Source organism: Phodopus roborovskii, unplaced genomic scaffold, assembly GCF_943737965.1.
Source record: "Phodopus roborovskii unplaced genomic scaffold, PHOROB, whole genome shotgun sequence".
Taxonomy (NCBI): Eukaryota; Metazoa; Chordata; class Mammalia; order Rodentia; family Cricetidae; genus Phodopus; species Phodopus roborovskii.
Window position 1 is genome coordinate 5,926,556 of NW_026126546.1, and position 142,892 is coordinate 6,069,447.

Sequence of the window (142,892 nt, forward strand, 5' to 3'; positions counted from 1 at the left end):
GTGGAGATGCTTCCCTTCCAGAACCTTCCAATGGGATGCTGCTTGAAAATCAGTCACCGGTGTTGTGGGTCGGGAATGAACCCGTGCAAAGACCTGCCTGCATGGGAACTCAACTCGGCCTCGGGGTGTGGCTCCTTAGGCACCCCGTTTCTCTGCTTTAGCTTCCTCCTATGTACAAAGGGGATGGTTACTACATCCCAGCTCCAGCTGGGACTTATGGGAATGAGTGGACACCTGCCTCAGTCAAGGACAGGGCCCACTGTCAACTGTGGGAAGATGACGGGCTAGCATGGGAGGGCGACAGCAAAACCACCACAGAGAGGGCTGTGGGGATCCATCCACAGCCACTATGGACTGAGCACCATGCCCGGCGTGCAGTGGGCACTCACAAACGGATGGCAGTGAGGTAAGGGCTACAGCCGCACAGGGTCCCCAGTCCTGCCTCTCAGGACTCGCCCCCACCCTGGAAAAGCCGTACAAGGAACCTAGCCCCGCCTCACTGTTAACCCTGGGACTTCAGCTCTGCCTCTCAGGACCTGACCTGGCCTGGCATCTAGGACGCACAACGACATCCCAAACACCCCAGTGAGGAGCTGGCACTGCCAGCTCTCGACGAAAATGCACCGTCCAAAATCCAACACGAGCCAGCAGCTCTGAGCCGGGGCATGTGGCTGGCTCCTTTGAGGGCCCACAGGCCTTGCCTGGCTTGGGAGCTTCACTCTTTCTCTGGAGTCCCACCAGGGACCAGCTTGACTATCCTGAAAATCACCCTAGACGTGAATAAAGTCCTGATAATAAATGAAGGCCCGGCCTGAACGGGAAGGACCGTAAACCCTGGACCGAGGCCTACCAGGCACATTCATCTTATCACCTGTGACTGAAGCTCCTTCCTTCCCTTCGTTTAAACTGGCGATCACCATCCAAGGCAGCTACAGCCTAGGGACTCACATCCCCACCATGGCCACCATCCTGCCCTCCTACAGAGGTGGCCGAGAGGACCCCTGAGGCCAGCTAATGCATGTCCGAATTGACCTTATCCTGGAAGATGTACAGGTTGTTGGTGGCTGCAATGGCGATGATGTTCTCGGCCGGGTGCCAGGCCGTGTGCAGGATCTTCTTGGTGAAGTCCAAGCTGTCCACGCTGATGTCGTCCCGTCGCCGCTTGCCTCCCACACACACGCGCCGGGGCTTGAGCACGGCCCTGGGTTTGCTACTCTCCCTAGAGGCCTCCAGCGTCACATCCCGCTTGGTGTTGCGGTCGAACATGCGGAAGAAGTTGTTGTAGGCCCCTGTCATGATGACGCTGGTGAGAGGGGAGGAGGGGTCAGTGTGGGAGGACAGACGGGACAGAGACACTCGGGAGCTATGGGCTGTCACTCCAGGACAGGGAGCTTTGCTTGCCTCTCTGCCACCTTTCTGTTGGTGTCCCTGGACACCCCTTACATCTCAGCTGCCATCTCTACTTTAGGACCCTCTCATGTTGCCCCAGTATTAAAGGTACCTTCCCATCATTTGGACATAGCCTAAGAGAAGCAATCCTTGCTTGTAGCCACAGTGGCAGGTAGAGACAGGGCTGACACTAAGAAATAACTGTGGTTGTCCCAGAGCCTCGGGACCTACCAGGCTTACCTCTCCTTCACAACCTGAGTGGCTAAGCCCGTGAATAAATGAATGCTCACCGCCATGGATCACATGGTTAAGGCAAATGCCAAAGCAGACAAGGGGGCCCTGGAGGCAGACTTCTGCCCCATGCCTTCTGTCCCATGGACTTCATCTAGTGAGGCGTGGAGTAGGTTATCTCCACGATGCATTTGGGAAGCAGGCCTGGGCCTAGAGGAAGGATTTGGGGTTAGGCCTAGGGGAGGCTGGAAAAGCTGTGGGGAGGAGAAGAGGAGGAAAAGCTCTAGGGGGAAGGAGCTGGCTTCCACGGAGGAGGGAACATTCAATGGTTTCAGTGGCTGGTGAAGACATAGGCCTACACCAGTCTTGTGCGCAGAGCACAGACCACCACCACCAAGAGGGACACAATACCTTTTGTGTATGCATATATGTGTGTGTGGGGGGGGTCATTCAGCCTAAGACATTGGCACAGGCTACATGGAGCCCCTTCCAGAGGGCTGACTCAGGTGAATTCATCTGGAGAGTAAAAGATTAGGACTAGAAACAAAGCTGGGTCCTGTGTCCCCACTCAAAGATGCTGGAGGGGATGAAGAGTTGTGGCGTCACAATAATGCCCAGCCCTCTGCAGGCCCGTTTATTAAAGGGTATAACCACCCCCCGCCATGAGTCCAGCACAGAAGGCTGCAGGCCTCAGGCTGGCCCTACAGGGATGAGGAAAATTTGTTTCTCCTGTTATCCTTGGGCCCCTGGGATGCAGGCATTGAGGTCCCTGTCCATAGACAGACCACACTCAGAGGAAGCCAGAGGCAGATGGAAGGCAGGGATTGCTCTCTACCGCCCAGAAACATGAACCACCATGGACTGGACACTCTCCTGGAGTCCCTCCCGCCAGGCATCTCTTCCAGTGGTGGCGGGGTAAACAGGTACAGAGGCAATGAGAATTTGTCATTTCATAATAACAAGATACAGGAAGAAAGCCCAGGAGGCTGTGGGGCAAGGCAGAGACCACCAGGGCAGCTTCCTGGAGGAGGAGAAAGCAGAGCAAGCTAAGGTGGAACGTGCTTCGGCAGGATCCCAGGGTCAGGGAGAGTGGATGTGGAGGAAGAAAAAGAGGGGTGGGCACATCTGTGGGAAGTATCCGGCAGAAGTAGGCTGCTAAACCCCAGGGCTGAGCCTATCTGTCAGAGGCTTGCTGGGTTTTATGCTGAGCCCAGGCAGAGTCTGGTTAAATGTGCCCCCTGGTGGCAACTTGAAGTGCAGGCCGTGGGTGGTAACCTTTAGCCTACTCTCCTGCCTTACTGTCCTTCAGTGGTGGACACCCTGGACCACCACACGTGCCTTCTATTCAGTATGGAGCATCCTGCCCACCCATGCACAGGGCAAAGCAGATGCCACCTGTGTGGACACAAGCCCCGGATGAGGGGACTTTTTGGGCTGAGGCTCTCGAGAATGCCGCCACTCCCCACTTGCAGTTGGAGTGATGGAAAGTGGGGCGGGAGGCGGTGCCTCAGAGGCGCTGGTACCAAAACATGCCAGGTGCTATGCTCCCCTGGTCACCTGGAGCCTCTCTCCTTCCTCTGGGCAGGAGGATGTGTGGCTAATCATCCACGGGCCTGGGAGACTCAAGTACCAGCCCTTACAGTGAAAGTCACAGTAACCAACTGCGCCTAAGGCCTGTGGGCCTAATAAAGCATGAGTGGGCACAGGGAAGCAGTGTCCCCTCCCCAACAGAAAATCTTAGCTGTGGGGGGAAAGGCGCACAGAGAGGCAGGCTCTTCGGTACGGCAGGGGAATGATGTAAAATGAAGGATGCAAGGGACCCGTCTTCACTCGGTGTGCCGGGTCCAGGCTGTGGCAACCCAGGAGCCTGTGCCGTGTCCTAGAGGCTGTGTTCCATGCTGTGGGGTGGGAGACGTGGATCACAACTAGGTCACCGGTTCCAGTCGTGAGCGCCGTGCGAGGCTTCCAGAGTGAGGGCAGGAGGAAAGTGTGGGTGACCCAATGCCTTTCTGTCTCCTGGGGATGGAGATACTGGGGTCCAGCCCTCACCCAAGGGCCTGGGGTGCGGAAGGCACTGAGCTGATCCTGACCTAAAATCCCACAGCACCCTAGGTTAGAGTGGGTGTCAGCATCAGTCAGAGTGAAGAAGAAAATGTCACTTCTCAGACCTGAAGTTGCTGGGGGGGGACCTCCCCAACCTCTACCACACCTCCACCTGGTACAAGTGCAGTTTTGTGGTCCGGCTATGGGAAAAGATCCCTCCTGGGGCGAAGGATGAGGGGCATGGCAGGGTGCTGGGGCTATGTGCCTGCAGCTGGCTCACCTGTCACTGCCATTCCAGGCACACTCGAACTTGTCAAAGATGCAGTCGCTCTCATACAGGGAGCACAGCTTACTCCGCAGGTAGTCGTGGACCTGGTGAGAAGAGGGGACAGAGTGGCCCTGACACCTCCATAGGGTGGATGCTCTTGGCATAACCCTGCACACACAGCTGACCTAGAGCAATGGGACACGGGCACAGCATCTACAGAGGAAAGGGAACCCTCACACAGCCCAGAGACTGTCATTAATGAGGCAGCAAATGGTGGGCACCCCTGTCTACAGTCTGGAGGCCACTCCTCCTGCCCTAGACGTTGGCTAACAGCCCTACCATGCTTTGTCACCATCACCATGGTCCCACGTGTGAGACCCAAGAGGATAAAGCCAAGTCTCTACATCTCTCTGATCCCAGCAGTATGCTGGCCGAAGCCAAAGGGCCCCATGGTGATGCCAGCCCTGCCAGAAGGTGGAATTCTCAAGTCCCCGTCTCCTTGCACAGGCACAGCCGTCATCAGCAGGTCCCGGGGCAGGAGGAGATGCTTCGGCTACGGGGAAAGAGCACCAGGCTTCCTGGGCCCGCCATGAAGGATGCTCCACGTCTATGGACCCAGCATCTTCAAGAACCATGGGCCGAGGATGATGAAGGCTTAGGACAATCCCACTCCTGGCAGCCCACTCCAAGACTCCTTTGATGGGGTGAAATAGCTCTCCCTCGTCAAGTACTGCACAGTCCCACTACACGCAATTTCCAGGACACAAAAGTCACCTCCAAAGACACGTAGCCATTAATCATTACTGTAGGTAATCTGTAGGTCAGCTGTACACAGAAAGCCAAGCACCCAGGTTCAGCGCTTGGTCCCCAAAACAGTAATGAATGCTGCCACTTCACCGAGGTTCCACAGGCTTTCAGAGGCCAGGAGACTCCACACTCACCCCTCCCTAAGAAAACATCCATACACATAGGCCTGTGCTGACCACAGTGCTGTGATGGCCCCAGGGGCTGGGAAGATGCTGCTTCAGTCACTGACACTTTCGGGGGACCCAAGAGGGCCTGTCCCTATACAGAGTGTGCAGGGTAGGACCTAGAGACAGGAGGAGCCACAGGCTCTGCCCACCACCAACAAAGGGGCGGTTGGGTCAATAGGAGATGTCCTGGGATCATGTGGCTTCTAGAAGTCCCTTCCAGAAGCTTGGACACACCTCCTGGGCTTTGGTAGGAGAGGAAGCAGTTTTGAGCTTTGGACTTGCTATCAGTGGGCTGAGACTCCTCTGTCGCTCTCCAACTTCCCAGTGTCCCTGTCTGCAGAATGGGCTGCTGCAGGACAAAACAGGTGACAGGCACATGTGTGCACTCACACGCACAGCTCTGTGGGTGGGGATGAGGCTTCTGATGGCATGCTTGAGCCCGTTTCTGCCGATCTAAATTCCAGACGACCTTCAAGGCCCAGCACAAATGCAGCTGTCTCCAGAAAGCCCTGGCCCCCACTGCCCCGTGTCCTTGCCAGACACCAACATCCTACACTGAACATGTGTTATTTTAATAGCAAGCCAGTTTTGTACTGTGCCCCATCAAGAGACCCGGCAAGATGAGGAATAAAGGATCCCCAGAAGTGCCCGGCGGTCTACCCTGCACACTAGCTCAAAAGGCTACCCCAGGGGTCCAGAAACCTGTTCCACACTGCCACTGAACACAATTCAGACAAGGCTGTGGATACTGAATCTGAACCCTGACTTCAGGCCTGACTTAATGCCTTTCTTTGCCCACCCCCTCCTCTCCTGCCCCCAGAAACGGGTTCTAGATGCAGATGGCAGCCCCTATGCAGTGGCTGGGCTGGGAAGCCATTCTGCAGCTTCATCTACAATGCAGCATAGGAAGCCTCTGGGGGTGTCAGCTCAAGGAAGGGGTGTGTTCCTGGGAGATCTCACACCACAGAGAATCCCCAGGCCCCCAGACCTCTACACCCACCTGGTAGGTCTCTATGGGCCTCGCCTCCATGTTCAGGTCCCAGACTTTGACCGTGAGGTAATCCCTCGTGAGCATGTAGCGCCCACTGTGGCTGAACTTCACGTCAGACACCGAGGAGATGATCTCTGAGAAGAAGGAGCGGTTGCTGGGGTCCTCGGGCTCCTCAAAGACTGTGGAGAGAGAATGGGCGGCTGTCATGGTCCGCCTTGCTTACAGCCCGTCAGAAACACAGCCCACTGTATCCACCAAACATAGCCGTCTGCCATCGAACCTTTCCCTAAGCATCGCTGAGGCTCTAAGGACCCTCCACCGAGGAAAAGCCCTGGAAGGACTTCTTGTGGGAACTGTGTGAATTGCGTATGACATCTAATCCCCTAATAAAAACTTTAGGGTGGTAGCCTCGTTATCTCCATTTTATGTCCAAGAAAACTGAGGCTGAGAATGAATCTTTGTGAAGATCTCAACAGCACAGGAAAGTGGAACATGCGAACCCAGAGCTATGGCTGCTGCAACCCTCTGCTGCCCCCTACTGGCAGTGCGGAATACCAGCCTGAAAAGGTCTTGGCAGTCAGTGTCTAGGCTGGAGCCTGATAGGGTTCTGATTTCAACTGGTCCCAGGTCTTCAGGCCAGGAGCTGTGTCCTGTGCATGTGCAGTGGATGTCTGTGGTCAGCCATGCCCCAAAGTGGCCCTGGTGGCAGAGCAGGTGGGGACCAGGGGCTGGCATTAACTCTCTGGGCTCTGTAGGCAGACAGGGCTTGGGGGGGGTGGGGGTGGGGGGGGACATGCTGGCAGCTAACTATCACCTAAGCATCTCCAATTTGTAAAGCCAACCTCAGGGAAGCACTGAGTGACAGCCCTGCCCACTGCCTCACTGGAAGAAGAGGGCTGGCCACAGCTCCCCACAGACTTGAGACAGACCCTTCCTGTGGGCCCCTGGGGAATCACGGGTGCCGTGCTGTGCCTCCTGGGTCCCATCCCTTTGCCTCTCACTGGGACTTGCCATTGCCCTCCTGTCCAACACACATGTCATCGCTGCCCTAACCTGTCCAGAGGCCCCACATGTCATCTGAAGACATTCTGACTTCCCTGCTCAGTCTACACGCCCACCCGGAGAGCTTGTGAGACAAAGTGGAATCTGTCTCCACCCTCAGGAAGTGACACGATCTGGTCCCACTGTCCTTGTCTACTCCTGTCACACTGTCCCTTATACCGAAGACCAAAAAGAGCACCCCTGGGGAAGCTCTGGGCCTCACTCCCCAGGCTTGCTCTGCTAGATGCCTCTTGCCACCACACTGATTAAGGCCACGGCACTGAGCATTTTGGGATGAGATGGGGATTTGCGCTGGCTGTTTGGAGGCTCGAGTGACAGCCATGAGCTGACAGGTGTGATGGCTCCAGCAGCTGAAAAGGACAAAGGAAAGCTAGCCCTGCCCACACCCTGACTAGATCTCCAACCTCCACAACTGTGTAAAACACACGTGTCTCTTTAAGCCACACACGAGAGCTCTCTGGGTGATAACATGAGAAAGCAGAGGAAGAGAGCATGCTGGGTAAGGGGCACCCATGGCTACAGCCCGGGAGGCTCTGAGCATTGGATCGAGTGCCATCCTTGAACAGCTCATCTACTGTTAGCTGCAGGTATCCCCAGCATTCGGTCATTCACATTGCTGGAGTCCCATGACGGTGAACCTTCATCCCCCACCCCTTCCAAACCAACCACATGACTCAGTGCTCGGCCCCTCCTTCTCATAGACTCTGCTGTCAAAAGCAGAAATAACTGTCTATTTTGAGGACTCGCGGAGGGCTGTTTCTATGGTTACCCTGCCACAATGCCTAGCAGACAACAACCTGGGTTTCTTCTAGTGTTTCTGAGAGAGCTGAAGCCATGGATACAGGATAGCCAGGGTACCCCAGCCTGGCCTGGTTCAGACAGGTCTGAAGAGCTACTGTGTTCCTTCGACCTTCCTCGCCCGCCCAGGGGCATGCATGAGCACACGGTGGTCAATAACGGTTCTCACTGGGTGAGAAGAAAGCTACAATGTCATCCTGTTAGGAAAGGATGCTGGGGACAGGGCCCTGGGGCAGTCGCTGACAGCCACACCCTGGCTTTTAAACATAGGTGTGGGAGGCAGAGAAGCAGCCAACGCCCCCGAGGTCTTATACAAATACAGCAATGATCGTGGCTGATTAGGAACAACATGCCTGGTCACTGGGAATCCACTGCTCAACTTCTCGTGAACACTGAGAACAAACACTGCGAATGAGACCCAGGACAGGGACAGTGGCCCCGGAGGCAACATCAGAGTGCAAAATGTGGCAGAGGGTGTGATTTGCTGTCAGAGCGTTATCTAGCATGCTCCTGGCTTGGATCTGATCCACTCTGGGATTGGGAGGCCATCAGGTGAGGATTGATTCTGGAGTCTAGATTCTACACAGGCAACTTAGAGGATGAGAAAAAATTCCAGAAGAATTCAAAATATAGAATTAACTCCAATAGAAAACTCCTTTATTAATCCCAGCACTCAGGAGGCAGAGGGAGGTGAGGTTTGAGGCCTGCCTGGTCTGCAGAGCAAGTTCCAAGACAGCCAGGGCTGTTATACAGAGAAACCCTGTCTCGAAAAACCAAAACCAAACCAAAGAACAACAATAACAACAAAAACCCTTTATGAAACACTGTATTGGTTAATACTCTCAACGTGACAAGATCTAGGCTCACTAGTACACAAGCATCCTGGAACACTTGTGAGGACTGGCTGGGCTGGCTTCTGGGCTGTCTTGATTATGTTCTCCGTAGTGGGAAGACTGTTCCCAAAAGTGGGCACCATTCCCTGGGCTGCAGAAGGAGAAAGCCGCTGAGCACCAGCAGTCGCCTCTGCCTCTCTGCTTCCTGACTGCAGATGTGACAAGGCCACCTCCCTCGGCCTCCTGCTCTACGCTTTCCCTGCCAGGACAGACTGGAACCTTGACCTGTGAGCCTACATGAGCCCTCTCTTAGGCTGCTTTTGTCTGGGTGCTTTTATCACTGCAACAAGGAAATGTTCCTAAACTAGAAAACTGGTGCTAGGGAGTGGGACCGTTGTGATAACCCTGACCACTTGGCTCTTAGGCCTTTAGAACTGATTTGAAGGAGGAACATGGAAAAGTTTGGGGGTTTAGGCTGGAAAAAGCCGTCAAATGCAAAGGTCAATAGCAATGGGAAGCCCCATCCTCAAAGTGGGTGGCACCATTCCCCAGGCTTCATGCCTGGACTGCCAAGAAGGAGAAAGCTAAGTGAGCATGCGACATTTATCTCTCTCTGCTTCCTGACTGTGGATGGACCTTGACTTGCCACCTCATGTTCCTGCTGCCATGACTTCCCCAGTGTCAGGTCCCAAAGAAATCAGGGACAAGTGACTAAGCGAGGTGCCTATTGGCAGACTCTAAAGCATGCTGGCTACCAGGCTCACTCAGCGCCTTCTGCTCCCCCTGCCCTTCTCATCCCAGCCCCCTACCCTAATCTCTCTAGTGCAAGGCCTTTGCTTCCCTTGCTCCAGCTTCTCTTTCCTATATAACCCTGGCATTTTGGCCATGTACCCTGTCTTTCTCTCTCTCACACACACACATTCCCTTCTTCTCTCATGGCCCAGTCCAGTCTGAACTTTTTCAGATGCCTCTAGCTCTACTCTCCCTCATATCTATAATGAAAACCTTCTCCTCCACCACACCTTGGAGCAGGCATGTCCTCATTTCCATTCATCCACCATAATGAATAGTGACATCAATTGTGAGCCAAGATCAACCTTTTCTACCGTATTGCTTTTGCTAGGGAATTTATCACAGCAACAGAGAAAAGAAGCAAAGACAACTACTAATCCAAAAGAGAAGATTAACTCAGGGGCAATAACAAACAAAACCACGAGGCTAGAGAGATGGCCCCCAGGGGTTGTGTGTGTACTGCACTTCTAGAAGATCCCAGGTTGATTCCTAGCACTCACATCAAGTGACTCACAACTGCCTGCAGCGCCAGCTCCAAGAGACGGTGCCCTCTTCTGGCCGCTGTGGGCACTGCAATGACATGCATATGCCTAGCCCATAGATACAGACATACAATTAAAAGAAATATAATAAACCCTTGTGCTTTTTTAAAAAAGAAAAAAAAACATGTCTCCCCCTCAAAAGAACATATGATAGACATACACCTAACCTGTACAGGACCCTGGAGAACAGGTGTGCTTTGCTAATCTCAGGAAAGGAGAAGAGAACTGTCAAGCTCTTGGAGGACAGAACGATTGTAACAGTGCAAAAGGAACACAAATCAGAGTCACCCATGCACCCTACACAAATGCTCTTGACCCTGTAGAATACCATGTGCTGTGCAGCCCTGTCTACATGCGGGACCACTGGCCTGCAGAGAGGCCCAGACACGCTGATGTGGACGAAGCTCCCAAGTGAGCTACTGGGCAGCTAAGCAATGGGTTCCGAGAATTCCTCAGGGGAGACCTGGCCCCCCAGGATGGCCAGTGCCAATCAAAGTCCCCAGTGGTGGCTCCTTCAAATCCCAGCCTTGCAGCCTTCAAGAACCACAGTACACACAGAGGCAAGCCCGCGAACACTCAGAGCACACCTGAGAGGCGGGCATGGGATGAACGGAGGGTGACACTGCATAGCGAAGCCTGCCTCTCCCGTGCCTGACTCAGTGAGCGTCACCAGGCGTATGACAGTCACATGGCAGGGCAAGTTCTCGTGTCTGGGCTCAGGAAATGCACAAGGAGCTCTAGCAGCTGCCATGGTAGGGGGCTGCTTTCTTACTCCACCCGCCTCACCCCAGGAATCTGGGCGTCACAGACTGCAGAGGCCAAGTGGCTCCGGCTGCCACCTTCACCAAAGCAGAGTACACAGACAACACCAAAAGCCTCTCCCTGCTTGAAACACACACTCACACACACATACACACATTCACACACACTCACACATACTCACACACTCATACATACACACATACACTCACACACACATACTCACACACATTCATACGCACACTCACTCACACACTCACACATACACACACACTCACACTTACACAATATACTCACATACTCACACATTGACACACACTCACACACACACAAACGCGCACACACACTCACACATACTCTCACACATACACACTCACACAATACACACTCACACACACTCACACATTGACACACACATCACACATACACACACATACACACACACTCATAATACTCACACACATACTCACACACTCACTCACACATACACACTCACAAATTCACACTCACACAATACATACACCCACTCACACATTGACACACACACTCACTCACGCATACCCATTGACACACACACTCACTCACGCATACCCATTGACACACACACTCTCTTACATTCACACTCAACACACACTTTCTGGCATATACTCTTCCTCTCTCTCTCTCACACACACGCACACCTTCTCATTTTTAACAAGCAGATACCCAGACAAATGCCAACAAAACACCACTAGCTGTCTTGATGTCTTCCTTCCTGGTACTTTCTCTGCTTCCATTTTCTTGTGATCTTCCTCTCATTCCCCACCCCACCCCCCACGGAATCTGTCAGTGCAATATTGCCTGCGTTACCAAACATTTTCTAAACATTTGGATGACTGCTGTGTCTTAAATGGGTGTCACCATTGCCAATGCATCATCTACTGTGCTGGACCAGTGGGGTGACTCTGGCTTCTGCCCCCACTGAAGGAGGTATCACAGAGCCTCTGCTTCCCCCCCAGCCAGGGGTCTCGGACAGGGTTCAACCCAGAGCACGCCCAGGCTCCCCTCTCTCCCTAATCTATGCTTACAGTCTCACAAAGAGCTGAACGTGGACCCAGTTCAGGAATTCATGCACTCTAGACCACCTGAGAGCAGACAGGTATCTGGAGCGATGCCCCATGGTAGTAGGATGGCCCAGCTAGGTCTGTCTTAATCCATGGAACCTATAAATGTCACACACAACGAGGGGACTACTTGTTGACCAGTTGATCTTGGGACGTGTCATTATTATGTGAGAGAGGAAGTGAGCGCAGGGAAAGTCTCAACGTAACTGTGAGGTGAGGTGTGAGGGGTGGTTGAGAGTCAGGGAGGCAGCAGGAGTGGATCCTGGGACTTGGGTGGCCAGGGGCACGGGCGGCCCGACAGTTACAGGGACACTATGTGCCCTCTGCTAGTTCTGGCCGATGAGAATCAAATCCACTCCCGGCAGCTTACTGTAAGACAATGAATGTGTTCTCAGGTTGCTCAGGTGGTGGCTGATGCGGCCCAGATGCAGGAAGTCCAGGGCTGTGTCTGTGAGGCCGGTTCAGGCTGGTTCTGCACACAACCACCTGACCCTCCGAGGCCTCCCTTCCCAGCCTGTCGAACATGGACCAGGAATGGAGTCCTGTGAGGAGAATTCTGAGTTCATGTGAGAACACACCAAGAAAACAAGAGTCTTGTGACCTCGGTTTCTTGAAAACATGAAATTGCTCTTGGAATGTGTTTGCCGGCTCCTCCCAGGTGTAGTGATAGTAGTGAATTTACTTCTGATTACTCATTGCTTTCTGTTGTTATTTAATTAGGTGTATGCCTGTGTGGGGAAAAAAAACCTGTTCTTGCCGCATGAGACTTTAGTCGGCCTCGCTTATTGGCTCCATTCTCCCAGGTTTCACCATCTCTAGAGCGGTGACACTAATCCATGCTGATAACCCTATGGTGTCAACCTCAGTTAAGACCTTGATTACCAACATCTGTCCATGTACCGTTCCATGCCCCTGGAGTCTGGTAAAGATTCCCATCATTGAGCCGCAAATCCACCACTCCAAGTCCTTACACTCCACTCCAATCCATCTGGAATATGACCCAACCCCTCCCAACATTCATACCCAGAAGCCATCTGACCATCCACACCCTACCAGGCGCTACCCAGCAGCTCTGCCTCTAGAATGCTCTTTGTGGGGCTAAGTGGGGCCTCCCCACAGCTGTCTCTTCTCTCTGCGATGTTTGCTCCTCACTCTGATGGAAAACATCACTTCCCAGCTCTTCCTTGCCATCCTCCATCTATCCTACCTGCCATACGTAGAATAAAACCCAGCTTCCCTTGACCATGGTGGCTCTCTAGTTGTCCTATCCTTCTCACCGATCCCTTTCCACACTTTCCATCTGCCCATATCATCTTTGGTAAAGCTTCCATCATGAAGCGTTTGCCCCTGTGCATCTCTCCTTCCAAGGCCTCCATGACCCACCCTTCAGCCAAGTGTCTGTTCCTGGGTGACCCATGAGTGAGCCCATCCCTGCCCCTTTACTACCCCACCCCTGGGTGAGGATGCTCCACCTATCCCCAGGACAGGAACCCGTGCCTACTGAATGCTCCTGACACACAGGGTACAGATGAGCCTGGAGGGGAGCTGTAGGGAGGGCATGGGGACAGAACTTGGTCAAGGAATGGGAAAGGAACTTAAGGCTCAGCCTGACTCCACTGCCTAGCAGAACCAGGCTTCTGGGGGTGAAGCAAGACTCCATCACTCAGCAGTCAGGACTGTTTGCACCTCTGCTTCTGGAAAACCTGTCCAGAACCTACTGAGATCACCCATTTGTCCATTCACATTTGTTTCCAGATTTCATCACAGGTACTCGGGACAGTTGGGAGGTGGACCAAAGGAATACAGCCCTATCTTCCTGGCTGGGGCTGCCTGGGTATCATGGGGGAAGGCAGTCCTTCAAGGCCTTCTGTTGGTGGGGACCACAGTTTGAAGCCTTGTGGCCTCGGCTTCCTCTTTGGTTACAGTAGATCCCTTGGAGCAATGTGACCATCACACAAGACAGGCAGACTGTGGCAGACTTTGCCAGAGGTTTCAGAAATGACTGTTGCTATTTTAGTCTCTATTCCTAGGCCTCCCAGACGCCCCCTGGTGAGAGTGAGCAGTGCACACCCTGTCTCCAAGGAGCCCTCAGGGAGCTTATGGGAAGGGAGGTAGCTGGTAGCTAGAACAGCCCCTGAAACCCATGCTGGTGCACCCACCCACTTGCCAGATCCAACATAACTAGTCCCTATCCACCCACTCCAGTACAGAGACTTACGCTTAGAGTGCTTGTCGCACAGGGCAGCTGCCCGCATGTCACAGAGCCGCAGGGAGCCCTTGCTGCTGCTGTAGACAAAGAGGTTGCAGTGGTGGGGATGGAACTCGGATGCTGTGATCACCTCCGTGAGGTCTTCCATGTTGGCTGGCTTGATGTCAACGATATCTGGGTTGGGGGGGGGGGTCAAGGGTAACAGTAACGAGGCCCAGGCCAAACCAGGTCTGAGTGGCTTCTCTGGTTTTTAAGACAGCCCTAAACAAACACACGGGTCTCTAGTGCCCTAAACCACAGATGCACATGGTAGACTGCTGGCCAGTGCCCCTTCCCAGTACCTGTCCACTGGCCCTGCAAAGCTGAACCCACGCCCTCTTACAAAAGAGTGCCTGCCAGCTGCCCAGCCCTGCAGTCACCACTGACCTTTCCCACCTTCCTCTCTCGGTAGCCAAACAGAAGGGGTGCTTTGTAGTGAGGTAGTCCTTCTGTAGCACTGACCACGCCCATTGGGGGGTGGAGCGATGGGCGGAGGTGACCTGAGGAAGGAGGTCAGAGGGGGCCAGGAAGGCGCTCTCTTTCTGGCGTGACTTGGACAGGAGAGGATCGGCTTGAATTTCCTGGTGTTCATCTGTCTAGGTTGTAAGTTATTTCTCCCTGAATAAACATCTATTCGGCCTATTTGTTTATCCTGATCCTTATTTACCGCAATAGTGCTTAGTGTGGCTGTGAGCTGTCCCCCACAGGCTCATGTGCTAGATGCTTGCCCTGTAGTTGCTACTGTTTGGGGAGGCCGCGGGACTTTCAGAAGTGGGTCACTAAGGGTAGGCCTTCAAAGGTAACACTTGCTCCTGGTTCCCGCCTTACTCTCCATCTCCTGGGCCACCCTAATGTAAACAGGCTCTGGCACATACTCCCACGACCACGGTCTATGCTACTCCACCATGCCTTCCCTGCCTGGGTCAAACTGTGACCCAAAACAAACCTTTCCTTCCAATCAGGGGCTGTGGTCATGGAGACTAGGGAGATGATGAACAGACTCACCCACTACATGCTGGGCCATGGACACTTTAGTGAGTAACTTCACATCACGCCCCTCTCAACTGTGTCTGGGCCATGTATATAGGTTTGTTGCCCCAGCCACTAATGTCCTCCTACTCACAGTATCAAGACTCTCCAGTGGGAAAATGTTCTCTGAGCTGAGCCAGCCCCACACTCTACTCTGATGTATGCCTTGGAGACTCCAGAACCTGGAATACAGGGATGCTGGGATATTGTTTTCCTGAGTTGGATGGGAACAGAGGAGAGGATTCTGGGATCTGGAATCATACCCCAGTCTTTGCCTGCAGGGTAAAAGAGCATTCCACAGCATCCAAGCTATGGGCATCCAGCTGCGTACATGGTCTTGGAGCCTAAGGACTGGTCAGTCCCTGCTGGGCAGTAAGGTGGCCTACAGGCTGTGGGTGTTCAGCTAAGTGATGGTTATAGGGATCAAGGACTGGCCAATGCCACTGCCTGGCTGTTGTTGGGTGCCACTGGGATGGATGTTAAGTACTTAGGGTATGTGAATTACTTACCTCTCTCATGTCTCAATAAAATATCTGACAAAAGCAACTTACAAGAGGAACATAACAGAACACCAATAGCATAAACACTATGATTAACAGTTAATAAATGGGGCCTCGTGAAACTGAGAAACTTCTGCAAGACAAAGGACACCAGCAATAGACAAAATGGCAGTCTACAGAAAGGGAACACTATATCCCCACATCCGATAGAATGCTATTACCTAAAATACATAAAGAACTCAAGAAACTAGATATCAACAAACCAAACAATCCGATTAAAAAATGAGGTACAGAGCTAAACAGAGAATTCTCAATGAAGGAGCCTCAAATGGCTGAGAAACACTTAAAATGTTCAACATCCTTAGCCAACCAGGGAAATGCATTTTACACCTGTAAGATCAATAACACAAGTGACAGCTCATGCGGGAGAGGATGTGGAGGAAGGGGAACACTCCGCCACTGCAGAAGGGGGTGCAAGCTTGTACAGCTGCTGTAGAAATCAACACGTCAGTTCCTCAGAGTACTGGGAACTGATCTACCTCAAGACCCAGCCATACCACTCTTGGGCATAAGCCCAAAGGACGCCTCATCCTACCACAAGGACATTTGCTGAACTAAGTTTTTACAGTGGCTTATTCATAACAGCCAGAAACTGGAAACAACCTAGAGGGCCCTCATCTGAAGAATGGGTAAAGAAAATGTGGTACATTTACACAATGGGGTATTCTCATCCATTTTTTTTTTTTTTGGTTTTTGTTTTTTGGGGGGTTTTGTTTGTTTGGTTTGGTTTTTTTGTTTTGTTTTGTTTTAATGCCATCATGAAATTTGAAGGCAAATGTATGGAACTAGAAGAAAAAAAAAAAAAAAGTCAACCGGACTGAGGTAATCCAGACCCAGAAGGACAAATGTGATAATGTGATACGTACTCACTTTTAGGTGGACATTAGCTGCTAAGTAATTGATAGTCATGCTACAATCCATAGACCCAGGGAGGCTAAGGAAGGAAAGAAGGAAGATTTGAGGGGAGAAGGCATGAATCTTCCTGAGAAGTGAAAACAGAGTTCAGAGCTCATGAGTGGATTGGGGGCAGCTGGGGATGGGAATAGGAGGGATTAGGTTGGGTGGGGAGGGAAAGAGCACTGGGAGAGATGACTGGAATGGGTGGGCATCTGGGGCTCTGTGTAGAAAACCTAGTGCAGTGAAAATTCCCTGGAATCTATGAGGGTGACCCTAGTAATGGAGGATATGGAGCCTGAACCGTCCATCTTCTGCAGCCGGGCATGGCTTCCTGAGGTGGGACTGGGACACCAACTCAGACACAGAACCCCTGACCTACAATCTCTCTTGCTGTGAGATCTGCGGGGGCAATGGTGGCACAGAGCTTGTGGAGAGGCCAACTAATGCTGGGTCTAATTTGAGCCCACACCATGAGAGGGAGGCCATACCCGCTACTGTCTGGATAGCCAGGAACTGGAGGCTGGCTAACCCAGAGACTGAGGGTAGAACCAAACACCACTGGCAGAAAAAAAAAATCAATGAAAAGATTCCTAATGATGTTCTGCTATACTCACAGATCAGTGCCTTGTCCAGCTCTCATCAGAAACTGCCTCCAGCAGATGATGGGAGTGGATGCAGGGACCCACAGCCAAACATTAGGCAGAGAGAAAGCCCAGGTTGGAGGTCTCCATCAGGTCCCCCACTCAAATCCAGGGACCTCCATGGAAGACGGGAGAAGGAATTGTGGGAGCTAGAAGGTTGAGGACACTGGGAGAGCCTGTAATCAACCAAGCAGGGCTCATAGGGGCTCACAGAGAATGACGCGGTAGTAAGAGTCAGCATGGGTCTCTGCTAGGTTCTCTGAACATATGTTATGGTTGTTGGCTTGTGTTTGGGGTGGGGGATCCTGGCAGTGGAAGCAGGGGTGTCTTTGACTCTTTTGCCTGCTTTTAGGACCCCTTTCCTCCTACTGGGTTGCCTTGCCCAGCCTTGGTGTAAGGGTTTGTCCCTGGTCTTATTGTATCTTACTGTTCAGTGTTGATATTCCCGAGAAGCCTGCTCTTTCCTGGGGGGGCGGTGAGGGGCAGAGTGGGTCTTGGGGAGAGGGGAGGAGGGAGGGAACTGGGAAAGGTGGAGGAACAAAAGCTGCAGTCAGGATGTATTGTACGAGAGAAGAACAAATAATTTTTCTGAGGAGGAGAAGGGGAGGACCACACCCCTTTAATCCCAGCACTCAGGAGGCAGTGGTAGGCTCCGTCAATTTGATGTCAGCCTGGTCTACATATCGAGCTCCAGGCTAGCCAGGGCAGCACAGTAAAACTTTGTCTCAAGGGCGAGGGGGAGAGGCTGGGAGATTCTGACTTTGTCCTTTTCATTCTTTCCAGGACCTGAGCCCAGGTAATGTTATCGCCTACATTTGAGATGGGTCCTCCCTCCCTCCCTCATCTATTAGCCAAATCTAGATAATTCCTCACAGACATACTCAGGGATTGGTTTCCATGGTGATTCTAAATCCAATCAAGTAGACAATCAAGATTAATCATCACAGTTTATCCCACTAAGTTTCACTGGATCCACCCTAAAACGGGGGCCCTGATGGCGATGCCTGACAAGGAGGTGGCTGTGGGGGAATGCACAGCACAAATGCACTGAAGACAGACACTCCTCGTTGCATGCCCTGACAGAGGGTCCTTCCAGATACCTCAACCGTGACCCCACCGCCACCACCGCCACCACCACATGGCTTTCATTTTGGAGATCGGGTCGGAATTTGAGGGTCCTGGGTGAGATGTCAGGACTTGGCTCTCTAGAATATGCTATGCCACATGGGAACCCACAAACCTCAGTTTCTCAGATGCAAAATGGGGGCTTGGGTGTGATTGCAAAACAGTGGTTCTTTTCCAGGACTGACCTGGGTGGCCAGGAGGCAAGATGCTTCCCAAAGGATGTGACCCTTGGAGACTGGGAAATGGGAGACTGTCACATCAAATCTAGTAGATTCTGTGTGACAAGTTCCACAGACTAAGGAGATAACTTCAAAAGAAGGAGGTCTCCTGGAAACGGCTGTGAAAACTCTTGGCCAGAGGAAAATATTGGGCCATGGTTCTCGTGGTAATTTCTGTTTGTTTTTCTATTCACTTTTTTTCACATTAATTAAATGCTCCTGAAAGCCTATGCTGACATTTCAAGAGAAAGATATAGATAAGAAACCATCCCCTGAGATGGGCTCACTAGCCATGACCTCATCTCTGGAAAAAACCAGCGCTTTCCACATCATTCACATAAGAACAAATAATAAATGAAAACTTTCCCAACAATAAAATTTCATATGGTTGTGCATGTGTCATCGAGAGCGGGCTTAAATGGTAAAGGAAGCTTTTAATAAGAAAGGGTTAAAATAGTTAAAATAGCTCAATATTTCAAACACTCAAAAGAACTAGGCAATAGATGTTAAACAATAACTGACCATAAAAATATATTAATTTGATTTAAGAAATAGGTAGTTAGCCTTGGATGAGTCTATGATAACCAAGGAAGATTCTGTGCTTTTTTGATTAACCCTGGATGATTCGATGTTTTGGATTTCTGTGTTACTGTGCCAAGTAACAATAATGCCATATGTCTGGGTTTGCTTTACAAAAACATCCCGAGATTAAATCTGTATAAAAAACCTTGCTTGAGAACTGAAAAATACACTCAGAATCAAACTGCCTCTGTGTTTGTTTCTGTTTGTCACCACTGAATCCTTACCCACCTAGTCTTCAAGGACCCTCATCCCTTGGAACTCCCATACCCACTGGGGTAGTCGGTGGCAGGGACAGCATCACAATTCTGTAATTAAGAGAGGATGTTGAGGTGACAGCACTCCAGGCTTCCCCAGGTGGCCTGGAGTCCAACCCAAGTGTCCTTATTAGGGGCATACAATAAAAAGAACGGCACAGGTGCAGGGCTGGTGAGGGGTGGGACACGGAGAGACTCAGTGAAGGGGACAGCACTGGCCACCAGGGACTATTAGAGATGGTAGAGGATAGACCGCAGGGACAGCCCTGAAAGGCAGGGGGAGCTCTACATCTGCTACACCCCAATATGAGCTGTGAGTCAGGCTACTGCAGAGCCAGGCTGTGTTGGGCCCCACAATGAGATCTGTGGTCCTTCCCCTCAAGGACACAGGAAACAGGAGCCGCAGGGGCCTCTGCAACACTGTCAGAGTGTAGGGACTTTCTTAGGCTGCCCTTCATCTCCTATCACCAAAGGCATTGCCTGATCTCCCGAAGCTCAGCCTGGGCCATTCTATCACTTGGAACTGGTGAGTTGTAGAGAGCAGGGGCTGTATGTCCCATGGCTTCCATTCACTGAGTCCCAGCATCCACACTATGCAGTGGTGGGGACTGACGGCCTCTCCTTCACAGGAAATTCTCTGCCAACCATCCACTGAGTCTGGACTGCGACCTGGAGGATTTCTGGCTTGTTCTAGCAAGATATCAAGGGAGAAGTGGGCACAGAGAGCAGAGAACCCCCACCGCATGGGCATTCATGGAGACTGTAGAGATGCAACAATGAATCGGACCTCCAGACACAGCTATAGTGTGGGTAATAAGGCAGCATGTAGCCCATCCCTGAAGAAAGCCGGGAGGCTGCAGTGAGCAGGGGCCACATGTGGAGCTGTGGAAGAAGGAGTTGGCTTCCAAACATCATGGCAGGGCAGGCCTTCGGGCACCCTCAGCACACCAAGGACCCTGATGCACGGGCTATGGCTGTCACTCAACAAGGTGGATGCCAAATGAGAATGTGCAAGCCCTGGGCTCCCCAGACTGCACCCGGCAAAGCATGACGCTCACCCACATGTCTTCCCAGGAGCCTGCTCTCAAGACCAGAAGATGTTGTCATGGCAACCAAGTAGTGACTGGAGTGAGAACAAGAAGGCTCTACCAGAACCCTGCAGAAGGGCCTCCTGTGTGGAGAGCCCCTAAGGCCTTCTGTGCATAGAGATGATCTAAAAAGGGAGTTGCTTTTTTCTCTCCAAATTTTCTCCAGCAGATGACCTGGCAGCAAACAAGAACTGGGGGGGCACTCAAGGCCCAGCAGGGCAAACTCTAGACCCAGCTCCTGGTGCGAAGTGAGTGGGTGAAGCCTCAGGCACCTAGTTCTCAGAGTTTTGGGACCGAGAACTCCACTGCGAAGGTAAGGACAGGGCAGGAGTCTCCCAAGGCCTATTGCTAGCATTTCCATGGGGCTACCTGCTCTGTCCCCTGTGTCCTTGCCTAGTCTCTGCTGGCCCATCCCTGTGCCAGTGACCTTACCACCTCTTCGGCTAATGACACCAGTCCCACTGGACCCCTGTGGCTTGATTTTAAGTTAACAACCCCTGAACACACTGACTGCAGATCAGCCTCATCGAGATCCTGGACAGGGATGAGCGTCACAGCACGGTGTCAGCGGCGGCATCTTGAGTCTCTGTGGAGAATACCTTTCTGACTGGGAAGGTGCCTTTGTGTGAAAAGACAGCCTCTGTGAACCACTTTTTAAAACCCTGTCCTCTGGATACAACACTGCAGGTGCTAGTGTTGCAGGACATGAGGTGGTTTACACAGACCGAGTGTGGCTGAGGGGAAACTTCCAGGAAGGAGCAGAGGCATGGGCACACTAGCCTGGCCTGCCTCCGGGCCTCTGAGGAGAACTTGACTTTGCTCATTCCACCTTCCTGTAAGCTGATGGCCCTGAGAGGAAGCAAAAGGAGAGTCTAGGCACCAGACCCTGGGGCACAGGCCGACCTCCAGCTCCTTAGGGTCTGGTGTTTGAGTCACCTTGGTCTCAAACAGGCAGAGAGTGGCTGCCCTAGACCTACATGTAAGAGGTGGCTTATGCCTGCTCTGTGTACTGGTGTTCACAGGACCTCTGCACTGGGCTGCGGAGTGCCAGGGACACAGGGAGGTCTCCTCCTGGGTTCCAAACCAAAAACGGTGTGGGCAGAGGGGCAGACAAAGGAATCCCAGTGTAGCCAAAACTCAGAGGAAATGGGGCCCAGGAGGGACACAGCAAGGACAGGTGGGGCTGGGCCATGGGACTGTGGGCAGAGGCTTGTGGGAAAGATGGTCATGTGGCCAAGAGTAAGAGGGGACTGGGCAGAGGGTGGAACGTGGCCCCTGTGAGTGCCTGAAGGACAGGCACATCTGAGAGTTGTGGGAGGGGAGGGAGACGTGTCACCAAGGGCCACCAGCCACCACTGATGAGCATAGAGCCATCCCAGAAGCCCAAGGGACCACTGAGAACTGAGCAGAGGCTGACAAGAGCAAAGCCGAGAGGGATGTCAGACCCTGGTCCAGACCCAGCCCAGTGCTCTGCACTCAGCATGACCTCCGATCCTGATCTCAGCTTCCTCCCCAGGATGGGTGAGCCCAAATACACACACACACACACACACACACACAGACAGACACGCACGCACGCACGCACACACCCTCACACACACGCACGCACGCACGCACACACCCTCACACACACACGCACGCATGCACACACACACACACGCACGCACGCGCACACACACACACATACACACCCTCCCTCCCTCCCTCAGAGGGTATCACATAAGCTCAGAGCCATTCCAGCTCAGCGTGAGGTCACATGTACCTCTCTCCATGCCAGAAGTGAGACATCTCCAATTACTCAGCCACTATCAGATCTGTGGAAACCCCTGCAGTCCAGAGTCCAGACCCTTTTCTGCTAAGAGAGGCTCGCCTCCAGGGAATGAGCCCGGAGCTCTGTTCCAGGTGTCTGACTCTCATCACTCTGTGACCCAGCACCCACAGGCCACAAGGAGGCAACATGGCTCCCTGATTAGCCTGTCAATCAAAGAGGAGGCTGCTTCAAATCCTAGTTTTCCCTAGGCCACATCCGGGTCTTCAGCATACGACACATACCCCTTCCTCCAGTGAACAAGCCTGGCACCTCTTGTCACCAACCTGCCAGGCACTTTCACAAACTGGAGCCACACACAAGTTGGGCATAGTTTCACAACAGCCACGTTAGTTCCCTAGTTCCCACAAGGCCCGCCAGTCCACTGACATGCCCCCTTCCCACTCTCCCTCAGCAGCCCAGGTTCACAGGTCCATATTCCCACTGTTTACATACACCATCTGCTCCAGGCCCACAGACTCACATGGCAAAGGCCCACCTTGGCTTCCTCTCTGCCAACCTGCTGCTGCTTATGGCCCATAGCAGAGGTGGATGAAGAAAGTGTTCAGCACAGGCTGGCCTGCCTCCAAGACCCCAGTACTGGTCACTAAAGACTCCTGTGTGTCAGGGCCTTGCACACCTAATGCCAGCTTCAAGCATGTCGGTGGGTATTAGATAAACACCTACTGGTAAACGCTGTGCTCTTCGACATGGGTGAGCACGACTCCTGTATTCTAGATGGAAAAAGGAAGCCAGTCACACGCAGGGACAAGTCTTGGTGCTGGAGTGATCACCTTTCTTTCCTCATTCACAACTAACTTATTCTAATGTCCTGTGGCCACCTCGGTCAAAGATAGTTACAACACAGCCCAAACTGATGAAGTCAACATTTTTTTTCCTGTCTCCATTCCATCAGAGTTATGCCCTTCCCTGCCCCTCACTCCTTTCCAGTAGGCATTTGTCATCTATGAGCACAGGCGCTATGACTCAGGTCTCTTACCGCAAAGGTGCCAATGACTACTCTATTGTGTGAAAGCTCAGGACATGAAACGTCACTTAATGTGGCTGGCATGAATGATCCACACAACAGTGACAGGGTAGTCACTGCCCTTCCTGGACTGGCCCTGACCTTCCCCAGCTTAGTGCAGGCTATAGTCACCCACCCTGTAGGTGGTCCTCTCTTTAGCAGACTGGGGGAGGGGCAGCGCTCAGTCCTTAGCTTGTTCTGACGCCAGGACCCCATTTCTGCCTAGCTTCTGATATCCAAGTTTCCCCCCAGAAGCCAGTATGCTTATATACCACCCAGAGGCCACTTCCCTGCAGGTCAAGCCAAGGATACTGAAGCTCCGATCAGTGATGGCCAGATGCCAGAGGTTGATGCGTAGGTCATCTGCTGACATGTATGTCTCACAGTCACTGTTGACTGAGATGGAGTTGATGTGGTAGGTGTGGCCATTGGCAAAGATCCTCCTCGGGCTCACCTCCACCATCAGGTCCATGGGCTTCAGCACAGGCACCTGCAGAGTAGAGGCCGTCAGAGTCACAAGGGAAGGGGAGAGAGACGTCACAGGACACACAATCTTCCCCCCCCCCAAAAAAAGTTTTTCTGTGTCGTCTGGGCTGTTCTGAAGCTCGCTCTGTAGACCAGGCTAGCCTCAAACTCACAGAAATCCTCCTGCTTCTGCCTCTCAAGTGTTGGGATTAAAGGTGTGTGCCATTATTGCCTGGCAGAAAACACTATTTTAATGGGAGGCTGCAACACTCATTCAGGAGCAGGGCGTGAAATAAGTGGTCACAGGTAACACATGTCCTTCACCTGCCCTTCTCATGCAGCATGCTCTACATGGCTGTTTAGCTGTGAGGGGTTTCAAAGCCTTCTAGCACGTACAAGGTAAACCTGATCCACCTTGCATGAACTGAAGTGCTCAGCACTCACTCACTCACTCACTCACACACACACACACACACACACACACACACACACACACACACACACGCTTCTCTCTCTCGTTCTTTTTGTAATTTATGTGCATAAGCATTTTGACTGCATGCATGCATGCACACTATGTGCGTGCCTGGTACCCAGGGAGGTCAGAAGAGAGCATCAAATCCCTTAGAACTGGAGTCACAGGCTTTGTCATGTAGGTGCTGGGAGCGAGACACCGGTCCTCTGCATGAGTAGCAAGTGTTCTTAACCACTGAGCTATCCCTCCAGCCCCCAGAACTCTTTCTTGCAAGTTCCACACTCTATTGGAAGATGCAAGCCCTTACACCTTTTAATTAAGCAGGATAAACATCGACTTTGGCACAACTCTACACACTGCACCAAAGAAGATCTAGCACAGCTCCCTCCAACCTATAATAGCCCCAGGGCACACTGAGCTCAACTCAGTAACTACCCAGCAAGTATGGCTATACTCTGGGCCTCAGTTTCTCCTTTCTGTAATGGGCATTTTCTGACTTGCTGTCCCCCTCAACTGCAGGTGAAGAGCTCTTCGCAGACACAGCCCACCACACCATGCCAGGACAGAAGCATCCAGGGTATGTACTGTGTGGCAGATTAAAGTTCTTCATCTTGGGGAGAATTTTGAGGACACCGGATGTAAAAGGGAAGCAAAACAACAGCGTATTTTAGGACAAGATATTTACAAGGAGGCGAAATCACAGGAAGGTTTAAGGCAACAGTTCTCAACCTGTGGGTTGAAACCCCTCTGAGGATCAGACGGACCTTTCACAGGGGTCGCATAGCAGATATCCTGTGTATCAAATATTTACATTATGATTCATAATAGTAGCAAAATTACAGTTAAGAAATAGCAATGAAAATAATTTTATGGTTGGCAGTCACTAGAACATGAGGAATTGTACTAAAGTGTCACGGCATTAGGAAAGTTGAAAACTACCGATATGAGGAGAGGTGAAAAACTTCATCCTTCAGGGAAGCTCCTTGTAGATAGTAGATAAACAACTCAAATAGCTTCAGGAAGTCCCTGAAACTGACCAGGTTCACTTAGTCCCTCCCTTTCCAGAATATATAAGCAGTAAAGACTACAAAGAACTACTCCCCCAACAAACTGCTCAGAGAAGGCCCAGGCCATTGGCCTGGAAGAATCAGAGACCAGTGACCTGATCAGCCGAGCCACCTGTCAAGCTGGCTGCAGGCTCTACTCCAGGTTCCCAACTTCTGTGAGCTGTCATCATGCTGGGGCAGGCTTTGGTGGTGTAGCTGTTTATCACACATTCCAGCTCCTATAAGTAACCCCAATAAAACTCAGTGGCTAGGCATGCTGGTGCATACCTTTAAACCTAGCACTTGGGAGACAGAGGTAGGAATATCTATGTAAGTTCGAGGCCAGCCTGGTCTACACAGAGAGAGTACTATGACAGCCAGGGCTGTTACACAGAGAAACCCAGTCTCAAAAAACCAAAAGATAAAATAAGTAAATAAGCAAAGACCAAGCTCATTGGTTCACCAATGAGTGGACTTGGCAGTATCTGTACTTTGGTCTGTCATTGGTTCCCCACCTAGGATGAGTAGATGCTCCTTCATCAACCCAGGAATGATGTCACAACAGTATGACCCTGGCTCCAAGAGTCCGAAACATCTCACGGTTTGGTAGAACATAAATGTGGAGCATGCTGTTCTTGACGCTCACCTGCAATGATGTCACTGTGGACAGGTCTTTCAGTTTCCCCTCCTCATCCTTCAGGTTGTAGCCCTCGGGCCTCTTGTCTCGCTCGGTGATCTTCCATAACTTAATAGTTTTATCTTTAAGAACAGAATGGGGAAGAGCAAGGCACCCTGTCACAGCCAGGATCTCCCTCACAATGCCTTACACAGAATAGCTCTGCATGTGAGGCGTCTGTCCTCACCCATCTTTCCTAGCCACTGGCAGGGGATGTTGCTAGGTCAAAGGGCACGGTCCTTGCAGGGATCACTACTGACCCCCACACTGGGTCTCTGCCACTGTTCCTTCCTGAGAAGAGGGTGGCCTGCCTGCCATTCCTAACTCAGTGGCACCTGCCACCCAGAAGCCAGTTCCAGGGAGTCTATCTGTGCACTCTCTGATGTCCTAGGAGGAAGTGGATGTGACAATCATCTCATGGCTCACCTTGGCTATGCCATGGACACTGTCCAAAAACACATGGGCTGTTGTTCTGAAGGGTTTCCATCAAGAGGATTACCTGCCACTAGGGGATGATGGATCATGTATACTGCCCAAGGCCCTGGCAGAATAGAAACCATCTCCCCGGGCAGAATAGAAACCATCTCCCTCTAGGCTTAAGCTGTGTGCTTCTGACCTCACAATCACAGGGGCAAGTTCCTCTCCATCTCCCCTTTCTCTCTCTCCTCTCTCTGTCCCTTCTGCACAGGTCTAGCCTCTCCAGAGAACGCTGATAACCTTAGCAGTCAAAAGAAACAATACTGTGCCTGGGAAGGAGCTAGAGGGAAAACTGGTTCAGGTGGGGCCTTCAACAGGGGTCTTCAGTATTCTGTACACTGGGGTATAAAGGTGTTCTAGAAGTTTTGTGGAGCTAAGAAGTAGGTAACTCCCATAGCTGCTCTTCCTTCCAGAATGGCAGGAAGTTATTTTTAAAGATACACGTGCATGCATGGGCTCACACACAAGCTTAGTGTCATCTTTACATGCTCCTGGTCCCATGTGACTATCCACCCCCTCCCACACTGGATAAAGACCCAGAGTACAAGTGTGCTGAGCTGATCCTAGCCAGGCCTCCAGGAGGCCAGCTAGAGCATGTCCTCTGGAAGCCTGGCAGAGACACACAATTAGAATGACAAGTGTCCTATTGAGGGAGGGTCAAGCAGAGGTGAGATGTCAGGGAAGACTTCAAAGTCAATATCCAGTGGATAGAGAGGGGCAGTGGATAGAGAGGGGCAGTGGATAGAGAGGGGCAGTGGATAGAGAGGGGCAGTGGATAGAGAGGGGCAGTGGCTAGAGAGGGGGCGAGGGAAGTCACCATGAGAGATTGTAGGGCGTGCAATAAAGGCTGAGCCGTTCTCAGGAAGCCCTTGAGGGCCCCTCAGCAGTAGGACTTCTTCAGGGAAGGCATCGGTGATGCCATCTTCCCAGCCTCCCTCAGACTCACACAGCACTTACTATTCTCTGAGCACTGGGTGGACACCATCTCCTCACAACCCCAGAAGGGAGCTGAGTTGACCCCTGGGCAGTGGGCAAACTGAGCTAGTGAAAGCAAGGCCACATACCCCAGTCCACAAGGCTGGCCTAGACCCACGTCTGCCCCAGCAGACTCCTGGCCCCAGTTCATGAGCTAATGAGGGGAACGAGGGATAGCAGGGCAAGCGTGGAACTGGATGGCCGCCCCGGGCCAGCAGATGCTAGGAAGCCCAGACCCAATCTAGGGGTAGCAGGCAGAGCTGGAATGTAGCAACAGCTTTCTGGGGTCACACAGCATGCCTTTAAGCAGAGAGACAAAAGCCAGCCACCTGTCTATCCTACCCACCCCTGGGGGTAGCCCCCACCCCACCCCACCCCCGTCTGTGACTCTGAGTCAGAGTGCCATTTGTATCTGGTAATCACTGGTTTCTGGCCCTGGTCCCAGTGGTTTGGAGCGGTCAACCTCATCTCTACCTTGGAAATATCCATGACCACTGAATTCACAATGGGGAAGAAAAGCTGAAGAGAATGGTCTGGTTGTCACTAAAGCCACAGGGAAACTGGAAGCCCAAGGAGGGCAGGCCAGCCATAGCTTAGCCGCGGGCCTCACCATTGGTAGACAGCAGCGAGTGTGCGGCATTCTGCTGCGGGAGCCATTTGATCTTGTTGATTTTCTCCTCTATTTCCAAGCTCTTCAGGTAGTCAAACTCTGGCTCGTGGCTCTGGAAGGTGCTGTACACGTCGTACTCACCCTGGCTGTGAGGCGCGTTCTTACTCTGCAGGGAAACCAATAGGCAGACTGAACCAGAGACGTATCCAGGGCAGATGGAGGGAGACATGACACAGGGCTGAATCCACCTTGCACGGGGGTGCCTTCAACACTACCAAAGGGAGCTACTGATGCGAGTGTACATGTATGTGCTGGTGGGTGTGTGTGGATGTGGGTGTGTGTGGGGTGGGTATATTACAGGGGTGGAGAGCAGGGTAGGGTTACAGGGCTATGGTGTGCATGAACGGGGATGTGTGTTTGTGTACAGGGGGCATGCAGGTGTGTGGGCAGGTGCATATATATATATGCATATATATATATATATATATATATATATATATATATATGCAGGTGTTATGAGCAGTTTTTCTGCCAGTCTGGTCCCACAGCCGCGCCAGCCCCAAATAACACACAGAGACAGTGTATTAGATATAAAGCTGTTGGCTTGTTACTAGCGTTTCTTATTGGCTAGCTCTGTCTTAAACATGTGCATGCATATGTGTGAGCATGCATTCAGAGACAAAGGTGTCATCCTAGGAACACTGTCCACCCTCTTTGAGGCAGGGTTTCTCATTGGCCTGTACCTCCCCACTTAAACCAGCAAGCCTTTAGAGATCTGCCTGCCTCTAATTCCCCAAAACTGGGACCACAGGCATTTGTATTTTTATGTGGGCTCTGGGCATCAGACTTAGGTCCTCATGCTTATGAGCCCAGGGCTCACCCTTGTATCCATAAAGTGGCCACCATTCACCCCAATGAGACCAGATATCAAAGCCAAGGCTCCATCTACCCTCATCTGTCAGGCCCTAACCCAGCTTCCCATGGCAGCTCCCATTCCAGTTTGGGCAGCCGAGTTCCTGCTATGAACCCTCTCTCGGTGGAGATCCCCCAAATACTGAGTGTCAGACCTGCCATAAACACCAGGGGCTACTTTTCTAGCAGACAAGTCAAGTTTCTATGACAACATGCAATCACAGCTGGGAACAAGGGACGGCCAGCCAAGCCCAGCGTCAAGATTTTTCTGTTCATTTTGAAAAGTGTCTATTTTTAGGTCCCCATCTCTGTCTTGCGTTAGGATCTGTTTGAAAATCCTTCCACGTTTTTTTGCCTCCTCTTCCCACGAGCACTAGTTGTAAGGAAGAGGTTTGCAGGACCAGAGGGAAGAGGCAAATTAAAGGAGGAAAACCAGAACCTCTGAGCTCATTTCTCTTTGCAGTGGGCAGAAGGATGGCTGATCCTGGTGTGCCCTGGTGGGACAGTCTGTCTGGTGACACCTGTGTGCATCAGGCTGTCCCCGGCCTGCCCTTGGTGAGCTATTTTAAGCCCGCCGTGCTGCGGTTCTTCAGCTGTCAGATGAAGGGTAACAGCCTCTCTGCCTGCTGGGGTGGCGATGCCGGGCTGCACGAGCTAATGTAGCATGGGGACCACACTCAGGGCACAGGTGGCCTTCAGCTCCTCTCCCTAGCCCTGCCTCCCTTGAGCCTCCCTCTTCTCCCCTTCCTGGTTTCTCAGCCCCAACACATTCAGTGGCGAGAGGTGTGGTATGTGACACCTTGCTGGTGTGGTATGTGACAAGGCAGCCAAGGGCAGGTTTCCGTGGGGATTGCTGCCCATCCGTCTGGCGGTAAAGGGGTGTGTACCTATACCCTCAGAGGCAACCAGAAGGAGCAGAGGCAGAAACCGTGTCGAGTGTGCAACCAACGCTCAGCCCAGTGTCTGCAGACAGCGGGTTCTCAGGGAATGGGTGAGGAGCTTTGGACAACACAGCTCTTTAAGGTTTCAGAAATGACCTCCTGGCTGGAAGGCCTCAGGTTGTTCTTGCTGTATTCGGAATTCTGCTGCACAGTGATAGGGGAGGGCAGAGGAGCAGATGAAGACTGGCTTGAAGGATGGAGGCCTGAGCAGAATCTGTCAGGCCAGCAGAGAGCTGGGGGGGGGTGAGGCCCCCCTCCTCACACTGGTAGGGGAAGTTCTACTGGGGGCTTGTTGGTTTGTCTGGGACTGCAGCATTGCTGCAAACTCCTGTGGTGGGGGGGGATGGGAGGCTTTGGTGCACAGCCTTAGAAGCTGACCCAGTCTACCTGACAGGCCCATCCCCTTTCCCTCCAGCCCCAGGGACCTTGTGACAGAGGGGAGTCAGTGAGGGAACTCTAGGTAGGACATGTAGGCAAGGTGGGTCGGAAATCCTGCTCAGAGTAAGGGCTGCACCCTTCCAGACCCACATCCCCCTGATGCCACCCTCAACCCTGCAGTGCAACCCTCTGCCCACCCTCTTCCTGCCTCCCTCCTGACCCCTCCACACACATACCTCTGGCTCCCGCTGGAAGATAACCACGCGGCCACCCTTGTCACCTGTGGCCAGCAGTTCCCCAGTGTGGTTGAACTCGACAGTGGAGATGATGTCAGCTTGAGGAAGCAAGGCAGAAGGCATCGTTAGACCGCTGCGTTCCCACAGCACAGTGCTGTGCTCTGCAGACCCCACAACCCTGGGGGCCCATGGAGCAGGTGGGAACCCAGGAGTAAGCATGCTGAAGGTCCCCACCCTCCTGCAGGAGTATGTGACTCTTCCCTTCACCTTCACCCTGTCCCTCACACAACATCAGGCAGGCTTCCTTCTGAGCTCAGCAGGTCACCAGCACAAATCTGACAGCTGGCTGGGCTCCAGGCCCAGGGGACAGGACTGGGGACAGTGTGGGGCCATGCTGAGGGCCTGCAGCCTCCTAGGCATCGGGGCAGGTAAGCACCATTCCACAGAGCTGGACGCCATCAGGGCCTTCCACAGGCCAGGCTCGTCCAGCCTTGGAAGGCAGGCAAGGGAAGGCAATTGTCTATGGGGACAGTCAGGACCAGAAGTGAAAACACAGTGGCTTGCTTGTGTCTCCAGTGGACGCCTTTAAGGGAAGTAAGGCCTCAGCCTGAAGCCAAAGAACCACTACCCTGGGCCAGATGAGGAATGGGTACAAAGTTAGAGATCACAATAGCTAGCAGACTGCCTGCAAACTGGGGGTAGAAGTGGCATTGAAAGCCTCCTGGATAGGCTTTGCCGTCTTCTCTTAAACCAGACCTCATGTTCACTCCTATCATAGGGAAAAAAAGGCCACTCCCCTGCAAGGACAGTATCTGGTAGTGGTTGAGATGAACTCTCCGCTCCCCTCTCTGAGTCTCAATTCCAGGCAGGTCTCTGGGATTTCTCCCAAGCTACGCTCGAGAAGGCTGCACTCAGCTTAAGGCCCAGAGGCCTTCCTCATGGAGTTGCCCTAGTAACTGGAGTGTCTGACCTGCCTATGTGGGCAGATGTCTAGGTAGAGAGCCCACAGTGCTCCACCCAGACTCCAGTCTCAGTATCTGGGAATGAGGGCAACGCCCGTTCTATTACCCAACCTTTTCAGGCTCTATGAGTCACAGCAAAAAAACATCCAAGACATTCAGCCACAGGGTTAGGGCCATGTACAGGAGGCTATCCGCTGGGGCCACAGATGAAGAGAAATGGGTTAGATTACAATGAAGACAGCTAGTGAGACAAGCCTAAGCTAAGGCTGAGCATTCATAATTAATAATAAGTCTCTGTGTCTTTATTTGGGAGCTGGTTGGTGGCCCAAAGAAAATCGCAACTACACTTGTCCTTCAAAGGAGGGCCTGGGCCCCTCCTAAATGGTCTTCTATCTCACTGTGACCCACAGGCTGAAGGGCGACAACGGGAGGGGCCCAGAGACACCAGGACTGACCCCATGATCACTTCCCTGCCGGAGGCTTCCAGCAGCCTTGCGATCCACAGTCAGAGCAATCTGTAATTGTGCACCCCAGGACCCCAGACCTCCCCTTCCCCTGCTCCCTTCTCTGGAACTCACATGTCCCCACCTGGTCGGTAAACTCCCAGATGCCCTGAACTCTTAGGTCTACGAGATAACAGCCACCAAGCTGTAAGCTGGGCCTAGAAGGGGCTCATAAATAGCTCTACCCTGTTGCCTCTGCTTTTGCCCAGGCTAGCCCACCAGTCCCCACAGGAGCAGGCACAACAGCTGCTGGCCAACCCCAGCCTGGAGCAGGCCACCGACAAGCCTAGCTCTCTGCAGGAGTGTGAAAACCGTCTGCCCGTGATAGACACTCTCTAAGCCAGCCCTACCCTACTCTATCTCACCATCATCCCATACCTGATGTGGGAGTCTTTGCATTCCAGCTCACATCAGCACCCAGTCTGGACATGGGGCCGGGGTGTCCTCCCTTGCCATCGGTACAGCCTAGTCTAGAGACTTTCTTCTCATCTTGCACACGGGCAACCTGCTCAGTGAACCAGCACGGTCACCTTGTTGAATCTCTTACCAATCCCTTGACCCCATTCCACAGCAGCCTGTTCCCCCTTCTCCTGACCGGGGCTGTAAGCTGTCTTCCTTCTCTGTCTAGTGCCTGGATCCAGGAGGGCAGAGCTCTGAGATGAACTTCAGAGCCTCAGTGGCGCCTGTGTCTGGTAATAGTGTGTGTATCTTGTCGATACAAACTTTTCTTTGGGGATGCTGGGATAGGACCCAGGGTGTTGCAGCCCATCATTGAGCTGTACCCACAGCTGTAATGGATGCCCTCCAGAGGGAGCCCCTGGGCCTCTGAGCTGTAGTAAACGCCAGCAGCTGTGGTAGCAACAAATTAGGACACAAACACAGGATGATAGTGGAACACACCTTTACACTTAAATAGAGGGACCAGGCAAGTACCTGCTACATACACTAACTTGTCCTGGCCACCAACTCCATCCCTCCATGCAGCACCCGCCCTGGCCCAGGGACACTAAGGGCTGAACTAACCCTCCAGTACAGGGCTCCCAGAGGAAGGAGTGACTCTTTCTGCTTTGCGTTAAAGCTCCCTAAGGGAGAACGAGCAGAATATAAAGTTCTATATAAAATGTCTTAATTACATAGACCAATGGTCACAGCCCTGCTTTAAACAAGCAAACAAGCTGAGGTGGGGGTTGGACTTCCCCAGAATGTCAACAAAGCTTTGCACAGTATGTTCCGTGATGTAGCTACATTCTTTTAATAACTTTACTAGGATGTAATCAATACATCAACACCGGCATCTTTAATGTGGACAATTTGATGAGTTTTGGGTGTATACATAACGCTCGTTATTTTTATGATGGGAAAATAATGCAATTAAATTAAAATGCTGACATAGCCTCGCTATCCAGAGCAATTGAGGTCCACCGAGGCCGGGCGGTTACCACAGTAACAGACACTAATGTCTGTGGGCAATTTACAATTCGTATGTCATTTTCATGTCCACTGCTTCCTTGGAGCCTCAAAAGCCCCCCTGGGGGACAGATTAGAGTGACTTCCAGTCGGTGGAGGGAAGACAGTGCTCCCTCCACAGGCAAAAGGTGGGCAAGCTCTCCGTGGGCCAGTCTGAAGTCTGGAGTAGCATCTTGGCTCAGGGCACTCAGCTGTGTGGCCTAGGGTGGGCATCAACAACTCCTATGGTCCCTGACAACCCCTCTGCACCTAGGCTGCGATGGATGGATGGTCTTTCTGGGAACAGAGGATGGTGAGGCAACTGGAGTGGGAAGACCAGGGAAGGAGGACCAACCAGGGCTCTGAGGAATAAGGGCTAAGAAAGAACCTACCTCATGGAGAGCCACAGCCTTCTGCCATCACTGCCTCCGCTTTTAAAGGGCGGTGGTGTTCACAAGTGTAGGGCTATGGCCCAGCCTCTCCAGTCCTGTTCTGGATACCACTACAGTGCCACCTCTACCCCCAAGACCCTCTTACCCAGGCCAGGGCCCTGCCAAGCTCTGCAAACAGTGGCTGCAGAAGGGGTAGGGATCACACTACTGTCTTGTGGCATAGGTTCCAGGGTAGGTTTGCCTGGGGCAAAGCTACCTCAGAGTGCCAGGAATCAACCACCACCAATGCCAAGCTGCAGAGAAAGGTCACCTCTTCTCCTAGTAAGACTGAGACACCTCCTGCCCCAGGACCACCTCCTTCAGGAAGCATTCCTAGCATGCTTACTGTACTCCATACCAACAAAACGGTCTCTCTACTGTGGGCTCAGACCAATGCGTGTCCCGAAGAAAGCATAAGCTCTTCCTCCATGGTGCTCAATAGCCACACTCCCTCCAGTCCCGCCCATGAAGAGCAGCAGGACCTGCAGCCAATCCCATCCACGTGTCCTGGGAGCCATCTGTCTCCAGGTAATGCTGACCTAACCCAGCCTTACTGGAGTAGGGCTCGCAGGGTGACAACTGCAGGGTCTAAACCCATGACCAAATAATGAAACCAATCTATCTGCGGCCACTGGAGGGGAGTGAAACACTAAGATGCCTGTGGGTCAGCAACCGTAGAAAAAGCTCAGGCTAGACGAGTCTCCTCACATGAGGCTTAGCCTCAGAGTGGGGACCACCTTTGCAGTGTGGAATGCCACTAGCCCTAGTCCTTCTGCAGCTGGCGGGCATGCAGGAGAGGGGACAAGGGGCCACTGGTCAGCACCCCGAGCCAGCCCAGAGAGTGCCTGTCTACCTGTGAATGCCTGAGAAGTGAGAGGTGTTACCTCTGGTGGCCATGCAATGACAGGCTACTGCATACCACAGGCAAAGATGTGTGACATGAAAGTTTCTGGCCCAGCAGGTTCCACGGCCCCTGAGTCCCAAATGAACATACTGTTGGCAGTTGGCTTGGGCTTCTTATTGGCTGGCTCTGTCTTAATTATTAACCCATTTCTATTAATCTGAGTATTTCTACACGGTGTTATCTACCAGAGAACGCCTGACTCGAGTCCTCTCCTCCCAGGAATCACATGACAACTGCTCTCCTCCTACACTTCCCAGAACCTTCCTTGTCTCCCAGTCCCTCCCACCTATCATTCTGCCTCATTGGCCCAACAGTGCTTTATTCATTAACCAATAAGAGAGACGTATTTACAGAATGACATCTCCCATCAGAGATGAGCAAAGATGGCGGTATGGGTTGGATTGAATCCCCTAAAAAGATATGACAAGGGCTTGAACTTCGGCCCTGCAAGTAGGAGACTGCTCTAGAGTCTTTGTAGATGGCCAAGATAAAAATGTCAGACTGCCGGCAGAAGGGCTCTGGGCACAAAAGCCTGACATGAATGGAGTAGGACACGGGGCACACAGACATGGGGGAAGGGCCACGGGATGAGAAGCAGCAAGCAGACTACCCAGAGCTAGGAAGGGGCCAGGTGGAGTCTGTCCTGGGGCCTGTAAAGGGAACACCAGCGCCACCCTGAGGATACCTGGGTCTCAGACTTCTGCCTCTAGGGATGAGGGATATGTATCATTTGTTTTAAACTGTAGTTTGAGAGGCTGGCCCTAGGGACTCAGCACATTCAGACTGCGCTGAGGCCATGCAGCCATGAGCCCTGGAAAAAGTAGGGATCCCCATCTGTGCCCAAGCTGGCTTTCCACATCACACTGTGTGGACCTGAGATGCCTACTGAGGTTCACCAAGGTGTGGCAACCCAGCCTCAGCTCCTAGCTGTGTTCTACCCATCTCAGCTCAGACCTCCCACGGGATAAAAGGAGGAACTGTCATCCTTGCCTAGCCACCGTGTGCCTAAGGTTTATAAACAATTCAGATGTCTGGGGCCAAGTACGGTGGCACATGCGTTTAATCCCAGCACTCAGGAGGAAGAGGCAGGCAGATCTCTATGAGTTCAAGACTAGTTTAGTCTACATAGTGAGTTCTAGGACCGCTAGGGCTGTGTAGAGAGACCCCATGTCAAACAAAAACAAAACAAAAAGGCAAATTAGATGTCTGTGGACTAGGAAGTTCCAAGGGCTCTGAGCCAAAGCAAGATGATCAGGAGGCCTAATGGAGACTCCTTCCCTCCCTGACCATCAGGAACGGCATGCTGGGCATCGGGGCTCAGAGCAGAGGCCTGGACAAACCCATCTCAGCCCTTCTAACATTTAATCAGCATTCTGAGGTAAAGGGGCTGCTGAATGGAGAAGCAGGGAAGGATGGAGGAGCCAGGCCTCGCAAGGAAAGAGAGGGAAAGCAGGGACAGGACATGCAGGAAGTGAGGAGAGGTTGGGGGAAGGCGGAGCAGGAGGAAACAGGCTCTTACAGGGGTCAGGGTCTGGAGCGGTAAGGGTGGAAGGTTAGGACCTACCCACAGCAGAAGGAACATCTGGGATTGGAGATAGTGAGGCTGCAAATCTGACTCATGGCTTCTGGACCTCAGGCCAGAAGGGGACATAGCAGCTTCACACCCCCCTTCCCATTCTATCACCAGCACAGTGAGTGTTTTTAGCAACTCTGAGAAGCTGTGGTACCCCTATCACCTCCATTGTGCAGATGGAGAAACTGAGTCAGAGAGGGAACTTCACTTGCCAAAAGTCACCTGGCTACTAGGTGCAAGGCTGAGACTTAACCCCAGGCAACTGTCTCCAGAGTCTGTGAATTTGACACCACGATCCCTACCCAGGCCGAGAGCTTCTTAAGGTTTAACTGGATCAGAGGCAAGGACCTGGGGGTTAGTGAAGGGAAAGGCAGGAGTAGGGACCCTGGGACCACCCCCAAAAGATGCTTCCTAAGCATAAGAGGCCCAGACCTGATCCTACAGGGTCTGGGATCAGAGTCAACTGGGGATGGGGATTTGACCCAGACGCGATTCAGGGATGGCAGAGGCATCCCAAGGTCATCTCGTGTTGTGTGTGTGTGTGTGTGTGTGTGTGTGTGTGCGCGCACACACACACACGCGCTCGCTCGCTCGCTCGCTCGCCGGCTGCAAAGAAGACAGACAAGGGAATACAACAGAGGGAAGCAGATGAGGCCCACAGTATGGAAACTTCAGGCCATGCCTGGCCACTGGACACATAGCTGTGACTCCCAGGCAACTGCTCTGTTGGACAGTTATATGGCAGAACACCAGGGAAGAGATCTATGACAGAAATGGTGTCTGTGTCCACCTGCCGGAATGACCAGAGCAGGCAAAGTCCCTGCAGGTAGGGTGTAGCCCATCCTTCTTCCCATCTCCCCTAGCCTGGACTCTTCCCCACCTCCCTCATGGTGGAACCCTGACATTGGGAAAGGGGTTAGGGAGTCTTGTTCTGAGTTCAGCATGTTCTAGGCCAACTCAAAGCTCACCCTTCCGAAGTATACCTTCCCCTCTGTGGATCCCGTGTGCTGGGAAGTCAACAGTGCCATCTAACTCACGCTCCCATCTCCCAAAAAAGAAGTCCCAGACCCCAGCAGCATCCTAGTCTGTCCTTCCCAGCCCAGCAGCCACACATCTACTTCCGTCCCTGTGCCATCTGGCTACTGTCATTCGACATAAATAGCATCTCATGATGTGCGCCGTCCGAGCACACTGTACTCGTTGCCTTTCAGGGCTGTAATGCTCTGCTGACACCATGAAGGTTTTAAGGCACATTCCTTACTCCTCAAGCAGAAAGCCAGGCCCCAGGATAGAAGCTCAGGGGTGTGAACTTCTGAAAGCCGCCATACCTTGATCAGGGCTGGAGTTGCCTAGGGAGCCAGTGTGAAGCTCAAAATCACTGCCTCTTCCGGCTGCTCCATAAAAACAGGGGGGAGGTGGTTGGGACCCAGACAACCAGCTCCTCCTACCCAAGCCAGACAACTTGACCCCCCCCCCCACCCCAGACCCCATGGTATGCATGTCTGCTGGCCAGACTGGTTCAGCGACAGATGGGCCTGAAAGGCAGACAGGCAGCTGTGGATTTGCCTGTGGTCAGCACCATGTGGTCACACTGCTGTGCCTTGAGGCCAGGCTGGATGGTGCTCAAAGCAAAAGGACACCCAGCTCTGGCTCTAGCCTACGGCCAGGTGGCCAGAGGCCAACCTCTGGCACTGGGACAGATCGGGGTGAAGGAGATGGAGAGAACACATCTCTGCTCACCGCCTGCTTTCCTGGACTTCCGGCTCCGGAAGGGTTTTTGTGGTACCCAGCTTCGCTACTGAAGAAGATGCCAGAGTCCCGCCTGACCTGGAGAGTCTGACAGGGTGTGGAATCTGCGGAGGGACACTCTTCCCAGGGTGCTGAGGTTGGAGGGGCCCTGTCAATGCACTGGAAGGTGGGGGGGGATCTGAGCAACCACTTCCTGGCAAGTTCCAGTCTCTGAACCTGAGCTCCCCAAGCTCTGAAATGGTTATAACATGTGCAGAGCAGGATCACCTGGCCAGAAACCATTGTTAGGTACAATTAGCATGCCACCACCATCATCACTGTGCTGGCTAGTTTATGTTAACTTGATACAAGCTAGAGTTATCTAAGAGGGAAACTCAACTGAGAAAATGCCCCCATAAGATTTGTCTGTTAGGGCATTTTCTTAATCAGTGATTGATAGGTGAGGGCCCACTGTGAATGAGGACTTCCCTTGGGCTGGTGGTCCTGGGTTGTATAAGAAGGAAGGTTGAGCAAGCTACCCCTCCACTGCCTCTACATCAGCTCCTGTTTGTGTCCTGACTTCCTTCAGTGATAAACTATGATGTGGAAGTGTAAGACAAATAAACCCTTTCTTCCCCAACTTGCTTTTTAGTCAAGGTGCTTCGTCATCACAACAGAAATCCTAACTAAGACAGTCACCATCAGCATCACCATCAACCACATGGCCACCATGATAATGAAACACAGAGAGATGGTGTAAGAGCTGGTGCTCTGCTAGAGACCTGGGTTTGAATCTAACCTGGCCCTGTTGTATGGTTTTAGCAGAGTCCCAGTCCGTTTCTAAAGTAGTGACAATGGTTGGTTGTCCAGGATGGGGATGCTGCCCTGTGTTATGCAAGAGATGGGGCAAGCTGCCTGACACTGATTTGGACTGACCACTCAGATATCTGATGCTGGCTGGCTAGGGCTGGCTTTAGGCCTTTGGGCACCTACGGTCCCAGGAGCCTGTACTCCCACTCAGACTGCAGCTGTCAGGCAGGAAGTAGAGACCATGCTGGTCTGGCACCATCAGGTCTCATCCCATCAATGTGTCCATCAGACCCTCTCAAGGCCTGTCTGCTCCAGGATGGGTCAGGCACGGAGCTGTGGAGTCCCTGGGCAGATTCCCTGAGCAGAATGCTGAGGTCATAGTTGGCAGAACCAGCCCATCTCTTCTACCTCTCTGGCTAGAGCTCTGGTTCAGGCCAGGACCTACAGCATCCTATCCCGACTTTCCCTACAGCCTTCTGTGGAGCCCCATTGCCTATGGAATACAGCCCCCACCCCCTCATCACCTCTCATACAGTTAGCTCTGCCCTATGTCCATGTGTTTCTTAATGCTCCAAAACAAAGCTCACCCATTAAGCACTCATTGCTCACCTACTAAGTGCCAGACCTTATGTTACACAAGGACTCAGAAGTGTGCCATGTGAGCCTGCAAGTGTAAGCATTCACGTGCCACAGAACAATGCTGGCCTCTGCCCAGTTCCTCCCCCTTCCTTCCTGACACCCACCCAGGCCCCAGCTGACACAGCCTGGGCTGCCAGATAGCAAGGGAGCCCGTGGCTTTGGAGAGGCCGCTCACCTGCACACCGGAGGGTCTTACACACATGCATTATGAGTTAACCGCCCCCTCTGCAGAGGGTTAGTGGGGAGCTGTCTTCCATGTGGGGAATTACAGCTTCCAAGGAATAGATTTGCAGCTGACCCAGGAGCAGGTGGCTACTCCACACCTGCTGACCTCCAGGGCCAGTACACAGGCAGGCAGGCCCCCAAGCCCCTCACCATGACACGGCCTTGCGCCTTCCCAGAGCCTGATCACAGACAGCACTGGGCTCTGCAAGACTCATCAGTGGCTTATGGACCGGAACACCGAGCGTAACCTTTAAAACTGTTTCCAAGCCGCTGTGGTCTAACAGTTGCCTTTTTAAAATCCCTGAAACAACACAGGTGCCTTCCACAACCAGAATAAGCAGCAAGGCCCACCCAGAGCATTAACCCATACTAGCCCACACTGTAGGACCCATGGTCATCTCTGAATGCCAAAGTTACTGAGTTCAGATTCTCACCATAGCGGCACCATGCCCATACAGCCAGGCACAGCTCCTGAAGCACTATGAGGTTGTCACATGACCATTACCAGCCACAAAGCCCCCAGAGACCAGCCAACACCACAGACACCAGAACCAGGGAAGCGGGTCTGAAGGACAGTCAGACCCCACCCCATGCTCCTGCTACAGCCGATAGATGACTTGGATAATGGGGATAACAGTGTCAGGGTGTGGCTGGCTGTGCAAGGTTCAGCTGCTTAGTGCAGAAAGACCTGGGGTACCGCTTCCAGCGGTCTGGGTTTACCAGCCTTGGGTGCAGGATGAGGAGCCTCAAGCATCCCTTGGTGAACTCCTCTCGCATGGCTATGCTGGCTTGGATGAATGAACGAGAGCCAAACACCTCCCGCCTGCCTGTGCTGACTAATTTTATGTCAACCTGACACAGGCTAGAGTCATCTGAGAGGAGGGGACCAATTGAGAAAATGTCACCAGGACTGAAGGCAAGCTTGTAAGACATTTTCTTAGTGACTGCTGGGGGAAAGCCCAAGCCCATAGTGGGTGGCGCCATCCCTGGGCTGCTGGTCCTGGGTTCTATAAGAAAGCAGGCTGAGCAAGTCATGGGGAGCAAGCCAGTAAGCAGCATCCCTCCATGGCCTCTGCATCGGCTCCTGCCTCCAGGTTCCTGCCCTGTGTGAGTTCCTGACTGGCTTCCTTCAGTGATGGACTACAATGTACAAGTGTAAGCCAAGTAAACCCTTTCCTTCCCTAGTTGCTTTTGGTCATGGTGTTTCATCACCGCAATAGAAACCCTAAGACAGCGCCCCTAACTAGTTGTATGGATTGGGGCCAGTAAGTGATCGTGTCTGAACCTTGGCATGCTCATCTGTCCAAGAGCAGTGTCCCCTGGGCATGGCTGTTAATCTTCTCCAGAGCAGCTGTGATCACTACAGGAAAGAGACCCTCCCAAGAGCAGGCCCCTTGGCTGTCCAGGCTAGAAGGAAGGTGCTGAGGTTCATCAGACCCTCACCAGAGATTCTTCCTACTTTCCCTGTCTGTTGCTCCCTGCCCTCTGTAATCCTGCCCCAATGACAGGATGACACATGATTACATGGGATTGCAGGTCTCTGAAGGTGCTAGAATGTATAGAGGGTGAAAGGCTAAGTGACAGTACACTCTACTTAGCTTTTGGGAGTCTCCACCCACACTGGGGTGGACCTCTGAGGTGACCCAGCTGTTTCAAGGTCACCCATAATCAGGTTTCTTTGGTATCAAGTCAGTGCCCTATCTGGGGTTATCAGACATTTGTTCACATCTCCCAGAAGAAGTTAACACAGTCCCTTCACAATGGGGTTCATCGCATGGCGAGTGACAGCTTCCATGGGGCCCTGTGAGGCTGTGTTAACACACAGAAGGATCTGGAGTTCCCAGGGGTGGTGCTTGCCATTCTAATTCCTGCCAGCAGCCTGGGAAGGGCATACGACAGCCAAGGTTGCTAGGCTGAAGGTCCTGGCCAAGGCTACGGAGGAGGCAGGCTCTGCACACAAGGCTCCAATCTCTAACTACTTGGCTGAGGCTCTTCACGCTCCTCTCCCTGTGTCAAGGCATCAAATTCGCTCTCATTCACACTTCAGGGAAAGCACGGGATTCTGGCAGCTGCTCTTCTTGAAGCTTGCTACCAGTGTCCCCGTGTCCTCGCCTGCAGCATGGACAAGGCACTGCCTGCTCTCTTTGCATTCCTGGCTCCTTTTCTAGCAACCGTGCACCCTGTTTTTGCATGGATCGGGTGTGAACAAGCATGAAGTGTCCACCTTCACTGAGGAGTCAAGGATGTGTGGTAGAGGAAGACATGAGGCCTGGAAATACCCAGCCATGGATCTGGGGTGGGGGTAGGGGGGTGAGGGGTAGGCTTCCTAGAGGAGGAGGAGACAACATTGAGTTTTAATCCTATCAACACACAGGAGCAGAAATGTGGCAGGTAGAAGACCACAGAAGGGTGTACATGTGTGCAGCCATTCCAGAGGGAACCAGCTTCTTGCAAACCCAAATGACCACCAGGGAAGCCCACCACACCCCCAACTAAGGCAGCCTAGCTCTAGGCCCTCCTTTTAGGCAGCTGGCAAAGCTGGGAAGGGAGGGGGGGCGACTCTCGGCTAATTAGAACAACCAAGCAGCCAAGGACTTCAATTATGGTGCCTGGTGGGATGGTGCCTCCCATGCAGGTAAAGATTAGCCCCCGCCCCCAAGGCTGGCGCTCTCTGGGCAATTAAACACAGGCCAGACAAGAGCAGCTTCCTAGCTAAGGTGGGTGGGCCATTCAGTGCTGCAGATGGGAGCCTGCCCAGAAACAGTTCAGAGGCAAGAGGCACAGAAGCTATTCCTCGGGCTCTGTCTGCTCCTTCCCAAGAGTCTTGTTTGAGCGAGCAAATGAATTGAAACAAGATAACTCTCAGGCATGCGGTATCCACGTGTGGAAGGGAAGGAGAACCTTGATGGCAGCAAGGCTGCAATTGGGTCCCCAGGTTAGAGCGATGTCCTGCTAAGGGTGTTATTGCCCTTATCCGGGGAGCATCCTTTCCCCTAGACTGGGTGCTGCATCTCAGAGCACGAGAACATGAGCCGTCTGTTGTCTATGGTTCTAGCACCCTGAATGCATCCAATCGTGTCAGGTCTACAGACTGAGAACATGAGCCCTCCCTGTTGACAGGCCGCCATGAGGGCTGCAGCTGCTTCTGACCCCGCTGCTCACTGTGTGTCCACGAGTGTAGACGCGGTCACGTCCTGTGTTTGGTGCAGTACTTGTGCCCTTGGTTGGGAAGCACACTTAGTCTCTTGAGTGCTTGGAGGGACAGTCATAAGTACCCTAAAGAGAGAGTGGTTCTATCCACTTGGCAAATCAGAAGCGTCTCCAGGGCCTGCCAGGAAGTGAAGGGCTCTGAGATCTCCAGCTGGGGAGACTGGGGTCAGCGGGAATCAGTAATTCACAGTACTAGGAAGGGTCCCTCTTGGGGCGGGTGCATGTCGGGGAACCAGACCCTGTAACAAAGGTAAAGGGGACAGAAAGGCCAGGTGGAGCCAAGCCTAAGTAGCCAGAATGAAAATGAAGCCACTTCTGTAAAGCCCTAATGAAAATTAAGTGAGCTCAGCCAGGACAGGGGTGTGGGGGGAGGGGGGAGGGGAGGAAGGGGGAGGGGCATAGGGAGTTTGGGAGTGTGGGGGATGTGGGGGCATGGGGGTGTGTATGACCAGAAAAGACTTCCCCGGAGCCTCAGCCTTGCACAGGGAAGATGTCTACACCCAAGCATTGCTGTGCCAAAATACCTTCCATAAACCTTGGCCTTTAAATGGCTAAAAGTCTGGAGTGAGGGAGTAACTGCCTAAATTAAAGCCAACCAACACTGTGCCTTAAATCCGGCCTGTCTCAACCCCCATGCAGACACCGCGGTCCCCACAGCAATGCTCTGCCGGTCTCAGGTGTTACCCAGTGGAGGACATTTCTCAGGGTGTTATTTATTGCGCCAGGCCAATTTTGGTAGAGTCTGGTCTGGTGTGGGCAGCCCAGATGAGCAGGGGTCCCACAAGAGCTGTCACCTTGAGCAAGTCCCTGTCCCTTCCAGATCCCAACTTCCTCACCAGCCCAATAGAAAGGATGCTTGCAAGATCCTACAGAGGCCTGGAAGGGTTAAAAGAGGGGAGAGAGGAGGAGCTCAGAGGGGCGTGGGCTCAAGCTATGTGGGGTGTGAGAGCCTTGGCTTTTGTTACTGTTACTGCCCTATGGCAGGCGGTGTGCGCGGCCACCTCTGTCCATACCTTAAAGTCACGTGTATAGCACCTGTTGGTACATAAACGACATTATCTTACAGATGAGAAAACCAAGTTGGAATGGTAAACAGACTCCCCAAATTCACAGAGCCCCCAGCACAGAACTGGTAGACCTTCTCTCCTCCCCCACCCCTGTCCACGAAGAACTGGTTTTCAGCACGCAACCGGAGAATAAATAAATGAATGGGGCTTGATGCCTAACAAATGCCACAGAGAGGTCTACCGTTCCTTCAACCCCAAAGCAGGAGGATCCCCGATTTAATTACGAGGAAGGAAGCCGCAGGCAGCCCCCATGCTGAGCCTCATCTCCAGCGATTTCATTACAGTTTACAGCTTCCTGGGCCCATTAGCACATCCCCGGGTTCCCCAGCAGTGATTAGCTGGGGGAGGGGCCAAGCCTGCCATTCCCACCCCAGAGCAAGGGGTCCAGGAAGCAATCACCTTCAATCCAGACAGGGACATAGTAGCATAGCAAGAACATCAGTTGCAAACACAAATTAGTGCTGTCCTGGTGATCACCCAGGGTAAGATGGCATGCACGTAACTGAGACCATGAGCAGGCAGGATCCGGAGGTGACAGGATCCGGAGGAGTGGGAAGATGTCAAGAACACCGCCAGCACAGGGACTTACAGACTGGGCTGTGCTCTACTCCAGCAAGGACACTGTGAGCTTCGTTTACCTGTTATGGTCTATTGTTGTTCATCTGTTATCGGCTATTATTGAGATGATCGATACACAGGCAGTAGTAGTTCACTAAGGGGTGAAACCCAGATGCCTTCGGCCCTTGGGCCCAGCTGGGTGGGAGGGTGGTGGAGTACCTGAGGAACAGGAGTGTGGTAAACAGGAGTGTACTTGTTTGGGACAGTTCCAGGCTTTCTTAATTTCTTAAATGTTCATCAAATGACTCCCTCCACCATCCTACCCCTCGCTGGCCCTGGGGAAAGTAGCCTAGCCCCAGCCAAGAAGGGCAGTGGTGACCTGTGGTCATTTGCACATTTCCTGGATTAGAAGAACAAAATGCTAACTCCTTGCATGTCTGTCCAAAATGGAAGGCTGAATGACGTCTTCTAGTGACAAGTCTACCCACTAAGCCCCAGAACCTATGTGTGTGTGACTTCATTCGAAATGGGTCTTTGCAGATGTAATTGAGCAAAGGACCATCCAGGGAGTTTGTCCTGGGTCACCCCAGTGGACCTTAAGGCATCCAATGAATAATCTTATAGAAGACACAAACCAGAAAGGAGCAGGAGGTGATGGCCACACCTCCTAGAGGAACGTGGCCACAGGTCAAAGGGTGCTAGCAGCCCCACACAGCCTTCCCTGCAGAACCAGAGAGAAGAGATTCTGTGGGCTTAAGCCACCCAATGAGCGCTGACATTACCTCAGACATTGCGGAGGAATGGGCTCTCTAGTGACCCATGAAGGTGCCAGGACACCGGGGGGGGGGAGGAGGCCAGAACGGAGAGCCTTTGCCTTGCAAGCCCCACACACAGAGGATGTGGAACCTGGCACTTTAATGTCAAATAGACTTAGACGAGTGCAGTGAAGACCCCTTCAATTATTCTGAAGTGAGTGAGAAAAGATGTTCCCTTGAGGACATAAAGCACAGTCACCCTTCAGAGCTGCGGTGTACATGGTGGGCCACCAGCCACCAGTGGCACTAAACCTGGCAATCAGATTGGAGGGGGAATCTTCCTGTCTCTGTCTCCCAAGTGCTGAGATTTCGGGTATGAGCCAGCACGCCCAGTGGACTGCTAGATCTTCAATTCTGTATGTGGTCTTAGTGCATTCCCATGGCCTAGCGCTCTCATACAGGCTGGTGGAAATTGATAAACCTAGCATAGGGGATTTAAACTAAGTGTGTAGTGGGATATTTACTTTGTCTCCTTCTGTGGCACTGACCACGCCCATTGGGGGTGGAGCCATGGGCGGAAGTGGAAGTGGAAGGAGGTCTGAGGAAGAGCCCGGGACTGCTCTCTCGGACAGGAGAGCATCCGGTGGAGCTTGCTGGTGTTCATCTGTCTGGGTTGTAAGTTATTTCTCCCTGAATAAACATCTATTCGGCCTATTTGTTTATCCTGATCCTTATTTAACCGCAATATCTGGTGTCAGAAGCATAGGAGATTTAAACTAAGTGCTATGTGACCTCAGATTAGTTTACACATACACACAAAATTCAAATGAAAGGGACTCCAAGAAGGATGCTGACATCGGAAAGGCCTTAAGAACTGGCTTCCTGCTGTTTCCCCTGAGGAGGCTGGGCCAGCCTGGACAGAGCTTCTTCACACTGGCCACACCCCCACACTGCCTGCAGCTGGTTGAATCAAGAGGTAGTCACATCCTTCTACAAATAGCCAATCACCAGGCTGCCCAGAGATCAGAACCAATCACATTTCTCTCCTAGGAATCTGAATGTGAGGAGGGGGGACCAGGTAGGCAGGGTCGCCGTGGAGATTCAAGAAATAACATTGTCAATGGAAAGAAATGCAGTGACAAGGAGCATTACAACCAAGACTGACCACGGGCCAAAGGCTGCCACTGACTGAGAACTTAGGTGCGGAGCAAGGATTCACCCCATGGATAGACAGAACAGTGTGGAACCAGTAGGGGGCCAGGACTCTGGCCTTCCTGAGCTTCATACTGCTTCCCCCACAAGCCCTTGCTGTCCTGGTCCCCTTCTTAGGTCCCATCTGCCCATCTGTCTTAGATCTGTTTAATGACAGTTCCGTTTTCACTCCTACCTGAGGCCTTGGCTGGTGTGAAAGTTTACGGAAACTTCCAAGGAAGCAGACACAAGCCAGGAACCAGGCCTACACAACAGTCCCCTGGATGCCCTTAATCTCACAGGAATAAGCTCCACCCACCCAAGCAGGCAGACCACACCCACCTCGGAGCAGATTCTAGCGGATCCACGGAGCCCCCTAGGCCAAGCCCTCCCTGAGCACGGAGCTAATGAGGCTGAGACTGAGCTGTAATTACATGAGCTCGCTCACAGGCTCTCAGGGCCCAGGCAGGCACTCGCGTTCTTGTTCACTCAGGGCCTAATGAGGCATCCCGTGTTCTACAGAGCTTTACCTCATGATTTAATTAGCCCTCTGCTCTGGTTCTGCCCTCATCGCCCACCACTCATGGAGCAGGCTCCCCATGCCTGGCCGGGGAGCAGGGCAAAGGGTGATTGTTTGGATGTGCTCTAAATGGCTGGTATGGCAGGGGTCTCTGTGCCTGTGGGGGTGGGCTTTGAGCTCAGATTTACACAGAGGATAAAGTCTTGGTAAGATACTCTGTGGGGAGGGCGTGGCGCAGAGAGGCACACTTGGTGGCAAAGCCCTTGTAGGGAAGGGGGTGGGGGCTGTTTGTGCCTGGAGTGTGATGCTGGGCCTCAGAGGCCGCTCTGGGTCATCTGCTGTGTGAAAAAGTCACAGCTGAGAAGATGGCACTGAGACCTGCGCAGAATCCGAGAGCCACAGCTGACCAGGTCGGATCAAGTAGGGTGCCGTCCCTTTAGAAGTGTCAGCCCCCCCCCAAGTTCTTCATGAACCAAACCCATTTCAGATTTGCTACCCTTGCAATGTTATCAGAGAGGGTTAGCCGAGCGCCTAGAGTCAAACACCCAAGAAGGGGTGTGGCCAGGCCTCCAGCCCTCCCCACTGATCACTACTGCAGCCCTGGCCCCCTAGGCCGTGAAGTCAGCTTTGGAGCTAGTGGCAGGGTACACAGTGATACCACCTGCTGTCCCTCCCTCCAACCATAGGTGACTTTCTGAAGTGTTCCCTGCAGTGTGATGTGGCTGTGTCCCTGAGAGGTTCTGTGTTAGAAATTTAACCACTGAACTCATGGTAAATGGCATTTTGGAGGTGGGACTTTGGGGAGGTGTGATGGCTAACTTTATAGTCAACTTGACAGGATTTAGAATCCCTTAGGCGGCACACCTCTGAGTGTGTCTGTGAGGGTGTTTCCAGGCAGGCTGAACTCCAGGAACATCTACCCTGGAGCTACAGTGGGAAATGCACCCCATGCGTTGGGGTTCTGGATTGAATATAAAGGCGAAGGTGAATGAGCCACCAGCTTTCCCCTCTCCCTCTGCACTGAAGACTCCTTCTATTATTCCGAAATCCATTTAGCATGGAGCATGACTGCAGGGCGATCTTCCATAGCAATCAGGGGGCACCTGGGCCCTGTGTAGAGGTGGGGTAGCCATGAGGAACTTTAAAAGGCTGAGAAGGAGCTCTGAAGGTCATTCTCTCCAACCTGTCGTGTGGAATCTACTATAGCCTCCCAGGCGATCCTTCAGTCAAAACTTGCATGCCTCCGATGATGGGATGCTCACTACTGTTTCCACAGCTCACCCATTTTAAGACATCTCTGAGGACTTAAAAGACTCCCCCATAGTCTCTCTGCTACAATATCCCCTAACTGGTCCATCTCTGCCAGAGAGGCCTAAACAGAGCATTCAACTCATGTCTATCCACATGAGTGATGGAGACCCCAGGACCAGTTTCTTGTCCTAAATGTCTAGCCCTTTCTTCTGACCACACATCCCTTTGATTCCCTACCAGCAATCAAAACAACATGCCTAGGATCCAGTCAACCATATTACAAACAAACCTCCTCCACTACTCCCACCTCTCAGCCAGTTGAAAGGCTGGGTAAGGCAGGTTCCTCTCAGCATGGACAGTATTGACAGGAGCGTCCCTGTGTGTTCTGGTTTGAATAGATGCATTATATAAACAGCTTTACAGGGGCCATCTCCCCACATTGCAGATGAGGAACCCAAGGCTCAGAGAGGCCACATAACTGTGTAAAGTCACAAAGACCAAACACGGGAGCCAGGACTTGAACTGAGGTCTGTTCCAAAGCCCCTGAAGCTCTTAGCCCGTGGACCAATTTGCAGCCTGCAGCTATTTCTGAGCCTCCCCACATCTCCTTCCAAGATGCCCACACCCGGCCCTGGGAGGGCACTTTTGCCTTCTTTCTGTCTCCTGCATTCTCCTATGAGTGAGTTTTTTTCTCTTACAAAGACCTTAATAAGGAGATCCCATCACCCTGCTCTCGGAAGTGCCCCGCCCCTCCCGCTGCCAGCATCCAGTACAGGATGGATGCATCAGACCAGTTGGGGGTAAGGCCTCAAGATGCCTCCATGGCCATCACACCCGGGCCAAGTCCCCAGGAACAGCAACAACAACATGGTGACAAGGGCAACTAGGCTCTTCTAGTTCTGCCTCCTTCGTTCACAGCCTGAGTGGAGAGAGAGCCATTTCCCAGAATTCCAGCAGACCCTACTGAGGGAGTTGGGGGAGGGCAGATGAGGCTAGAAGGGCAGGTGGCCTGGCAGCTTAGGTGTTACAGAGCATAGCCTCCCTGTGGCTGGGTAGCATAGCACCCGAGGCCATTACCTCCCATCCCATGGCCTTGGAATCTTCCACTAAGCACTCGTGGCTGAGGGACCCATGGCTTCTCCCAAGGGGGTGACTGAGCTCTGCCATTCCCAAAGAAACCAACCACCTTCTTTTTGCCCAACACTGAGACTGAGCCAGGCTCCCTGAGTCCTGAGGGGAAGCCAATGATTTGTTTCCAGAGCCAGCCTGCCTGGCCCAGATCCCTGCGGGTGCTACTACTCTAGTTCTTAGTAAACATGTTCCCCTGCTGAGGCCCACAAAGGCTCTGGGGACCCACATGTATGGCCACACCCTAGAACCACTGTTATAATGCCTCCCACTGAGCATATAAGCCACCAGCACCCTTTCTGCTCAGGGCCCACCAGGATCAGACTCGGTATCAGCAGGGATGCCAAGGACATCCCAGCCACTCTTCATCCTCGTGGAGCATCCCTCAGGGTGGTATCTGGCCAAAGTCACCTTGCTAATGGGCTGTGTGTATGAGGAAACTCTGAATTCATGACCCCACTCCAGGGATCACAGGCTGCAGCCCACAGGTGTGGTGCATGAGCCAGGAGCGCTTTTTTAAAGGTTTGTAGAACAGCAAAACAGAAAAGTGTGCCCAAGGGACTCCAGCTTTTAACAGACACGGTGGCATGATAGATGCTCAAGACAAGCCTCAGCCTGCAGCTGGGAGACCAGGGTCAGGTGTGATGGTTAGGCAGGTCTACACATCACACCCCCCCCCATGCTGTGGCAGGGGACATCACGCCCAACACAGCAGTAACCACTTCTCCTCAGCTTTGATAGTAGAGAATCAGGGTGGCATGGGACAATCCCTCTGGACACGCAGGTCCTCGGGGCTTCCTCTAAGCTTCTTGGTCGGGGCAGTCTGTCACTGCTTGATTAGTAGATGCTTTGCTCCAACCTCCGCCTCTGTGATCACATACCTTCTGTCCCTCTCTCCTCTCCTCCCTTCCTTTCATAAGGATCCCAACACAGGGTCCATCTAACCCACTGTAGCCTCATTCTAACTAGTGACATCAGTAGGAAGCCATGGCAAAGAGAGCCCCAACCTCAGGGCCCTGGAGAAGACTGTGGTACACTCTCTAGTTTAAACTTCCTATTTCAGTCTGCTCTTCAGGACCGAGTTCTCAGGATGCCTCTGCTTTCCCCTTCCTTACATCCATTCCTCTCTCTCTCTCTCTCTCTCTCTCTCTCTCTCTCTCTCTCTCTCTCTCTCTCTCTCTCACACACACACACACACACCACTCCAAATGACAGGTGGGCAAGACTTCCCAAGGACAGGCTGTGGGACAACATGCAGGCTGGCATGCAGCCATGACAAATGACTTGTCTCCTGCCAAGTCCCACAGCCAATGCATCCTTGCACCAGGCTGTCCCAGTGGCGATGAAGGTAGGAATAAGATCTCCACCGTGTGTGGCTCACCAGCATCCCTGCCTGCTACGGAGCTAGCTGCCAGCAGCTTACGCAGCTAGCCTAGGGTTCAGAGATGGGGCTCAGAGCCTCGTGCGGCTGCTGGTTCTAAAGAGACAAAGGCACTTTTTTTTTTTTTTCTGCAGAACATCAGCCCTGCTCCTGCCTTAGGGTCCAAGTAGGTCCCCTCCCAATTACTTTGTCTGCCTCTCCATCTGCTAGGCTTAGATCTAGAAAAGGAACTACCATCTGTGGGGATCCTATGTGCAGGGGATGCTCTCTAGGACTTCATATGACCTGCTGGATAGCCTACTACAGGAAACACTGAAGAAAGGCGTGGAGCTGGGCCCTTCTGAGGAGTCAATGTATTTTTAAAAGGTACGCACCAGTACAGTTGAGGGTGTACACCAAAACTCATCAGCTGGAAACACACTCCAGAGCAACACTGGCAAGTGAGAGCCCGGATGACTGGGTCACCAGGCTCTGCCTTGATGAACAAATTATTCACTAGTTACTGGGAACATGGGCTTGTCATAAAGCAAGACCTGCCCTTCTCAGTCACCCACGTGCCACTTTCTGCACCAAATAAATCCACCAAATAAATGCATGGTGGATCTCCAGAACTTAGAACTTTCTTTTCTTTATTAGTTATCCAGTCTACAGGGTTCTGTTAAAGTACAGAAAATGGCCTGAGACACTTGTGATGGTTAGCTTCAAGTATCAACCTGACACAATTTAGAATCATCTGATTAGAAAGTCTCTATAGAGATTGCCTACCTTGAGTTGGCCTATGGGCATGTCTGTGGGAGATTATCTCAATTACATTAACTGATGTAGGAAGACCCAGCCCACTGTGAGCTGCGCCATTCCCTATGCAGAGAATCCTGAGTTTAAGAGTTGAGAAGCCAAGCCAGGTATAAGTAAGCAAGCATGTATGCATTCATTTCTGTCTGCTCTTGACTATGCATGTGATATGATGAGCTGTTTGAAGTTCTTGGGCCAGTCAAACGCTCCCACCTAGCCTTGTGAACAAAAATCTCCAAAAGGGGGGTGATGACCAGTGGCTGGTCCTGGGAGCCATGGTGGGGCTAGACATCAAGTCTGTGTTGCCAGAACAGCCATAGGCCTCCTGCTCCTTGACTTCCAGTCTGCCGTTTTCACAGACTGCTTTCCCAGCACTCCCCGAGTCTATAAGCCTCCAATGGAGCCAGGATGGAGCCTTGCTTCTGGCACTTCAAAGCAAACTAATGGTACCTAGGTGTGGAATGTCTACGGGTCATAGGACTAGCAGCTCCAAACCCTTTGAACCAGGTGTTCTGATGGCAGCTGGACGCAGCCACGACTGCCACATCTCCAGATCTGGCTCTAGCTAGTCACTGGTAGGTGAGCCCCTTGCTGGGTTTCACAGGCTTTATTGTTAGCCACTCCTAGAACATCCCAGGAGATGGCTCACCTCCTCCCAGGCAGGAGCTGCACAGAACCTGCACAGCCCAGGTCCTGCCCGAGTGGTAAGAAGGAAAGACAGCAAGGAACTACAGTCCTCTGGGGAGGAGACCCAGGCTGAAGCTGAGGAGACATCCGTGAGAGCTTGAAGCACCAAGGAGGCCCTCTGGGAAGAGATGCAGAAGGAAGAGCATAGTGAACTGACCCAGGACAAAGGACAGAAGGGAGAAGACACACAGTTGGAAGGACAGCGGATGGTTTCGCAAGGCAAGGATGAAAGCCTATGTTAAAATTTTATTCTTTTTTTTGGGGGGGGGTTGTTGAGACAAAGTGTCTCTGTATAGCTCTGGCTGTTCTGGAACTCTCTCTGTAGGCCAGGCTGAACTCACAGAAATCCACCTATCTCTGCCTCCCAACTGCTGAGATTAAAGGCGTGCGTCACCACAGCCTGGCAAAATTTGATTCTCAATGTCTTTTAAATAATTCATTGGGGGAGGGCACAGGGGTGCATGGGAGTGTGTTGATGGACACCCCCCACCCCTGAGTATATCAGAGCAGCCCTGGATCCTTCGGCAGTGTCAATTCAGCAAATACATGTTAGGGCCTCAGCAGAGGACCACCCACAGTGGCCTTCTCTGGGTCAGCAGGCTCAGCTGTGGGTCATATCCTAGGACAGATAATGACCTGAGCCCGCCTGGAAAGGGCTGTCAGAGCCTGGGAGGACGTGACCTTTAGGCATACAAAAGGGCCAGGTGGGTTAGGCAGCAGCAGGAAGTATGGAAGCCACTCACCAGGGACATTGAGAAAGTTCTGCCCCACTGACAGCCAAGAAAAGGCCAAATGAGAGCCAGAGGCTCAGAAAAGAGGTGACTCCTTCCTTATGTGACACTCCCGTCCCCAAACACTGGGGAAAACTGGTCCCCAGAGTCTCCCCTCCACGTGAAGAAAGAAAGGCCCAGGGCCAGATGCCCCTCTGGATTGTGCTGACCCTCAGTAAAGGCAGCCCGGCCCCAGGCAGGCTGGGACAATAGTGGCCTACTGCCAGCTCACTCTGAGCTGATGGGTTGACATGCCTACTTAGAGAAATCAAGCCAACTCTGGGAGCCGCTAGCTCCTGCTTTCCACAAGTCATGATTCTACAGATAAGTGAGCTTGCTTGCTCCTGCACAGCAGAGGAGGAGGCTTGGGGAGGCTTCTGGGTTCTGAGGTGCTCTGATGTTCCCCCAAGGCCTTGGGGAAATGGACTGCCTGGCTTGGGCACAAGCCCAAGGAGGAAGACAGCTGACAGAGTAGGACACCATGGCCAGGGGCAAGGCTCTAAACTTTAAACTTTACCACCCACTGGTCGTGTGTGTGTGTGTGTGTGTGTGTGTGTGTGTGTGTGTGTGTGTGTGTGTGTGTGTGCATGCCCCTGGCCTGCTGATTACATTACCAACCACAGACCCACCTACCCCACTGGCTCATACCACCACGAACAGCCACCACATAGGAGCTCAAGTGAGCCAAGAGCAAACAACCCCTGCTAGCAGAGCCCTACCTCTGAGAGACTGCTAGGACCAGAACTCCAGAGAGCCTGGGGCTAGGTCCTCAACCACCTGGTTAATTGGGATTCAGCCACACTCCCCACTGCATCCCTGAGGGGCTGAGCCAGAGGCAAAAATGAGATTCATGGGGGACCATGGGGAATCTGGAACATGGGCTGGAGATCTTGAGGAACAGGTATTCTGCTGGAGGCCCCAGAACAGACCCTAAGACAAGGACCCGGGGTGTATGTGATTAATAAGGAAAGTACCCAGAGAAGCCCAGGGGGAGTATGCTGTGTTCCCTAGGAGTAGTGTGCCCTGCCCTGCAATAGGTCTCCATGGACAAATGGTTCTCACCCAGGTCACAGCAAGACAGGGGCTTCTGCCCTTCCAACCCTCCCAGCTCCCTGCAGGGTGAGTGCAGTAGCTCCAGGGCTCTGGTATCAGAGACAGTGCAGGGTCCTTGGACTGGACCCCGCATTTCAAACAGAACGTTACAGGTGGAGGAAAGCAGTAATACCGAATGTGACTACCCCCTGGATCTGTCAGTCCCAGGAGATCTGGGACTGAGCTCAAGCATTAAACATATGACAATTCACACTCCTGGGAGAAACAAAGACCATAAATAGCCTGTGTCAATTTAGGCTGGTTTCTGTGCCATACAAGTTCAGCAGAGCCCATCCATGGCTGTCAGAGCATCTCCGTTTCCCTGTCTCCCTAGAGACGGAATGGAGATGCAGAGGGCTGCAGGCCTGGGCACCTCCGACACTGCCCGTGTGTGATACAAATGAGTGCTCCAAGTGGCTCTCATACAGTGTAGCTCTCTGCTTCTGCAGCCTCCCAGCTCATGGCAACAGGAGTGACACAGACCACTATGTGCTGCAAGGCCCCTTTCTGTGACAGCCAGACAAGGTGAACGGGGCTGCTCGCTCCAGCATCACATTACCCTGTTTGCTGACACAACCTGCTTTCTCTGTAACATCTCCAAGGTGCGGGGGACCAAAAGAACAAAAGCATGGTCCACGGGCACTGACAGCTTTCTGTCAGACTCCCCCTTCTGTCCTCATGCCTGCCAGCAACTGCAGAAGCATACCTGGGCCACAGCAATCTGAGGAGGAGGTCACAGTCCTCCCCATGACCCTGCAAAGCCAACTTCTGCAAAGCACCGTGGTCGGTGGACGTGATTAGTACCAAGCAAAGGTCGGGTTGAATTACACAGTTTTTCTGAAGCTGCTCGTGTCTTGCTGTCGTCAGGAGAAAAGCTTACAACAAAGGGCATCTCTTAGTTCCCCTTTTTACAGCCCCTTCCGTCCCCTCAAGATTAAACTCTCTAATTACTGCCCCAGCTCCTTATTGGGAACTAAAGGTTTTTATGAACTGTGCCAGATTGCCAAAGGACTCTTACGTTTTTGTCCCTGTCAGATGAAATACGGTGCAGGCTTCCAGGGCTCTAAGCCAACCTTAGTTGCACCTTGGCCCCTAGGCCAATTGCTTGCAAGCTCGGGGAAGCCAGCACCTGGTTAGGGACAAGGCCAGCACCTGGTTAGAGAGAGACACCCACATTACCTTTTCCCATTTCTATTTGTTTTTCCCTTGATTGGAGAGGGCCACCTGCCAAGAAGACAGAAGGTGACTAATATATGCAGGGTATACAGGTGGCCCTTGGCTGACTAGTGTTTAGAAATAAGAATCATGATGGCGAAGGCACAGACAGAAGCTAGTATGAGTTCAGGTGGGTCAAAGGACAGATTCCACGAACACAAAGAATCCTCTCCTTCTGGAACTGTGCATAGCTCCAAGGATGTGGAAAGAGCCCAAGAAATGCCACATGTTGCTATTTTGCCTTGCCCATTTCTAGGAAGGCCAGAATGCAGTAAACAGGTCATTTCTCCCTGTGAGATGCAGGCAGAAGAGGCAGTTTTACCGGACAGTGAGAACAATCCAGGGATACGTGCTTTGCCTGACCTGCTGGCGCTGCTCTGCTAAGGTCAGCGGAAATGACTATTTACTCCACTCCGAGGCCCATAAAGATGAAGAGTTAGCATTATCATCAACACAGGTTGTGCACACAAGTAGAACTGACTGGCTTTGCAGCTGGTGGCAGGCACTGATTCATGGCACTACATATGGACGGTGGTGATTTTATTTCCTAATGCTTTCAGTGAGCCACAGATTAAACGAAAATTACAAGTGTAACCTCAGCATGGCTCAAAAGCTCATTTTCATCCCGGAGAAGCAAGACAGAGAACGGCACCTCTGATGGTCCCCTGAGGTAGGGGAGATGATCAGGGCTGCTGAGAGAGCTTCAGTCACCAGCTCAGGGCTAAGCCTGGGGCAGATCTACTCCCGTGGCTGGGATGGCCCATGAGTCCCATTGCTCTCCTGCCTCTGGGACCCCTCCAGTCATCCCTCACCTCACCCATATGTCTGGAGAGATCTTCCTAGCCTGGAAATGCGACATCATATTCTGACCGGCTTTATTTTTGATTTTTTCCAAAATAGACTCTCTGTTTTTTAAGATCTATTAATTATGTATACAGTGTTCTGCCTGCACGACAGAAGAGGGAGCCAGATCTCATCACAGATGGTTGTGAACTACCATGCGGTTGGTGGGAATTGAACGCAGGACCCCTGGAAGAACAGCCTATGCCCTTAACTGCTGAGCCATCTCTCCAGCCCCCAAGGTCAAAACAGACTCTCTTATATCTCAGTCTTACCAAGGATGACCTTGAATTTCTTAATCTCCACCTCCACCTCCCAGGTGCTGGGATTACAGATGTGTTCCACTCTGCCCAGTGTCTGCAGTGCTGAGGGTCTGCTCAGAGCCCCATGCATGGGAGGCAAGCTCTCTACCCAACTGAGCTAACTCCCAGGCCCCAGCAGAGAGTGTACCCTCAGGAGGAGGTCCCAAAGCCTTGAGGGAGTTTCCTGGAGCTCTGGCTAGCCAAAACCATGCTCACAGCTCATCTCAGTTTACACTTAAACCACACCCTGCCCTTGGGAGCTTCCGCTCCCATAAGAGACCAACAGGGGTCCTTATCTTCTACCCTTCCACACTCAGCCCTCCCCCAGCCCCTTCCTGTGTGGAAGAGGCCCTAACCTCTGCTGCCCAACTCAAGGCCAGTTCCCAGGAAGCATCCCGGCACCCTCTTCCCCCTGCCTCTTAGCTCTGCCGCTACACCAAGGCGTGGCCCACCTTCCCCCACCTCCGCCACCTCCGCCTTGCCTTGCCCACTGCAGCCACCTCCCCACAGCAGCCAGTTCAAGGAGCATGGCCTGGAGCTGCTAGGGTTTAAATGTGTCTCTAAAGTTTGCTCAGGGGAGAGGGGACTGGCCCTAGGGCTCCATCCTCGGAAATGGATGAAAGTCACCACTGGGCTAAGTTTGCAAGATAGAGGCTTGCAGTGAAAGCTTGGTCCCTCTGACTAAGTCACTCTCTCAATCACTTTAGCCTTCGCTAAAGTGAAGTGGTACAGCCTCTCCAGGCTTTCCGGCCTCCCGAACTATGAGAAAATAAATACCTCCTTATTGTCATTTCCCAGCCCAAGTTACTGTTAGAACACCATCCATAAAGAACTAAAAGAGCTACATAACTCTTTGTCCCCGGGGCACATAAAACAATTTGCAGGCCAGGCCAGGTGAGCAGAGAGGTTCCATGAGGCCTCATACAGGAAGCCATCCCAAGAGGGTGTTTATCTTTAGGGCACTACACCTGAGCATCCCAAGAGATCTGCATTCTGTCCTAGGACACGGAAGACAAAGAAAGTGAAGACAACAAAATGTGAGCCTCTGCCGAGCTCCACACAACCACCCTACAAACTGTTCAAGATCTCCCGGCAATGGGGCAGACTGGCATAGCATGTAACCTTGCGGGGAGACCAAACACCAGGTGATGCTGATGCCCGGGCTGGGGCCTCGCATTCCCGCCTGTCTGCGCCGTTCTCCTGAGCCTGTACTCAACTGTCCCTATTCCTAGACCTGGCCCCCTCCCTCCCAGCATCTGTTGGGGAAACCAGAAGAGCTGTGGAGAAGTGGAACCAGAGCAAGAAGACAGCCGAGCAGAGCAACAGCAACACAACACACCCCGGGAAGGACAGCCAGGGTTGGGATCTGTAGGAGCGTCTCAGAGCAACCTAGCCAGGGTTGGGACCGGGGGTGTTTTACCACTGTTCCTGGCAGCCAGCCAGAGGGTCTGAACTCCCAGGATTCATAGTCGTCAAGTACACAGGCACAATGGGCTCCAGCAGCCCAAGGTCAGATTTCTGCAGGGTGACTGGCACAGGCTCTGGAAGAGAAAGTGGGACCCAAGAGGGGTCTGCGCAGCGGCTAACGACATCAGCTATAGCCATGGCCTATCTCTTCCCTTTGAGTCCTCACACTGCAACCAGACTTTCTCTCTTGCTTCTCAGCTCAAAGCCCTGGAAGGCCCCACCCTTCCCCCTTCGCCTCTGCTGCAGGGACCTGCACCCCCTCTGCCTGCCCTGAGCCCACACCACTCCCTTTATACCTGCAGCCTCACCTACTCATACCCACACACTCGCTCTTCTGCCTCCCTTCACCCGCTCATGCTGTGATCCTCCCTGGTCCGCCACCTGGCTCCCGGGACCTCTGTCACCTTTTGCTCAGCATGCCCAGGACTCTGCAATTACCTATGTCCGGCTCTCCATTCTGCACCCCCAAACCTCTCTCTGCTCCCTCATTACTGTCCCAGTGAGGATCAAAGGGGATTTTTTTTTTTAAGAAACGGACAGAACTGTGGAAAGGGAGGGGCTGGAGACAGCTATGCCCAGGCAAGGCCTCACACCAACTCACTTGTATATCTGGGCAGGAACTAGCCCAGCCTCCGTCTACAACACAGTTACAGTCCTCCTGGCTCTGCTGACATCAGAAATAAATGCCATGGGGCTGAAGAGATGGCTCAGTGGCTAAGAGCACTGGCCGTTCTTCCAGAGGACCCAGGTTCAATTCCCAGCACCCATAGGGCAGCTCACAGCTGTCTCTAACTTCTGCAGACATACATGCAGGCAAAATACCAATGCACACAAGATAAAAAATAAATATATTAAGAAAGGAGGGAAGGAAGGAAGGAAGGAAGGAAGGAAGGAAGGAAGGAAGGAAGGAAGGAATGCCTGGTGCCTGGCAGCTCTCCGCCTACCAAATCTCCCTTCTCCTTCCTGCCTGGGTACCTTCCTTAGGCTACAAGGGAAATAGCGATGACTGGACAGACTAGAACAAATCCAGTTTGAGGCAGAGTCTGGAGGAGAGGGAGGATAAGACAGGATAAGACAGGATAGCAGAAGACAGAAGAGAAGAGAGGAGAGGAGGGGAGGGGAGGGGAGGGGAGGGAAGACAAGAGGCAGTGAGCCAAAGTGACCACATTGTGACATGACTCAGAGGCTTGGGGACCCTGCACTTGAAGGAGGCTACCAAACTGTATCTAACAAGCCACCTCCTGCACTTGTTTCCAGCACTTGAGCTAACCTCCAGCCATCTGCCCCCAGCAGAAGGCCTCCCCACCCACAGGCTACAGAAGGTCCTCCTGCCTGGGGCTGGGAGGCATCATCGTGCTGCCTACCCCAAGCAAAGGACACACAGCTTCAAACAGCCCATTTGAAAATGGCAGAACCCTGTGAAAAGGGAAGTGTCTCCACCTACCCTCAGGCAACTGCTCCAGCTCTGGGGCCACCACAGAGGGCCATGGGCTATTCAGCTCAGCTTAGTCCAGATGGTTTCAGGCCCTACTGTGTACCGCAAAGCCTATTAGTCTAGAAAGAGGAGACAGTGATGATGGCGATCCATGACTGCTATGCCCTTCATGTGGATTAATCCCCTTACTCTCCCAGCAGCCCTAGCATGCAGGCACAATTCCACTACCCTCATCCTCCAGAGAAAGACCCTCACTGTGGTCAAATGGCTGGAAGAGCTACGGGGCTTGGAGTGAAAGCGTCCTGACTCACAGCCTTCATGCTCACTAGCTCAGTTTGGAGCAGCCGAACCTTCCAAGAGGCTCTGCTCTGTGTGTGTGTGGGGGGGGGGTCCAGAGGAGACCCCGAGAGGGGGTGTCATGCCTGTGGTCTCCCATCACAGCTGAAGAGACCCAGACTCACAACCTGCTCTATGGCTCACAGCAAACTTGACCCCTGTTCCCACCCCTCGGTATCCTGGAAAGCAGGGCCCCGTGGAGAACCAGGGTTTCCAATGTCCAGAGCCTCCCCCTCCCTCCCTCTCTCCCTTCCCCTCCCTCCCTCTCTCCCTCCCCCTCCCTCCCTCTCTCCCTCCCCTTCTCTCTTCCTTCTCCCACTCCCACACCCTCCCATCACAGGCTCTCACCTGCCCTCCCAGAAGTCTGCCCCCTCTCTAATGCTGACTTCTCCCTTCCCCCGACTTTATCCAGAGAGGTTTTTCTGTTCTGTTTTGTTTTTTTAGGAGTCAAAGGGTGCTTTAGTACACACAGGGCTGTGCAGACCTAGCCTTCCTGTCTTTCTGACCATAATAAAGTAGGGCACAGTTAAAGTAGGCCACAGTCTAGACTTCTAGACAAGGCCCAAAGACACACTGGGACTGAGGTCACAGCCCTCAGCTGGCCCCTCAGGAGCCCAGGAAGTCAGACAGCCCTAGGTTTGAATGTCATCTCTGCCACATCCTAGCTATGTGACCTTCATCAGGAGTCGAACCATTCTAAGCCTTCCATCCCTGTTCTGTTTAAGTATGGGCTGTGATGAAGCTCTAGAAGATGCTGGGTGTTTGGCAAATGTCTTCCCTCCCCACCCTGCCCCCAGGAGTCCTAACAGACCATCTGGTCCAATGGCTGCAAACAGATGGCTCTTGGTGCAGCTTACTGGGCCGCTCCACTCGGCCCACGCAGCAGCATCAGCAGCCCAGCCCGGAGGCAGCAAGCATGGGGACTCACCCTGGTCACGCACTTACCGCTTACCGCCCTCCACCAGAGGCAGTATCTGGGACCCCAGGCTGCCCCCAAAACCTGATTAGGAAAGCAAACGGGTCCCCAAGCCAGAGGCAATCTCCACAGGAGAGTGAGGTCCATTACAGGAGGGCAGGGTGAGGGAAGAGACCTTTTCCCCTGTGCAGCGGTGTCTTACGAGGTCCCCTCCAAAACATCTGAGCATTTGAATCCATCAGTTTCAGGAGTCATGGCTTCCCCTGCACTCGGGAGTCCTGCACAGGCCCAGATGCTAGGTTTCTGAGGTTGATAGGAATGTCCAACACCCCCCATTTCCCGTACCCTGCTATGCCAAGGACAAGGATTCTGCATTTCAAAGCTGCAAAGATGGACCTCAGTTTCTCCATTTCTTTACACTGTAGGAAGTTGGGTGGGGGCAGAGCCCTCGCCTCTCCCAGCCCACACACCTTGCAAGTGGCTTGCTCGCCTTCCATGGTATACTCGGTTTTGCCTTAACTACCGGGTAGATGGGAGCCATGCCCTAAACAAAGAAACAGTCCTCACAGGCCACTTCTGGAGACACCCTCGCATGCACTGCCCCGCGCATCCCAAAACCCTCTCTATTCCCCACTGGCGGTGACTCTTGAAGATCCCACTGCAATAGCTAAGAATGTTACAGATAGTTTTGGATAAGATAGGGCCTGTCAGAAGACTTGTACACACGTATTAACAACCATGCACCAAATTCCTTCCAATGGAAACACTACAAGGGAGGTCATGAACTAAGGATGGTGTATCAAAGGGGTTTCAGCCCGATACCTGCTAATCAAACCCTAAGAATGGTGACAGCAACGTCCCACGTCCCACGCAGGTACCACTTTATAAACAGACTGATGATTGTTACAAGACTTAATACCAGCACTCATTCCACAAGACAGGGGCTCTGCGTCTCTCTGCCTTTCACCCCTCAGGCCCCAGAAGCAGAGACAGGGGGATTTCTGGGCCCTATCACCATATGTCCTCAATCTATGGGCATTGTCTCCTATATTTGCCCTTTGTAAGGACTCCAAGGACCAGCAGACTCATGAGCTTCTGGACCATGCTGGCTGAGCACCACTGGGCACATCACTGAACCTCGGCGCTTTATTCTTCTTGTCTGTAACAGCCAGTAACAAAGGCATGTACCCAGAACAGTACCTGGTCCTCGGGAACCATCTAGAGCAAATCAGTGAAAATCCCAAGACACCAGGACTCAGAGGCATTCATTCCTCCAGCATCCTCACCAGCCCTACCCACAACGCCCTCGAGGTTTCCCAACACCAAGTATCACTGGCGTTTGAAGTGCCCCAGGTTCCCTCTTCCTCAGCTCCCAGTCCCACCCCCAGGCAGCCCAGCAGCTAGGCTACAATAGGGAGTGGGGACGATGAATCCTCCAAGACCCTGGAGTGAAGCCAAGACCCTGGGCTCAGCCTTTTTCTGGGCATAAGCCAAGATCACAACACCTCTTTGAACCTCAACCCCCTCAGTTTTAGGAAGAACAACATCATCGCCTGCCCCACCCCAACTCCCACCACACACACCCGGCCCCACCCAGGCCCTGCAGAAGCCGCAGACACACCCAGAGCCTGGAAGCTCATAAAGGGATGAAAGGGTCCCACTAGGCTCCATCCGGAGGGCACTTCCTTGAACCTCCCACTCCTGGGTGGCTTCCCTGCCTCCTAGATGTCACCTGCCACTGCCCACCCAGGGCTGAGGAAACACAGCAACAGTACAGCTACCTCTCTGCTACTGAGCTGACCCGTGCCAGCCGGACAGGGCAGACACCCATTCATCAGATGGGAGAAGTGAGGCTCACAGAGGTTCTGCATCACTTTCCTGGAGCAAAGCATTTCATGCGCTAGAAATGACTCTGCTGACTCAGAGAAGAGAAAGGGGAATGGTGAAAGAGGAAGGGGTCTGGGAATTATCTAGACCATGGCGGGGGAAAGATCCTAGAGGAAACGGGGCTCAAAATACAGAGTTCTAGGCAGGGGGACACTGGAAGCCTCCAATAGCCCCAGTGCAAGCCTGGCTGATGAAAGCGGAGATTGGCAGATGGAGCCCAGCTTGGGGATCCCTGTAGAGCCTGGGGGGAGAGACAGAGAGAGAGAGAGAGAAAGCATCCTCTCTGAAGGCCCCTTGCACCCTCCGGTTGGACAGGCGGCCACTGTAACCAACTCCCTATCTGTGGCTGAGAGGAGCCACCCACTCTCCGTTTCCATGGGGATCCCCTTGAAATAACCCCTAAGCAGTGGCTGTTATTCTTCCCCGCAGAGGAAGAGCTGAGGAGAGAAATGGAATGGAAGGAGGCAGTGCTCACTGGCACCCAGGACACTGTGGAAACTGAGGTCCTGGATCCAGTCTCAGGTACTCAAGTCCCATCACTACTGGGCTCCCAAAGACCCCTATGGGGTGGCATCAGGCCTCAGAGAGACCAACCTTTATCCCTCCCCATCCTTTCTGTGAGAGGGAACCACGAGGCCCATCAAGGCCTATTTACAGGGCCACAGCCAAAGCCTCCTTCAGAGGAGCATTGACAAGTCTCTGAGATTCTCAGGCTTTACCTAACATCAGGCCCAATAACTCAACTGCTACCCGCATGCAGCTCGGAATCACAGGCTCCTCCCTGGCGGGAAGGGCAGAGGTGCATCTGTCTGAATGTCCGGTGTGCACAAGAACTTCAGGTGCTCAGCTACCCCTTCTGGAAAAGGCTGAGAAAGGCCTGGCTGCTCCTCTTTTTCTCCTCTTCCCCCCTCTCTCTCTTTCTTTCCGTCTTTTTTCTTTTTAAACCATTTCTCAACTCAATAGCCCAGGGTAACCTGGGACTTGTGCCAATCCTCCTGCCTCAGTCTCCCAAGTGCTGGGACTGCAGGCATGAGCCACCCTGTCCAGCCTTTATTCATTCTAAGGACTTTCCCAGGACTACCAGCCTAGTGAGGAAGAAAGTCATGGTCATTACAGAAAATGGAAAATATTGAGGTTTTGTGCAAAGCGCTTCCATCCATTTTCTGGGAAGTACCTCTTTGCACCCATTATTAGGGTTCAAAAGTCACTTACTGAACAACATTAAGGTACCGAGAGATCACAGGAGCTGGGCCAGACCACAGCCAAGTGTCCTCACATCTGTCCACTAAACAGGATGCTTTGGGCCCTCCCCACCCTGCCAAGGGCCAGTGGTACCCACTGAGCTGAAGCTGGACTCTGAGGCAGACTCTGGTGAGAAGCCCCTCCTCACATAAGTCTCCTTCCTTTCCCTCCAGGCCCAGACCCTACTTGCTCTCCCCCACTGGATGAGGTCCAGGCACACAGTCCTCATATCTGTGACACTATATGATACTCCAGGGACTCCAGGAGAGAGTTTCCAGGCCAAGGATCAGGACTGCCAACTTCCAACCCTTTCATCTGTTCTATGAGTGTCCTCTCCCTACAATTGAGCAAATAACCACAGCCAGTGGCCTTCACCCCAAGGGACTGGGTGCAGAAGGACACCTGCATGAATCGGGGCAAGGTCTTTGTTTGCACAGGTTCTGGTCTCCATGGCTCATGATCTTACCCTGCTGAAACTTATCAGTGGGTAACTGGCAGGGGCCTGGGCCCCAGCCCCATATGAGAACCCAGCTGTCCAGACACCTGGACCAAGATGCACTTCAGGCCCCCCTTATCCTGCTCCTAGGATGCTCCCAGGTGAACATGTGACTTTCTCACCCACAGGATCAGTTCCTTTCCACTCTGTGCACTGAGCTGCCATGAGACACCAAGAGCACAGCCTGGAGCCGTTAGCACAGGCATGCTGAAGACAGCGGGTGACTGTCAACAACAGGTCACTCACTAGGCTCCACACATAGGCCCCTGGAATACACCAGCTTGTAGCCCAACCCTCTCCCACCCCCACCCCACCCACCCTGAAAATTCTAGAAAGTAGCTTCCTCAGAGGGCCAGAAGGTTCCCTAGAAGCCAAACTTGGTGAGGATAAGGTTCCCAGAATCTGGCCATGTGCATGGGGTGGCCAGGGGTGCACGGGGTGGCCAGGTGTGTGGGGGGGTGGCCAGGTGTGGGGGGGTGGCCAGGTGTGGGGGGGTGGCAGGTGTGCGGGGGGGTAGCCAGGTGTGCACAGGGTGGCCGGGTGTGGGGGGGTTGGCCAGGTGTGGGGGGTGGCCAGGTGTGTGGGGGGGTGGCCAGGTGTGTGGGGGGGTGGCCAGGTGTGGGGGGGTGGCAGGTGTGCGGGGGGGTAGCCAGGTGTGCACAGGGTGGTTGGGTGTAGGGGGGTGGCCAGGTGTGCAGGTGGCCAGGTGTGGGGGTGGCCAGGTGTGTGGGGGGGTGGCCAGGTGTGTGTGGGGGGGTGGCCAGGTGTGCACGGGAGGGGGGGAGGGGTAGCCAAGTGTGCACAGGGTGGCCGGGTGGGGGGGGTGGCCAGGTGTGCAGGTGGCTGGGTGTGTGTGGTTAGGCTCCCGGGGGAGGCTGTGTCTCACTAGGGCAGGAGAGAATGAAAAGAGCCCTCTCACAGGAGACCCAGGGAATTCCCTGCAAAGCTTGCCTTCAACTCTGCACAAGCCACACTTGTGTTCCCAGGATCCCCCTAATTCTCTTATTCAGTTGCCTGTCCTAGATAGCTTTGGGAACTGCAGCTTCCAGCACTAACAAAATTAGCACGGGGAGATGCTGGGCGTGGTAGGAATCCCATCTGCGGAGCTGTCAATCAGGGTGAGCTTCTTAGAGCCAGCCCTGCCACCATGACCATGGGCTGTGCAGCCCTGAGTTGGGCCTGAACCCCTTCGAGATGGGAGTAGGAGCACCAATAGTGATGTGTATGGGATTAGGACCAAACACATCCGGCCAGCATCCAAAACCAGTTCTTCACGGACACACAGACACTGGCTCACCTCCCTGTTCTCAGAGCTTCCATTTTTAACCCAAATACAGGCTCCTGCGCTGCTAGGCATTAAACGTCTACCTCGTTCTTCATCTGGCTCAGCCTCACTGTCCAAGCTAGCCAAGGGCTAGAAAGCAGTACCAGATGACACTCCGCGGGTCAGATTGGGGGTTTCTGTCCTTCCATGGCCAGCAATACCACCAGACTTGCCAAACAAATAATATAGGGAGAGAGATCCCCAAAAAAAGGTCTGTGAGTGACCAGATGCAACCCTCACACAAGGAGGCCACCTAGAGCCTCAGGGGTGAAAAGCCAGTGGTATCTGAGTTCCGGTTCAGGCCCATCCATTTCTGAGCTGGGGACTCCCTCCCTTCTGTTCCTGTCACTTGGAAATGGCATTTCTGCACTTGGCGGTGGCAGCATCCTCAGTCCAGGCCCTTGCCAGCCTCCCCTCATGCAGAAGGCACTGTGACTTTGAGACTCATGGAGCCTGTCTCTTTCTTCTTTACTCTAATACCAGTCTCCTGCTTAACTACAAAAGGCCTGGATTCACCCCTCTAGGAAACCCTCCCTGAGCTGGACCGCCCGCCACCTAGGCAAAGGAGATGCCTCCTCTGAGCAGCTGGGCCTGTGGGAGCCTCCCCCTGCTGAGCCTGTGCTGACCACCAGCCAGTCTGGTGATGTCTCAGGACACAGACCTTGTCCCTCCCACCTGTTACCATAGTCCTCCTCCCTTCGAAGATGTGTAGTTTGCACCGGTACCCTGAGGACCACTGGGACAAACCCACGTCCTATCAGGAATGGCTGATCCTCAGACACCTCAAACACTGTTCCTAAAACGTCTTATTTCTGCTCACCCCTAGACAACCACAGTCCCAAATACTGACACCTTTTTGTGGGGACCAAATCCAAGGAACACTCCGCCACTGTACGTGGATTCACTCTGTGGCTTGCATTTTACATGCTCCCTCTGTCAGTGGGGGCAGGCGGCAGGCAGGGCCTCCTTGGCCTCCCAGAGCAGTCTGGAGGAGGTGGAGATGATAAATCCAGCCAGGCCTGGCTGATGCAGAAGGTGCTGGCCTGCAGATAGGTTTTTTTTATAGCCGCCTGCTTACAGAGACAACACATAATTAATTCTCAGCCTCCCAGGATGGGGCGGCCAAGGAGGCAGGGGACAAAGGCAAGTGTGGGTCGGGTCAGCCCCTCCCTTCACCTGCAGTGCTCTGGAGGACTGCATTGGATTGTCTGGGACTCAGGATGGATGCCACCCTGATGACACAGGTTCCTGCCTGAGTTTGACACTTACCGGGAGGAGGAGGTGAGACACGTGTAGTTAGGGCAGATGAGCTACTGACTGGAGGCCATGCTTTTGAGGGTAGCAGCTGCCCACACTGGGGCCACTCTGCCGCCCTGACCCTCTGTGCAGCTTCACTACTCCCCACAGCTACTGGCTGGCTGCAGAGGGAAGCAGGCGGAAAGGAGGTTTATCTTCCCTTCACATGCTGCACAGCATAGACGGACTAAGCACAATCCCTCTGCCATGGTCCCACTGCCCACTGTAATGACCAATGTGAGGGAAGACTTTTCTCAGCGTCGGCATGCATGATCTCTGTATGTCCTTAGAGTGACCCCCAAAAAGGCATTCTAGACTTAAGACCCAAAGATGGCATGGGGCTGCTGGGAGGGGCCGGGACAGGTCCCAAGTGCACTGCAGAAGGGGAGCCCCAGGGTGGCCTGAGCACCTCCCAGATGAGGGGGAAAAAATGCAAACACCAGGAGCCAGTGTGGGTGGAGGGATGAGAAGGGGGCCTGGTGTCAGACACCAGGAACCAGCTCCACCCAAGCCTGACCCAGTATCCCCTCGTGGCTTGGAGAGACCAGAAGGTCCACAGAGCAGAGAATGGCCCCTGAGGCTCCTTGGAGGGAGCTTCACACACCATGTTGGGGGTGGACCACAAAGGCTGGAGAGGTTTCCAATAAACCTGCTTCTAAGACAGAGCAAACTTGCTGCTGGGAAGGTCAGTGTGTCCTTCCTGGCACCAGATGAGCCAAGCAGAAAGACCAGTTTGGTTCACCTGTCCCCACTCTGCTTTCTCCCCACAAGGAGGCCAGGCAAGAAAGCCACTATTGCCCACCAAACATGAAGGGGTAGCAGGGCTGAGGACAAGAGCTTCGCATATTTGAAACACCCAGAGGGTTTAGGCTGGCTCCAGTCGATTCTGCCCTCTAAAGAAAGCTACCTGCCACCCATCTGCCCTGTTTTGCATTTTTAATGAGTGAGTAAGGGATGCTGTCAGTATCCTTGAACTGGGATGGGGAGGGGAAGACATGTATTTCTGCCTGGGCAGAAAGATGAATGTGCATAGCTCAGGAACCTATCCAAGGTCAGAAAGGGCTCACCACTACCCAGGCCATTTGTGGGCAGACTGTTATGTACCAAGAGGGTTCAGCATCACTGGTCCTACCCGTCTGTTCTTGTTCTTGCACACAAACTGGCCTCCACCCCATGATTCAAGTCTAAGTCCCCTTCAACCAAGGCTAGCCTGCAACTTGCACCAGGTAAATGACAGGGACACGTGACTTCTGAGAAAGTCAAGGAAGGTCCTGTGGCCTTGACCCTGGAAAGCCAGCTACCACCTAAGGAATCCAACTGCCCTAAAGCTACATGCTAGGAGGGAGCCTGGCCTTCCAGAATTTGTCATCATCATCACCACCTTGTAACCATAGAGACACAGCGGGTACCCTTCAGAGGGAGGATTGACAGCCTCCCTTTGCCCAACCCCTCAGAGCCAGGAGGCAGAAGAAAGTGGTTTCTGCCTGCCTCACTAAGTGACTCACCTGTCACACAGCCCTAATAATACAGCTCTTGAAGAGTGACAGGCATGTGCAACAAAGCCTGGGTGTCAGCAGGGCCATCCCAATAGCTCCCAGAGGGCTTACAAAGTTCTCTGCCTGGATCACAGGCATGACCTTCTGCAGCAGGGATTGAGAAACTGGGACATTCTTGGTTACTCTTGCTCTTAGCTCATTTTCTATGAAGACAGACTAGCTCTGCTATGAACAGGCAAGTTATATCCCAATTCACCAAGGGCACAGCCCCAACCCACCTCAGAAGACCCACCCTATCTAGTGACAGTGAGCATGGCCACAGTTCCCATGTGGCAGAGCTATGGTTGATCCTTTGGATAAAAACAGATAGGCAGCTGGGTTCTACAGATAATCCCTGCAATAGTAGTTAAAGGGCAGCTGCCCCCCCCCCTTGTTTTTCGAGACAGGGTTTCTCTGTATTGCTTTGGAGCCTGTCCTGGAACTTGCTCTGTAGACCGGGCTGGCCTCGAACTCACCGGCTGCCTCTGCCTCCCCAGTGCTGGGATTAAAGGCATGTTCCACCAACGCCCGGCTCAGGGCCACTTCTCTTAAACATTCCCAGAACAAAAGCTCATGGCAAGCGAAGTTTATCACGGCAGGCAGCATGGTGTCCAATTGTATGCAAGCCCTTACGAAGAACACCCAACTTTTAACAAGACTCAACACTCCTAGAGTGGCAGCATTAAGAAAGTCTGAGATGTAGGTCAACAGACCTTCCCATAATGCTCAGCATATCCCATAACGCTCAGTGTATCCCATAATGCTTAGCATATCCCACAATGCTCAGCATGTCTTAAATCAAAAACAGCAGAAGCCAGATAGTGGGCGTCAGTAGCAGGGGAGAAGCTCTCTCTATCAGTGACAGTTAATCTTGTCTCACTGATGGGACTTAGAATCACCATGGAAACATTCTTGGATGTAGCCACGCTGGTTTCCAGAGAGGTCTAGCAGACAAGGGAAGCTCTGCCCTGAATGTGGGTGGCACCACTTCGTGGGATGGGGTCCTGAGCTGAATAAAGAAGAAAAAGTATCCTTCGCTCCTGCTTCCTGGCTTTAACCACGATGTGACCAGCGGCAGCTGGTCACCTCTAACTCAGCCCAGATGAACCCTTCCTAGGGTGGCTTATGTCAGACATTTTGTCACAGCCCAAAGTGACAACTCCACCACACTCCTCTGCAGCATCCACACCTGCCAACCTGGGGCTTCCTGTTCAGCAAGGACCAGGCCAGGCAGGTCAGCCTTCTTTCCCCCACAGACTGGGGTAGCTCTGTGCCACACCCTTTCCACCACACGTGGGGCATTTCACTGGAGCTTTCTGGCCTCTTGCAGGAAGCACCCATATCCTGCCCCTCCATCCCGAGTCCACCATACCTGCCCAGAACCTCCAAGACTGACAAGCAATGGCTCCATGCCAGCCACACCAGCTGATCCTGACCAATGTGCCTCATACACAATGCATCCTCCCTCCCCCCATCCTGGAGACCTGGCATCCCCCTCCCCCAGTGCTGGAGACCTGGCATCCCCCTCCCCCACTGCTGGCCCACACAAATGCTTCAAGGCCACCTCAAAGCCTAAGTACCTCTGATTACCTGGTTCCAGGTTGCAGCTGGGCCTACTGCACCCTGTCACGCTGGATCAGGTCCATCTGCTTCATCTCTGTCCCCAAAGGTCGTGTGGGACAGCACTGCATAATAACCCTGTCTTTTGTACACTCTCCAGCTACATACCTACCTCGGGCACCTCCGATGTGATGAATGAATTCATGTGTGACTACTGAACGCAGAATCATGTCTACTTGATGGAATATTATACACCCAATAAAACTGTTCACTATGAGCACATAATACTAGGGGAGTGTTTACCGTGTGTTTGATATTTGGAAAGGAACAAAACTGTATGTTATAATCTGAGGTGGGGGTGGTAAAAGGAAATGGACAAAATGCATACATTGTTTCTAGTGGGAGTAAAACCAAAGTTATTATGTCTGCCCCACATTCATACCACTTTCTGCATCTCCTAGCCTTTCTGTAGCAAGACAGAATACAGAGAAGTACAATTAAACCCTTCCCCGCCACCACCAAGCCCAGCCTGACAATGCGGGGCGCAGGATGATGGACTGAGCTTTCATGGCTCCCATAAAGTGCCTAACCTCTCCTCGGGGCCATGAAATATTCATGGTGTTTTTACCATCTTCCTGGTGGCATAGCAGTGGCTACCACTCAGTTCACTCCACCGAGGCCATTCCACACCAGATGGGCCCAGAGCACACAGGCTGGCAGGGGACGTGCCCACAAGAACATTAAGGAGGGAAAGCAGAGTCCCTGTTAGAGCCGGGCTGTGGGCCACATCATCCATTCACAGCGAGGAAGTCAGATGCCTGATCCTCTTCAACTGCAGCCTTTGGCGAGGAGAGAAGTCACCTCCTTCCTGCGTGGTATAAAATACCACCGAGCCCCGCCCTGGAAGGGCAGGCGCTGCAGCTCCACCATCAGTGGAACAGGGGTAAGTACCTGTGATGGTCCAGGCTAACTTGGCTCCAAGTCATTTCAGCAGTCAAGGAGGCAGTTTACAATCACCCTGTGACCTTTAAACAAGACATTACAAGCTCTCTTCCCGACTGTTACAAATGTACTGGGAAATTAATAAGTAAGTGCTATTTATTAAGGACACTGCAATTGGGGGCAGGTGGAGTGGAGGCCCAGAAAGGTCTGTGTAACCCAGACTGGCCTTAGGCTCACAGCAATCCTCCTGCCTCAGTCTCTAGAGTGCCGAGATGACAGGTGTGAGCCACCAGCTTAGTTTCTTTGCCTGTTCTTAAAGTAAAGTGCCTTGACAAAACGCAGCTTAATGGTTTATTCCCGTTCACAGTTAAAGGGTGCAAGTCGAAGGAGCAGTAACTCCAAGTATCTGTTGGCATCACAGACACACCCAAGAAACAGAGAACAATGCAGGCTCCCTAGTGCTGGTCCCATCTCATACCATCCAGGACGCCCTGCTCAGGGACCGCCCCAAAGTTAAGAGGCCCTTCCTACAACAGTCCCACAGTCACGGTAATCTCCCACAGGCAGGCCCAGAGGTCCATCTCAGCTGCATCTAGACTCCATCAAGCTGACAGCATCAACCACTATCCCAGCCTCTATGCTTGGCTCCGGACACTAGAATCAAAACCACGGGGAATTCTGAGAAGTTGAATGCTTTCTTCCTTTTGCTATGACAATGGTCCAAGCCACACTGGCTTCTGCTTGCTGGAGTCCATGCAGTTGAACCTGAGGGAAAGACCTTCTTCCATGCCCTGGGGGAAAATCTAGAGCAATGTGAGGTTTTATCCTTGACTTTCCATTTCATGGGGGACCTGCAAGTTACTAAAGCTGGGTGGGGTAGGGCTCGGTGAGAGCATACCAGTGTGGAATGCCTAATCAACCTGGAGTGTTTCCCCAATCTCACTTCCTTGGGGGGCATCTCCATCCTTGGAGCACACTATTTTCCTTTTTTTATAGCCAAGAGTTCTCTTTGTGGAGTCCTGGCTGCAGATGACATTCTTCAAGGCCATCTACCTTAGCAGTCTAAGCCTCTGACGTAATGGAAGTCCTGCTTACAGCATGCTCCCTCCAGGGCTCAGTACACGTCTCCTTATGTCGATGCTGATTCCTACTCTGAATTGTCCTTACTTGTAAAATTATCCAACTTGTGGGGTTGTCACAGGGGTGCGCCTCAGGCCACTCAGGCTGGCTATCTCAACATGACACAGCCTGGGTGGCATTTATTCCTCCCAGGTCTGGGGGTCTGAAAGGTCAAGCCCCAGGCCAATAGTCCATCTGGTGAACGCTTCTGGATTCGTAGCATCTCTTTACTGTGTTTTCACGTCAAGATGCAAAGGAGATCTCTGGGGAATTAACCCACTTATCAGGGCCCCACACTAGTGATTGGAACACGGCTCTTTCACAGAGGCTTGGACTTAACAAGAACTCGCAGAGGGCACAAACATTCCTCGTGGAGCCAGGGAACTGTCACAATGGCCCAACAAGTTGCCTGTGCCTGAGGTGACAGATGCATGTGGCCCATCGACACAGACTAAAGGAAGGGACTTGGGCATGTATCAGTGTATGTTTAGGGCCCAAGGAGCCTGCCAAGGCTGGTGTTCTATGGGATGGTTCGGTTCCCACATTGCTGGAGATCTGAACTTTGTCCTCCAGGGCTGTGGTATGGAAGCTGTATTTTTTTTTTAAAAAAAATCCTCACTGAAACTTCCACGTATAAATGGACAACTGCTTGTCCTGGGGTATTAGGCCAGGGGGGGAAGTGTGACACCTGGTGACTAGCTCACCTGCACTGTCGAGGCCAGGTGTGAAGGTCATATGATTGCTTACATCCTCACTCAAACACACGTTGAGGGACACAGTAGACGAGGTGTTGAGTTGGGTGCAGAGGCAGCATGGTGTCTGATGCCAGGTGGGAGACAGGCCCCCTGGCTACTGCAGAAGATTGCTGGACCTCTGTCCTACAATCCCCAGTGGCTCACCTCTCCCTAGGGGAGTTAGGCATTTTGCCTAGGTCTTACAGTCATCAGCAACAGAAACTGAGACAATCTAACACAGGTGAAGAAAGAAGGTGTGGGGAGAGTTGTATGAAGGGGCTGGCAGAGCCCTAGAGAAACCACACACATTATTGGGCAAGTGGGAGGAGCCAGAGGGGCAGGGCTGGGGATTCAGTATGAGAACGCATGACTGGTCAGCCATCTATCACTTTGAATTTATTTGTCTTCTGGGCAGGTTTCAGGGGCCACTCATCCCTCCTCATACAGTCGATCTGACTCAGCTAGAGTATTTACCTGCAGGGGACCACATAAAATCAAACACTACAAGGAGCAAATGAAAAATCAAGGAGCTGTGTTGGCTGCAGAGGTGACAGGCGATCAGAAAGACAGGCAAGGAGGGTGTACACAATCCCGCAGCGGAGTGGACAGCATCAGAAAGGACCTGCAAGCAAGCAAGCAAGCAAGCCTCAACACATGCCACTTCAGAACACAAGTGTGGGAGGTTTGACTGTGGCAATCAAACCTGAGGAACTTCTGAGTGATTCTTGGGGAAAGCTGGGGTCCGTGGAGATATCCCAGAAGACGCTGACCTGCTTCCCAGAGAAATAAGCAAAGACACACAAAAGTATCCAGTGAGAGACGCCCTTCACAGAGGCCGGCATGACTCCTAGCAAATGGCACTTCCACAACAGAAAGTCACTCATTAAAATTCTTAGGAAGAGCCCTTTGACAGATACTATCATTGGCAATGGTGTCCTCAGAATTCATATGCTGAAGCCTTATGCCCCACCCCAGGCCATCAGAATGTGCCTGCACTTGAAGACAGATTTCTTAGAGAGGAGGTTGAAGTAAAATATGCTCTTATAAGTCAGTCCTAAACCAACGTGTCTGGTGTCCTTGCAGGGACACAGAATAGACAGAAACAACCACATAAAGACACAGGGAGAAGACCCTGTCCATGGGCCGAGGAGAGCAGCTTCTGGAGGAGCCAACCCTCCCTCCCAACACCTTAATCTTGGGAGTTGTCACTCCAGAACTGTGTGCTGATACATCTCCATTGTTTAAGCTGCATTCTTCACAGCACTTTGCTATGACCACATCTGCAGGTGGTCTAACCTGAAAGCTGTCAATGTGTATTATTATTAAGGGAGAACTTAAAGAGCAAAACCCAGCATGGACATTTGATAAATGACCTCCCCCGCCCCCAAAAATTGCTTGTTTTGGTTAAGATGGACTGGATAGATGAACAGAAAAAGTATTGCTAGCTATAACAGACAGGGGACGGACGGACGGACGGATGGATGGACAGACAGACAGACAGGGATGATAGGTGACTGATAGATAATAGATGATAAATAGGTGACGGGTAGGTAGATAGAGGATAGCATATATACCTATATAAAGGGAACTACCCCCAGCTTCCTTCAGTAGTAGGATTTGCTTTTTCTGTATTTTCTGGCCTTCACATACGTGTGCATATACTTTGTGACATTATAACCGAAATTAAAATGCTTTCAAGCAAGGACGGAGCCACCTCTACTTGACTTCTCAAGGCTGACAGTTTGAAATCCAAATTCCTGACTGAGGGCTTTAAAGACATTCGCAAGTCTCTCTCCTACGCTGGCCCCCACCCACCCCACAAATCTACACCTCATGATCCCACAAGCTGCTCCTACAAGGATGTCCCCCCTCCCAGCCTTCATTCCCATGCAGCCAATGCCTGCGTCCTCCTTGTCCATCTGGGCTCAACCTTCCAGCCCTCAGCTCAGACATCACCATTCCCAGGAAATGTGTTGCTCACCTCCCAAGGTCATTTCTGTCTCTCCACTCTGGTCCCTCATCACCATGCATATGGGACACTGAGGTGGGAGGGGTCAGCAGCGTTTGGGTGAGGGTGTCCGGTGTGGAATTCTTTTGGAGGGACAGGGTTAGACAGGGTCTATGTAACCCTCATTATCCTGGAACTATGAAGATCAGGCTGGCCCCAAACTCACAGAGATCCTCCTGCCTCTGCCTCCAAAGTGCTGGAAGTAAAGGTGTGTGTCACCACACCCAGGCATATAGAATTCCCATTTAGGCCTTTTAGACTGAAAACACGAGGTTTTGTTTGGTCAGGTCATATGGCAGAGATGGCTGCCCCATCAAGATCTATACTCTCTTAATACTATCTTCATCTCTGGGCTACCTAGCCAAGGACTACCGTGTCCAGGTGGACCCATGTGACTAGCTCCAGTCAATGGAGTGCAGGAGAAGTGAAAGGTATCCCTTGTGAGCCAAAGTGTCTAAGAGGCCAGTGAGCTGTATCTACAAACCTTCTCAAGAATGTAGGGGATGAGGGAGCATGACAATTGAGAGGGCCTGGACCAACAGGTGAGCCACAACTGTGATGATCAGAGCTGTTAACCCACCCCAAACATGGATGGGACCATTTCATGAGCTGGGCCCTGAACTGAATGAGGCACCGACATTGGGTTAAAAGGACTAAATGAGCACCAGCATTCACCTCCCTTCTCCTGACTGTAGACACAATACAGGCAGCTACTTCAAGCTCCTGCAGCCCTGATTTTCACACCAGGGTGGACTGTACCTTGAACTGGGTGCCAGAATAAACCCTGTCCCCTTGGGCAGCTGTCAGAACGTTTTACCACAGCAAAAGGAAAGACAATGGGGGACTTGATCAGTATATAAGCAGCCACGGCAGTCAGCCACCAGGTCTGGGGCTTCCGTGGAACGGGTTGGTTTGTTGTTGTTGTTGATGATGTTGTTTTCGAGACAAGGTTTCTCTGTGGCTTTGGAGGCTGTCCTGGAACTAGCTCTTGTAGAGCATCCTGGTCTCGAACTCACAGAGATCTGCCTGCCTCTGCCTCCTGAGTGCTGGGACTAAAGACGTGTACCACCACTGCCCAGCTTGGAAATGGTTGGTGTTAATGGTGTTCTAGAATGGACAGTTCTCAACACCTGAGCCGAGGAGCCCACCCTCTGCTCCCAGAGAGGGCAGGCTCCCCACACAGTGACTAGTTCTGGGGCGAGAGCCTCCCAGTAGCAGAAGGAACACACACAGGTGGCCATGGCTTTAGTCCTTGGGCTACACTGATCCTGGTGAGAAAGATGGCTCATCCCCTTTATGCCAAGCCCTGGAAGCCTGCCCCTGCCCTATGTGTCATCTCACACAACACTTGCCACATCTCAAGAGGAAGTCAACCACACCCACTCTTCCTCATCTCCCAAGTGATCACCAGGTGTGGCACAGCAGAGGCCCCCTTGGTCACTGAGCAGGTCTGAACCAGCTCCTGGTGAAGGGCCAGCCTTCTGATCATTGGACGTGAATTGGAGCCGGTGGAGGCCCTTGCAGGACCACATGAAGCATCTTCAGCAGCTCCACAGTTTGAAAATAGAGAGCTGCCTGGCCTGGATCAGGAAACACTTGAGAGGGGCCCAGCCAGATGCAGAAAGAGGCCTCATATCCTGAGCTACATCAGTGTGTTTGGGAAGCTTTGAGGACAATTGTGTGGCTTCTGCACATTAAAAAAAAAAAAAAAAAAAAAAAAAAAAAAAAAAAAACTCCAGCTGAAGTGGTTGGCAGCCCCTCTGCTTTGAAAACATGGAAAGTGTCTTTAGAGCTCAAGGACAGCAGAGTGCCACCAAAGCCAGAGTTCTGAGTGGCCGTACATTGCGCAGACAGGATGCTGTGCACCTGGGTATTCCATGCACCCCCATTTTTAAAGAGGGGGCACAGAGGTGTGGGCATTTGCATCTTGAGTTTCGTGAGGAGCAAAACTGGAGTTTAAATGCAGTCAGGCCATCTGTCCATAGGGCTGGCCACCGCATTTAGTAACTGGGACCACCAGGGCAGGGACAGTTGGCCTGCTCACTTCAGATTACACACCACGCTTTAGGAGGTTGAGTTTGAGCCATCTGTGCAACTTGGCAGTTCTGGGCTCCTTGGAGAAAGGGCCCCTGCCGTGCAGACGGGAGGAGAGGCAGGGTCTACAGAAGCTGCAGATTGAGCATCATTCCCCAGGTCTGGGATGGTGGTGCAGTAGGCTATGGGACTTTAATGCCCTTCAGACAGGACAGCCTGTACACAGTCAGTGTTTGTGCCTGGCAGTGTCTGGAACCCTGTCCTGAGCCCAGAGACAGTTGCCTTCTGCCCAGCAAATAGGACACGCCCAAAGAATCATGATAGCCCTGACCCTGACACAGCAGGTCCCTTGTCCTTCAAGACACAGGCTCAATGGCCTATTGTGGCAGAACAAAGGTTGCCCACAGGCTCATTGGGCGGTGTGGGTTGTCTCTCACCAGGGACAGGGACCTGAGCTGCAGGCCTGAGGCTGCTCTATGCTGAGGGCAGGATGGATACACAGGTGAGCCCACAGAGTGAATCTGGAGGGGAAACTGGGACCATTCTCCCACCTGCCTTCAGAGTGTGACAAGATTAAAGTCTGAACTCTAAAATGAAAGAAGTCCAGCTACTCTAGAGGCTCAATCAGGGAGGGTGAGAGTTCAAGGCCCATCCGGGCAACTTGGTGAAATTGTCTCAAAATAAAAATAAGAAAGCTGGGGTGTGGCTCGGTGGTGGAGTACTTGCCTAGCATTTGTGGGGGAAAGGAACAGGTGGGTATCCCTTCTCCCTATCCCACGTCCTCACCCTTGGTTTCTTAAACGCCATTATCTTGAGGGTTCATGTCTCAGGATGTCATTGTTTGGACATAAGATCTGGATTCAGCGAAGAGTTGGCTCCTTCAATACAGACATACTGTAGGGGACCGTGTATGGCAGTGGTTCTCAATCTTCCTAACGCTAATTAGGTTCCTAATACAGTTCCTCATGTTATAGTGACGCCTAACCAAAAAGTTATTTTGTTGCTACTTCATAGCTGTAATTTTGCTACTTTTAAAAGTTGTAATGTAAATAAATATATGATATGCAACCCCAAGGGGTCCGTGGCCACAGGTTGAGAACCACTGATGTAAGGGGGGGAAATGGCCATGTGACGACCACAACACTGGACAGTAAAGGGGAAGAGCCTGGTCCAAGCCATGCCTCCTTAAACTTCCTTCCCAGAACTCCAGCTCCAACAGAAATGCTCGGGGATTTCAAGACAGGACAGCATAGCCAGATCGGCCCCTGAACCCTTAGTGCAGGGTCCTGAAGACTGCCCAGGCTATGTACAGCCAGACCAGCCCTGCAGCCAAGCCTGGAAAACCACATAACCTCATGCTAAGTTAGAAAAGCAGCTTCAATCCTGTGTCTATAATGAGATTACTGTTGACATTAAAAACAGACCGAATGGAGTCTCCAAGTCTGCTGGCATGGGAGGCCTCTGTGCCCATTTTAACTGCCAATTCCTATCTCCTACACCTGCTACCCTCTCCACGGAACCCCGGCACTTCACCGGGCGACACTGCTCAATTCCCAAAGTCCAGAACACCGCTCAACAAAATGTCCCTTAGCTTCTGGAGCTTGAAGGACAAAACCCAAAAGCTAGAGGGAGAAAGCGAGAGCCTGGAGCCAGTGTGGGAACCCATCTGAACTTGCTTCCAGGACAGAAAGGCAGAAAGCAACCGGCTGGGCCTGATCAGCTCAGCAAAGGAAACCAGGAGCAAGGTGTGATGGTAGAACCTGTACCACAGAGATACTGGCAGGAAGGTTAAGAATTGAGGACAACCTCCAATACACCATGACTGGAGGCCAGCTTGGGCTAGATGAGGCAGGACAAGCCTTGACCCGAGTTTAGGGAAACTGGAGCGGTGATTGTCTTCCCCAAGTTTCACTGAAGCATCCGTTTGTCACTTTGTTCACTGAGCATTACGACACCGGAGATACCAGGCAACACCAGGACACCGAGGCCCAGAGAGGCAAGACAGATCAGAAGGACACACTCCTGACTCTGCCTGCTCCCCTCCCCGCCTGGGGAGGCTCACTAACCCTCTCCAACAGCAGCAACACAAATCCAGCAAAGACTCTTCCTGGACTGTGTGTGCTCTCCACTATCCCCTCACCTAAACTGTTTCCCCATAGGTGGGACTTTGGCCACTCTGATAAGAGTTCTGAGGGCAACTCTGGCTTCAGCCATATCTCATTTGTAGATATATTAGCAATGGGCCCCTGAGCTCCAGTCCCCGGTGGGCTGAGGACAATTTTTCCAGTGGCAAGTGGGCAGCTCACAGAGACAAACATCAATAGCAGTGTACTCCTCATGGCTAATGATCTAAACAGCAGCCAGGACCATGGAGGGAAATCCAGGACCAGGCAGCCCTAATGTGAGTGGCATTAAGAGACTCGGGAGGGCTCCCCAAAGAAGCTGGTGAAAACCGCTCCCAGTTCCCCTACCTTAGGTCCCCTGAGTGTTAAAAGATTCCTCCAGAAGGACTGGGGGAGACATCAGGCCTAGACATCTCCACCCTGCCACCAACAATGTAGGCTTAACACTTGGCCCTGACATAGGGTGCCAAGATGGCTATCAGAAACCACAGGACTTTTGGACTCGGCCAAGAGTCCTCTTCCTGTGTACTTTATCTTGCACTCCAGAGGGAACTCCCGCTTCCATTCTGGTAGCTGCTGGAAGATGAACCCTTGGACCAATCAGAGCAGTCACTGCATGAGGTCTCTTTCTAGGAAGCACAGGTACATGGAGGAAGACAGGCTGGAGGGGGAGGGGGGTCAGCCTAGACACTGAACATTGGATGATTGTGCTAGACTCACAGAGGCCAGACCCCTGCTCACCTGAAACTCTTTACCCCTTCAACTATGAAGCCAGTACTGGAAGGATAGACAACTCTAACACCACACAGAACACATGTCACACAGAACACAAGGGCACAGATAAAGACACATCTACATCCAGGGGTGATGGCCGAGGAATTCGAGGAACCATTAAGAGACCATGTTCCCTCAACACCTACCCTGTGGAACACAGAGCGACTGGTTATGGCTGGGACTGCCCCTAGGCTAAGCTCCTGTCCCAGGACCACAGCTGTATGCCGTGGACAGCCCAGAGGATATGCTGACCAATGCTCTAAGAGAAGGATGGATGGTAGACTAGTCTAATTAAGCCTGAACATGTCCATCTTACTCAATCTAGAGCTAAGTCTTGGGCCTGTTTCAAAACAGAGCTAAGCAGAATCCTTTGGGAGATGTATATAGTACTTTAAAATGTCTGACAGACACTCCCCTGTGCCCCATCCTGGAGCCTGCTCCCCCTCCACCGCCCTAATAACTTCTACTTCATTGCTTATCCCCACTTTACCCCCACCCTAGAGACCCCCCCTTTCTTGGGCTCAAGTCCCTCCACTAAAAGTTTCTATTTCTCTTATCACCATTTCTAAGTTCCCTGTACTCTTCACCCACAACCAAGGCTCACACAAACCCTCAACAGAGCTGAGTTCAGTAAAAAAATACTCACTAAAACAACACCCACGCTATTCTAAAACACATCAGGGTATGGGGGTTATGGAGCTGCTGGATACTCAGGCGAGGGTGACTCTCCCCAACCCTCCATTGAGGGTATAAACAGCCAACAGTCCCAGCTGGGATGATCTTTTGCAAGAAGGCACAGCTGAATGCCACAAGATGGCAGTTGTTTGGCTCAGAGGGTGGTCTTGGGCAAGGAAGGATAAGGAGAATACGCCCAGGGAAAGGAGGTAAAACTTTTATTTCCGACGTTAGAATCAGAGAACACTGAATGACAGGAAACTTGCAGGTCACTGAATTTGCCTTCTCTCCTGGGGCTGAGATTTCACACTGGCTATCTAGCAAGTGGCCTCATGGTTGTCAAAGCCTTTCTTCTACAAATAGTTGAGGTTTTCACCTCAATATGAAGCTATGAGTTTTATCGCAGCAACTCATGAGTCAGGCTGACCCAAAGAAAAAGAGTCATGGCACCAGATCATCTGGGGAGACACTCAGTATATTGTACCCTGGATGAGGGATCTGAAAACCAGGTATTCTACAGAGGGACCTCCAAAATTAGGAGGGGGGGGGAACTAAATATAGGAGCTAGGAAGATGATCCAGTCAATAAAGTGGCTGCCATGCAAATATGAGGGTCTGAGTTCAATCTCCAGAACCGACATAAAAGCCAAGTGCAACAGCACACATATGTAACCCTAGCATTGAGGAGGTAAAGATGGGTGGTGGATCCCTGGAACTCACTAGCAAGTCAGCCAGGCCTAGCAATACGCTCCAGGTTCAATGGAATATCCTACCCCCACCCAAAAAATAACAAATAAATACAGGGCTGGAGTAATAACTTCAGAGTACTTGCAGTTCTCCCAGAGGATCTGGGTTCAATTTCCAGAACACATATGGGTCTCAGAACCATGTGTAACTCCAGTTCCAGAGAGAATCCAACACCCTCTTCTTACATCTTTGGTCAAGAGGCACACCCTTGGGTAGCAAAAGAGCTGAGACATTGCTGGTATTATTGAGCGAAGTGTCTCTGTGAGGGCAGATCAGCCATTCCAAAAGGGAGGGAAGAGCATGAGGAAATGGTAGACCAAAGCAGCAAGACTGAAAATCAGAAGGGCAATCTCCAATTCTGAATCCCCAAGTCCAATGTCAAAGTACTCTTCAGAACTCAAACTTCTTCTAGCTTTGTTGACTGCAACACACTTCTCTCTCTTGAGCTGATCCCATGCCCAGCCTGCAGTTTTCCTCAGCAGGCATCCTATGACCCTAGCATCTCTCTAACATCTTGGAGTTTCCGAGGCAATCCAGACTTCACATTCACAGCTTCATGCAATGGCCTCTCTGAGCCTGCTACTTAGGGACACCCCTGACACACAACCCCTTTCTTGTATCCTTGACCCCAAAGCCAGAACTTAGTGGACACTGCCAAAGTCTATAATTTGATAGGGCTGAAACTTGGTCCCCTTGTTCAGTTATATTTGCATCAGCTTTCTGTTGTTGTTTCCTTCGGTGCTTAAGCTTTTCTTTAATACTTTTTCACAAGTTGGAATCTTACCTGAGTGGGGACTCACTCTGAGGTCACCACTCCCTTTATTATATTTAGCGGCAGGCTTTTCTTTAAACCTTTTTATGTCCTTGAACACTTCCCCTGAGTCCATTACACTCTAGGTGCCCCTTATCTCTTCCAACTGTACATTTTGTATCTCTCTTTGTCCAGCTTGCTTCTTTTTCATGATAGATCTGCGTAGGAGTGATTACTAATAACCACACGACAGAGCCAATACTAGCTGTCTTGAAATCTCCTCTGCCAACACCATTAACCCAAAAACTCTTCAATGTACCTTCAGGCAGACTTTCAGGACAAGAGCAAAAAGCAGCCACATTCTTTGCCAAAATATAACAATGATGATCTTTAGGCCACTTACTAATAATATTCTTCAAATTGCCCTCAGCATTGTTTTCCATTTCTATTAGGGTGGACCATTAAGCCTTGCTTAAAGTGTTAAACCACTTTTCCAGTCCAAAGTCCCAAAGTCCTCCATATTCCTCCAACACCCAGCATAGTGATACCTGTCACAGCAATTCTCTGCACCCTTGTGCTAACCTCTGACTGAGCCACTGTTCTTTGCTATGCAGAGACACCATGACCATGGTAAGAGAAGCTATTTAACTGGGGCCTTGCTTACAGTTTCAAAGGATTACTTAGTCCATGATAGGTCATGATGGGGAACACGGCAGGAACGCTGCTGGAGAAGTAGTTGAAAGCTATCATGTTCGGCAGGCAGAGATTGACAAGGGTCTGGCATGGGCTTTTGCAACCTCAAAGCCCACCCCCAGTGATACACGTCCTTTAACAAGGTCACACCTCCTGATCCTTCTAACCCTATCATACAGTTCTACTCCTGGGTTCCTAACCATTCAAATATGTGAGTCTATGGGGGCCATTCTCATTCAGTCCGCCACAGCACGCTGACTGCTCTGAGCTGTTTAGGAACAGGGTGGGGCTCTCACTAGCAAAGATGACATTGAACTGGGGATTCAAGGGTTTAGTAGGAGTTGGTCTTGAGAAAGAGGAGGGGAGCATTCCAGAGAGAAGAGGGAGACAGTGCAATGCCCGAGTCAGGAAGGAAATGGCTAGCTTAAGGAATAACTGAATCACATAGTTGGAGTGTATAAGAGAGCAAGTGTGTGTATGCATGGGGTCCTGTCTTCACTTAGGGAGGCCAGTTAGTCTCTGATGGAGTTTCTCTTCTACATCCCTGAAGGGAAGGGGTATCTATCTGATGGGGTTCCTCCTTGCCTGAGCCTCCTACACATTGCTCCATGTCCAGAGTTCATGAGACTTCCACTAGTCCTAACATGAAGCCCCGGGACACAGTAAGTGCTCAATACATTTCAGCTGCCAATCACTACTTACAGGTAGAAGGAAGCCCCTCCTCCTCATCTCACCCAGTTCTCATAGCCTGAAGGTTTAGGGTCTTATTCCCTCCCAGTGTACACATAAAACGAGGCACACGAGACTCCCCTACAGGTCATAGGACTCCTTGCTAGAACACAGGATGGACAAGGGCAGGGGACCTCCATCCAGGCCCAGGGTGGGAACCTGAAGGTCCAGGGATAGCAGCAGCTAGCTGCTGAACAATGAAGGTCCTTGCTCCTCCTGCAGACCCTGCCCAGGTGGTTTTATTAAGGAAGAGGAAGTAGGATGCAGATGGGAGTAACACTTTGAACTGCCCCCCTGTGAGGTGAGCACCATGCATTTTGTGTTTGCTACACACAAGCTCTGAGGCCCCCTGGCTCATCCCCAGTGTGCAGATAAAAAAAAAAAAAAAAAAAAAAAAAAAAAAAAAAACTGAGGCTTTCCTTTAAGAAAGCCCAACCAACGGTCCTGCGCACGACTCCTTGCCAAGAAGCCCAGAAGCCCGCCAGCCAAACAGGCTGCCTTCTGCCACTAGGCAGGCTGTGTGCAGATCATCTTCACGAAGTGCGACCCTCCTCCGCATCACCCAGCAAGCGACAAAGGATTGAGTTCTGCGCCAGCGGCCTCCCAAAGCCGAGTTAGGCAGTACCGCCACCCAGCCCAGGCCTGGCAGCCCTGCCCCCTCTCCCCGTACACCCCGCGGCAACGCGTGACTCAGCGGTTCTCCCCGGAGCGCCGCCCGCAGCATCCACACGCCTGGGTTGCACACCTAGTCTCTGCCTCCGGGGTCCGCGCACCCTCCGGGAGTCGCCGCGCCCGCCTCATTTCCGGCGGAGCTCGGCACCCGGGATGCCAGGCCCACGCAGGTTCCTTGGAGCAGGCACCCACGCACCCCGGCCCGGGGGACTCAGTGCCAGGGCTCCTCCCACCTGCCTAAGCCCTAGACACCTCCGGGCCCGCTGCTCCCGAGCAGGAGACGCCTACACTGCTCGGGAAGGTCTCCAGCACCAGGGTGCCCGTGTGGGCCGCAGTGGCCAGCTCTCGCTCTCGCGCTCTCTCTCTCTCTCTCTCTCTCTCTCTCTCTCTCTCTCTCTCTCTCTCTCTCTCTCTCTGTCTCTGTCTCTGTCTCTCTGTCTGCCTGTCTCTCTGCAGCTGTTCACTCCTCCGGCCCCTGGCTGCGACCTCGAACTGTCCCCACCGTTTCTGCACCCAGGCAGGGCCTGGGGACCCCCGGAAGTTTCTGTCACATTAGCAAAGGGCACCGATCCTCTGCACCACCAGCCTTTGGTGGGCACTGACGCACAGGGCCAACTTAGGGGGTTTTAAACGCAGAGCGGGGTAGCATGCCCCACTTTTTCCGGAAAACCATGAAGGTCTGGCACAGCTCCTGTCTCAGTAGCACTACCCAGGAATAAAACAGTAGCCGGAACGAGCCTCCTTCCCCCTCCCACGCAGGGGATCCGCCTCTGGAGGCCAGGGAGCTGCCAGGACAGCTGAACCCTGGAGGATCTGGCAATGGAATTTTTCCCGCTGGGTCCCTCTCCAGGGAGTGGGTAATCTAGAAATTTCTGCGGGCTCTGGTCAGGCTGGAAGGGCAAATGAAGGATTTTGAAGCCGCCTTTCCACATCCCGGAGATTTCCACACCAGATTTGTTGCGGGCTTGGGCTTTGTAAATGACAGTCAGGGCCCGATTCAGTGCCACCCTGCAGGGGAAGGACAGCTGCATTCCCGAGGGCGACACGAAGGAGGGCGCTGGGCAGCGGTCAGAGCCCCCCGGGTCCCTCCCTCCCGGCCCGGGATCGGGGTGGGGTGGGGGGACACGACACACAGCGCGCGGTCCAAACCTTCGGAGGGCATTCGGTGCGACGGCATCCCCACGCCGCGGCCGGCCGGAGGGGGTCTCAGACAACACGTACGTTACCTTCTGTCACATAGCTGTGGTCCCGCAGGAAGCTGTGGTTAATTTTCCGCGTGTCCGTGTCCTCGCCCATTGAAGGCCGCGCCCGGTGCCCTGGGCATGCCCCGCCGCCCCACACCGATGCAATCCGCAGAGGTCGCGCCGGGCGCGCGGGCCATGCCGCCGCAGCCTAGCAGAGTCGCGGGCCGCCGGGGCCCGGGAGGGCGGGCATCGCGGCCGGGTGGCCGGGAACAGGAGGGCGCCGCGCTCAGGCGAGCGTGCGGCGGACAGGCGGCGGCCGCAGCGTGGGGCGGGCCGGGGACGGGGCGTGCATCCCGGCCGCTCGGTTCGCGCTGCGTCCGGGCGCCTGGCGGTGGCGGCAGCGGCGGCCAGGGGACGCGCGCAGCGCTGAGCTCGGCTGCGCCGTGGCGGGGCCGTGTCGCAGGCCCCTCCCTCCGCCGCGCGCCTCTCCGCCCCCGGCCGCGCAGCCACCGCGCAGGTGGAGCCGATGCACGGCGCCACAGCCACAGCGGTCACCTCTGGAGCTCGGGACGCCACCCGGGAGGAATACCTATCTTGAGTGGAGGCCACCTTGGTGGCCAGGTGTTCCGGTTAGGGAGCAGAGACTTAGGGGGCTCGGGAGCCCGAGAAGGTCGCAGCCCTTTTTTAAAGAAATTGTAGGTTGGTCTGACAATTGCGGGGGTGGGGAGCTGTGCCCAGCGTGCCTTGGGTGGGGGTTGGAAGGTCAGCACCCCACAAAGCTGAGCTGGAGATTTCGGCTGGGGGTGAGTTGTCACCGGTCGGGCCCACCTTTCTGCTCACAGGTGAGATGTGGCTACCGACACCCTGAGTGGATATCGGGAGGCAGGCTGGGTGTGCTGCATCCCGGAGCCTCCTGCAAAGCTAGGACTTCTGCCTTCTTTCCTTCTCTCCTCCCCTCCCTGTCTTACCTTCCTCCCCTCCAGTATCCCTTTCTTCCCTCCCCCCTTTCCTCTTTTTCCTTCCCTCCTCCCTTCTCCTTCTTCCCCTTTCCGTGCTTCCGGCCTCTCCCTCTTCCTTTCCCTTCCTCTTCAGTACTTATTTCTTGTTTCTTCTTTTCTGGTTTCTGTTCCCCGGCTTTCCTGCATCTCCCTTCCTTTGTCATCCAGGTGTTTCCAACATCCTACCCGAACCAGACTTATACAGGGACCTGGGGGAGGGGGAGGGGGTCTCCTCTTTGATCAACTGACTCCCACCCTAAGGAATCTGGAGTCCTGTGTGAGGGGTCACAGGGGTCTCAGGAGTATTTATTGATCCTTAGTCTACCTGGGTTCTCTGTGAGCTCCACTGACTGCACAGCAGCTTAGCCTCCCTTGGGAGGGACCAGGCACTCGGGTTAGCCGGGAGAGGGGCCCAGAGTCCAAGGTGTTTGGCTCAAGCTGAGGCAGGTGATTCTGAGGCTGGCTCCCCGCTCTCATAGAGCTGTTTCAGCTGGCCTGTGGGACTCCAGGCACCCTCCTCCCCAGTGCAGTCCAGAGGGTGTTGGAAGGGAGAGGGTGCGTTGGAGGGACTCTGGTTTCCTGCTGGAGAATGAAGGCATCCAGAGTTACAACTGATGTCCACAGAAAGGCCTGCTGAGGACCTGTACGGTGGAGCATGTACCCCTGAGTCCTCCAGGGTGTTGAGGGAAAAGCTAGACACCCACCATCCCTCCTACCCCCCACCCCACACAGAGGCCTTTGGCTTGGTTAGCACCTGCTTGCTGAGTGACCAGGGGCAAAGTTCCCTGACATACCCCAGGCTGGGCTTTTCCACTGTGAAGCAGGCCACCACTGCCTACCTCTTGGCCTGGGTGCAGATTCTGAGCCAAAACATTCAGACAAGCTCACTTCCCTCAGGAAGGTGACTAGCAAACACATGGTCTCTTCCTGGGCTGGCATGCGCTCCCCTCCAACACCTGCTCTACTTAGATGCCCACTCCACATCCTTACCCAGCACCCCACTCTGCAGCCTGGCCCCATCTTACCACCATGATGAACACTACCCCCACACACGTGTCCCAACCCCATCCCCTGGTGTTAAAGGGATTCCCATGCCCACCCTCTCGCCTGTCTGTCTAGTTTTACCTGCTTAGATGCCCTGGACCACACAGAAAACAGCCTGCCATGACCTAATGCCACAGTCGTGGCTCCGAGCCATGCTGAGGATCCCAGATCCCAAGCTCCAAGCTGTCATCAGCTTCTCTGCACCTGCAGTCTCCTGGTTTTTTTTTTTTTTTTTTTCAGGGCTCACCTGCACTGGGGAGGAGGGACAACTAAGCAACATCCACATGCCCTTTCCCAAGGTCCCTATGGTAAAAAGTTGGTGCCCACCTAAGTTCACCCTGGGAACCATTGGATGTATTAGGCTCAGTTATAAAGTAGTGAGTGAGGGGTGTGGGTGACCTTACAGCAGCCACACTGGAAGGGCTTCACCCAGCAGAGATGATGGAGACCCATCCCTTAGTCCTTCCCTACCCGTGTGCTCTAGTTCCTCCCTGAGACCCACCCCCTTAAGGCTGTATAGAACTAGAGCAGAAATGCATACAGCAGATTGGGAGGGGCAGCTGGATGCTTAGGTGAGGGCCCTATAACCCTCCCAGCCCTCCTTCTAGGAGGGAGTGTCAGCAGTCAAGAAGCCCAGGTGAGATGATGCTTTGGGAACAGTCCCAGCTGGACCGCTGATGGTGGTGAGCTTGGCATGGAGACTAGTCATGTACACTTTCTGACCTCAGAGCCAGCCTCCCCTTTGGGCCTCATGCCCAACACCTGCATCTCTCAGCCGGAGAACCCACCATCCCTCTCCTGTGCTGTGCAGGTTCCTCACTGCACCGGGCAGAAGCATCAGCCCCCCCTCCTCTCCTCCGCCCCCCCCCCCCCGTGTACTCTCTCAACAGACTCTTGCCTTTCTGAATTCACAATGAATGTTGCTGTGTCCCTGCTGTGCAGTCATGTCCCCATAGTGACACGGTAGAGCCTGAATGGTGCAATAAACACCCTGCTTCGGGTCATGGTGATGAAGAGGGGCTAAGCTGGAGATGCACCGGCAAGGACTGTTGGAGCCTCAGTCTCCCCCACATCAAAGAGCAGCCTCCATTCCACATCCGCTTGAGCTCCAGCCGCTTCATGGCTGATGCTAGAAGGATCTGCGAAGATGCCTCCTCTTCCTCGCCCCTCACTCACTGCCACAGCTCCTTCCAAGAAGCTGGGCAGCGTGTGCTCCACTGAGTGTTCCCTTTGTGTCCCTTCTCATATCCAGGACATGCGTGGAGGGCGCCAGCCACGCCTATCTCAAGAAGTGATAGGCTGTGTACTTTTACAGGAGGCAAGAAGCATGATGAGAGATCCAGAGCTACCCAGGGGTCTTCTTGAGGCTGCCACTGGAGATGTCGTTTAGCCGGTAGATTCTGAATGGAGGAGGAAGGGGATTGATTTGCGGATAGCAGGCTAGGCGGTGACCAGACTGTGCCAATGCATAGTCTGAGGGGGTCTACCTTGTCACAGACGTTGCCAGTGTCTAGTGGAGGAGCAAATGAGGCACACGGGGAGGTACAGTTGGGGTGTACACTATGAGACGCCAGAATTTAGACCTAGTATTTGGAAGCCGGGAGCCTGGAGAATAGGAAGTAGGGAGGAGCGCCCTAGAGTCTGGGGCTTATGAGGCTGTCTAGAGAGGGAAGGCTGGGAAGGCAGGAGTTGCAGGGTTGATGACCCCAGGCCATTCTCACTGCTGTGAAGGCCAAGCCAGAGGGTGCTGGGCTCAGCAGTGGGAACAGTGAGTAGCTGACCCCAGAAGCCAGAGCAATAGCTTTGTGAAGGAGGCTGGGCAACAGGGTCATACTTCTCAGTGCTTAGCATCCACAGCTGAGTGAAACACCCAGAAACCGTGCAAGTGCCGAGACACAGGAGACCCGACCATTCAGCTTTTAGACTAACAGCCACCCTGCACACCCATTAAAACTGGACAGACTGCAGCACAGTTCTGCAATGGAAAACCACACAGCAGCAAAAAAGAAACAAGTCACAGCCACATGCCCAAGAGCCTGAGTGAGTCTCAGAGACATCATAACACCCAGCAAAAGAGACAGATGTTGCAGAATATCTGTTTAACTATGCAAAGATGTGCTGTGTTTGTTTATGTTGCAGAATAGTTTCTTAACTAGGTAAAGATGTATTGAACTTGTTTATGTTGGGGAATATTTGTTTAACTATGTTTAAATATGTAAAGATGTGTTGCATTTGTTTACCTTGCGTGCCTAAGGTACCTGATTGGTCTAATAAAAAGCTAACAGATCCATAGCTAAGCAGGAGGTATAGGCCGGGCTTCCAGGCAGAAAGAGCAAGTAAGAGGAGGGATCTAGGCTCAACAGAGACAGAGGGAGAGAGAAGGGAATTTTATGGAAAATACTCATCCAGGTAAAGCCTCCATTAGATCCTGAGTGACTACAGACAAAGGCCCCTTATCACATGTGCAGGGTTAGCAAGTACAAACCCGTGCTGCATGGAGTCACTAAGTCCTGGGGGCTGTTTGTTCTGCGACACACCTTTACCTGGACTGACTACTATATCCTTGTGCACCGGGTAGAGACAAAGTATTCCCACGTGGTTTCTCCTCCTGTCCCTAGAATGGACCAAGTTACACACTGTGCCTGGAAAAGTAGTTCACAAGTGCCTCTTAGGCATACCACAGCCCATCCAGAAGAGTTGGTTTCAAGGACTAGGGGCATAGCTTAGAGGGAGCTTCCCTAGTAGTGTCCAAGGCCCTGGGTTTGATCCTCCGCATTGCAAGAAACAAAACAAAAGGAATTAGCTGCCAGTCTGACCCTCACCATCTTCATTCAGAACCCAGGTTCATCAATGGGTCAGTGTTTGTTACATCTCCTTTCATTCAAGACATAAAACCAGGGCTAGAGAGATGGCTCAGTGGGTAAGGATGAAGACCTCAATTCAACCCCCCAGCACCCATGTAAAATAATAGGTGTGGTATCCCCCAGCCTATAACCCTAGCCCTGTAGGGGCCAGAGACAGGAGGATCAGGGGATTGTTGGCTGCCAGGCTAGTATCAGGTTCAATAACAGACATTCTCGCAAAGGGACAGAATTCTGATCCAGTGTCTTCTCTGGCTTCTGTGTGTACACTGCCATGTGCACCTACACGCACATGTGTGCACACACCACATCCATACACCGCACTCTCTTAAATCCTTATTCACATTGAAAGAAGAGAGAGGAAAAAGTGAGACCGTTTCATGCCTCTGGACATACCCCCTTTCTTCCCAAAGGCAAACACTGTTCCAGAGCTAGCCCCTACCCTATTCATTTGTATCCTTTAACATATGTACACACATTTGAACTAAATTTTTGTCATCTAAAAATTTATATAAACATTATCATATCGACTGCCCCATGTTGCAAATTGCTTTTTTCCTCCTCTCTTCAGAGCGTGCTTTCTTTCAACCCTACATGGTTTCCCCATTGATCTTGAGTGCAAGAAGGAAGCAATCGATGGTGGTGTGTGTGCTGAGAGCCTTCTTGACAGATCTGGTTGTGTGCACCCTGGCTGAATCCCTGTTCACTAGCATCATGGGGATAGCAGGAAATCAGCCACAGTGAAAAATTTACATTCCAGGAGCCAGCAAAAGCTACAAGTTTAAGCTTTTCTCTCCAGCAGGAAGGTTGTTAAGTGTTTACCCAGGGCCACACTGAGCTATCATTTCTCCAGCCCTGCTTCCACTCCCCGTGATGGACATTTAGCTTGTCCTCCAAACTCTCGGGGTAGCAACAGCACTGCAATGCCAACCTCTCACACAGGGCCACACATCCACGTAAAGGCTTCCGGGGATGTGAAGGGAGGTACTGGTTGACAGTGATGTACATATTTAACACCTGCTTGTTGCCACACTGAGAAACAATGTCCTCCTGCTGCAGGGCATAAATCTCCGCCACAAGAGTGCATAGAAGATGCTAATCTTCATGCAGTGAAATGTATCAGTGCTGTCATTTGGATATGTCACCTTCTGTCTCCTGTTGGGTCCATACTCTCCATACCTTGAGCTGTGAGGGAGGTCTGCAGAGCATGTTCTGTCCCTGTTCACAGGTGAAGACATGTATTGGAGAGTTGACCCATCTCAAGTACGCTATTCTGCAGTAGAGGAAGGACCATACTACTGATCCCCATATGAAGGACCCAATTCCGGGACATCCATTGAGCAATACATCCCTCCCCCGCTCACCTATGCCATCACTTATCTTCCGCACCAGGTCCCTGTATAGATGTGGGTCTACTTCTGGACTCTGTTCCATTCCATTAATCCTTTTGTCCTGTAACAGCACCACCCTGCTTAGGTGGTGTAGCTTCATAATAGTCCATATCTGACAGACCACGGGCTGCATCTTGGTTTTTCTTCAGACTTGTCTTAGCTACTCATGGGCTCTTACCCTCTACACAGATTCCTAACTGTTCAGATCCCATCACAAGTACTTCTTGGGGGATCTGAGAGGGCTCAGTAGTTACAAGTACATTCTACTTTTGCAGAGAAACCAAGTTCATTCAGTTGCGGCATCTCCGCCAGGAGGCACTGGTTTTGGGAGATTATGATGCCTTTAAAAGCTGTACTCTCGCTGAAGGAAGTGGGTCGCTGGCGGTGGGTCTTAAGGTTTTGTAGCCCAGTCCCTTCCTGTTTACTCTCTGCTTCTTGACTGTAGATAAAATGTGGCCAGCCACCCCCAATTCCTACTGCCATGCCTTACCTGCCCTGAGGGTTGTAAAATAAAGCCTGCCTCCTGTAAGGTGTTTCTCATCAAGAAGTTGGCCATGATGATGAGAAAAGGAACCAGTCCAATGGTCTGTCTGTAGATTCATTCGATTTTTCTCTCACCCCTGTCAATTAAATCATCATTTTTTTTTTTCACAACAAAAGTAGCAACCATGGGGCTGGGGGAAAAAAATGTTTCAGAAGTTGAGCGTACTTGTAACTCTTTAGAGGACCCAGGTTTCATTCTCAGCACCCACAGTGGATTCAGTGCCCTCTTGTGGCTTCTGACGGCATTACCACACAGAGTGTGCAGACACGCAGGCAGGTCAACAACCATACCTATAAAATAAAAATAAATCTTTTTTAATTAGAGCAAGCACGCAGTTGGATACAACATGTGTCAGCTGCTGCTTTAAACCCTTTACATATAATTTCACCTTCCCAACTCTTCTCTGAGATAGGTATTGCAATGATGTCCCTCTACAGATGAGGACACTGGGGTACAGAGTGATTGGACAATTCCGAAAGACCAGAAAGTAGTAGTGACCTGAAGCCAGGTGACCTGGGGTGGGGACTCTGACCTGACCTGCTGAAGCGCTCCCTGCCACCTCCACAGAAAGCTGGGACACACAGTCTTTGAGTTTGCTATAAGTTCTACGGGACTGTTGGCGCCACCCAGAGGCTTCCCCCCTCCTTACTTGTTCTAACTGGAACCACTGTCCAACAGGAACACTTCTCTGTTGTGCAATCCCAGCAACTGTACCGAATTGTCATTTACTCCTAACGGCTTAAAGTGATTCTCAGCGTCCCCCTTTGCCCCCCCCACCTCTCTTTTTTAATGTTTGGTTGGTGGGTTTGCTTCAAGACAGACTCTCCTGGAGCCCAAGCTGGCCTTGAACTCCAAAGAGACCACCCCTGCTCCATCTTCTAAGTGCTAGGGTTCCAGCTGGCTACCACCACGCCCAGTCTCTCTTAGGTTTCCTACACAATCGTATTATCTGAAACCAAAGACAGTTTTGACTTTCTCTTGCCATTCCTCAACAGTTAGCTGCCTGTACAGTTACTCTCAAGATGGCAAAGTACTGAGCAGTGGTGGTGACAGAGACACCTTTGTCTCTGTTTAGAAATGCTTTTGATGTTAGCTGTTGTGTTTTAGTTGGGTTTCTATTGCTTTGAAAAAAAAAATATGACCAAAAAGAACTTGAGGGAAGAAAGAGTTTATTCCATATTCCATCTTACAGCTTACAGTGTAACACAAAGAAACATCAGGGCAAGAACGGAGTCAGAGACTGCGGATGGACACTGCTCATTGGCTTACTCCACATGGATTACTCAGCATGCTTTAAGCTACCTAAAACCAGCAGCCCAGGATCACGCCATCTATAGTGAGCTAAGCCCTCCCACATCAATCGCCAATCAAGAAAATGCACCATAGGCTTGCCCATAGACCAATGTGGTGGGTGTGTTTCCTCAATTGAGGTTCCCTCTTCCTGAGTGACTCTAGCTTGTGTCAACTTGACAATATTAACCAGTACTTGTTTTTGTTTGTTTGTTTGTCTTTCTGTTTGGTTGAATTTGATACAATGTCTCCTGTAAGCTAGACTCAAACTTGGTGAGGATGACTTTGAACTGCTATCCCTCCTCCCCCTGTCTCCAAAGTACTGGGTTACAAGCATTCACCACCATGTCTGCTTCCTCATGAAGCTGGGGATCAAATACAGGGACCCATGCACTCAAGCAGGAACTTTGCCAACTGAGGGACGAACATACACACACACACACACACACACACACACACACACACACACACACACACACCCCGCCCCTGATGTTTGATTGATGTCAGTTGGGAACTCCCTGGTTTTCTGAGAGGGTGATCACTGGATTTTTCTGTAACTGGGGTCATGTGCCTTTTACCTTTAGTCTGTGATAAGAGTGAGTTAGAAAGAAACTTTGTGTTCAACAAGCCTCACAATCCCAGAGGACCCTAAGTGGTCAAAACAGAAATAAATAGACACATGCCCAGCTTCTTTTTGATATTGTTTTTGAGTTTTGCATCTAAGTGTAGCAGTTACCCTGGTCAATGAGTCTCTTTTCCTGTGTTTTTCTTGCAGATCAATCCTCAGGTCACAAAACCAGTTGAAGAACTTTCTTTGCATGCTTTGAGATCTCATGCAAGAGAGGCCATTTTCCCACTTGTTTCCACGATGGTTGTACTATTCACACTATTATCATCAGGGCCAGGGACTCCGGTTTCTCTGTGTCTTCATCAGCACTCAGTGCTCCAGGCCCCTCACTGTTAGCCTTTGCAGCAGGATCAGGGGAGCAGGCTTTAGTTCCTTGCTTTGTGGCTAACACTGTCACCCTTTCTCCCGTTTGTCATCAGCACAAACAGCTTTGGTAAAGTGTCAGTTCTGGCATTTTGCCCACCTGCTAATTAATTCATTGTTTTCTTAGTATTGACACTTGAAAGATTTCCCACATAGTTTTAATACAGCTCACTGTCAGATACAAGCTTTGCAAAGATTTCTCTCCCAGCCCAGCACTTATCTTCCGCTTACTTAAATTAATATGGCTTCCAAAGGAGAGGCATTTTTCATTTTGGGGAAGCCCAAGTTCTTAGGGGTTTTCTTCTTGTCTGGGTCCTGCTTCAAATGCCAAAGCTAACGTCACAGAATCACAAAGGTGTGTACTCTGTTTTCTTCCACAGCAGAAATTTGCAAACTGTTGGCAGCTGCCTAGTTGAGCTGTGGAATGTCGGAGGAGCGCAGCTGTCCCCATCCACTTATGCATCTTACAGCCTCTTTCACAGTACCGTGACAGACTCCTTGAGATTCACGGGTGACCATAACACCCACAATCCTAAAATACTCCGTTCCTTTAAGACAAAGGTCCCCATGAGAACATTCATGGGCTTGCGGCTTGCATTTAAGATCTACGGTTCATTTTGATTTCACATTTTACATGGTGCACAGCATGGACTGAAGCTCTTCTGTGTTGTCTACAATCGTTTTCATGTGTGTGCATGTGTGCTATGCGCATGTGTCTGTGTGTATGCATTCGTGTGTCAATACTGAATGTCTTCCTCTATCCTCTACCACTTTCCTCTTTTTTTTTTTTTTTTTTTTTTTTTTTTTTTTTGAAACAGAATCTCTCAGTGAGCCCGGAGTACTCCATTGCAGCTTGACTGGCCGACCAGTGAGTCCCTAGGGCCCCCTGTCTCTGTCCTCTCAATACTGGGGTTCAGACACACATTGGACACCAGCTTTTACATGGGTTCTGGGGATCTGAACTCAGGCCCTTATACTTGTGTTTATCCTTCTGTCTTTCCTAAAAATCAGGTGTGTGAGGCACCATAGCATGTGAGTCTATTTCTGGTCTCAGATCTCTCCCACTGACCTACTTATCTGTCTTGGCACCAGTAACCCCTGAGTCAGTGACTAAGCTCTTAGAGAGTTTATGCCCATTGGTCCTCTGGCTTTCTTTCTTTATTTCATAGTTAGAGCTCTGCCAGGGCATTTGCGTTTATAGTAACTTCTAGATTCAGTTATCGATTTTTTTCTTTCTTTTATTTTTTTTTTTTTAAGTCTTTCAAGACAGGGTTTCTCTGTGTAGCCCTGGCTGTCCTGGAACTCACTCTGTAGACCAGGCTGGCCTCGAACTCACAAAGATACGGCTGCCTCTTCCTCCCAAGTGCTGGGATTAAAGGTATGTGCCACCAATGCCTGGCATCCATTTTTTTTATTATTATTATTTAAAAAAAATGTAGTCTGTTTGATTTCATTCAGCTGTTAACGTATGGGTTAGTTTGGAGACACTTGGCATATTAGCATTGCTCAGTCTTCTGACCCACCGGTCTAATCTCTCTTCGTTTACTCAGATCTTCTGCAGTTTGATTTCTACCACAAGAGCCTTACTTACAACTTGAATTCATCCCTCTTCACATTGTGTCAGAAATAATTTTCCCACTTTCTGTGAATCAGGAGTGTCTCATCGGGCTGTTGGGAGCAGGTGCCATCCTCAGTCAGGTGAGCCTGTACACCATTCCCTGGGTCCCTCTGGGTCTTCCTGCTTAGCAGTTTCCTCAGACGTGGGCTTGTGGGCACCAGAAAGCGCAGGCTAGCCCTCTGCCATTGGAAGCTCACCCTGCTTCATCCATCTGCCTGCTGAGTCGCCCACCCCTGCCCTGCCAACTCATTTCACAGGCTCCTCAGGGCTAGGTGGGAAATGTCTGCCTGGTGTTCAGCAGGGAGAATGATGGAAGGGTCCATGCTGTGCCCTAAATTCTGTTTCTAACAGTCCTCTTTGGCCAGATGCCAGAATCCACCTTTGCCTCTGGGTATGGGGAAGCCAGGCACCCTGGATTCTCCCCTTACCGGGTGGGATTACAGCATGGCCCCTCCAAGTGGTATTCCCTCCAAATCTCCTCCATTGCCCCCTGGAAGTGGGAGGATCTTGCCACCAGCCCCAGTTGCCCAGTTATCTTTGGGAATCTGTTATCTTCCCCTTAGCAGATCACAGTTAACTGATTTGACTGTTCGAGAAGGAAAGGAGGCTACATGGGTGCAACGTGGGGGTTTGTGGGGCAGAGAGGTGCCTGATTTGCCATACCAGGAGGTACGATGCACCCCCTTGCAGTCCTCCCTTGGGTTTCAAACTTAAAGTACAAGGTATCCATTTGCCCCCACACACACACACACACACACACACTGAAGTCAAGAAAAATAAATAGGTACATAGCTAATCCCTCCCTGAGGCTAGCCCTGGGGAAATTTGGAGAACTGGCCATTAAACATGATTGAGCAGTTTGGCCTGGAAGAGATGTGACCTCGTCTGTGTGCACTTCTCTAGTGATCAATAATTCACAGCACTTGCTGGTCCAGCAAGCATGTAGTTCCTACATCAGCAGCTCTGGCCTCATGAGCCACACTGGAGGTCCATGATCACTCTACTTGCCACCTGGGCCTGGGGATGTCAGGGAGACAAGACAGGCCCTCAGGGTGGGCTCCCGAGAGAACTTGATATAATGGCCCAGGGGCCAGCCTATCGTCTGTGGTGACATTGTGTCTGTCAGTATAGTGATCACTCTGTCCATCTGCATCCATAGAGAGACACTTTCTCTTGAGAGCCTTCCTTTATTACCTTAGTGCTTAAAGACATTGCTAAGTCCTGATCGAATGTTCATTTCATTTTAAATGATTGGTCAGGGCTAGAAGGATGACTGCTCATTGGGTAAAAGTTCTTGCAGTGTTAAACTGGTGACCTAGGATCAATTCCCACATCCCACAGCAGAAAGAGAGAACTCATTCACACAAGTTGTCCTCTGATTTCACACACACACACACACACACACACACACACACTAAATAAATTATAAAAAAAAAAAAAAAAAAAACCCCAACAACCACCAGGCACTGGTGGCACATGCCTTTAATCCCAGCACTCAGGAGGTAGAGGCAGGCAGATTTCTGTGAGTCTGAGGCCAGCCTGGTCTACAGAGCAAGTTCCAAGACAGGCACTACAGAGAAACCTTGTCTTGAAAAACCAAAAAGAACAAACAAACAAAAAACCATAACATAGTCCCAAGGGAGATGGCTAGGGATCCAGAGGGGGCAGGTGACTGAAGAAACACCATAGACCACACATCCCCAAGAATGAGGGGCCCAAGTGTCTGACAAGTGGCCCAGGCTGAAGGACCATGCACACCCTATGAATGTGCAAATGCTCTAAGTCTCCTTCTGCTCCCAGACTCAAGTTGGACTCAGTATCTCCATGACACTGATGGGAAACTCTGGCCTAAGGACATTAGGTAACCTTAGCCACATGTGAGTGGGTACCAGCTCTGAGGTCAGGAACCTGGCTCCAGAGCAGTGACAAACGAGCAGGACCTGTCTATACTTTCTGCCCCACCTCAGCACCGGGCAACGGCTTGCTGACCTTCAGGGAGCAAGGTCTGGGAAGAGCCTGTGTCAATGTCAACTCCTGGCTTTGTTGCAATGTTTGACAGCACCAAAGACAATGAAGGACTCTGCAGGAGCTAGAAAGGCAGTCTGAACTAGCTTTGTCTGAAAGGGGACACAGGCCACAGAAAGGCCTGAGGCTTCATCCTGCCTGGAAGCCAGACTCTGCCCACAACCCCTGGTGTCTTTCCACATCCAGCTCTCAGACATTTTCTAAGGTCACTGGGTCATGCGCACGTGCAAGGTAGACTGGAAAAGCCACAGCCTCCATGGCAACCTGCCACCAGCCGGAACCCAGAAGATTCCTACCCACCTGTCCTTTGTATATAGAGGACATACAGATATGTCCTGGCATCATAAATGAACCACCTGCACCCCCAAGTTTCTGAGAAACTTAGACTGTGGTGCAAACTATTCAGAGAAGAGTGGCTGTTCTTCAGAACCTGGGCCTCTGCCGCAGGGCCTGGATGCCAGCTGCGGGACCGGACTTCGGGATTTATTTATTTTTATTTTATGTGTATGACAGTTTTACCCGCATGCACACAGTGCAGCCAGTAGAGGGTATTGGATCCCCTGGAACTGCAGGTACGGATGGTGTGAGCCTCCAGGGGGCACTGGAAATCGGATACTGGGACTAGGTTTAGGAAAATTACAGTTCCTACCTGTCAAGGTGACAATGACCTACAATGGCTTGGAGACCCTATGGGATCCCCCCTCCTTCCACACTGCCCCCCATTATTCTTCCAACACAGCATGCATGCCTTTCTCAGGCCTTTGTACCTGCTGCCTCTACTCCATCCCCACCTCACCCCGTCACTATTCCTCAAGTCCCTTCAAGCCTCTCTACGATATTCTCTAATGTCACCTCAGTGAGACTAAGCTCTCCCACTTAGTGTTTATCTCGTCTTAACAACTTAAAAGGTAGGGAGTGCCCTCCGCGATAGAATGCTTGCCTGGTATGCCTAAGGCCCCAGCAGCACAAGGAAACAAACATCATAAGATACCGTTTGGCATGGTCTTAGCCATGCCTTATTGTAGTGGTTCTCATGACCCCTCTGGAGTTACATATCAGATACCCTGCATATCAGATACTTACATTGCGATTCATGATGGTGGCAAAAATCACAGTTATGAAGGAGCAATTAGAATAATTTTATGGTTGGGGGGGAATCACCACAACATGAGGAACTGTATTAAAGGGTCTCAGCATTAGGAAGGTTGAGAACCACTGCCTTATTGTCTGACCACCCCCCCCCACACACACCCAAATCTAAATATTGGGAATGTGACTTCCATATGCTCCATCATTGTCCCCAGGCCAGTCTCTTGGTATCAGCACGGGTCTTGCCTGTGAATTGTGCTGTGGGGCGGGAGCTGTGAGTGATGACAAAGTGGTCACCAATTTGACCATCAAAGCCACATGATGCAGTCCGTTCACTAGGGAGTGACATCAGAAACATGACACGCGTTGGATGGATTCACTACAAAATAGGAGGTACATCCAGCACTGGGCTTTTTCAAGACATATCGGCAGCTAGCTCTAGGTCACCTGGAGTTGAACTTGCCCTTGAAGGCTTGGAGGATGGGAGGGGCAGAGACCCTATCTCCATTCCTATTGCTTCTAACCCCTGAAGTGCTCTAGGCTTCACTGAGCCCTCCCCAACCCCCACTCCCACCCCACCCCCATTAATGATTTTCTCTTTGGTCAGGAGCCGCAGCTTCAAAATCACACCCACCTCAGTGTACTCTGTTGCTTAGCAACAGCCATAAATCAACAGAACATGCTGGAATGTGCAGGCAACCCTGCCTGGCTGTTAGTTAGATGCTTTGGCTTTTTAAAATACAAACGTGTCATCTGCTCCACATCTTGGCTGCACTCAGCTTTCAGCCTCCAGGGTTCACAGCTCTCCTGGTAAGTGCCATCCCAAACCATCTCTGACCTACTGAACGTCTCACCTAGAGTTGCTTTGCTTTCCAATATTCTGCCCAGCACGCACTGATGGAACAAGGCAAGTTCTTTGCTGTAGAATGGAAAAGGACCCTCCTATCCAAACTGGAGGCCTCTAGCTTTGCTCCAGGTTGCCCCGCAACTGTGGGGACACACACGGGGTGTTGTTTCCTTACCACAGGTCCCCAAATAGCCCATCAGCATAGTGCTCTGGGACCATCATACAGGTGTCATGTATTTCCTTGAGTATCCAGGGAACCCTCCCATGGACCCATTCTTCCTCATGCACCCGTTCACTCCTGCATTCAGCTGGTTAACAGTCTTGAGCACTTCTCGTACCCAGGAGTCCTGACCTCAGAGAGGTTGGATCCCTTCTGAGGACAAAAACAACACTGGTCCCATGTAGACCAGACTCAGTGCCAGAAGCCCCAGCTACAAGGAACAAAACAAGCTCAGTCCTTGCCTGAGCCCCCAACCCCCCACACCATGGCTGGTGAGTTCCCAAGATGCTCAGCAGCACACATAGGTACATGGGGCTGCAGGAGGCAAGGCCTTGTGCAGGGGCAAGGTGGACAGATGGCCTTCCTGCTGTGAAGTGACAGAGAGGTGGGGATTCTAGGAACAGAAAATGGAATGAAGTGGCCCCCATATTTGGACCCATCCTGGTGGGCCAGAGAGCCATGTCCCTCTCCCTGCCCCTTAGCCCCTACCTGCTTAGTCTGTCCTTCCCAGCACAGCAATAGCACTGAGCAAAGGCAGCTCACAGCTCTGGGTACTCAGGGCCAGAGCCGATGCCCACCCCTTCCCTGCCATTCACGTATCTGCCACTACTGAGCCCGCCCTGGCAGCAGTATGCTGGCCTCAGCACCTCAGATACCACACTGACTAATGAGGGGCTGTGACACAGGCTGAGCCCCCAAACTAAGTGGCAGGAAAGGAGGACGGTATTAGCCAATTTTCTCCTTGCACTGACAAAACACCTGGCAAACGCGGATGAAGGGAAGACAGGCTTCCTTTGGCTCAGTTTGAGGGTACAGTCCATCATGGCTGAATATCTATGGGAACAGGAGCAGAAGGTCACACTGTGTCACATTGTGCTGACATTTGGCTCTCTGTTTTGTACTCAGTCTGGGACCCCAGTCCATGAGAAGATGGGGTCCACAGCCTCTCTTTCCAGTCAAACCTCTTTAGAAGCATCCTCGAGGATAGGAGGGGACCCTCAGTAGATGGTGATGGGGTGTTGCTTCCTCTTTGGAAGGAAAGGAAGTCTCACCCTGTCTCCAGCTCTACTCAAAAATAAAGTATGAGCAAATTACAGAGCGCATCAAAAAAAATCAGCTTTTAGAAAACATTATAGAAAACTACCACCATGACCCTGGGGTAGTACATGACTTTGCAAACAAGTCCAAAGCACAAATGGCCAAGGAAAATTGCTTTTGGCTCTAGCCAAGCCTCCACAAAACAGGTGCAAAGAGCAGCCAGGAGCAGAAAGAACATATTCGCCACCCACGGCATGAGCAGCTGATAGACTGAAAAAAATGTGTGAGCGATTCTGGTGTCCAGTAAGAAATCCAAGGAAGCAAACAAAACATGTGCAGGAACTAGAGCATAGTCAGAACATAGCGCTGCCCATGGAGCCCCACAGGGACACTTAGAACAGGGCAGGTCTGCCAAGGTATGGCAATTATACTCCCAGGAGAAGTTATGGGCATGCCCAGACCTGTAAGGGCTAAAGACCCAGGGCTGGGGCTGTAGCTCACTGGAAGAGTGCTTGCCTAGCTATCATGTGCAAGGCCAAGGTTCAACCCTCAGCACTAAAAAAATAAGCAAAAAAGGGGTTCCCCTCCCCAAAATGGGCAAGCCCCCAGGGCACATTCACGTATGGCTGATGATGTCCAAATGGCCTGCGGGATGTTGCAGTCAAGACACAATAACGTTGTCATGCAGCCCCCAACCCAGCAGTCTAGTTCCTGTAGAATCAGCCCCAGGCCCCACAGTTTGAGAGATGAGATAATGGCCTCAGGGCGTGGTCATAAATACAAAAGGCAGACTCAAGAGAGGGTGGAGCCATGCTGGGGCTGTCACTAAGGGGGCAGTGCCCACGTATAAAGTGCCACATAGCTACTACGCGCAGTTGACATAACTGAGAGGGGAAAAGGCAGTCTTTAAAGAACACACAGAACTCACCTAAATGAGCGGGCAGAAGTGATCAAAACACTAGCGCTGACTGTGGCAGGGGTTGTGGGGGCGGGGCTACAAGGGAAGGACACAAAGTCATGCTCTGCACCTAAGAGACAGGTCTTGGAAATAGTGCCCAGGCTGTGACAGGGCTGCAGGTACATGCCGAACCACCCCAAATGGGTAGTGCTTTCCTAGCACACACCTGCTGGCCCAGGCTCAAGGCTGAGGGCCTTCCTAGATAGAACAAAGAGTCTCAGGCAGCCACCAGCAGGAAAAGCACTTACCACCCCATCCCAGGAGGGACCTTGCCTTGACAGGGTGAAACAGGGTGCCAAACCATTACACCTCTCTCCCCCTCCTCCCTCCCCCCTCCCCCCTTCCCCTCTGACTCCCCCTCTTCCTTCCCTTCTCCCATTTGGCTGGAGAAACACAAACCAGTTGGGCGTCACAGAACAAAGGAGACTCCCCAAAGCAGCTAAAGGGAAAGCAGCAGCAGGGGAGGAGAGGGAGGGAGGCAGGTAAAGAAACCTTGATGCGTGGAGGGTGGACCAACTCAGCCATGGGTGTGTCCTCTGAAAGACCTGGCCTAAAAGAACGAGATAGTTATGGCATCCACTTGAGCTTCCTCAGTGTCTTAGTTAGGGTTTCTTTCTATTGCTGTGATGAAACACCTTGACCAAAAGCAACTTGGAGAGGAAAAGATTTATTTGGCTTACACTTCCACATCGCTGTTCATCGATGAAGGAAGTCAGGACAAGAACTCAAATGGGGAAGGAACCTGGAAGCAGAAGCCACAGAGGTCACGGAGGGATGCTGCTTACTGGCTTGCTCTCCACGGCTTCTTCAGCCTGCTCTCTTATAGAACCGGGGACCAGCAGCCCAGGGATGGCAACACCCACTACTGGCTGGGCCCTCCCCCATTGATCACCAATTTAAAAAATGCCCTACAGGTTTGCACACAGCCCAGTATTATGGAGGCATTTTCTCAATTGAGGCTTCCTCGTCTCCAATGACTCTAGCTTATGTCAAATTGACATAAGACTAACCAGTACATGCTGTTAACCCCAAATCACTATTTCATCTCTCTTTTTATTGTTACTGTTTTCCCTCTTATTGTAAATACATTCTTTTCTCTCATACTATATTCGGATTACAGTTTCCCTCCCTGTAGTCTTCCCAGTCCCCACACACCTCTCCTCCCATCGAGATTCACTTCCTTTCTGTCTCTTATTAGTAAAGAACAGGTTGCTGTCGGGCGGTGATGGCACATGCCTTTAATCCCAGCACTCAGGAGGCAGAGGCAGGCAGATCTCTGTGAATTTGAGGCCAGCCAGGTCTACAGAGTGAGTTCCAGGACAGCCAGAGCTGTTACACAGAGAAACCCTGCCTCAAAAAAAAAAAGAAAAAAAAAAGAAAAGAAAAGAAAGGAAGAAAGGAAGAATGGAGGGAGGGAGGGAGGGAAGAAAGAAAAGAACAGATTTGTAAGAGATAATAATAAAATATAACAAAATAAAATATAATAAGATAAGACAAAAAATGATCACACTGAAGTTGGCCAAGTCAACTGAAGGAAACGAGCCTGTGAGAAGGCACAGGAATCCCATAAAAACACACAACTGGAAGCTGTAATATATACTCAGAGGGCCTGGTGCAGACCTGTGTCAGCCCTGTGCAGCTGCTTCGGTTTCTGTGGTTCATAGGAGCCTTGTTTACATTGATTTAAACAGAGGGCCTTGTTCTCCTGGCATCCTCCATCCCCTCTGACTCTTCCTCTTCCTGCCTCCTCTTCTGAAACTCTAAGGTTAGGGACTTGGTGGAGACCTCCCATTTAGGACTGAGCGTTCCAGGGCTTTACTCTCTGTGCAATGTCCAGCTGTGGGTCTCTGTATCTGTATTCGTTCCCATCTGCTGTAGGGGAAGCGTCTTTAATGATAGCTAAACAAGCCCCTGGCCTATGAGCGTAGCAGAGTATCATTAGGAGGCATTTTATCACCGCTATTGTTTTGTTTTGTTTCTAATACCAGTCGTGTTCGATTTGACCCTACGTCCCTGGGCTATCTAGTCTCTGGTTCTCGGCCACCAGGAAGCATTTTCTTGAGGCTCCCTCCTCTCAGATGACTTTAGCTTGAGTCATGTTGACATAAAAATACACAGCACACCCAGACTCTCTCCCCTCCCTCCTCCTTTCTATTGTCCTTCTATCTGTCTTCATTTTCTAACACGACCAGCCCAGCCACACTTCCCTTCTGCATGGGACTCTCCTACCCATTTGCTGCATGCTGATTTTGTTCCCTATGGTTCCCTGGGACATTAGGCTGCACCTGCCCAGACTGGCACAGATCTTTCCCAATCAATCCATCCAGCAGACTCATGCGTGCTCCAGTCTGCTCTGGGACCACACTCGGACACACTCAGAATAATGCTTCACTCAGTTCCCAGACACAGCTCCTTTGTGTAACCTAAAAACTGTCCCTTGAAGTCACCACTACACCTGGATACCTGGATGCTCCCCGTCACTGTAATCCCCACCTCAAGTGTGAGCCGTCCCCAGCCTTCTCCACCTTCACAGTACTCCTAGGCATGACACACAGGAAGTTGCCTCTCCTCCCACTGTGTGTGAGCTTCCGGAGGAAACTTGTGGCTCTCTTCACTGCATCTCCAGGCCAGACCTGCAAATGCTGAAAAGCAGTTGTTGGTGTGGCAAGGTAGGTGTTTTGTGGAGATTCCTCATAAGGACAGAGAGAAGACGGAGGTCATCCAGGCCTGTCCACCTCATCTTTCCAGGGCTGTGGGCTTAAACTGCATCGTTTGGAAGGTACCCTGTCCCCATAAGACCCCACCTGGCCCCATCACCCCAGAAGGGAGACTAATCACCTTCCTAGAGGCAGCTACATCAGAACGTGACCAGGAAGAAGGCAGGTGTGTGCTGGTTAAATTTATGTCAGCTGGACACAACCCCTATCAGTTTGGAAGAGGGAATCTGAGGTCTGCACCGGATTAGCCTATGTGCAAGCCTGTGCTGTATTTTCTTGATTAGCGGTTGATGGGAAGGGCACGGTTAGTTCACTAAGGGTAGCGCCACCTCTGGGCTGGTGGTCCTGGATGCTGTGAGGAAGGAGGCTGAGCAAGCCAGTAAACAACACACCTCTATTGCCTCTGCATCAGCTCCTGCCGCCAGGTGCCTGCCACCACATGTCTGCCATTTTTGAGTCCTGCCCTGACTTCCTTTGACAATGGACTATGATGTGGAGCTGTGAGCAGATTAAACTCTTTCCCGACCACAAGTTGCTTATGGTGTTTTATCACTGCGATAGAAACTCCAACTAAGACAAGGTGTGTTTAAACTGAGTGCTGGAAGCCTCTCCACCCACCACCAGTGACAAATAGTCTAAGGGCCCTGCACGGCACACATTCTGTGGACACCCCAGAGCTCTGGAATCCCAGGCAGAGGATAGATTGCTCTAATTTAGGAGATCATCTCTAATTCTGCAGGGCCCTAGGGGAGCTTGGTTTAATGGTGACAAAGCTGATGCTGGCAGAATGGTCACATTAACCACCGTCAACCACAGGCACAGGCACAGCGCATCCTTGTGTGCTGGGGGCAGCCATCTGCAGGGAAGGCGATGACACTCTTCCTGCTGCCTTCCAGATGAGCAGGACTTGTCTATGCAACTCTGGAGGAGGAATAATCATCGCGAAGGAGGCTTTTTAAAGCTGGGATAGTGAGCTATAAATTATTCAGTGATCCGGATGCTATTTTCCGACAAAAGCTCAGATTCTGCACCTCCCTTGTAACGGGGTCCCGAATGCTGGGCTTGGATGCTGTGCCTTGTCTGCCCAGGGGCTGCCATAAAATGTGATTGACTAGTCCTAGGCGCAGAGGAATTCATTACCACGGGGCCTGGGAGCATCCCTGAAAGTAACATGGTGGCTGGACAAGATGCATCCCACAAGCTCATGGACCCCATCTGTAGCAGGGATGCCAGCCTGACAGAGCAGGGGTGAAGCTAGAGCCCTGCCTTTCCCTCTGCAAATGCTTACAAAGCCCCGCAGAGCGGCCCTAGTCCTCTCCTCAAGTTTGGCTAAGGAAACAAGGTCCATTCCCCACATACATATGCTCCCGCCACTCACTAACCCTGTGACACTCAGTCATGTGACCCTTCCCAGCTGTCGCTGGCACTGGCCTGTGCGTACATACAGTTCCATGATAGAGAAGAAGCGACAGTGTGCTCATCCCCAGGAGGAAGGCTTGCCCGCCGGCCTACTGTAGGGTGGGAAAGTCAAGGCCCAGGTGGCAGGAGGCACTGAAGAGTCACCCACCGTCTCTCTCCATTGTTCCCCTGATGCACCCTGAACCATGGGACAGGTTGGGCTCCAGAGTAGAGGATACATGGGACCCAGGTCTCATCATGAGTCACCAGAGCCATAACTAATATGGCTCCCTGAGGACAGTGGCTAGAACGTTGTGTGTTTGGGGCTCCAGAGCTCAGCACAGGGCTGGGCACTAAGTGGATCAGGAATCTCCTGGTGCACAGAGAAGTTCAGAGTCAAGAGTGCCAAGAGGGTGGGTCTGGGAAACGGACACTGTGCACTTTTCCCGCAGTAGAAGGAACGCTACTGCATCACAGGTGCAGAAGGAACGCTACTGCATCACAGGTGCTCGGGGCTGTAGTGCACAGTGGTGAGTGGGGACCAGCTGTCTTAGTTACTGCTGTGTGTTGCTGCCTGGTTGTTTTGTATTGTATGTCTATAGCTGTGAAGAGACACCACGGCCGAGGCACTTTGTACATGAAAGCATTTAACTGGGGGCTTGCCTACAGTTTCCGAGGGTGAGTCCATGACCATCATGGCAGGGAGCATGGCATCAGGGAGGGACAGGGCTGGAGCAGTAACTGAGAGCTCACATCTGATCCTCAAGCAGGAGACAGACACAGAGACAGACAGACAGACAGACAGACAGACACAGAGACAGACAGACAGACAGACACAGAGACAGACAGACAGACACAGAGACAGACTGACTGACTAGGCCTGGTAATGGTTTCTGAAACCTCAAAGCCCACCCTAATGACATACCTCATCCAATAAGGTCACCATCTCCTAATCCTTCCAAAACATTCTTCCAACTGAGGCAAATATGAGCCCATTCTCATTCCAATCACCATCCCACTTGTGAAGGGAAGCGAGTGGCCAGCAGTCTGTCCCAGGAATAGCACCAAGGTGTGGTTTTGCCTGTGCAGGGCCATTGTGAAGTCTCTGGAGAGGTGATGTGGTCTCTAGCCTGGGGCTAGTGGGGCCCAGGGGAACTTGCCCTAGTTTTGTTTCTGTTGCTATGCTAAAGCACCATGACAAAAAGCAAGTTATGGGAGGAAGGATTTACTCAGCTCATAATTACAAGATGGAGTTCATCGCTGGGCAGAATTCAAGGCAGGGACTTCAAACAGCTAGTCATATCATACCCACATTCTAGAGCAGAGAGAAACGAATCCACAGATACTGTCTTGTTTGCTTGAGCTCAGCTAGATTCCTTCTCTCTTACATAGTCTAGGACACCAAGCCCAGGGAATGGTGCTACCCATGGTGGGCTGGGTCATCCCATATCAGTTGGCATAAAGACAATCCCTCATAGTCATGCCCACAAGCCAACCTGATCCAGACAACTCATTTAGACTTTCTTCCCAGGTGATTCTAGGCTGCGGCAAGCTGAACAGTTAAAAACTAGCCGTCAGGGGCCTGAAGCCTGGAAAGGGGGCAGAGAGTGAGTATAGGCCCAGCCTCCTGGAGATGAGTCTCCAAAGAGGAGCTGAGTGGGCACTTCTTTCCTGAGGGCTGGAGGGGGCATCCAGGGAGTGAATGTGAAAGAGAAATCAGACCCGAGGGTAGAGCAAACAGACCCACTTGTCAGAGAATCCTGCCACCCCAGCATTCCCAGCTCCAGATCCTGTCAGTGATGCAGCCTCCAGCAATGGGTGTGCAGAGAGCACCCCCCAAGCCTGCAGTAGGTGCCCAGGCAGGCAGGCCAGGACGGTGTCCTAAGCCCCCTCCCTCTACTTTGATTTGTGTGTGTGGGATCTCCATAGAGGAAGCGCCCTCCCTGAAAGTTGCCACCCCCTAGCCTCTGGAAGGAATTATCTTGGTTCAAAACAACTTAGGAAACTATTTCACAAATCCCTGGTGACAGTAAATTAAATCAACACTCGTTCTGAGGCATGCTAAAAATATTCAAATACAGATGGGGTGTAGAAACCAGGCCTCTTAGACTAGGCAGCTTGGAAATACAAAAGCAGCCACATGAACGATCCCAGATTCACTTTATGTAAGGGAAAACTCATTTTCCTCCTTTTCACATTTTTTTTTTTGTCTTTTCAGGAAATACAAAGCCTGTTATAATTGGATTATTCTTGTCCTATTTATCTAAGTATCAGGTGGAAAATATCCTGCAATTAATCTTTTCTATTTTCTGAACCTATGATTGCTAGAGATTTAATTTCATTTGCTGAATGAGCCAACTGGAAGGCTCGGTATTCTATTCAATTAAAGAAGTATTTACCACAGGCTGGAGAAACTGCTCAGCAGTTAAAGAACACTTGCTGTTCTTGCAGAAGACTAGAGTTCAGTTCCCAGCACCCACTCTAGGCAGCTCACAACCACATTCCCGTAATCCCAGCTCCAATGGCTCTGACGCCCACTTCTGGTGTCTGTGGGTACTGCATACATACAGCATATACTCACACAGTACACAGACACGTAAATAAAAGATACAAATAAGCCTCTACAAAAGAAATGTTTACCAGCCAACCTAGTGACCCAGACCTGCACTCTCAACTGTTTCAAGAACGGAGGCAGGAGGATTGCAAGTTCAAGGCTTGCCAGGACAGCTCAGTAAGACCATGTCTCAAAAAGTAGAATGAAGACTGGGAATAACTGACCATGTCTACAAAGATCCTATGTCTAAATTGTGACTCATGTGCAGGTATTAGGAGTGAGGATCCACTATACCATTTGGGGGCATGCTGTTCAACCACAGCAGGGAGCTGCTTGGGGACACCTCTTGAAGGAAGCTGTAAGGATTCAGGCATTACGCTGGCCTGCCCTTGTCACCTGGCAGAAAGCACTCAGGCAGTACTCTGGTCAGCCCAGGGTTCCATGAGTGCTACTGTGCAGGCAGGTGAAAAGGACCCCTTTAAAAGTCAGACTCCTGCCCACTTACGCTCTCTTTTGCTTTCTCTCTCTCTCTGTCTCTGTGTGTGTCTTGCTTTCTGTTGGCCACCAGCTACCCCCCTCTTCTCTCCTCTTCTGTTCCCGGTGCCTCTATGTCATTTCCCTTCTCCCTCATTCTCCTTCCTCCCGCCTTGGTCACCCTCACCTGCGATGGAACCTGCTGTGCTCTCCCACGTGGTCCCTGACCTTGGGACCCCACTCACTTGGGACCCTCACCCGGGACCACCCCCCCACCCCTTCTCCAGCTTTTATTCTTAGAACTATAAGAAAAGAACAACAGAAGCCACACTTTTAAATGTTAATGGTAGCATTTAGGCAGTCCTGTTTCTATAAATCTTAACCAGGAAGATGAAACGAGAGCGCAAATACTTGAAAACTAGGACTCTCATAAGACCCGGAGCCTTCTTGGAAGGGCCCACTGGGAGAGCGATAGACAAATACTGGTGGCCTGCATCTACTGAGTGCCCATCGCGTGTGGGGTACCAGGCTGGAGAGGGGGCTGCACTTTTGAGCAGCAAAGGTCCAGCATTCTGAACTGAGATGGATGTGATCTGAGCTGGACAACTCAGTGTGACGTGGGGACAAGAAACCCAGCTTCTCCTGCTGGTTTTCCCAAGCATAGCCTTTAAGCCACAGCGGATCTCACCTCCGCCCACCGGCTATGAGTTAAAGTCAGTGCAGCAGGGATCACACAGGGGTGCCCTGCAAGTTGTGGGAAACAGTAGATTCTGCTGGAAAAGGTAGCTGGGACCCGTATTCGGTTTACACTTACCAAGCTTGCCACGGATCACAGAGCACCAGGTGCTTGTGACCATGTCTGTATACTGGAAAACAAGGAACGGGCTGGATCGAACCTCTCTGACACCTGTGGGCAGTGCCCTGCCCTGCCCTGCCCTGGGCCTTTCTGACATGTGAAAGCTATCCTCGGCTCTCTCTGGCTTGTAGCCACAGTGCAGCTGTCTGGCTCCATGGCTGTGTGGCTGTCTCTGGGGCCTCCCTTTCTGAGGTCCTCAGTCCTGGCTCTCTCTCATCATCCCATCCTTACTAATCACACCTGCAGAAACTCTCTTCGGGATTCTGAGGCCTGAGAATCAAGGTCTATGACAATATACATCTGGGAGGCACAAGTCATGTTGTGTCAGTACTGGGGGCCTCTTTCTGGCTCAGGTAACCTTAGGATTGCCCAGTGTGTTCCCTGATGCCTCACAGTCCAACACCTTCTCCTAGAGTCCTGCCCCAAGGGACCCTAGGCCATGGGAGTATCTCTTGATTCTGTGATCTGTGAAGAGGAACATTACAAGGACACCTTGTCAGAAAGCTGAGTGCACTACAAGTCCCCACTGAGCCTCTTCCAACCGTCAGTGCCCCTGCCAGGTGGAGATGGATACCCTACTTGTAGATAAGCTGGCTGCACCCTACCATGCATGGGGCCCAGCCCAGTCCAGCCCAGTCCACCTACCATCCATCTATCACTCCGGGTGTGGGCAGCACCCTAGACTTCAGCATCAGGAAATCTGACCGCCAGGCCCATGCTGTCTGTCCTAGTTTGCTTCGTTACTATAATAAAACACTGCGGGGGGGGGGGGGTTGCAGCTTGACGGGAAAGGGCTTACTTGGCTTACATAGTTCATCAAGGGAAGCCAAGGTAGAGATTCGTGGCAGGGGTTTGAAGCAATAACCATGGAGTGGTGCTGCTCACTGGCTTGCCACCCCTGGCTTGCTCAGATACTTCCCCTAGCCCAGTACTTAGCCTAGAGATGGAACCCCACATCAACTAGCAAGGAAGAAAATGCCCCAGCGGCAAATCTGAGGGAGGCAATTCCTCAGTTGAGACTCCTCACTACACCTGCCCTCTGGGTCAGGCCCTTCTGGCCAGCCCTCACCATGGCAAGCATTATGGATCCCAACACATCAGGCAGAAGTCATGGAAAAGTACTTTAAGCATGCTCTGTTAAGACACCAATGTGTGGACAGACTCCTGAAAAACGACAAATGACCGAAGCCACTCAACAGGTCACTCAAAATGCTAAACCACCTCCATTTGCAAGGTGCTTTAAAGGTGTGTGTGTGGCAGGAGAGGCCAGACCACTGTCCAATCTCTTCATTTCCCCATCGAGTCCAGTTTGTGTTGTCCAACTACGCTAGCAGAGCCTTCCCTGGCACCTGGTCAACCTTCCTAGAGTCACGCTATTAGAGAGAACTGAGTCTTCTTCTCCCAGCAACTATCAAAGGCCGGAAACTCCTCAGCTAGCGACAGGATTTTGTGCCCATTTCCCCACCCACTTTGCAAGGGTTTTTGACTAGCTTGAGCTTGCTTAGCATTGGATGGCTAGGGGGGTGAGGCTGGAGAGAATGGGCACAGGAGGAATTGGGGGATGTAAATATGATCAAAATTCATTCTATGAAATTCTCAAAGAATTAACAGAAACATTTTTAAATTACTGACAGTTAAGGAAATGTCTCAGTGGGTAAAGGTGCAGACCACCAAGCCTGATCACTTGAGTGTGATTCCTGGAACTCGCGTGGTAAAAGGAGAGGACAGAGGGCTACAAGTTGCTGCTGTCATGTGTGCATGGGCACATACAGACACATATACAGCTATGTAAATGCAATTAAGGGAAATCACTGCACTGTACAGGGGCAAGAGAGATGGCTCTGTAGTTAAGAGCACTGACTGCTCTTCCACAGGGCCTGGCTTCAATTCCCAACTCCCACATGGTAGCTCACAAGTATCCACAACTTCAGTTCCAAGGGATCCAACACCCTCACATGGACATACATGCAGGCAAAACACCAACGTACATAAAATAAAAATAGATAATTTTTTAAAAGAAAGAAAAAGAAAATTAGCCTGGCAGTGGTGGCACATGCTTTTAATCCCAGTACTTAGGAGGCAGATCTCTGTGAGTTCCAAGCCAGCCTGGTCTACAGAATTAATTCCAGGGCAGGCTTCAAAGCCACATAAAGAAACCCCTGTCTCAAAAAACAAAATAAGATGAAGAAGGAGGAGGAGGAGAAAAAGGAGGAGAAGAAGAAAGAAGAAAGAAGAAGAAGAAGAAGAAGAAGATGATGATGATGATGAAGAAGAAGAAATTATACACTGTATCAACCCTTAGTAAAGCTGGGCAGGATTCATTGACATGATTCTGTCTTTTTATGATAGCATGAGGCTCAAGCAGAGAGCAACGGTCCATAGATGAGGCTTGGGTGGGGCAGGGCCCTGGATCTCAACCCAGGTGAATTGCCCCGACCCACGGGGCAGTCAACGATAAACCTGGGAACATCTAGAAGAAAATGGGGGGGGGTGCAAGGAACACAAAGAATGGACAGCAAGACAAATATTCTGATCAAGCTGACAAATTTTATTTTCTCAGGGGAGGCTTATATTGAACCATGGGCAGGATGTGAGCGGGATTTGCATGTAGCCAGGGCATGGGCACTGGCACGTAGGCATAGTGAGAAGGTCAGTAGAAGGAATGCCCTAAGCTGTTTAGCTAACCTGTAATTGGCTGTAAACTGCAGCAGGAGAGACAGCCCTGAGCTATTCTTTAGCTGGCTGTGAAACCGCAAGCCTGGACCTTGGAATGTTCTGCTGAACATCCTGTTTATTTCTTTAAGAGGCAGTGACTTGCTATCTCAGAGACCTGAGGTTGTGAGGATGGCGATGGTCCCCAACAGTGAATGCTTACTTGTTGCTTACAGACCAGGCTTTGCACCTCATGTCCTGGCTTCTCTTGTGGACACTAAGCTTTCATCTGAGGCTGCTGTGACAGCTTATTCTTTAGAGCCCCAGTTCCTTCCTCTAAAAACTGAACACAATGTGCCCAGATGTGCTTCCATCTGGAAATCACATGTGGATTCCAACAAGGTGTGGTGATAAAATCAAAGTGGCTAGCCGTATTTTCACCACTGACTGCCGCAGAAACCCAGAGTAGTTTTCTCAGGAGGCTCAAGAGGCACAGAGACTCGAGTCCCCTCCCCATAGCCGCACAGACTCAAATGGTGGCTAAATGACAGTGGCCCTGGCAGAAAGAATGGCAGCTGCTGACTTAACACAAAATAAGCTCACAGCCACCGTACTCAGAGCTGTGCAGCCCTACTCATGCAAATCCTGCAACGTCTATCCATGCAGAAGCAGAAGCAGGGAATACAGGCCAAGAGTGGTCCCACTTCATTCACAGTTAGTGGACGGGCACAGGTGACACAGGGTTGGCAGGCATCACCTCTCCTGACTCACACATAAGAGCATAACCCTGGTGGCCATTGACACAAAGAACATGCTCAGTAAGCACCAGGTATGGCCTCAGGGACATAAATGACAGCATTGAGATATCACCCCGCTTCACATGACCTCAATGAGGTTCACAAGGATTACATTAAAGTGGTTATCCTGGGAGCTGGAGAGATGGCTCAGCGTTTAAGAGCAAATACTGATCTCCCAGAAGATCAGAGTTCAATTCCCCAGCACCCAATCATCTTGCAACAACCTGGAACTCGATCTCCAGAAAGATCCAACTCCTCTGGTCTCTATGGGCACAACACTCAAATACACATGCCTACACACTGTTAAAAATAATAAAATTGAAACATAATAGGGTCATCTCCACCTTACAGATTATAAGATCAAAGATCAGAGAGGTACTGTAACTAGTCTAGAGCCACACAGCTGGTGAGGGCCAGTTCCAGCCAAGACTCTCAAAATGTGTGCCTGTCAGTCACTAAGTATTTCAGTGACCCTTCTAAACTCAGTAGTGCAAAAGCCAAGCACCACAGATACTTGATAATCTAAGGTGGTGTGGTGTGTCTTTTGCTTTTGGTTTTGTTTGTTTGTTTGTTTGTCGCTTAAACATGTATTTCCAAAGGGAGAGAGAAATGAAGATGAAGGCCCCAAGAGCTCATAGACCCGTAAGGCTCTCCGCGCGCGCATAGTCAGGATTTCAGCACCAAGAACAGCGGCTGTCTAAGTCGCAGCGCCCTCTGGTGTCAGATATAGGAAAGAGCAGGACGTGACACGAGTCTGTTTAAAAAAAAAAAAAACTGAAGAAGATAGGGAAAGAGATGAGAGGTGTTGAAAGCTGGACAGAAAACGGTTCTAGGCTCAAGTATGGATGCCTCTAAAAGCACCCAACGGCTCCCAAAGGCTCACATTCATCAGAGACCCTGGATGTGTGGCTTGTGCAAACCAGACCTGGGTTTACACCATAGGTCCTCTGTGACGGACAGCTTTAATTATTGACCCAAAGAAGTCTAGAATCATCTGGAAAGAGTCCCAGTAAGGGACTGTCTACATTGTGTTGCTCTGTAGAGATCATCTTAATCAAATTAATGGAGATGAAAAGTCTGCTGTGGATGTCAGTCCTAGACAGCAGACCCTGAAAAGTATAAAAGTTAAAAAAAAAAAAAAAAAATTGGGGCTGGAGAGATGGCTCAGAGGTTAAGAGCACCGGCTGCTCTTCCAGGCTGAGTTCAATTCCCAGTAACCACACGGTGCCTCACAGCCATCTATAATGAGATCTGGTGCCCTCTTCTGGAGTGCATGCAGGCAGAACACTGTATACATAATAAATAAATAAACCTTTTAAAAATAAAATTGAGCAGTGCATAAGCAAGAACGTGTGCATTCTTTCCCTGCCTTTGACTTTGGGTCTCAGGTAACCAGCTGTCTCAAGCTCCTGTTGCAGCAACTGACTACACCCATTTCCCTAAGTGGAATCGTGTCTGGTACTATTACCATGGCAACAAGAGCACAGCTATGACACTCTTCAAGCACACAGCCTCTCAGATCACTATGGTGACCCTGCCACACTTGCTTCACCTGCCCCAATCCCTTCCTGCCTACGTCTAACCCCTGTACTCCTGCAAGTATCTCTAAACAGATGGCTCTTTGTACGACAATGTTGACACTCTGGAGAGCAACAATAGCTCCTTGTTCTTACCCACCAGAGGCACGGACCACTAGTGGATGGGCCAGTAGACACTGGGTGTTCACAGGGAACACTTTGGGACACTCACCTCATCCACACAAAGTATCCCTGCCAGCAGAACAGCATGAGCCTCATATAATAAAACCCCTGCAGGCTCCACATTACAGAATGCAGAGATGACTGGGGATGTATCGCGGTAAATAAGGATCAGGATAAACAAATAGGCCGAATAGATGTTTATTCAGGGAGAAATAACTTACAACCTAGACAGATGAACACCAGGAAATTCAACCCGATCCTCTCCTGTCCGAGTCACGCCAGAAAGAGAGCGCCTTTCCTGGCCCCCTCCGACCTCCTTCCACAGGTCACTTCCGCCCATGGCTCCACCCCCCAATGGGCGTGGTCAGTGCCACAGAAGGACTATCTCACTACAATTTCCCTTTTAGTCTAAAGAAAAGATTTAGGCTTAATACAAAACTATATACAAAACAGTGAATAACAAGTGTGCTCTAAGAAAAGGAAAATCGAGAACAAAATGACCTACATATCTAGTCCTAGGGTGAGGGCAATATGGAGTTTACAATAGAGTTGTCCTAAGCTGGAAAACGTAAGTCTAGTACCTAATATATCTAACTAGGAAGAGAGAATAATAGTTGTGATAGTTTAATCTTCAACCTCATCCAGACCTGAGAAGGAAATTAACAATACTAGAGTAGACAGGAAATGCAGATGGACACCTTCCAAAAGGTGCAGCAAGGACAGAAACAGCAAGCCACCTGGACAGTCACCCTAGGTCTCACAGCGACGTTGGTACACCCAGATTTGGCTAAGGCCAAGAGAACTTGACAGACCACAACAACAGCAGGGAAATAGAATGGCTGTCTTACCCTGACTTGGCAAGGTCAAGCAGTCTTCTATATTTGTCTCCTGCAAGCACATAGGACTGCATGTCCAAATCAGTGGTCAAGGTGGGGGCAATTCTTTGCCCAACAGGCCATTAGCTGAGGCGAGATTGAACTCCAGCAGGAGCAACAACAGTGTCCAACATATTTTCGGGAAAGTGCACGGTGCTGTCAGGAGCAACAGTGTCTCATGTCAATGGAGTACAAATATTAAAACATTTAAATGCCATGTTCTGCATGTCTATGAAGTGATTGAAGATTAAGCATCTATATCTGACTAATCTCATAGGTACAGGAAATGTGAGTGAAGATAATCTGTAATACTTGGGAACTTAGCTAAAAAGACTGATTAAAACTTCCCTGAGTAAAGCAGAAACAAATACTTAAACAATATAACTATTACATATACCTACATGTAAATCCCTAAAATAGAGGTAGAGTATAAGTGTCAAGACAAGAGGTAGAACTATAAAGGGCAGCAAGATAAATATCCCAAATTGTATCAATATACAAAATGTCTTGAATACAAGAAAAGTATACATACATAAATATGGTAAAAAAATAATGTGCATAAAACATTGTAAGTGGAAAGATTTAACACAATATAACAAAATATAAACTTAATTTTACATAGCTTACCACATAAAAATACACAACAATGTAAGATGTAAAATACTATCTCATTCTTACACAAATTCTCAAGAAAATAGGCTAATCTACCTATATCCCATCTAAACCATACCTTTCCCACCCATTCCCTATTCCTGTCTAAAAGATAAACCCGAGTGTAAGCATCACCCAATCCCAAATAACTAAAACCAACCCAAAGACGATGACTATTATCCCAAAATTCCAAGGGTAGGGAAAGGGGGTGTCGTTATCTTAAGGTTACTTCCTGCTGAACTGGGACGATGATTGCTTCAATGGATCCTGTAGGAAGAAAATTTTTAGCAACCAAATTTCTCAACAGAACTGGCTGTGACATATGTAGTTAGTCACTGTGTGGCAGAAAATTCTTGACTGTAGTTCTATTTGAAACTCTGGCCAGGGTGTAATAAAAAGGTGCACCATTACAGCTAGCTAGTCATGAGTTGTCTCGAGCAAAACAGTCTCAAACCGGTTTTAGGGTGATGTTTGTAGTTCCGATGCATCAGGTTGAGTCAAGTGGAAACGGTGATGTGGGGCCCCATCTTCTTTCCGGAGAGTTCAAAGACTGCTGTTAGGAATCGTTATTATTCCTTGTGGAAAAGTTACACATCAATATTAAAGTAAAATTTTCAAGTTTTAAGGTATGCATTAGGGAAAGACAACAATAAGCATTAAAAGTATGTGAGAAAATTAGGATTTCAGAGAGAAAATTGCATATAAGATATGAGTCCCCAGATTTTGTTTTCTTCTTCCTTACACCAATTGGCATCTTGATTTAAGGCAGAAACCATGAATTTAATCTTAACAACATGCTTGAATTTAGAGAAGGAAAGCCAAATCCAACTCCAAAGCCAACATTGGTTTACAAAAATTGGGACTTCAGGAATACTAGATAGTAGAGAGAAATAGATTTCTATATAGAAATAGTTTACTACAATTAAATATTTTTTTTTTTTACCATATATCAGATTCTGCTTCCTTAAGTGATTGTTTCTGAAGAGCTGTCTTCTCTTCTGTAGCCACCTACATGTTCAGTGTCTTTTGGCTGTTTGATGATAGGTTTTCTCTGTTTTCCTGTAAAAACAAGAACCGAACACTTCCCCTACCTTTGAGAGGCCTCCGCACACCTCATGGGACCTAATTTGTTGGATGACTTGTCATTTCTCTTCATTAAGATGTTTCTCTTGTTCAACTCGAATCTTGATTAACTTAGATGGTATCCATAGTTTTTCTTCTCCTGTAGATACAAATGCAAAACCCCTACCCAAACGTAACACATATCCTGCTTTCCATTCTGAGGTCAGTACATCCTTGAAGTACACTGGCTGATTTAATTCAGAAGTTTTTTCTATTGTCCAGTGTCTTTCTGCAGCTGTTTTTCCTTTTTCATCAGCATTAAGAAAGTTTAATGTTAATAAACTTCTGACACCAGATATCGCGGTAAATAAGGATCAGGATAAACAAATAGGCCGAATAGATGTTTATTCAGGGAGAAATAACTTACAACCTAGACAGATAAACACCAGGAAATTCAACCCGATCCTCTCCTGTCCGAGTCACGCCAGAAAGAGAGCCTTTCCTTGCTCTCCTCCCACCTCCTTCCACAGGTCACTCCGCCCATGGCTCCACCCCCAATGGGCGTGGTCAGTGCCACAGAACTACCTCACTACAGGGATATGCCCATGACAATGCAAGAAAACTCTATCCAGAAATCAGGGTGCCTCTGGGGCCGAGGACTTAATGTCTGCAGTGGGTTCCCTCCAGTGTGCAGAAGGTTTATCTTTCTACCTCACATATCCACACAGAGAAACACAGAGCCACGTGCATTTCTCACATACTGCAGGGAAAGTTGTACAAAGGGGATCATAGTCCCAAATGCAAACCACTAACTATGATTCAACATTCTAACCTTGGGGAGAGTCCAAATTAGAATCAAAGTAGAAACTACTGGGATGCTGGACTGGTCACGTGACATCTGAGAGGAGAGCAGGAGACCCCATGTGTCCTCCAGCTAACTGGAATGAGGATATGTGGCCTTCAGCTTTGCCAGTGATGTGTTTTCCCACCCAGGGTGTGCCGTGCAGCAACTGACTGGGAGGTCTGTAGCTGGCCTGGCCCTGGCAGCTGTGACTTGAACATCTCCTAAGACAAGATCCCAGGCATATATTGGGAGAAATGCACTCAGGTGACATTGCAAAGCTGAGTATTTTTAAAATGTGACAAAGCAAACCCTCATCATGTGCCACCACTCAGCACTTCATTTCCAACTTGTCGCTTTGCTGTTGGCAGCACACGGAGCAGCTGAGATCCTGGGGACCGAGGCAATGGCTAATCCCACAGGCCAGGGCTCCAGGGTCTCTTCACACTTTGCCTGTGTAACCTTGGACAAGTCATATTCTGTCTCTAATAAGCCTAGTCCCCACTGGCAAAGTAAGACTGAGTACCTGCCTTTGTCCTCTCTGGTCCTTGAGGCCCCCTGCTGGCATGTAGGATCACAGCTATGATCAGCTACCTTTTCCATTTGCCACTCCACATCTCCAGCCAGCGCCCTCAGGTGACCTCCATTCTCTCAGGAATGCATGAGATTCTCCTCAGATAACCCATTGTCCTCTACACCCACACCTCACCACTGTTCCCAGCAGTAACCTTACCCTGGCTGCCTCCAACCCATGCCCTTTAGCAAACATCAACACTCCCAGAGCTTGGGCCTAAATTGCTACTGACCCCTCTGCCAGGAGTCTGCCCCACCAGGGTCCCCTCCTTCATCTTCCCCGCCCAGCTTCGTGTTTCTCCTCTGGAAGGGCCCCTGCCCTGGACAGACCTGGCAATCCTCACTCCCTGCAGCAGATTCTGGGCTGCCAGGGACCAGGATTTCTCCAGAACCTCCTTCCACCACTCCCATTTCTTGTCTCTCCTCGTCTCTAAGCTGTGCGGCCCGATGGTTAGGCTGGATGCTCTACAATTCAAATCCCAGCCATCCCACAAGTGAGTGAGTACCTTAAGAAAGCTTTGCCCCCCTTTACCTGTCTACTCCTGCCTGACCCAGGCAGGGACAAGAAACCCGGAGGGTCATGTGGTAGTGGCACAAGCCTTTAATCCCAGCTCATGGGGGGCTGAGGCAAGTGGATCTCTCTCTGGGTTCAGCCTGGTCTACAGAGTGGGTTCCAGGACAGCCAGGGCTATGCAAAGAAACTCTGTGTCAAAGAAAAGAAAAGAAAGAAGGAAAAACAAATCACCGCAGAGGGTTCACGGGGAAGTGGGTGCTTGGTGTGGCGCATGCAGGCCATCTACGTGGGGGTCTTGTGGAACTAATTGTCCTCACCTTTCAGCTCCTCAGGGCTGCCCATCCATGGTGGCCTTGACGCCTCCCCACCCCACCCCCACCGAAACCAGCAATCGCCTGTGGAAACTTTTGGATTCTTCCTTCCTCTTTCTCATATCAGTTACTTCCCGGTCACCGGAATGGAAAGGCAGCATAAAGAAGAAAGGGTTTGTTTGTGCTCACAGTTCCAGTGGGGAAAGAGTTTATCGGAGCGGGGAAGGCACGGCAGCAGGGGAGTGAGGCGGCCTAGCAAGGTCGCTTTTCAAGCACACTCAGGAAGAGGGCGGGGAGCGGGGCCAGGCTGGAAACCTCAATGTCCTCCACCAATGATGCACTTCTTCCAGCGGGTCCCCAACCTAAAGGTTCCACAACGTCCCCAAACTGCGCCACCAGTGGGACCAAGTGTTCAAACTCGACTCTTTGGGTGACATTCCTCATTCAGGCTACAGCAGACACTCATCAGCATCCCGGGAGGCTGCATTTTATCGTCCTTACTCGACACTGGGGCTCTTGGAAGTGAGAACTGCTTACTTCCTGAGGTAACATGAGTAGCAGAGAAAAGAGCCAGCCTCAGGTCAGGCATACTCAATCCTCAGGTACCTGTGCCTCCATGTCGTTGAGCTATCCCTGAAGGCAGAACTCACCCCATGGTTCATGGATGGTTTCCCCTACAGAAAAGACAGTGGTTTGGGGGCCAGTGGAGCACCCCGGGACTCCCAGAGATGAGTAATGAGGACCTGAGTTCAGATCCCCAGCACCCATGTAAACGTGGTGAGAATCTGTAACCCCAACACTGGGAGGCAGAGACAGGAGGCTCCCTGAAGCTGCTGGTCAGCCATCTTGGCCAATCAGTAAGCTCCAGATTCAGTGAGAGATGCTATCGAAAAAACGTAAGGTGTAGAGTGGTACGGGAAGATACTCCAAGTCAACCTCTGGGCCTCCACATGCATGTATACACACATGCACACACAGACACGTGCATGCACGTTCACACACATACAAATAAGGTGCGATACAACATGCTGACCTAGCACAATGCAAATATACGCTTCTTTGGTGCTTATATGCTGAGAAAGATGAAAGGGGAATACCAAATAATTGCTTCTGAGATTAAACCACTTATATTTCTGTGAGAGCAGAAATGCATTCTGTTCAGTGAAAACGATGCAATTCACAGCAGCACATATGAACCGGGATGCCGCAGGTGGTGTTCGAGGCTGCAGTGACATCATCCGAAGCAAAATGAGTGATCACAGCCAGCAATAGCTCAGCTGTTTTGTTCTTGGTTTTTTTTTTTTTGGTTTTGTTGTTGTTTTCTTCGGGTTTGAGTGTGGTACTACACATGCAGAAATCTTTTACTGTAGCCAATTTTTTCACAGCCTCGCACGTGTGGCCACGGCACACAGATAGCACAGCAGCTGACAGCACTGGCTGCTCTTCCTGAGAACCCAGGTTCCATTCCTAGAGTCCACGTGGCGGCCCACATCCCATCGGCCAACACGTGCCATGCAAAGGAGGCTGAGAAATGTAGCTCAGCTGTGAGTGGGAGGATCTGACCTATTGTGGGATCTATGGACAAGGTGGAGAGGGATCAATGCTCGCTCAGAGAATAATAACCTGTTGTTCAGGTCTCATTTGCTGAGCGCCAAGTGACAGAACAAGCCAGCGTCACAGCTCTGGCCCCACACTGCCCAGGAAACCCCAAACCATAGGCCTCCTACTCTTTCAGAGAACGGCTCTCCTACTAGCTGGGAAGCCCCAGTCCAAATGGGCTGGGAGACAGGGACTTCATTCATGTAGATCTCATTTCCCTCACAACTCATATCTCCCCTATTATCACATTCTGTTTTAGGAGAACAAAGAGATTAAACACCTGCCCCAGCTCACCATCCAGGACCCCAGCTTTAATTCTGAACCTGCCAACCTTGACTCCTACATATCTATGGCTGTAAAAGCCAGTTTTACTCCACTGAAATGGACTCAAAAGTTTCAAGTCAAGCCACCCTGAGGCTAGAAGTCTGCTTGCCAGCGGTTGTTATCGTGCAAAAGCTATCCGTGAGGAGACCACAGCAATCTCCAAGGCCTTGGGCTGCAAGGCCACCAGCTGGGGAGGAGAGCTGCACCGCCAGGGGGCGCCAGGGGGCGCAGCACCGAGCCAAGCTCGAGCCCTACCCGTCGGCTTGCTGAGCACGCGCACTCCCGCCGATAGGGGACGCCGAGGTCCACGGACCCGGAAGTGGGCCGGGACCCGCCGCCCGGGCAGCGTCCCGCCAGCCCAGCTATGGGGCCGCTGCGCTGGCTGCCGCTGCTCGGCCATCTGCTGCTGCTGCGGCGGTCGGCGGCCCAGTCGGCCGGCCCCATCCAGGTCTTCGTGTTGCCCCACAGCCACATGGACGTGGGCTGGGTCTACACGGTCCAGGTAAGTGGCGGGGGTCCCTGAGCCCTTGCACAGTAGCTGCCTCCAGCCGGGAAGGGGGTTGGCCGGGGCCTCCAGCTTCTACCCTGGGAACCTGCTGTGTGAGCCGCAGCCCGGGGCTGGCCACTTCCTGCCTGGTGTCACATCTTATTAGATGATTCCTGAAAAAGTCAGGGCAGGGGAGTGTGTCCTCAAAGTGTGGGTTGACAGGTAACCAATCTTCAGGAGTAGCCTAAGGTTGCGGCTGGCTTTCAAGCAGGTGAATGTCAGCTGACTAGTGGGAAGTGGGCCGGCCCTCTGGGGTGCTGACACAGAAACTAGCCAGTTCAGCTTCCTCTGCACACCCTCACCCAGCCAGATAAGCGTCGTGTTGAGCCTGTAACCTCGTGGTTCTTTCTGTTCAAAACTTTGGACAGGGCAGCTTTCCCGTCTGTAAAGAGAAAGTAGTGATCCCTACCCATACCCCTTAGGCCTGGCTGGGTACACTTGGTCTCTGGATCTTCCCTTTGGTCCTTTGGGCTCACCACCACCCTCAGCCTCTCTGGAGCTGTTGTGATGGCGTCTGCCTCCTCAGGAAAGCATGCAGGCCTATGCAGCCAATGTCTACACCACCGTAGTGGCAGAACTGACCCGCGGGCAGCATCGCCGCTTCATCGTTGTGGAGCAAGAGTTCTTCCGGCTGTGGTGGGATGGTGTGGCCTCTGAGCAGCAGAAACACCAGGTAAGGTAGGGACAGGGGTGGCAGGATATGGGTCCTCGGGTATCCCAGGTGTCATATGAAAGTCCCAGCGGAAGAGTAGATAGGGAGTTCTGGATGTGCGGGGGGGGGGGGAGGCTGCTGTCAAGACGGCTGCCAGAGACAGGGTGATACAGTCTTCTTTTTCTGCCTGTTCTTGGGTGCATGGGGGGATCCCCCTACAGGCCAGCACTCCTTCCCAAGAGGCGTGGGGGTTGGGGCTGATTCAACACCAGGTGAACCTTGCCCCCTCCTCTATTTGCACACACTGACTTGCCCCTGCCCCTGCTGGCTGTGTCTGGGATCCCTGTGGCTCAGGGCCAGTTAATATCACACCATATAGAGAACTTGGGCAGGTTGGTGTCTGGTCCTGCCCATGGCATCTGTAAACCATGGCTTCCTCATCTATAAAATGAGGTAGCTGGTTCCCCTCTCAGACAGCTCATACCAGGAGTGAATCTGAGGAAACACCTGGAATAATACTTAGGAGACCTCAGCTCCCCACCCCTTTTCCCCCCTTTTCTTTTCCCTCTCTGTGTAGTTCCAAGCTGAGCTGGAGCTCGATTTGTAGACCAGGCTGGCCTTGAACTCACAGAGATCCACCGCCTCTGCCTCCTGAGTGCTGGGATTAAAGGCGTGCGCCACCACTGCCTGGCTGCATTCTGAACAGCCACTGCACATGAGCTGTAAAGGGCTGAAGTAACTTGAGGTAGCACACTAAGCAGGCTTAGCAAGAGACTGCTAGGTCTTTCTGGGGCCAGGTTGGGGGCCTCGTCAGGCCTGTCAAGTCATGGTGCATAACCTCAAGTTTGAGGCCCCTTGCATGTCCCAGCTGTGGGGATTGTCATGTAGTCTTACAGAGATGATCTGGCAACCACCTCAAGGGCTTACAGTTTATGAATAAGCAGGTGTGGTTTTGAAATAGGAGTGTCAGACTTAGAGCCTACCTCTTCCGGTGGGGTCTGTCTCTAGCCCTCTGTGAGGGGTATGGCTTTTGGGTAAAGCTCTCGGTAGGAGTCTTCTAGTACAGTTCCCTGGAGGCCAGGATTTTGTCTGCTGTGTTCAGTGCAGAGTCCCCAATAGCCAGACAGCACACCTGTAAGCCACCTCAGCACACAAGCCAAAAGCACATACAAACAGCCTGCCGGCCTACTGTCTACCCTCATACCTGTCACTTTTCTCTACCGAAACTCGCATTCATTTATCTAACATACATTCACCCGCAAGGCCACACTAAACCCAGGCCTGTCTCCTTCCAAGTTGTCAGGCTCCCAAAGAAGACAGGCTGGGGAGCCATTCCCTGAACGGAAGCACCTGAATGAAAGGTGACCGTTTATAATGACAGATGGCCCCAGGTTGAGGGAGAGGAAACTAGTGGGACACTTGGAGAGTCACGGAAAGCCTGGGGATTGTACAGTTGAGTCTTGGCATTCTGTTTCCTGCCGGGGGTGATAATACTAGGGTTAGCGTCACCCTCATCCCTTGCCGCATGCACAAAAGTACTCAGAGTAAAGCAGGCTTCGCCATACAATGCTTTAGGCAAAATAGGGTAAGGGTATAACATGAAAGTGTCAGGAAGCACTTTGTTCTGCTCTTGGGGTCCTTTTTAAAGTTTCGAGTTATTTGAAAACTAAAAACACATTTATAGTTACAGACATGGATCTAGGTCTCAGATAGCGGTTGTGGGCTGTGGGCTCCTGGGTGTTAAGGACATGGTATGCACCGGGACAGCGTCCTGATTTTGTGGAGTGAGCCAGGGTGGGAGTTTCATGAAGGCCCCAGACAAGTGCTTGGGGCCTATGACCTGGCTGTCTTCGTCTGCCTGCCTGTGCCCAGGTCCGCCAGCTCCTGAATGAAGGACGCCTGGAATTTGTTCTCGGAGGCCAGGTCATGCATGACGAGGCTGTGACCCACTTGGATGACCAGATCCTGCAGCTCACAGGTTTGGCCGCTGTATTCACTTCTTTGTTGTTGCTGATAAGTAGCTGAGAACACCAGTTAAACTGTTTGCTTGGCCTACAGTTTCTGAGAGTTCAGGCTGTAGTCCCTGGCTCTGTTGACTTCGGGCCTTTGCTGAGGAAAAATGGCAGCAGGACCATGTGGATGAGGACACCGTTGATTTCATGGTGGACAGGAAGGAACTACAGACAAAGTGGACCTGCCCCAGTCGGGCCCTCTATCCTAAAATGTCCAATGCTTCCCACAAGAGGACCAAGCCCCCATTATATTAGTCTATAGGGTAGCGGTTCTCAACCTGTGGGTCTCAACCCCTTTGTGAGTAGCATATCAGATATGTACGTTATGATCCGTGACAGTGGCAGAATTACAGCTAAGAAGTAGCAATGAAATAATTGTATGGTTGGGGGTCACCACATATGAGGAACTGTATTAAAGGGTCACAGCATTAGGAGGGTGGAGAGCCACTGCCGTAGGGGATATTTCATATTCAAGCCGTTACAGCCACCCTGCCTATCACTCAGAAGTGTATGTCTAGCCTCCGTGTCCTGAGTTCTGCCTGCTCCTCTGAGCAGGGTGCTTTGGCAAAGGGAAACAATGATCTTCCAGGTCAACAGGGATTTGAGTAGAGGGGTTAAAAGTCAGGGGTTCCAGAGTCAGGTGAACAAGGACCATCATGTCCCCATGGACCTTGGCCTCAGGAAAGGGATGTATCATCAAACTCCAGACTCTTCCTTGAGAGATTAGTTTGATATGATATTAATACCTGCCTCTGGTCCTGTCAACTAGAAGATCAAATGTCTTACGGAAGGCAGTTAGCATGCCTTTGGCTCAGACTCACTGCATCCTTCGCCACAGGCTGGCACTGTGCCCTGAACAGTGAGGGCTCTGCCAGTGTGGGAGTGGCCTAGGGAGTTTACCTACCCCCAACATGCTGCTGTTGGAATGCAGCCTCTTGCTCCAGCCTCCGTTTCCTGCCTGCCTCGCTGGCAGAATGATGCTACTCCGTGCCCTCTGCCTGAGCCTTACCCACTCTGCACACCTGACCCACCAGACCACACGCCCCCTCCATCCCTTTTGCCCTTCCTGACCGTCCTTGCTCTCTGTGCCTCAGCCTTGCCTGCGACCTTCTGTCCCACTTCCAAATCCTGGCACCACCCGGGTCTCAGTCAGAGCCCCAGGCCTTCGAGGGTCACTGAGTCCCTATTATCACATTCTTGCCATGCAGACTACAAGCTCATTGGGTAGTAGGAAGTAGACTGCACTTGGAGCAAGGTTTGGGGGGAGACTGCCAGTGATTCTTCCAACGCATTGACTTTCTTTCTCCTGTATCCCTGAACCCAATGAGTGTTGCATTGTAGTAGCTTCTGAGTGATGCTCAAGTAGACCAATGGCTGAATGAGTTTGACCCGGAGTGCTTTTCTCTGTAACAAACTACCCCCAAACTTAGTAACAGCCAACAGCAAACATTTAGTGCGCCCACTTTCTGGATGAGGAACTCAAGGTCCCTTGGAGTTGCCTTCAGGGTGTCAGGCCTGGCTGTATAATCTGAGACAGGAAGCTCCCCCCTACCTAGCCCTAAGGGAAAGGAGCCACACACATTAGGGCTGGCGCTTTGGGTTCCTCTTATAGGAGGTCCCAGATGCCACCAATCAATAGAAACATGTAGAATGCTGTTGCTGGGGGCTGGGAAGTTATGTTTAAGTTTTGCAAGATTCAAAGTTCTGGAGCTGAATGATGGTATGTATGTGAGTGTACTTAAGCCTAGCAACTGTATATCTAGAGATTGGTGGTAAATTCACTTCAGTGTGTTCAATTAAGGGTTAAGATTGAAACCCTGCTTTGTCACCCTCAAGACACGCTCAGCCTGGGAACTGACGCTGAAGTTTCACAGGGCACCCAGAGAGTCGGGGGGGGGGTGGCGGGGGGAGTGGTGGGAGAGACCACCCTGGCCAGCCCAGCTAAGTGACCACTATCTTTGCAGAAGGACACGGCTTCCTTTATGAAACATTTGGGATCCGGCCACAGTTCTCCTGGCACGTGGACCCCTTTGGTGCATCAGCGACGACCCCAACCCTGTTTGCCCTGGCAGGCTTCAATGCCCATCTCATCTCCCGTATTGACTACAACCTCAAGGATGGCATGCAGGGAACCCAGGTGTGTCCCACGCTATCTATGCCTGCCGTCACCCCCTTCTGTCTTCTGCCCTTTACCTGACCCTAGCCTGACCTCCTATAGCTGCCTCAGAGAGTAGCCTCCTGCCTCCGGGCCTTTCCACCCTGTAGCTGGGCCGGGGCCGGGGCTGGCTTCTTCCCAGGGCTGTCCATGAGGATTGGAGCTGAGCTGAACTCTGGAGCTGTGGGTGAAGGACTAGAGGGACAGACAGAGTGTTTAGTTGGGGACATCACATATAAGGTGAGGCGTCAGTTGCACCTGGTCCTTGGGCAGCGAACATGTCCCTTCACACCTCTAGAGGCTGCATGTGCTGGGTCAAAGCGCATGCATGTGGTGATGAAGGGCAGGCTGCTGTTCCTACAGGCTGCAGTTGGTGTCTGCCCTAGACTCTCCTTGGCATTCTGGTAGCCATTTTCTCCTCACATCTCCACTGTGGTGGGCTATATCTATCCCCACCCCATGCTCTTCTTCAAACAACCTTCCTTCTTCTCCCTTTACCTCCTCTCCTTCCCCTCTTCCTCACTGCCTTCCCCTCCTCATCTCTCCTCCCTTTCCCTCTCCTCCTTTACTTTTTTCTGGTCTGTTCTATCGGTGCTAGGAGATTACAGCCGGGACCACCTTACAGTGTTCGGCAAACCTCTGCCACTGGGCTCAGTCCACATCCTTTCCATCTGGACACCAGTCCTTCTGCGTTAGGATCCTTCTTCTTTTTAAGATGTATTTTATTTTTAATCACATGTGATTGTATCTGTGTGCGGATTATGGGTAAAAAAGGCCAGAGGGTCAGGTGTCCTGGGACTGCAGTTACAGGCAGTCGTGACTATCTGGCATGGCTGCTGGGAATCAAACTCCAGGCCCCTGAAAAAGCAGTATATGCTGGTGACCACAAAGCCACCTCTCCAGCCTCAGTTAGGGCCCTTCTGACAAGCTCATGTTGACACAGCTACTCTACATGGAGCGCCATTGAGCTAACAGAGAGCATGTCTTTGTGCAGGGTGTGGTTAGAGTTACCCTTCCTTGAAGATGGGGAGAGCGGGGCTCCAGAGGAAAAGGTGTCCCATGCAAGATTGCTCAGGTACCAGTGGTAGAGCTGTCCAGCAAGAGTTACACTCTGGCGGCCTTAGGATGCAGGAAAGCATGATGAGGAACATCTTGTCACCTACAAAGCACAGGCTGCTGTTCCTGAAACTGAGCTCATGCACATTGCTAATTTCACCCGTGGATGGCCCTAGAGTACTGAGTGTGGCTTACCCCTGTGTTTCGCTCAGAAACAAGGTCATACATTGGTCTGGGGGTTTGTACGGGGTCCCCAAGCAGTGCTGAGCAGGACTGGCTCTGGGACTCCAAGCCTGTCTTATGCCCTCTAAGATTAGACTGCGCAGTAGTTAGCTCGCCATGGCTGTGGGTGTTCAAGTGGAGTAGAATGAGCTCCTCTGAGGCCTGGCCTGGGGGAGCTGGCACTGAGGAGCAGGTGTTGACGGATACGTGCAGCTCCAGAAGGCTGATCTCCCAGCTACAGGTGACCCTGGTAGTGCCTGTCCTGAGGGAATCTTACAGAGGTGTGGTGACAGAAGGAGGTCCCTGAGCCTCTGAGAGAGGCTGGGGGTGTGGCTATGCCACAGAGGTGCAAGGGGACTGAGGGAGGACGAGCAGGGTACAAACAAGCATTATCCTTGCCCCTGCCCTGGTTCACAGGGGCTGCAGTTCGTGTGGCGTGGGTCCCCATCCCTGCTGGAGCAGCAGGAAATCTTCACTCACGTCATGGACCATTACAGCTACTGTACCCCCTCATACATCCCCTTCTCTAACAGGTAAGCTGCCCTGCCCATCTGTGACACTGCCCACTCCTGGGAACAACTCCGCCGGCCCTGAGCCCTGGGGTTCAGAAGCAGCCTTTTAGCAGTAGCTCCCACAAGGTTTCCCATGTTCAAGCCTCCCAAGCGCGAGGGTGCTGATAGAACCCCGCTTTACTACTCCAAAAGCCAAAGGGGTTGACATCTTAGAAAACAGGGTTGGCTCTCGAGGTGTTGGCCCCAATCCTCTGGCTCCCATATATGCGTGCATGCATGCACACACATATACAGGACATGGAGGTGTTTTTTTTTTATTCATTTATTTTTATGCATAAGTGTAAGGAGTACAGTTTTTCTTCCCGCCACCTGGTCTTGTTCCTCTGCTGCGCCAGCCCCAATGAACACACCGAGACTCTGTATTTGATATAATTCTGTTGGCCCGTTACTAGTTTCTTATCGGCTAGCTCTGTCTTAAATATTAACCCATTTCTATGTATTTCCACATGGTCTTACCCAGAGCGGAGGAATGGTGGTTCTGTTCTCTCCAGACTCTCCATCTTGACTCCTCCTTCCTACTTCCTCTCTCCTCCTTGTCTCCTAGTCCCTCCTACCTTCCTTTCCTATTGGCCAACAGTGCTTTATTCATTAACCAGTATAAGAAACATATATACAGAATGACATCTCCCATCACATAAGCTTATATGTACCGTGTATGCAATGCCTGTAGAGGCCAGAAGATGGTGTTGAGCCTCCCGGGTACCAGAGATGGAGTTACCAGGCAGTTAGTTGTGAGCTTCCCAGTGTGGGTGCTGGGTCCTCTGCAAGGGCAGTGGTGCTCTCAATGCTCGCAACTACTGGGCCCCTCTCCCGCCCCAAGGGTAGGGTTTCGATGTCACACTTCCAGGGACATTGCACTTTGACTTGGTGGGACCCTGCCTGCTCCAGGCCTCACCTGTTCTCACGGCCGGGTGAGAAAATTGAGTCAGCTGATGGGACTCCAACCCTGTGCCCCCCTTTTCAGACTTCCCTTCGCAGCTGCAAAGCCCCTTCACCCTCCAGATCTCCTTCCTGCTTCATTGTGGTTGTCCCTTGCCGCAGTGACCTACTGGCTCCCTGCCTCTGTCTCCCTGGCCTGGAAAGTGAGCTGAGTTCCAGGGAAAGGCACCTGGCTAAGGATGCTCAGGGATTTTCTCGGGTGTGGGGAGACTTGTCTTCACATGTGCCTGGCTGGCCTGGCTCTGTGGGATCAGCTGGAGAGTCCTTTGTTAGTAGCTACCCGTGTAGCCCGAGGTCCTGGCCCCTGTCCGGGGTCACCATGAACAGGTGTCAGGAAGGAAAAGGGGCGGGGTCACAGCACAGAAGCACTACACCATCTCACAGAATCAGCTGCCATATGCCCAGTGGTGAGGGTGTCCCTAACTGGCAACAGACGCCCTACGCTCTGACGTCTGGCAGGCCCAGGTTCGGACCCTAGTTCTGTCCCGCACTTGCGAGTCTGCATGTGAAGTGCCCGTGGCCTGGGAGTGAAGAGAACAGAGAGGAAGCGGGGACTTGCCATTCGCCAGGCTCCTCCGCCAGGCATGAACGATAGCTAGCTTTTATGCGACAAATCGTCTCATTTTTTTATTCACCCTGGCCTCAGCCAAGCAAGGTGATGGCTCGCAGGGGCCAGGGCACAGGTGACCGACCCTCGTCTGATCCCCATTTGGCCATTGTGTTGGAGAAGACAAGGCCACTGGTTCCATGTGGCCCTGAAGTGATGTTCCCATGACCCAACTGGCAGGCCACACCCGGGGCTAAGCCATCAGTGTCTCCTGCTTTGCCCCTGTCCCCACTCAGGTCTGGATTTTACTGGAATGGTGTGGCTGTCTTCCCGGAGCCTCCGCCAGACGGCGTGTATCCCAACATGAGTGAGCCTGTCACCCCAGCCAACATCCACCTCTACGCTTCAGCTCTGGTGGCCAATGTTAAACAGAGGGCTACGTGGTTCCGGACTCCCCACATCCTCTGGCCCTGGGTATGGCCCTTTGCAGGAAGAGCCTGCACACGAGGCAGACTCCAACCTAGCCCATCTCTACCTGCTTCTCAGTGCTCCATCCTTCCCTGCACACCGCTGGGCTTCACCCGTCCTGCTGCCCCTCCAGGCTGACCTCGCAGCCATACTGTCCTCCACTCCCACCACCCACACTGTTTGCGGCTGAAAGCCTGACTGGCCGGCTCACCTCTCTCCGTGCCTCGGGTCCCTCATCTGTGCAGTGAATTTAACAGTGCCACCTGCCATGAGGCTCATGAGAGGGGCATTCCTGGGGGACAGCCCCGTACCCCACCACCATCACCATCACCAACCCTTGTCAAGCCACCAACTGCTCTACAGGGTATTTGTCTCATCCATCTAACTGGCACCACTAGACCCAAGAGGAAGGCATTTCTGAAATCCATTTTGAGAAAGGATCTGAGGCTTGGGGAGGTTAAGGAATTGTCACGGGGCCACACAGCTACTTGAGCAGAACAAATAGAAAGGGGTGGCATCATTCTGTATGGACCTGGGCAGGTGACCCACAGCCTGCCTTCCTAGTCCATGCTGCTTGTGGTCAGGACGTGTGAGTCACAGCTATGTACTATTATGTCACATTATCACAGTTAGTCCCAGTGCTGGTTACTTAGGAGAGACCCGACAGCTACAGGAGTGTTTCTGGTGCCCTTGTTGGCCAAGGAGGGTCAGCGTGCTGCTGGGGATGGCAGTGATAAGCCCTCTTGCCTGGGCGAGGGCTCTGAAGGTTCTTAGAGATTCAGGCCACTGCTCTGTGTCCTGCAGGGATGTGACAAACAGTTCTTCAATGCCTCAGTGCAGTTTAAGAACATGGACCCCTTGCTGGAGTACATCAACAACCATTCTGCCCAGTATAGTGTCACTGTGCAGTATGCCACGCTCAGTGATTACTTCCAAGCCGTGCATGCCTTCAACATGACCTGGGACATCCGTGACCACCATGACTTCCTTCCCTATTCCTCAGGTATGAGCCTCGGGAGGCTGGGGGAGATTTGGTGTCACACAGACCTTTCTCTTAGCTCAGTGTGGGCTTGGGGGGTGGGGTGGGGGACCAGGCTGATTCCCACCTGCTCTTGCCACACAAACAGCTGTTTCCCACCACCACCCCTGTGCACCCCTGGGCGTCTTCTTCTGCCCACTCTTCGCACGTGCTCCTCCCCTGGGCGGCGCCTCCTCACACAGGGCGGGCAGTCCAGTGCCTCCCTTGTATTCTAGCAGCCACACTCTCTTCTTGCTGTGCTGTCATTGTCATTGTGAGGGGCATCATCTGTTTCCCAGCTGTGTCCTCGGGCCGGAGCCTGAGCTTGAGCAGACTTTGGAGTTCAGGCTCTGCTGCCAGGCTGGGTGAAGTCTGGGACCCATCCAGGCTCACAGAAGGGATCCTGATGGTGCCATTGTGTCCCTATGACGATGACTGCGACTATGACCATTCCGTCCCTGCTCTCAGTGTCCCACAATATGGCGAAGGCACCGGGCCAGCGTGCACCCCCTGCTGGCGGCTGCGGCAGGCAGGCCAGTCTCCTCTGCCTAGCTTCCAGCAGGGAGCCAGGGCTTGCCCAAGGCACTTTCCCCACTCCGTGCCCAGGCCCTGCCTCAGAACATCACAGAGGAATGGCTTTTCCTGTCTTCGTTGTGCGACTGGGCTACAGCTCAGCGGTAGAGAACTTGTCTAGCATGTAGAAGGCATGGGCTTCATCCCCAATGCCAAAAACAAAACACAAATCTCTTTGTTGCACATGTCATAGCCTGTGAGGGAGGGGCTGTATGGCCCTGCTGTGCCTTTGTCCAGATGCAGATGGCAAGTGACATGGGTAGGGTGCTGACTGGCACACTTGAGCAAGACGGCTCAGAGATCAGAACACAGCATGCCTGCCGGTGAGCCCTGCCCAGCTGATCAGTCCAAACACAAGCTGGCTGACCACTTAGGACCATGTGATCAGGGTGCCTGGAGCAGGGCCTGCCCCTCCCATGGCCCTGCCTTCCCATGCCACAGTGGTAACTATGAGCTCTACCCCTACCTGGTTTCATCAGTGAAGGATGAGGAGAGGAGACCCCTGTGAAGGTTCTTTCCCTCCTCCCCCGTTCCCCTCTCTTCCAAAGACACGGCACACGTAGGCTCCAACTTCAGGGTCCAGGGCCTGGGTTGCCCTGCCCCTCTTGACTTAGCTGCCCTGACTCTCAGGCCCCTTATACCTCACTATTTGCTGACATGGACGGGATGGGGACAGGAATGTGGGCGTGGCCACAGCAGTGTTGAGAGGGGTGGCCTGGTACAGTACAGAAGTCAGGGTGTGGGTGGTACCAGGCTTACTTACAGCTTGGGCAGCGGAGTTGCAGTGAATTCCCAGCCTTCTGCCCACTCTCTTTGTTGATGCTATTTGACCACCCACCTGTGGCCTTTTCTTGGGGCCATGTGACCACTCACTGGTCCCAGTCCTATAGGGAAAGTCCAGGAAACAGAGGAGGAAGTTAGACCTGGAAGAGGAGAAAAAAAAAAAAAAAATCACAAAAGCCTGAGACCTACCTTCTAAAAGGCGGGTGTTACTAGTGTTTGTCAGCTCCCGCCTCCGCCTCCTCCTATGGGCCTTGGGAGGAGCCCTGATGACATTCAAGCTTACCTGGGACTTCCTGAAGCCCACAGTCACATCAAAAAGTGTATGTGGCTGTTCAAGGCTCTTCATTGCATGCTGCCCACTGAAGCCTCATATTGCCCTCCCTCCCCCAGCTCTCACAGCCCTTCATGTATGTGGAGGGTGCATGTTTCCTAAGTGTATTGTGGGCTGTCTTCTCTCTATTGTGGAACTGCATCGCCTACCTTGTCCGAAGTCTGCCCAGCTTAGCCTGATAACTCTCTCGTCAAGCAACAGAGCCTGCCTAGAAATCCTAGGTCCTGGTCTCTCTGGGCGAGCCACGGGTCCTGGTGTCACCAGCAGTCCTGCATGCTTCTCTGAGTGGCCGGGCAGACCTAGTTAGTGCCCTTAGCTGTTCCCAGATCCATACTCAGTGCCACGGGCTGGACCCTCAGCCTCATATGCATATGCTTACCTTCCAGAACCATGGCAGGCCTGGACCGGCTTCTACGCATCCCGCAGCACCCTCAAGGGGCTAGCAAGGCAAGCCAGTGCCATGTTGTATGCTGGGGAGTCCATGTTTGCACGCTACATGAGGCCAGAGCCCCATGGGACTATGGACCCTATGTGGGCCCTGCAGCAGCTCCAACAGCTTCGCTGGGCCGTGTCTGAGGTAAAGTCCCTGAATGGTCTCAGTGAGCCTGGGTCCTCTCACGGCATGGTGTGTATCTATCTCCTCACAACTCAAGGGTCCCCTCTGCTTGCAAGGCTGGTACAAAGTGAAACTGGGCCACAGCTGGACCCGTCTCAAGGCACCCAGTGGGTGGCTTTCCTAAGCATTGCGCCTGATTTTACAAAGAATGGAGATTAGAATGGTATTAGTGGACTGCCTGGATCCAAGTCTCAGCTCAGCCTATGGCCTCAGGCTCATGGCTTTTCCTCTCTGGCCACAATGTCTTCCCTGTACATCCACCCCACAGGATGGGGTGGCAGTGGGAATGGCATGGTGGCCATCTCTGCCTGCCTCCCTCCCCTGTACCCATGGGGAAATGGAGACCCAGGGAGTCTTGCGATTTGTCACCCCTCTCTACAAAGTGGCTGGGTCTGGCAGGCCATTGTACAGACTCCTGGAAGTAAATCTCCAGGAGTAGTGCTTGGAAGAAGCAGGTAGACCTTCAGTGTGCGTCGGGGTAGTGGAGCCTCAGTCTCCTGCTCCAGCTCTCCCTGGTGCAGTGGGAGCATCACACCCCACACAGGGTACCAGGAGAGACCAGTGCACACATGTAGAAATAAATAATGATGGTGGGGGGGGGCTGGGTGTCTACCAGAAGGAGGACTCAGGCAGGGCATTCCATGAGGTCAAGAAAAGCTGGGCCAGGTCTTTGGCCTTTTGTCTTAGTTCCCTTACTGTAGGATGGGAGAGATGCTTGCCCTCTCTCCTGGTATTCTGGAGAGCAGGTACCTCCAAGGACTAAGTTTGACACTCTTCTTCCTTGACTCTGCTGGTGATAGGTCCAGCACCATGATGCCATCACAGGCACTGAGTCCCCCAAGGTGAACAACATGTATGTAAAGCACCTAAGAATGGGGATGCTGGGCATACGCAAGATGATGGCTTCTATTGCCCTGGACAGGTCCTCAGTGTCTGGCACAGGTGAGCCGGGCCCCTGCAGGGAGGCATTGACTTTGCTTGGAAAAGAATCTGGGGCCAGGAGTTTGAAGCTAGCCTGGTCTACATAACAAATTCCAGGACAACCAGAACTATATAATAGAGAGGCCCTGACTCAAAAATCAAAACAAAAGCCTGGGACAGGGGTGGAGACAGAGCCTCACATGAGCCTGAGGCCCTGACCCCAGTACGGTGCGTGACGTGATCTTGCCGGCTGTTTCAGTGCTTTGAGCCCATTTCCTCATCCTGATGGACTGATGGCTCAGCTGGACTGACAAAGACCACTAATGAGTTCTGATTGTTTTCTAAGTCTCGAATGTTCCCTGCGGGTATTTAATGCCTTGTGTAGTCTATGTGAGGCAGGCCCGTTTTTGAACCAAAAACCTGAGATGTAGAGGAGTCATGGCTCAGCTCAGCCTCACTAGCTAGGGAGAGGAAGAACCATAGTTTGAACCTGCTACCTTGTGCTTCCGGCTACATTCTCTAGCCCAGGCCTGCTTGGTCCCTGCTTTCCATCTCATGCCCAGCTGGACTGCTGGCCTTCTCCAGGCAACCGTGGCCCAGCCTCTTGGTCCATCAAGCATCACATGTATGGAGTGACCCATCATACAAATGGGACGTTTAGGTTTGAAACTAGGAAATCATGAGCAGCCAGGGACAAGGCCCCAGGTCCCTGTGCCCTACTTTGCTCATCTTGCACTTTTCGCTGGCCCCTTCTAGCCCCTCTGGTCTCCTCACTTCCCTATAGGATCTGGGGCCATGCCTCCCACCTGCTCCGTTTCTCTGTGTGTGACCCAATCTGGCCTGTAGTGTCTGCCCAGGGCTAGCTCAGGGGACACAAGTCTGATAGGAGCGACAGTGGCAGAAAGAGAGGAACGTGGGTTGTGACATCAGTGCCAGGCAGGGCGGTAAGGTGGGCTGTGCCTTCCCATGAGCACACAGGTAGGCTTCCCCCAGCAGGGAGTAGGTAGGAAAGAACCAAAGAGTGACTAGGTAGAGGGGACAGCGAGGCCGGAGGAGGGAGGCTGGAAACCGGGCAGTGTATTTAAGAATCGGGCGCATGGCAGATGGAAGAGGAAGGGAGCCAGGCCCCGCACCCGCAAGAGCCTCCTGTGCTGCTGGGGCACTCAGAGCTTTGCATCCAGACCTCCCCCTCCCCCTCCTCCCCCACTCCACCCTGCGTCTGCCCTAGGGGCTCTGGAAGGCCAGGTCTCACCTACCTCATTTTTCCTCATAACGGGGAGCTCCTAAAAGCGTCAGGGGGCCTCAAGTGACACCTGTTCTCTCTGTAGACACAAGGCCCATGGGATACTTTGCCTCTGTGTACAACCCGCTGGCCTGGACGATCACCACCATCGTTACCCTCACTGTGGCTTTCCCCAATGTAAACATCACCGACAAGTCGGGCCAACCGGTGTCAGCACAGGTACGGGCGGGCGGCGGGCGAGAAGTCCTGCTGGAGGGCGTTTGCTGCTGTGGGCCACTTGGTAACCCTTGCGCACTCTACCTGTGCGAAGGCTCTGGGCATCTTAAAGAGGCACTTTAACAGAGGTGCCAAGGCTGCGGTGCCTAGGCTGCCCGCTCTGCACTCCTCAGATACTCAGTATGAGTCAGCTAGTCTGCTTTCCAACCCTTCCCACTGCCAAGATGGGGAAGTGAGTGGAAGGAAGGGCCCCAGACGTGGTCTCATCGGGGCTGGAGGCTCTCAGAAAGCAAAACAAAGCTTGTAAAGATGTTATGGCGATCTTTACAGGAAGTGGAAGGACACCACTGTCTGGGTGGGTGCCAGGAATGTGAGGCGGGGGTCAGGGGGTGACTAAGGAGACTTCCTTTCCATGCTGCTGGCTTGCAGGTCCAGAACTCTACGAAGGCCCCTTCTGCCTATGACCTGCTTATCCTGGCCACCATCCCAGGCCTCAGCTACAAGCACTATGAAGTGAGGCACACCCATGGGGACCAGGCAGACCCCAAGAAACTGGTCGTCCCCATGGCCAGCACCCACAAGTTTAGTCCCAAGCTGAGGAACCACACCAGCCAGAAAGGCAGGCGCCTGATACCTGTGACAAATGACTGCTATACTTTGCTGTTCGACCAGGACACCAACATGTTACATAGTATTCAGGAGAGGTAAGTTGAGGCCAGCACTGCCTCTGAAGTGTCCTATGACCCCCTTCCTGCCTGCTCTTGTGTTCCCTTAGAGGGGAGGGCTGGCTTACTGCAAAAAGGTCGCTCAACCATCTCATTCCAGAGACTAAGGAGCCCCAGGAGAAAGGTGCTCACGCGGTCTATTTCTCTAACTACAGAAACCGATTGCTGTTCAGGAAATAGTTACGCTGTTTAAAACACAAAGGGCCTTTAAACCCTTTATATTTCCACCCACTACCCCTCACTTGTCCGTCTGTCCACTGAGCCAGCCAGCCACTCACCTATGTATCCGTGTATCCATATAACCAGGATTCTCCTCACCCACATGTCCATCCAGCCTCCCATTCACCCACAGCCCTGGGGATGAGGAGACTTTAAGGGCATGAAGTATCTCTGGCATGTGATACAGGAATGACGTCTGTCAGCATGACAAAACTCCACTCTTACGCTGTTGAATAGAAGTCTGGGGATAGTGCTCCCTGAAGCAGCCTGGGTGTAGCCTCCCTCTTGTGACTCCACCTGACAATCGTTGGCTATATGTGAGATCAGAAGTTTCCCCTGAGGCTTCTGGTAACTTCCTCAGGCTCTTCCAGGGCATTTTCTTCACTCCTGATCCCCAGCAAGAGCCCCGCTGCAGATGAATGATGTCGTTGAGGGTAACAGCAACCATTTTCCTCTCTCACCCCTGCAGACAGAGCCACCACACAGTACGCATCACCCAAGAGTTCCTGGAGTACCGGGCCAATGGAGATGTGAAGCAGGGCCCCATTTCCGACAACTACCTGTTTGCGCCCAATGATACCGCTGAGCCCACCTGGGGAGCAGTGGGGATGGAGATGGTGGTGGGCCCGCTGGCAACGGACATAAGGCAGTACTTCTACAGGTGCCTCCCCTGGGTGCCACAGCTCCTGCAAGGCCCAGGAGTGGGTGGGTCAACGAGCCACCTCTGCCCCTGTACTTGGGCATGGCTCAGGCACGTGACGTAACCAATGAATTGCTCTCTTCTGCCTGTGCTTTTCGTGTATGCCTTAGCGGTCTTGTTGTTCATAGCTGAGTCAGAGAATGGGAGAGGGGCTTTTGTTACTGGCCAAATGGTCCAAGGTCTACAGGAATCACCACAGGGTCCATAGTCCTTCCACAGGGTTGCTGTGTCCAGTATCGCCAGGGTCCACCTGCAGATAGCGGCCCTGGCTCCCAGCTCCCCGCATGAAGGGAGGAGCTGTCATCCAGCCCCACAGCATTCTCTTGTGTGCCCTCTTCCCAGGAACATAACGGACCAGAAATACATCTACGCGATTCACACTCGTCTGGCCCATGTACACTCGAGCCCCACTGAGGAACTGCTCTGCCAACGGATAGAGCAACACTACCGCGTGGGCCCCCTGGAGCTGAACCGTGAGGCTATCCTGAGGACCATCAGTGACCTGAACAGCCAGCAGATCCTCTACTCTGACAACAATGGCTACCAGATGCAGCAGAGGCCCTACAAGGCTTTCAAGAGCAATCCCATCGCCCGGGTACGCCTGCAGCAGCTGCGCACTGCACTCCAGCGTGTTTCCTCCTGGCTCTGCTAAGCGCCTGCCCATAGCAATAGAGGCTTCAAAGGCCCTAACCAGCACCCTGCCCGGTGGGCTCTGCGCCTTGGCGGGACCACTTCTAAGACCTATTTCCCTGTTCACTCTTGGCTCTGTCAGGGGTTGTTCTTGATGCCATGTGTGTTGGACACCTAGCAGGGGCCTAAAGTCCCACCAGTCAGGCTACATGACTGGAAGCTGTGCCTCTGGGCCAAGGGGACAGCTGGTGTCTGCCTGGCCCTGCACTGAAGCTGCCACTGGGTGGCACTTATGTCTACAGAATTACTACCCCATGGTACAGTCAGCCTTCATTGAAGATGACAAGAGCAGGCTGGTGCTGCTGGCAGAGAGAGCACACGGTGTCTCGAGCCAAGAGAACGGGCAGGTGGAGGTAAGAGAGGCCTGGGTGTCCTCCCCTGGGCCCTCGCAGCCATCCACTGCATGGCCAGGGGCAAGGAAGGACCTCCCGTGATTCCTGCAGGTAATGCTCCATCGGCGGCTGTGGAACAACATGCCCTTTAACCTGAAGTACAACCTCACGCTGAATGACACCTCTGTGGCACACTCAATGCTCTGGCTTCTGCTGGGGCCGAAGTCCATCACTACTGCCCTGCGCCCGAGGAGCGGGCTGGCACTGCAGCATACTCCTGTCGTGATGTTCAGAGAGCTGACTGATGAAGAGGCCCCCATTCAGAGTGAGCATCACCACTGCCTAGGATGCACCCATCCGGGGCAGTGGCCTGTAAGGGGCTCCTGCCTCAGGATGCTGGGCAGCTTCAGAGGGGACCTCAAAGTCCGAGTGATGACAGTGGCTCCCTCAAGCTTACTCTGCTAGTCAGGGCAGAACGGAGACTTGCACCTGTTCCCCTCTCTCTCTCTCTCTCTCTCTCTCTCTCTCTCTCTCTCTCTCTCTGTCTCTCTCTCTCTCTCCCCCCTCAGACTTCTCCATTTCCTTCCCTGATGTTTTCTTTTTTCCTTCTTAGCATGACCCTGCATCACCACGTTATTTCAAGGGTTGGAAGCACACCATTTAAAAGCCCGGCTGTCTGAATCCGAGTAGGCTGTCAGGACATGAGAATGCTTCTGGACCAGGGGTGTCTGGCCTTTTGGCTTCTTCTGGCAACACAAGCCAAAGTACTGTCACGGGCACACACATAAAGTCCCGGAGTACCCAACCCGTGGCCCACGACTTGTGAGAGTGTGCGCATGTATTTCATGTGATGTTGCAAGTGACTGTCGTCTGCAGTGCTTCACACTTGAGAACTGCAGTCAGTTTCCAAACAACAAAATCACCAGACGGTTTTGTTGGGTAAACAGAAATCATAAACCTGGCTAAGTTATGATCTTATTATGGCTATGCTTATAGCTGTCCTGGGCCACAGGATGGACACCCCTGCAGAACCACGTGACTATGCTCCAAATGCAGCATTTCTGTCATGCCTCCTCTAGGACTTCTTTCTCTGGGGCCTGAAGAGAATGTGGCTGGCCCTGCCTGCTTTCTTCCTACTCACTAGCAGAGGTTTGCATTAGAATGCTTGGTTTTTTTAGCCAGAATCCTCCCCAGGCATCGGAAAAGAAGGCGGGTGACTGTCACTCACTCCTGAGTATATAAAGCGCAGCCTCTGTCCTGCAGGAGTTCTCGGGGTAGCTGAGGATGGGTGTGGAACACTCATGCAGAGATTGTTTGGTTGGAGCATACTACTACCCAGGGCCTCTCAGGCATGACAACCCATGCCTGTGATCTTAAAACTTGGAAACCTGCAGGAGAATTGCTGTGTGTTCAAAGCCATCTTGGTGTAAAGTGTAAACCCTCCTTTAAAGAGAGAACGAGATCCATGTATTGGTGGTGCCCGCCTTTAATCCCAGCACTTGGGAGAAAGAGGCCAGTTTACGGCCAGTCTGGTGTACAGAATGAATGTCCAGGACAGCCAGAGCTACACAGAGAAACCCTGTCTAGAAAAAAGAATGTAAATATTCAAAAAACTAAAAAAGGAAGGGGAGGGAAATAGAGAAAGGAGGAACTGAGTGAGAGGGCAGGCCGGCTGTAGGCATCCAAAGAGCAGGTAGGTATTCCTGGCAGGGATTCCTTCTAAAGATGGCTGTGGAGGTATGGGCTCCCCCTGGTGGCTAGGATCTTTGCTGCAGGTGAAGATTCTGTATGTCTGAGAAGTCTCTCTCTCTCTCTCTCTCTCTCTCTCTCTCCTCTTTCAAAATCCCTCTTGAGCAGCTGAGGGCCACGGGAGAATTTACTTTGAGGCCCAAACACTGCAGTACTGTACTTGAGCTCAAGATCTGGAACCTCCCCATAGGCCATCCCTCATCTCACCTGTCTGCCTCCTCCTCTCCCTCCTCCCCCTCTTCCTCTTCCCTCCTCCTTCCCCTGGGACAGGACTATACAACTCCTTGACTTCTCTCAGAAAACAGCTGCCTCCCGCTATGTAAATCGGATGTCTGCCTCTGTCGCAGAACACCTGAGATAGTCAACTTAAAATCGAGGACATTTTATTTTTGTTCATGGTCTCATGGGTTGCAGTCTGTGGTCACCTACCTGTCTCTGTTGCTTTTTGGTGGCATAGTACATCACTGTGAGGAGTACAGGGCAAAGACCTGTTCATCTCATGACAGCGGAAAAGCAAAGAGGTACTGAGTCCCAGTGACCTTTCCAGGGTACAACCCAGCGACCTAGTTCCCTCCCCTCCTAAAATTCTTAAAAGTCTGCCACCCCGGTAGCCCACAGTCTGCAGACAAAGCTTTTAGCACATAGGAAACAGAAGGTCCAAACCTGCAAAAGGAGCTGAGACTCTGATTGTCTAGACTGGATTGAACCTATTGGTTCCACCTGAATCTGGTGACCCATGCCTTGGCAGGCCCAGGCCACTTGAGTATGATGAGAAGGTGGCGCCGCCTGTTGGAAGTCAGAGTGGCAAGAGGGTCAGAGGGCCTCTGTGGAGGACCAGTGGGTGGTGAAGGACGGGGTGGCGAGCACTCTGGGCCCGGAATAGAAAGCAGGCTGTGTAGACTTACTATGTGAACGTGAGCAGATGTGTCCCTTTCTGGGCCTTTTCATCTGGAGTCCGAAGTGACCAGGCGGCAAGCTGACGTCCTTGCATATCTTAAGTTGTGTAAGCTCAGCAGCTGGATGTGGAGAGAGCAGCATGGGGACAGAAAAGGCCTGTGGAGGCGGGCCAAGGGTAGAGCAGGGCGCTGAGGTCTGATCTTCGGGCTCATTGTGCTGTGGGTTGCACATGGCCAAGGGGGGGGCATGGCTGAGAGGACCAGAGGCTCCCATGTGAGAATTGAGTGTCTGAAGGAGTTGGTTCCAAAGCCCTTCCTAACTTTGTGTCTGCCTTGCAGAACCCCAGAACCCCCAGGCTGTGACATTGCCCCCCAGCCTGCACCTGCAGATCCTCAGCATACCTGGCTGGAATTATAGCAGGGACCATGCCCAGCACCTGAAGAACCTTCAGACAGGTGAGGCAGCCTACCGGGTGACTTCCTCCCCTAGTCCACCAAGCAGTCCTCACAGCTCCATCAGGTCCCCTGTCCCCTCATCTGGCACATAAGAGACCAAGGCCTGTAGAGGGATGGAGAATGAACAGTCAGTCGGCGATCTGGGGCAGGGTGGTCCCAGCCTCTGGCCCCCAGCCCAGAACCAGCCACACCACTGTACAGATGGATGCCATGCAGCCCCAGACAGTGGTCCACATGCTGCCCAGCCCTCAGGGCTGTCCTGTGCTAGTGTCTGTGTTAGTCAACCTTTTCATCTGATGACAAAACACCCGAGAGAATCAGCTCGGGCACACAGG

The 142,892-nt window shown here is 51.9% G+C and overlaps 2 protein-coding genes across 3 annotated transcripts in view; one reads left to right on the plus strand and one right to left on the minus strand.

The window, feature by feature from the left end:
- Positions 1 to 530: 530 nt before the first annotated feature.
- Ppp2r2c (protein phosphatase 2 regulatory subunit Bgamma) lies at positions 531 to 85,525 on the minus strand. 2 transcript variants are annotated; one of them, XM_051200183.1, is made up of 9 exons: positions 85,150 to 85,525; positions 30,450 to 30,547; positions 27,983 to 28,148; positions 25,891 to 26,003; positions 23,574 to 23,751; positions 14,004 to 14,168; positions 5,906 to 6,075; positions 3,944 to 4,035; positions 531 to 1,303 (listed from the first exon to the last, which is right to left on the minus strand). In XM_051200183.1, the coding sequence occupies exons 1-9, from the start codon at positions 85,217 to 85,219 to the stop codon at positions 1,012 to 1,014; spliced, it is 1,344 nt and encodes a 447-aa protein (XP_051056140.1). In that variant the 5' UTR covers positions 85,220 to 85,525; the 3' UTR covers positions 531 to 1,011. The 2 variants fall into 2 exon arrangements, with proteins under 2 accessions (XP_051056140.1, XP_051056141.1); XM_051200184.1 differs by having other exon boundaries at positions 85,073 to 85,216.
- A 36,724-nt stretch (positions 85,526 to 122,249) lies between these two features.
- Positions 122,250 to 142,892, plus strand: part of Man2b2 (mannosidase alpha class 2B member 2) — a 23,666-nt gene continuing 3,023 nt past the window's right edge. The window contains exons 1-16 of the mRNA XM_051200185.1: positions 122,250 to 122,421; positions 122,993 to 123,139; positions 124,991 to 125,096; positions 127,095 to 127,267; positions 128,981 to 129,096; positions 130,918 to 131,095; positions 131,894 to 132,092; positions 134,181 to 134,371; positions 135,211 to 135,352; positions 136,660 to 136,793; positions 137,220 to 137,494; positions 138,204 to 138,395; positions 138,777 to 139,029; positions 139,367 to 139,477; positions 139,568 to 139,781; positions 142,441 to 142,557. Coding sequence (XP_051056142.1) covers positions 122,284 to 122,421; positions 122,993 to 123,139; positions 124,991 to 125,096; positions 127,095 to 127,267; positions 128,981 to 129,096; positions 130,918 to 131,095; positions 131,894 to 132,092; positions 134,181 to 134,371; positions 135,211 to 135,352; positions 136,660 to 136,793; positions 137,220 to 137,494; positions 138,204 to 138,395; positions 138,777 to 139,029; positions 139,367 to 139,477; positions 139,568 to 139,781; positions 142,441 to 142,557 — 2,686 coding nt within the window. The 5' untranslated portion in view covers positions 122,250 to 122,283. The remainder of the gene's footprint in view (positions 122,422 to 122,992; positions 123,140 to 124,990; positions 125,097 to 127,094; positions 127,268 to 128,980; positions 129,097 to 130,917; positions 131,096 to 131,893; positions 132,093 to 134,180; positions 134,372 to 135,210; positions 135,353 to 136,659; positions 136,794 to 137,219; positions 137,495 to 138,203; positions 138,396 to 138,776; positions 139,030 to 139,366; positions 139,478 to 139,567; positions 139,782 to 142,440; positions 142,558 to 142,892) is intronic.

Bases quoted from the DNA above. Each gene is read 5' to 3' on its own strand.
- Ppp2r2c (XM_051200183.1), bottom strand. From the start codon at position 85,219: ATGGGCGAGGACACGGACACGCGGAAAATTAACCACAGCTTCCTGCGG. The intron at 28,149-30,449 runs GTATGTGTGTGG...GTTTCCCTGCAG, and splicing joins TCTTCCAGCGGGAGCCAGAG to AGTAAGAACGCGCCTCACAG. The intron at 6,076-14,003 runs GTAAGTCTCTGT...CTCTCTCCACAG, and splicing joins GTGCGACAAGCACTCTAAGC to TCTTTGAGGAGCCCGAGGAC.